The sequence below is a fragment of the Macrotis lagotis genome, chromosome 6 (genome assembly GCF_037893015.1).
Source record: "Macrotis lagotis isolate mMagLag1 chromosome 6, bilby.v1.9.chrom.fasta, whole genome shotgun sequence".
NCBI lineage: Eukaryota > Metazoa > Chordata > Mammalia > Peramelemorphia > Peramelidae > Macrotis > Macrotis lagotis.
The window spans coordinates 46,713,932-46,858,110 of record NC_133663.1 but is presented as its reverse complement, the minus strand read 5'-3'; the positions used below and the strand labels follow the sequence as shown (position 1 = coordinate 46,858,110).

General features: G+C 37.2%; 1 protein-coding gene and 1 long non-coding RNA gene across 17 annotated transcripts; one reads left to right on the top strand and one right to left on the bottom strand.

Moving 5' to 3' along the window:
- Positions 1 to 47,757: 47,757 nt before the first annotated feature.
- On the bottom strand, positions 47,758 to 99,352 carry LOC141490809 (uncharacterized). Of its 7 annotated transcripts, none has more exons than XR_012469362.1 (6): positions 85,098 to 85,197; positions 84,810 to 84,862; positions 80,705 to 80,847; positions 52,018 to 52,615; positions 51,364 to 51,580; positions 47,758 to 48,332 (listed from the first exon to the last, which is right to left on the bottom strand). It is a non-coding gene; the product is annotated as an uncharacterized LOC141490809 (long non-coding RNA). The 7 variants fall into 7 exon arrangements; XR_012469360.1 differs by having other exon boundaries at positions 51,364 to 52,049; positions 52,480 to 52,615; XR_012469358.1 differs by lacking the exon at positions 85,098 to 85,197 and adding an exon at positions 99,116 to 99,352 and having other exon boundaries at positions 51,364 to 52,615.
- LOC141490808 (transmembrane 4 L6 family member 4-like) lies at positions 98,655 to 139,787 on the top strand. 10 transcript variants are annotated; one of them, XM_074191096.1, is made up of 10 exons: positions 98,662 to 98,887; positions 99,191 to 99,329; positions 104,594 to 104,738; positions 106,293 to 106,358; positions 106,700 to 106,770; positions 107,015 to 107,189; positions 108,673 to 108,762; positions 126,423 to 126,559; positions 134,953 to 135,124; positions 139,633 to 139,787. In XM_074191096.1, exons 5-10 carry the CDS (start codon positions 106,739 to 106,741, stop codon positions 139,642 to 139,644), a joined length of 618 nt encoding a protein of 205 aa, XP_074047197.1. In that variant the 5' UTR covers positions 98,662 to 98,887; positions 99,191 to 99,329; positions 104,594 to 104,738; positions 106,293 to 106,358; positions 106,700 to 106,738; the 3' UTR covers positions 139,645 to 139,787. The 10 variants fall into 10 exon arrangements, with proteins under 10 accessions (XP_074047202.1, XP_074047197.1, XP_074047195.1 ...); XM_074191094.1 differs by lacking the exon at positions 104,594 to 104,738 and having other exon boundaries at positions 98,662 to 98,873; positions 99,191 to 99,358; XM_074191099.1 differs by lacking the exon at positions 104,594 to 104,738 and having other exon boundaries at positions 99,191 to 99,304.
- Positions 139,788 to 144,179: the final 4,392 nt, after the last annotated feature.

Below are 144,179 nucleotides of genomic sequence, written 5' to 3'. Positions count from 1 at the left end.
ACAGTTTTCAAGCCAAAGGCAGCTTAGAAGGATTTTAGGAAAGATGTCTCATTTGGGTAAAAGGGGAGTTCAACCAGCAGTGTTCAGGGAAGCCAGCAGGAGGCTCTTAGCCACAACATGGATCAACAATCAAGGCCCCATGGTCAGGACTCATCAGGTCAGTGAGAGTTCAGGCCAGCTGTGAGACCTCTAGACCCAGAACCCAGGAGACAACAGGTGCAACTAGGCTGGACCACCCTAGTGCAATAGGCAAGCCATCATCTTCAGAGGCCCCAGTGCAGAAGCTAGGGACCAGACCTCTGAACCCCAGTGCAAGAAGCTTGTATCCCAGGAGCAGAGCTTAATTTACAAAATAGGCAAAAAACAAAACAAAACAAAAGATCCTTGACCTTAGAAAGCTATTTCAATGACATGGAAGATCAAAACACAAACTCAAAAGAGGACAACAATGTCAAAATGCCTACAAGCACAGCCTCCAAAGAGAATATGAATTGGTCTCAAGAGCAAAATATCCTCTTGGAAGAGTTCAAAATAGATTTTTAAAAATCAAGTAAGAGAGGTAGAAGAAAAATTGGGAAAAGAAATGAGAGTAATGCAAGAGAATTATGGAAAAAGAGTCAACAGCTTGGAAAAATTGAAGAAAACAACTCTTTTAAAAATAGAATTGGCCAAATGGAAAAGGAGGTACAAAAGCTAACTGAAGAAAATAATGTCTTAAAAATTTGGATTGGTTAAGTGGAAGGTAATGATTGTATGAAATATCAATAAGCAGGCAAATAAAATCAAAATAATGAAAAAAATTGAAGTGTAAAATACCTCACAGGAAAAAAAAAAACTGACCTGGAAAATAAATCTCAGCTAATTTAAGAATTATCGAACTACCTGAAAGCCATAATAAAAAAGAAGAAGAAGAAGAAGAAGAAGAAGAAGAAGAAGAAGAAGAAGAAGAAGAAGAAGAACCTGGCACCTTATTTCAAGAAATATCAAGGAAAACTGCCCTGATATCCTAGAACCTGAGGGTAAAATAGTCATTGAAAGAATTCACAGTCACCCCCTGAAAGAAATCCCCAAATGAAAACTCTGAGGAATATTGTAGTCAATTCTAGAACTATCAGGTCAAGGAGAAAATACTGCAAACAGATGTCAAGGATCCACAATTAGAATTACAGGACTTAGTAGCTTCTACATTAAGGGATCAGAGGGCTTGAAATACGATATTCTGGAAGGTAAAGGAGCTTGGATTACAACCAAGAATCAATAACCCAGAAAAAAATTGAGCATAATTTTTTTCAGGGGAAAAGATGGATATTCAACAAAATAGGGAACTTTCAAACTTTCCTGATAAAAAGACCAGAGTAGAACAGAAAAATTGATCTTCAAATACAAGACTTAAGAAAAGCATAAAAAGTTAATCAGAAAAGAAAAAAAACAGCTAAGGTATTCAATAATGAACCATATCTCTATCAAGGCAGTTAGAAGGAGCATACTTAGACAAAGGGTGTGGATATAAGTTGACTTTGATGTGATGATTTTAAAAAATTAATTAAGGGGTGAAAATAAGTATCATACTGGAAGAAGTGGAGAGAGGGTGGAAGAATGGGGTAAATTATATCACATGAAGAGTCATGAAAGATTTATTACAGTAAAGAGAAAGAAGGGAGGGGATGAGCATTGTTTGAGCTCTAATCTCATTGAAATTGGTTCAAAGTCAGAATAACATACACCCTCAGCTAGGTAAAGAAATCTAGCTTACCCTATAAGGAAGTAGAAGGAGAAAAGGAAAAGAAAAGGGGGAAAGAATTGATAGAAGGGAGGGCAGAATGAGGGAGGTGATGTTCAAAATATTTTACACTTGAAAGTTCCAATAGACTTAAAATAAGTTTAGGAAGATACAGATTAGTCAATTATCACCATCATGTGCAAATGCATCTGTAGTTGTGACCATAAGAAAAATCCCAGTGGTAACTATACTTTTGAATATAATATTACTTCATTTATATCACCACATTAAAGGATCTCATCCTCACATTATCTCCATTCACAGATTTGGAAACGCGTACAGAAAATATAAATGTATAATTCAAGGACATACTACTGGTAGTATGCCTAGATGCACTAGAATTGAAAGAACTAACTATTCATATATCAATATGCGGTCAATCCTCAACCTTCTTGGGGAAAACATTTTTAGAAAATGACATAAAAAATGCAAATGTTGATACATTGAATCTATGGGAAATAAAGGGTTAGGTTCTCATAAATGGTAATCTTTTTGCTAGGATTGTTGAAAATGCACTTTATAGTAAAACATTAATTCTGATATTCCTTCTTGGTACATAGTAACCATGAAATAACCCATAAAATGTAGAACACAAAATAAAATTGGTAAGCTGAAAAATATTTTCTCACCAATAATTCTCTAGAGCTCTGTGATCTTTTGTGCCATTATCTCAATTTTTTAAAAAATTGATTTCATACAATATTCACTTTTTATAACACATGAAATCTACAGTATCATAAATACTGTACAATAAATAACATTCTTAAAACTAAAACATTTTTAACCTGAATATTATCTTCTCTTGTATCAGATGGCAATGTGAGGGCATTGTATTGTTTACTATACTGCTGTATTCCTCTCTATCTTGGCTGTCTTCTGAAAACCAAAGGAAGAGGGTGGTGGGACTTTAGTCATTGCTGTTAGAAGATGCCAAGATGTGCAAGGTCTCAATATCATCTCTGACACTCTCTCCTTCATGGTTGGTGAATGAAGAAGGCATTGGAGATGGTGAAAGGCACACTAGTTTGAAATACTGTCTTAGTGATGTTTGCTTTGTGCACCATTTGAGATCCTTAAGGCTCCCACAATAAGGCCATTCCACAAACTTGCATAAGACGTGCCTCTCATTTTTCTCTTTGTTGCATATAACCACAAATGTGCCCAGTAGCCAATGTGAAAATGTGAAATTACCAATAAAATCACTCAAAATTTAATGATGAAGATTGACTATATATGTGTGTGTGTGTGTGTGTGTGCATAAATTTCAAATGCAAATACTTTTTACCATATTACACTTTCTCTAATATTTCTCAGGATAAAAATCATTGGTCTAAGTGACTGCTTCCCTCCCCCCATGACATCAAAGGATCATAGCTATAGACCTGGAAGTGACCAGAGAGTCCATCTAGTCCAAATTCCTCCTGTTACAGAAGAGAAGACTAAGGCTCAGGAAAATTGAATGACTTGTCCAAGATTACATAGATAGTAAGCATAAGAAATAAGTTCTGAATTCAGGTTCCCTGACTCCAGAGCCCACTCACCTTTAGAAAGAACACCTAACCCAAGCACTAAGACATTATTCTCCCCATTTCAAAACTAATACACCTGAGGCCTAGAGAAGTTTAATGATTTGCCTTGTATCACCCAGCTGATTAATTCTAGAGGGAGGACTCTAACTCAAGTCTTCTGCTCTCATTGGGCTCACTCTGCTAAGGATGTGGTCTTTGCCGATCTTAGTGCCTCTGTTGGGACCCCGGTTTAGCTGACCTTAGCTGAATGGTTTTCTCTCTCTCTCTCTCTCTCTCTCTCTCTCTCTCTCTCTCTCTCTCTCTCTCTCTCTCTCTCTCTCTCTCTCTGTCTCTCTGATAGATACTAGACCTTCATAGTCTCTTATGGGTATTGCCTCCTGCTACTATTTTCTAGGCTTCTTCTAGGTCTTCAAAACCAGTCAAACCATCTTAGCTTCAGTTGGATGGAATGTAATGGCCTCAACTTTTCTGAGATAATGGTAGGCTACCAAAATGGTAGACCTTAGCCACCACACCCAACTAAAAGTCAGACTAAGGATAGGAATTTGGTAGGAATTTAGGTTTCTACCCTCTAGCCCTCTAATCAGAGGAGGGAGTTGGTAAGGTACTGAGTATCCAAGGCCAAGTTACACAGTAGCAAAGAAAACAGAGGATTGGTCAGGTAGGTAGGTGAAGCAGGAGAAGTCCTGTCAAAGGCTGCTATTTTTTCAGGGAAGGTTGAAACTTGGTCCTCAATGGAGAGAGTGAAGGTAAGGAGTTCCTTGAGAAGTTTGAGAATAGATATGAAAGTTCAGAAAGGTTGTTGTAGGGAGTAGCAATGTAAATCTATTGTATATGTAAGGATAGTCTGACTATCTGTTCTTTTTTAGTCCCAATCTACTCTCTTGGTGGAGATCAAAACCTTTTGCTACAGATAACTCTCTAATTTACGGTTAGATATTCTTGACTACTCTCAAGATTCTCTCTGGCTCAGGTGCCAATTAACATGAATCAGAGCCAAAGGAAGACTAAGGAGGCCTAGGCCTTTGTTCTTTACTCACCCAGTCTGCATTCCTGTCTTTATTATGCATCTCGGTTAGGGATGTACTAGCTACTAATCCTCCACCTTTGGAGGCCACCTTTCACCCAACTCTCACCACTAGTTATCATATACATAGCCACCACACCCTTGGGAAACCTTCTTAGCAGAGAGCAACCCACAGAGCCCAAACACAGCTATGAGGCAATGGGGAATCTACCCCAAGCAGGTGAAGATTTCCCCTGCTGAATGGGCAGATGAGAAGAATTTGTTTCATCAGCCATAAAGGTGGTTGAAGCAGCTGCTGTGGACTGCTTAGAATTTGGTCAGACATCAAACTGAATCCAAGCTTATTATCAGTCAGACTGGACTTCAATAACTCTGAAAGAGAGAATGAGCTTGGTGACTTTGTTCAAGTCTGCCTCATTTAAGTCTGGCTTGGCGGGGAGGGGTGATATCTGGGATATCATTAGTCATATCTGAAAACAAAGGACAAGAAGAAGACTTCTGTTAGCAGCATAGGTGTACATAGTGCTTGGGCCAGGTGTCATGGGGAAATATTTCCACTAATCCTTCCCCTGAGCCACATAATTTGTCTGGAGAAGGGATTGGGAAATACCATTAGAAATGCTAAATATGAGCCATACCTAAACTTGACTCTAGAGATTTTCCCTTGTCAAGTTCCAATCTAGTATTATTCTCATCATGGATTGCTTTTGTTGCTCTTCATGTGCTGTTTGTTGAATGGAACTGGAGAAAGTCCCCAAACTGGTGATTGGGTTCATTGCAAGTTCCTGATGTCTAATCTTAAGGTAACCCTCATTACATGAGGCAATCTTTTTACCCACCCAATAGATTTACTTTCCTAGTCCCTGCAGCAACCATTCTGAATTTTCTCATCCATTCTCAAACTTCTCAAGGAACTCCTTACCTTCACTCTCTCCATTGAGGACCAAACCTCAACCTTCCCTGAAAAACTGGCAGCCTTTGACAGGTCTCCTTCTGCTTCACCTACCTACCTGACCAATGCTCTGGTTTCTTTGCTACTGTGCAACTTGCCCTTGGATACTCAGTACCTTAACAACTCCCTCAGTCTTCTCTCTCCTCTGATTGAAGGGCTAGAGGGTCGAAACCTAAATTCCTACCAAAACTTTCTTTATGGAAGTCAGAGACCAGGACTTTCCAACTCATTCTCTGCCTTCATTTACAGCCTGCTGGGGTTTGAACCCAGTGAATCAAGATGAGGTTTTCTACTCCCTCTCCTTATTCATTCCTCCTCCCCCACCATCCTTTTCTCCCAAACCCTCTTTCCACCTTCCTTTTGTGTGTCTTCCTCCCATTAGATTGCATGTTTCTTGAGGTCAATGACTATCTTTTCTACTCTAATTTGTCTTCCCGGTGCTTGGTACATGGATGGTTCCTAATAAATGTGTCTTGAATTTGAATTTGGGTCCCAAGCACTAATAGAGGATGTCCCCCATGGCTCTGTCCTAGACTTTTTCTCTTCTCCCTCTGTACTCTTTCCCTTTATGATCTCTAGGGCTCCCAAGGATTCAATTATCATCTCTCTCTCTCCAGTTGAGTCCCAGTCAAATTACTTATTAAATGCCTGATTTTTGCCAGGAATTATTCTAAGCTCCAGAGAGAAAAGAAAGACAAAAAAACCCCAACAGTTCCAGCTATTAGGGGCTCACAGTCTAAGAGAGATAATATGTAAACAACTCTGGACAAATAAGATGCACACAGGATACATTGGTGATAATCACTGAAGGAAAATATTATCATTAAGGGATATTGGAAGATTCTTCTGCTAAAAAGATATGACAAGATTTTAGCCAGGACTTGAAAGAAGCCAAAAAAGCCAGGATGTGGAGATGAGGAAGAAAAGAATTCCAGGCCCAGGGGACAACCAGTGAAAATGCCCAGATTTGAGAGATGGAGGAAGTCAGTGTCATTGATCAAAGAGTACAGTGTGAGAAGACTGTAAATGGAGGAAGGGGCTGGGCTGTGAAAGCCTTTTAAAAAAGCAAACAGAATTTTTATTTGATCCTAGAAATAATAGGGAGTCAGTATACTTTATTGAAGGAAATGATATGATGAAACCTTCTCTTTCAGATCAGTTTGACAGCTGAATGGAGTGGGGAGGAATTTTCACATCATCTTCTTTCTCAAATCAGCCCTAATCTTTCTGCTGAACTCCAGTCTTAAATCATCAACTACCCCTTGGACATCTCAAATTGGTGATCCTGTGGATATCAAAAACTTAATGCTCCTAATAAAAAACGAATTATCTTTTCCCTAAACCCTTTCTTCTCATCTTCCCTGTTTTTGCCTACCATTCTCTCAGTCATTGGGGCTTGCAACCTCAGTGTCATCCTTAACTATACATATTCCCCACTCCTGTCCATCCTCCAAGCTGCCAAAGTAATCTTCTCAAAGCAAAAAGTTCAACTATGCTACCATCACTCCCTTCTCAAAATATTCTAATGACTCTCCATTACCTCTAGAATCAAATATAAAGTTCTTTTTTGACTTTTAGAGCCCTTAATAAACTAATCCTTTCCTACCTTTCAAGAACCATCTCTCCATGTGCTTTGCAATTCAGAACATTTATCTTCTTTTTTTAAACAAATTTTAAATTTATTTTATTTTCAGCTCATGGAAAAACCCTAATATGGTACAATTAAAAAAGGTAACTACACACAATACCACAAATCTGTCATGAATTGATGGATTCAGAAAGGTTAAGACATTGGTCTTCTTGAGGTTTGGGGCATGTAGCCATATATTTCCCTACCTTAGTCTTATCACCAGCTATGCCCCATTCCTGGCATACTCCTTCTCCTCACCTCAGTCTCCTGACCTCTCTAGCTTCCTTTGAGACTCAGGTCAAAAATGTAAATGAAAACATCCATGAGGTACCACCACACATGTATCAGATTGGCTAAGATGACCAAAAGGGAAAGCTATGTTAGAGAGTTTGTGGGAGGATTGGAACATTAATGCACTGTAAGTGCATTCTGGAGAGCAATATGGAACTATGTCCAAAAAACAATAAAATTGATCATATCCTTTGACCTAGCAACTCCATTACTGATGATATTTGTTCTTCATTCTTGAAAACATTAAGGGGAGCTGATGCCATGACAATTCACCACATGCCATGTGAATTGGATTTGAGTGAGGAGGGCTGTGCTAAGTTACCAGCCTCACTTTCTCCTCAAGAGTTATCTGGGTCCACTGGTCAGTTAATGAATCAGGATGACTGGAGAAGGCCCTGGATTCAAGGTAATCAAGGTTAAGTGACTTCTCCAATATCACAGAGTTAGTGTCTGAAGCCAGATTCAAACTCCTGTCCTCCTGACTTCAAGACCAATGCTGTATCACTGCATCACTTGGCTGCCCCTTCCAGAAAAAAAATTATTAAAAATGGGATGTCTCACTTGTTCCAAAATATTTGTAGCAGCACTTTTTGTAGTGACAAAGCACTGGAAATTGAGGGGATGTCCACTAGTTAGGGAATGACTGAATAAGTCATGGTACATGAATGTTATGGAACACTATCATTCTGTAAGAAACCATGAATGGTGGGACTCTAGAGAAGCATGGAACGTATTACAGGAACTGATGCTGAGTGAAGAGAGCAGAACCAAGAGAACACTGTACACATTAATAACAGCATTGTGAACCAACCGTGATGGCTGTAATTCCTCTCAGTAATTCAGAGAGCTAGGACAATCCTGGGAGACCTGTTATGGACAAAGCCATCCCTATCCAGACAAAACAAACAAACAAACAAAACATAGAATTTGAATGAACACTATATTCACTTTTAAAAATTTTCTCCTGTGTTTTTCCTTCCTATCTCATGGCTTTCTTTTCCCTTAATCCTAATTCCTCATACAAAAAATGACTAATATGTAAACTTATTAAACATGTAACAACATTCACTTGACTGTTCACCATTGACAGGAGGAGGAGGTTGGGAAGGGAGTATGGAAGAAAATTATGTAACTTATAAATATGCAAGTGGATGAATGTTGAAAAAATTTCCTAACATATAATTGGAAAAATAAAATAAAATATCAATTAAAAAAGACAGCTTATTGCCCACTTTCAGTCAAAGACTTTTCTCCACATCATATCCATAGCAACATTCTTCTGAAATTTCCTTCCCTTTATTCTGAATGCACATAGCTGTTTGTTTATCATCTCCTTCATTAGAAAGTGATATATTTGAGGCCAAAGAGCATATTTTTGCCTTTCTTTGTACCTCTAGCACTTAGCAAAAGGTATGCCACATGGTAAACACTTAAGTTCTTGTTGATAGACTGACTCCCCAGAATTCTTGGGCAGAGAACATAACAAACTAGAGAACTCAATTTCCTCTCTTTGGGTTCAGGATTCTTCAGGAGAGACCCATAGCTAGTGCCCCTTGTGGGAGAGAGTATCCCCATCTCTGGATGACATAAGAATGAAGCTAAGTTAAGAGAAAATTTTTAAAAAGTGAATGTAGTGGGGGCGGCTAGGTGGCGTAGTGGATAAAGCTCCAGCCTTGGAGTCAGGAGTACCTGGGTTCAGATCCGGTCTCAGACACTTAATAATTACCTAGCTGTGTGGCCTTGGGCAAGCCACTTAACCCCATTTGTCTTGCAAAAACCCCAAAAAAAGAAAAAAAGTGAATATAGTGTTCATTCAAATTCTGTGATTTGTTTGTTTTTATCTGGATATGAATAGCATTGTCCATAATAGGTCTTCCAGAGTTCTACTCTCTGAATTGCTGAGAGACTCCGCATCCATCAAGGTTGATCAACTCACAATGTTGTTATTAATGTATACAATGTTCTCTTGGTTCTGCTCCCATTGCTCAGCATCAGTTCCTATGACAGCTCTTGGGTAATAGTTTAAATCCAAGGTATGTACTGACTACCTAATCAGTGACACAGAATATATAAATGAATTTGTAAATGACTATGTTGTCTAAACCTTAAATTTCATTTTCAGAATGGATCAATTCTTGCTTTTGACAGCTTGATTTTAAAAGTGGTCACTGAATGGTCATGGTTTGCATCATCTACGAATATGATAAGATGTTTGTGAGTCATATATATCAGTAATGTATCATACATCCCAAAATGAGATGAATTTATAAAAAAAAGATTAAAGCTAAGATATTTTTACAAATAAATGTCTGACTGGTATGGTTCAAGGCTTCCTATCCTCTCCTACTTGCACTTTTTAAAAAATTTTCTCATTATTTTTGTTTTATCATTTATATATAGTTATTTAGCGGTAATGCCTTGAATTAAGGGATAGTAAGGAATATGGAAAAATATGTACATATGTGCACTGGCTATGAACAGGAAAGTTTCCACACATCTGTGGGGATTTTTTTTGGTTTGTTTTATTACTATTTGTTTTTGAGAGAAGGAAGGAGAAGAAAACATCAAAAATTCCCCACAATTCCTATCCCTTCAACCCTTTCAATAATTTGGCACTCCCTGGTTAAAAGATTATTTCATTCCCTCCTATTCTGTAGGATGTGATGGGGGAGGGTGGAGACAGAGACACTGATGAAAATCAAGTGGCTTTTATTACTTTTAAATGGGGATGACATATCTAATATCTACTTATAAGTGACTCCCACTTGTCTCTGAGACAAAGACCAAGCTTTTAAATACTAATATACTTTCTGGCAGTGTTCTAGGGTGAAGCATGGAATTCCATGGTCTGTAAAATTTCAAGTTATCCAAAGACCAATGAAGAGAAATAAGGTTGGGAGTGAGTGTGCTGTAACTTATTACTAATGAGTAACTGCATGGATGAAGCAGTGAAAAAGATCCTCTGCCAATATAATAGACATTATGCTATTGAAGTTAATTTACAGGATGATCTTTTTTAATTACTAAGAGGATACTTTATAATATTAAACAAAATAATAATAATCACTTCAAGGAACAAAATGTCTAGACTCAAGGAAATTTGATAGAGAGAGGGAAGTAGGAATATAGTAGGAATATCACTTTCTGAACTCACCTCACATTATCAATCAGAAATCATTAAAACTATTAGTTGGTTTTGCTGTCATTTTTCAGTTGTTTCTGACTCTTTGGGATCCCCAGAACCAGTTAAAGATAATGTGAACAAATAGTTCTCAAAAGAATTGTAATTGTTCATAACTTTCTGGTAAGAGAAATGTAAGTTAAAAAAAAAACTTTAAGGTCACATTTAGGCCTAGCAAATTTGCAAAGATCGCCCAGAAATTGAAATACTTCATGTTGGAAGATTGTGCTGAAAATTGGTTCCAGTCTTTTGCAAAACAATGTAAAATTATGCTTTTTAAAAAATAATGATCAAAATGTTTATGTCCTTTGATTTAGACATTTAGATTTAGATTCAGAAATCCTGCTGCTAGACATATGTGCCAAAAAGGTGAAAGACAGAAAATTTCTTCTATAAAGCAACATATTTATAGGAGTCCTTTGTGGTTGAAAAGAAATGGAAATAATGGCAGATGTCTATCTACTGGGAAATGATGAAAGTAATTATAGTTCATTGATGTAAAGGAGTATTGCTTCTTCATAAAAAGAATCCAGAGAAGAATGAGAAGATTTATGTGAATTAATATAGAATGAACCAAGTAGAACCAGGAAAATAATATCCATAATGACTTTAACAAGGAAAGGGGTGAGGGGGAGAAATTTAACACTGTAGAAGTGTAATAACCAAACCTAGTCCTGAAGAAGAGATGACGGGGTGGCTAGGTGGCAAAGTGGATAGAGCACTGGCCCTGGAGTCAGGAGGACCTGAGTTCAAATTTGATCTCAGACACTTAATAATTACCTAGCTGTGTGGCCTTGAGCAAGCCACTTGACCCCATTGCCTTGCAAAAAAAAAAAAAAGAGAGAGAGAGAGAGAGATGAGAAACCTCCCTCCTTTCTTTGCAGAGGTCTGGAATTACAGGCAGAGAATGCTGTAGATCATGTCAGACTCAGTCAACATGTTGGTTAGTTTGGCTGAACTATTTTTTTCCTTTATTATAAAGAAAGGTTCACTGAGGAAGGGAGACTAAGGTTCGGAAAGCAAGGATAACAACTAAAGACATCAATATTTTTTTTTTTTAGATTTTTGCAAGGCAAACGGGGTTAAGTGGCTTGCCCAAGGCCACACAGCTAGGTAATTATTAAGTGTCTGAGACTGGATTTGAACCCAGGTACTCCTGACTCCAGGGCCACCTAGCCGCCCCTGATATCAATATTTTTAATTAGAAGAAATTATAAGGGATGGCTAGATGGTGCAGTGGATAGAGCACTGGCCCTAGAGTCAGGAGTTCAAACCTGAGTTCAAATCCAGCCTCAGACACTTAATAATTACCTAGCTGTGTGGCCTTGGGCAAGCCACTTAACCCCGTTTGCCTTGCAAAAACCTAAAAAATATTAAAAAAAAGAAATTATAGAAAACTTACTGAAAATGTGAGTCAGTATTGTAACAAGTGTAAGGAATGACTTGTTGGATATCAGTCATATTACTCAGTTAGCTATGCAAGGCAAGATATCTAGAAGAACCTTAATCCCTTTTGCAGGCTTTTCAAGATTATCATTCAGAACAGTTTGTGATCTATACCTATATCAATGAGATATTAATTCAGTTCAGCCCATCAAACACTTATAAAGCACCTACTGCATACAGAGTTCTGAGACAGGATTGTATCCCTACCCAAGTACTGGGTGAATTAATTGCAGACCAACTCTCCCTCCCTCTACCTCTGGCACACTCCAAATTATCACATTGTCAAGGCTGGTATACTATATACATACATACATACATACATACATACATACATATATATATATACATATTTATATGCATTGAAAAGAATGAATTAGAAGATTAAAAGGGTAGAGAGAATTCAAGGTAATGGGCAGAATAGAATCTGATCAGTACAAAGGAAAGTTCAAAAGAAAGGTGTTTATCTCTCATCTGAGACTCTTGCTGAGGAATATCATATTCACTCAGGATCTTCTCACCCCTCCTCATTTCTCTTCTGTTCCAGTTTCACCCCTTCACTAGTCTTTTGGTTTTTTTGACTTTCAATTTTGTTAGTATAAGGGAGAGGAAAGACTTCCAGTTTAGAGACAGAAAGGCAGTTCATCACCCCTTGGTGGAGTAGGAAGGGATAAGGTTATCTTTGAAACCGGAAGGCCTGATTTCAACTTCTGTTCTTGCTCCATACTGCCTGGGAGACTCTGCTCAAATCATTGAACTTTCTAAGAATCTAGGTGGCAGAGAAGGTGGTAATCTGTCCTGGCAGAGGGAGTGTCCTCACCAAGGAGTACCCTAAACCAGTAAAATCATAGCTCTAGTCCCTACCCTGAAAGCATTCTATAAACTATTATTAAACATATTAACCGTTACTCTGGCTTTTGTCCAGAGAGGTGTGGGAATGAAATTTTCTCCCTCCCTTATCCTGGTGCCAGATGAGCTTCAGCCAAATAGGGCTGCCAGCAGTTAGGATTTAAAAGTTCTCCAAAGAAAAGGCGCAATAGCTATTTCCAAATCTCTCATTTTCAGAATCCCCTCCCTTTTCATCAACCTCAGAAACAAGTTCCCTCCCCTCCCCTCCCCTCCTCACCAGGTTCCTAAATGAAAGAGCTGGTTGAACTATATTCGTTTCTTTGTTCCTATGACTCAAGTGGCCTCAGAGACAAGTAGAGACTCATTCTGAAGGAAAGCAGAGGAAACCTGAGGACTTCTAGCTAATGGAAACCTCCAGATCATCATTTCAGATCTCCTGAGTGAAAACTGTGCTTTCTACTTGTAGTCCCTCTGCTCTGGGGCCAGTGGCTTCTAGAGACTTCTCTGGGGACTTCACTCCAGTCTGGGCAATTCCCCAGAGAGAGACAGAATGAGCTAAAAAGGGAGGCTAAGGGCTGCCCTGCTTTAAGTGCCTCAGCGGGGAAGGTGAGACAAAGGCAGAGACAGAGACACAGACATAAAGACAGACGGGAGAGGATAGGAGAAGAGGGAGTGAGAGGCAAGAAGGGAAGAGGGGAGAGAGACAAAAGAAAGAGAAGAGGAGAAGAGGAAGGGAGAAAGACAGAAGGGAAGGGGGAGAGACAAAGAAAGAATAGAAGAGGGAATAAGAGACAGAAAGAAGGTAAGAGAAGAGATAGACAAAGAAAGAGAGATAGAGAAGAGGGAGGGAGACAGAAAGATGGGAAGAGAGGGAAAGAAAGACCAGAAGAAAAGGGAGGAAAATAGATAAAAAGATAGAGATTAGGAGGAGAGGGAGACAGATAGAAAAAAAAGGAAGAGAGAGAACAGGAGAAGAGGGAATGAGAGACAGAAAGAAGGGAAGAGGGAAATAGAATAGGAGAAGAGGGAAGGAGGGAGAGAGACAGAGAGACAGAGAGAGAGAGACAGACAGACAGACAGACACAGACATAGAAACACAGAGAGAGACAGAGACAGAGACACAGAGAGAGACAGAGATAAAGATAGATAGACAGAGACAGAGAGACAGAGAGAGAGAAAGAACACCAGGAACAGGAAACACAATTTAGGAGTGGCAATGAAAGCCTACTGCTGGTGATTGTGAACAAAGTGACCTTGCTGTTTCCGGCCTCACTTGGTCACAGCCCCTGAAGGGCATTGATATGGCAAAACTAGTCATAATGAGTATTACCTTGAATGAATGTGAGTCCAATAAAAACACAATCCCTCAGATTTCCTCCCCAGAAAGGGAGTTGAGATGGTATCCAGCTGAATCATTGCCTGGCAACTCCCTTTATTGTGTTAGGTTTAAATCCAGTCTCCTACTATGGGAACCTAGACATGTTTTCTAGCCATTCACTTTAATTATGACCTCCTGAAGAACCAACAAAAAAAAAGCTTCTATAAAATTTTTGCTTTAAAAACCACACCTTCACTGAAACTTGAGATTGTGTTTTATGTTCCTGATAGTTAGAAAAAGGGAGCAGGAAAGGGATCAGAAATGTTCTATATTAAAATCTTATTTATTAGAATTATTATAATTGATTATTTTGGCATCTTTTCTCAAAATATCCCAAACTTCTCAAATTTTTTCTTACCCATAAACTGCTACACTTCAGGATTGACTTTTCCATAAGTGATTCTTAAAAAGGAGAGAACAAATTATGGGAAAAATGCTCCAAAATGAACACAAATTAAAACAGCTCTGAAGTGTCATTTTCTATCCATTAATATGGAGAAAAGAGAAGATGAAAGGACTGAGGGAAAATAGGCACCGAATTGACAATTGGTCCAACTATTTTGGAAAAGAATAGAGAATTCTGCAGAAAATCACTAAAATGCTAATTCCTTCCTTATTTTTGTAATATCAGAGAGAAAGAAAGATTTGATTTAAGTATACCCCAATATTCACAACAAAAGTTTTTGGGTTGGGGGAAAAAGAAAAAGAAAAAAGAAATAAAACAAGTACTAAGCAATTGAAGACTGGCTGAACAAATTGTATATGTGAATGCAATGTGATATTATTGCTTTATAGGAAGGGATGTAAGTTAGCAGAAACAGAAACAAACACAATTACTATCATAGTGTAAACTAAAAAGCAGCTAACTTAGATTATTTGAGGTAGCCAGGCTTGGTCCTTGGGGGAGAGGAATGATGGAATCTATTTTCTTGGTCACCTTTAGAGGGGTGGGGAACCATGTGAATGAAATATCATTTTTGCTGTCAGATGTCAATTTTTGTCTACCCTTTTTTTGGTCACAAAGAAGACTCTAATGAAAGAGGACATATGATGAACTATGCAAAATAAGAATGGTGATGAGCAAAATGAAAAGAAATGAGGAAAATATACAAAAGAAAGCAGAATGTATCCTATAAAATATCAATAAATAGTGAACATATTATCTCAACTCTGTCTTGGAACCTCAATCAGCAAAGAGGGTTTCAGCAGTTTTCACTCCATTGCAAATTTTTTCTTCTGGGAGCACCAAGAAGAGTGTTTTCACATCCTCTACTATAACAAGTTCCTTTGCCTCTTATTTTCCAACTCACTTCTCAATGGCCCCAAAGAGTTCTTTTGGGGTATCATTTTTTAATGTTACACTGATAAAGGAAGGTCCTGACTTAGAATGACATCTTGGTTTGGTTACCATTTGACCATGTCATTTAGAACTTGACAGCAGACAGAATTTAGTCTGAGCCCCTCATTTTACAGATAAGGAAACTGAGGTTTATTCAGAAAATTTCAATGACTTTTCATTCATAACATAGTTTCCAAAGCAATTTCCCCTAAAATACATGTCTGAATATGCCCCTTCCCTCCTCAGTAAATGCCCTTTTGCTTCTAGGATAAACAATGAATAAGACCTGGAGTCAAGAAACCCTGAGTTCAGGGCAGCCAGGTGGTACAGTAGACAGAGCATTGGCCCTGGAGTCAGGAGGACCTGAGTTCAAATATGACCTCAGACACATACTTACTGTGTGACTCTGGGCAAACCATCTGGGGCAGCGAGGGTGCAGTGAATAGAGCTCCAGGCTCAGGAGGACCTGAGTTCAAATCTGCTCTTAGCCATTTGACACTTACTAGCTGTGTAAGTCAACTCTGATTGCCTCGCATCCAGGGCCGCCTCCAGTTGTCCTGATTCATATCTGGCCATTGGACCCAGATGGTTCTGGAGGAGAAAGTGAGGCTGAAACTTAATACAGCACCCTTCACTCAAATCCAATTCATATCCTTTTCATGCATCACCTCCCTGATGTCAAGGATCTGTTTGAGAGCAAAGGACAAACATCATCATCAGGATAAAACAAATATTTCTCTATTTGGCAATTTAAACCCCCTTATGACTTGTTCCTTTTCAAGTCTTTTTCTATGACTCACCTTCCTGTATGCATTAGTGGAGCCAAACTGCCCTTTTTTCCTGAGCCTCCACACCATGCTCCATCTCCCACCAGATATTTGTACTGCCTGCCCCTCATTCTTGGAATGTTCTCATTCTTTTCATCTCTTAGAAATTCTTGCTTGCTTCAAGACTCAGTTTAAATGCCACTTTCCACATGTAGTTTTTCTTGTTCCTTAAAGGTTTATCAAACTCTCCTTCCCTGCATTTATTTGATTTATTTTCCTTATATAGTTATGGCTATTGTTTCCTTCTTTTTATCTCCATAGTATATAGGCTCCTTGAGAGCAGAGACTCTTTATTTTTGTTTTTGTAACCCCAGCATAGTCTTAGACTCTATTGTGCATAGAAGATACTTAATAAAAACCTATTCAGTTGAGTATTTGATGGATCAGTAACCAAGATCATCTTATGGTAGGGGCAAGTTTTGAATACCATTTCCTCTGATTCCAGATCCAATCAACTGGATTTGAAATTACTCTCTTGCCTCTCTGGAATTCCTAATTTCTTCTTCTTCTTCTTCTTTTTTTTTTTTGCAAGGCAATGGAGTTAAGTGACTTGACCAAGACCACACAGCTAGGTAATTATTAAGTGTCCAAGGCTGGATTTGAACTCAGGTCCTCCTGACTCCAGGGCCGGTGCTCTATCCACTGTACCACCTAGCTGCCCCTTATTTTTAATTTCTATAAAAATTTTGTAAGTGGGTAGTTTTTTTTGGTCCTAGAATCATGTATCTTGCCACCATTTCTCTTAAGAAATTATAGTTCTTTGATGCTGAGAGAAATGAGCAGAACACGAACACTGTGTACATTAACAGCAATGTGTTAAGTGTGTGTGATGATCAACTATGGACTTAACCTATCTTGGTGGAACAATAATTAAAGACAATTCTAAAGGATTTGGGATGGAAAAGCCCATCCTCATCCAGAGAAGGAACTATGGAATCTGAATGCAGACCCAAACTTACTATTTTCAAGTTTTAAATTTGTTTTATGGACTTATTTTCCCCTTTCATAGTTTTCCCCCTTTTGTTCTGATTCTTCTTTCACAACATGATTAATATGGAAATATGTTTAACATTGTTAGACATGTACAACTGATATTAGATTGCTCTCTGTTGGGGGAGGGGAGAAGGAGAGGGAGGGAGGGAGACAATGGGAAACTCAAAACCTTACCAAAAATGATTGTTGAAATCTGTCTTTGCATGTAGTTGGAAAAATAAATACATTATTTAAAAAAGAAACAAAAAATAAAATTTAATTTGATTTAATTTATAAGCTGGATTGTCTCTTTTTAGTTCTTGGATCCCAAATTTAGAATAAAAACATTCCCTACAAGAGAATGGAAATGTCTAGCGAGATAAATAGTAGAAGCAAACAGAAAGAATATATTCATTGCTTTGCACTACCTACCCCCATTCCCACATTCTAAATCAGACACGTCCTAAGGAGCAATTTCCATTGACTAGAAAATCAATGAGTCTGACAATTGGATCAAAGGTTGGCCAAGCTTTGCTGGAACCTTCTATAGTAAACAGTCCAGAACTGCTCACCTTCCCTTCACTGTCTACCCCATTCCTGGGCTGCTTAAGATACAGGTCAGGCATCTTTTGTGGGAGAGGGAACTGTCCTCCTCAGGTCCTTGTCCAGCTTCTCAACATTAGAAGAATTTTGTTCATCAGTTCCTTCTCAAAACATAGTCCACTGGCCCTAATATTAGTTTTTACTAGTCTACTAGAAAATACTTTATATCAAAGCAAAGACATTTAATAATATGGCAAAATGAGTAACAAGAAGGAGTGCCTCCATATACATAAGTTACAGTCTATTTCCGCCCCCCTTTGGAGACCATCAAGGTTAAGTGACTCATCCAGGATCACACAGGTAGGAAATGTCTGAGGTTGGATTTGAACTCAGGTCCTCTTCACTGCATGACACATTACTCTTTCCACTGCACCACCTAGTTGTCCAGGGAGACACTTTTTAAATAAATGAGTAAATAAAGACTATCTACTTCCTCACCCCAGTGGCCTCCCCACCCTGTCAATAAATTCCAGGGATCCCTGTAACTTTTTATTTTTAGTTTTTGCAAGGCAAAGGCAATGGGGTTAAAGTGGCTTGCCCAAGGCCACACAGCTAGGTAATTATTAAGTGTTTGAGACCAGATTTGAACCCAGGTACTCCTGACTCCAGGGCCGGTGCTCTATCCACTGTGCCACCTAGCCGCCCCCCCCCCGTAACTTTCTTATGCACCCTGGAAATTCCAAGGAATTCTTCCAATGAACTCTAAATATGTCTCCTCCAGGAAATCTCCATTTAAGAAACTCCTTAGCCCAGTCATGTTCATTCTTTAATTGGGTGTAGTTCCTGACTGCTCTATTTCTTTCTCCTTTCCAACCCTTTCATATCACTGGGTTGAAGCCCTAATTTTTTTTCCAACTCATCCAGAAGACACCACCTAGCAAAAGCACAGGATGGAATTGTAATGTAGGGATTCTTTCCTGTTCTCATAAAAATCCCTGGTCATATATGGTACATATCAATTCAGGATCAAAATTGGAAGATGCACTGGTGTAACTGGAGGAAGTGGCAAACAACATCATCATCATCATCCTTCATCATCACCCTAGTTCTCGCTAATAACCAAAGGCAACAATTATTCTTTATTAGAATGATTAGAGATATGTGGAGAATATTTGCTGAGTTGATTCAACTGTGTCCAACTCTCATGACCCCATTTGGGGTTTTCTTGGCAAAGTTAACTGGAGTAGGGGCAGCTAGGTGGCACAGTGGATAGAGCACCTGCCCTGGAGTCAGGAGGGCCTGAGTTCAAATCTGACCTTAGACACATACTAATTGCCTAGCTGTGTGACCTTGGGCAAGTCACTTAACCCTACTGCCTTGTAAAAAAAACCTTAAAAAAAACAAAAACAAAAGATAACTGGAGTGCTTTGCCATTTCCTTCTTCAACTCATTTTAAAAATGAGGAAACTGAGGCAAATAGGGTGAAGTGACTTGCCCAGGGTCATACAGGTAGCAAGTTTCTGATGTCTCATCCGAACTCAGATCTTCTTGATTCTGGGTCTGCCATTTTGTCCGCTGCACCCCAGAGTCACCTGCGAAAGTTCTACAATTCCATTATTATAGACGGTTCTCTCACATATCAACTGATGGTACTCCAAAGAATTATTTATAGATTGATTATTGTTGAGAAGTCAAGGCCTATTTCCTCATCTATACATCATTAATTTGCTAGTTATGTTTTCAGTCCATCCCACAGAAGACTATTAAATTCATAAAACACCCTCTTTGCAGTGTTGCAGGTACTACAGTACTAACTGTAAAAATTTTTCTAATGAACAATGCATTCATGGTTCTAGCCTTAGATCACAAGAATCACAATTACAGTTACAATGGTCCTTCCCTACCCGCCCCACCAGTTCCTTTCCCCACCCACCCACCCCACTACTGGCAGGCGGAGGGAGGCTTCCTTAGCTCTGGAGGATCAGTGGTGACTCCTAAGTCCTCGGACAGGAGCTACACCAAGGAAGGCAAGGTGCAGAGAAGGCTTTGGGAGAGGGGAGGAAATGAAACTGGGGACTCTAAGCCACTGGAGGGAAGGAGATGCAAGGGACTAGGCCATCCCACTAATAGAAAAATCTCAATCCTGGTTGACTTGCTGGTGACCCCCTTTATCTTCTTTCCTTCCTTCCTTCTTTCCGTGTGCCCCAAGATTTGACCCACCTATTTCCCTTTCTCCTAATAGCACCTACTGCTTCTTATCAGGTTTGAAGTTTTATTTTTCCCCTACCCTTCCTGTCCCTGGAGATAAGCAGACAACTTCTTTTGAGGTTTTCCAAGGTTTTTTTTTTTTTTTTTACTGATAACAACAAAAGGACTCTAGGGAAAGGGTAAGGGAGTTCTTTTCTATATTTCCTCATCATTTTTCATTCAATTATTCAAGAATTAGTCAAACCCCCACAAGTCCAGAGCTTATCCCATAGTAAGTATGAAGAATGCTATGGACTTGACCTCTAAGTGCTAATGCTGTCTTTGTTTACAGAGGCTCGATTTAAGATGATCCATCACTTCAGAGAAAAGTCAGATTCAGCTTCTTCTGGCTTTTTCTTACCCAACAAGAGACAAATAAGTTTAAATCCTTGAACTTGTACTGTCCTTCCACAAAGAATGGAGACAGGTTAGAAAGAAAGTGTCCATCAAAGAGGAAAGGTAAAAACTAGATGAGAATAGTAAAACTTGATTCTGACTTCAAATCTTAGGCACCCATGGTTGGGTAGAAGCTCCAGACTAGAGAGGATCATGGGATCATGGCCTGGAAAATGGCATGGGGTTGAAGACATTGCTTCAGAGATTAGCACAAGGTGGGGGGGGAGAGAGACAGACAGACAGACAGACAGACAGACAGACAGACAGAGACACATGAGGGGCAGAAAGGCAGAGACAGACAGAAAGAGACAGGGAGAGATGTTGGGGGTGGGGAACGAGAGAGATATTGAAACTAGACTAGATGGAATTAGAGATGAGAGATGATTCTAGGCAGCAGACTTCAAAGATGGTAAAGAAAACAATAGAGGGAAATCTTAAGCAATGATAAGAAGAAAAGAGAGTTTCTGGAGCCATCTTTCAGTAAGAGAGATAGGGAAAATTGTATTCACTACTGACAATGCTTTGTATTATATATAAAGAACAAGAGTAACCGTCTTTATGACTTGTTTCCCTGAGTTTTATTTAAGCAAATCAGTGCTTTGAAATTGATTTTTGCAGGGGACTGGTTGAGAACAGGAATTTTGGGTTGGTCAGCAGTCAACGCTGATATGGTTCCATGCCATCTCAAAACCATAGAACCCTTGTGTTCATACTGGCCTTCTTACTACACAGTTGTTCACTTCTATGGAATGCTGAGAATGATGCTCCTGATTCCCAAAGAATGTAAATTTAGCCCTCAGCTGATTTCTTTGAACCCATAGTGGAATGTCTAATGCTGTGAGACAAAGGGGACTTAGTGTGGATAAGACTCCCAATAACTTCTCAGGGAACCTTGAAGGAGGAACGTATTTGGTCAATGCTTTTCAAATAGATGAGGTAGAGAGGGTCTGTAGGTGTGCTGTCTAGGAAAATAAAAATTCTATATGAACAATGGGATAAACCTTTAAAGGGGTATTTCCTTAGGTTTCCTAATTATTTTAAAATTAAGCCATATTTCAGATCATTCCTATGTTAAACTGTTCACCCCCTCTCTAAGATATCTCTTTGAGAAGTCTAAGTTCTCCCTAGAGACCAAATTTGATTATGGAAAAGAGCAAATTTGTTTAAATGGTCCAAGTATGACAACCTGGAAAAAACATTACTATTGAGTCCCTGATGAGTAATAAGAATGATAGAAGCTGCTGCTGCTAGATTCTTCTAGAAGCAAGGAATTCTGGGAGGTTGGCTGATAAATATTTGCCTAAAATCTTAGCATAATAAATTTTGATTTTTATGTAAGTGCAAGGTCATCATCATAGGAACAGTCTGTTTTATGGTTATGAAGAGCTATTATGTATAGAAACAATCCTGAGTGTCCTTGCAAAAGGTTTAAGGGATTGAAAGAAGGGTTTCTAAATTCTCTAACTGTAAGATGAGTCACAAAAATTCTTTACTATATCGGATGGCTCTCTGAAAAGGGTGGGGAGAGGGTGGTACAAGACAAAACATAGGTAATATTCCTCAATTGATAAATGGTCAAATGATATGTCAAGAGACAGTTTTCAGATGAAGAAATTAAAGCTATTTATAGTCATATGAAAAAATGTTCCAAATCATTATTGATTAGAGAAATGTACATTAAAATAATTATGAGGTATCACCTCACAACTATCAGACTGGCTAAGATGAGGAAAAAAGGAAAATGATCAATGTTGGAGAGGATGTGGGAAAACTGGGATATTAATGCATTGTTGGTAGAGTTGTGAACTGATTCAGTCATTGTGGAGAGCAATCTGGAACATGCCAAAAAGCAATAAAATTGCTCACACTCTTTGGTCCAGCAATATCATGCTAGGTCTATATCTCAAAGAAATCATAAAAAACAAGAAAAGTCTCACATGTCCAAAAATATCTATAGAAGCTCCTTTTGAAGTGACAAAGAATTGTAAATTGAGAGGATGCTCATCAACTGGGGAATGGCTAAACAAGTTATGGTTTATGAATGTTATGGAAGGCTATTGTTCTATATGAAATCATGAGTGATCAGACATTAGAGAAGCATGGAAAAACTTGTATGAACTGCAGGGAGCAGAACCAAGAGAACATTGTACCCATTAACAACAACATTGTGAGATGATCACTTATGGTGGATGTAACTCCTCTCAAGTTCAGAGATCAAGAACAATCCTGAGAAACCTGCTAGGAGCAATGTGATCCATATCTTTTTTTTAGGTTTTTGCGAGACAATGAGTTTAAGTGACTTATTAAGTGTCTGATTCTGGATTTGAATTTAGGTCCTCCTGGATTTGAACTTAGGTCCTCCTAACTTAGCTACCTGCTATGATCCACATCTTAAGAAAAAAACACAGACTATGAATGTATACTATATTAACTTTTTAAAAACTTCTCGTTTTTCCTTTCTTTCCCACAGTATTTTCTTTCCCTTAGTTCTAAGTCCTCTTTCACAACATGACTAATATATAAATTTGAAACACGAATGTGCATATATAACTTTTCCTAGATTGTTTGCTGCCAGGGGGAGGGAGGAGGGAAGGGAGGGTGTAGAAAAATCCAGAACTCATAAATTTGCAACTGGATGAATGTTGAAAAACTGCCATTGTATGTAATTTGAAAACTAAAATAAAAATGTAATATAGAAACAAATAGTAGTAATAAAATTTATTTTAAAAACAAGTAAATCACCTATTTTAAAAGAGATAGATATGGATAAGTTTTTATAACAAAACAAAACAACTTCTATGTCTTCTGTCAAATTCATATGATAGACTGGTGTGCTTTGACAGAGTAGAGAATATACACGGAAGGGAGTAAGGAAATTGATATGTATCAAGAATTTGCTATGTGCCAGACAAATAGACCTCTACATATTTTATTGTCACAACAGTCCTTGAGGGGTTGTTATTATTTCCTTAAATTTGCATTTGAGGAAACAGAGGCAAACAAAGATTGACTTGCGGAGGGATACACAGCTAGTAAGAGTCTGAAGCTGAATTCTAACTTATGTCTTTCATCTTGAAATTCAGAACTTTATCCATTGCACCATTTGACTGCCTCTAAAACATGGGATCTGGGAGATTCCCCCAGGTCCTGTACTTTTGGGGATTCTAGGGGTAGGAGGGCCCAACCCAGACCTGAAATACTCTCTCTCCCCTCACCCAGCGCTGGAAACAGGAAAACTCGTCTTTGAGAGTTCAGACACTTACTAGCTGTGTGACTCTGGACTAGTCGCCTAACCCTGTTTTCCTCAGTTCCTAATCTATGTAAATGAGCTGGAGAAGGAAATGGCAAAGCACTACAATATCTAAGCCAAGAAAACCCCAAATGGGGCCAGGAAGAGTCAGACACAACTGAACTATAAATAATATATTTAATGTTACTTAAATATATTTGTATTAATATACAAGTACAAGACAACAAACTTAAAATGTTTAATTTTTGTTCAGTTGTGTCCTATGATCCCAATGTGGGGTTTTCTTGGTAAAGATACTTAGTGGTTTGCCATTTCCTTCTCCAGATCATTTTACAGATGAGGAAACAGGGAAATAGGGTGAAATGTCTTGCCCATTGTCATACAACTTGTGTCTGAGACTGGATTTGAGTTCAGTGGGATAAGTCTTCCTGACTCCAGGCCAGCACTCAGTACCATCTAGCTGCCTCTTAAATGTTAGGTATCTGTTACTGGGGTCCAGGATAATAGATTTAGAGTTGGAAGGAACCTTCCAGGTCATCTACGTCAGGAGTTTTACATGAGAGTGTAGTGGTCCCATTGGGCAATCTGGTGAAACTTGGGCAGCTCTTCACTTAATAATTATTTGTAATGCTTAAATAAAATACATGAGATTACAAAGGAAACTAATTATATTGGTATGCAGTTGTCAAAATATTTTTACAGACTCCCAAGTTAAAGACACCTATTGTAGACCAACCCTAGCACTTTATAGAACAGAACAGAAAATGGAGGCCAAAGAGATTACCAATCTCTAAATGGTAAAGGCAGAGTTTGAACTCAGATGTTCTGACTTTAAAATGTAGTTCTCCTGACCCTCATTACCGCAATGCTCTTTGGCGATTCCCGGAACTAATTTTCTCTCTCTCTCTCTCTCTCTCTCCACATATATATATATATATATATATATATATATATATATATACATATATGTATATATGTATACATATAGTTTGATAGCTATAGAATATATAGATATAGATATAGATATAGATATAGATATAGATATAGATATAGATATAGATATAGATATATAGATGAATTTTTTCTGTTCTTTATGTTATCGAAGCTGCTGGCAACTGTTTGAACATTATTTATGCTTCCAAATAAAGGGGAAATACTTTGCCACTTTTGGATGGAAGTGTTTTAAAAAGGTAAAAACACTGGTCAAAGTGAAAGGTAAATGAATTATTTTAGTCCATCTTTATCCTCACCCCTTTGTATCAACGCCCTAGCAATTAGACTCGTTTTTAATTAGATTCTTTAAAAAAAATTTTTATTTTATTTTCAATTCAGGGAACAAAACAAGTATTTCCGTAATATAGCACAATACAAAAGATGATAGCATATGAACATGCAAATCTACCATGTACAACTTGCTCTTCTCTCTAAATATACAGCAAAGTTATCATATGAAATTTTTTTTAAGATCCCTTTTCCCAGAAACAGATTCTGACCAAAGCTAATGGTTTACCGTCACATCTTTTGCTTCAGCTTTTGAAATAGCAACTCTAAATTGTCAATATTGGGGAAAAAACCTCTCAAGGCAAACAGTTCTGAAAATGGTTTCTTTAAACTCAAAAGTCATATATGACCTATGTCACTGAATGTCTCACACCCACTATCACCCAGGCTCTCCCTATGGCTGATTCACTTTGCCAGGTAAGAACCTGTAGCTAAAAAAAAAAAGCAATTACTCCCAAGGGAGTGGCTCTGGGTTAAGCATGAATGGGAGGGATGTAAGAGTAAGGTGGGCAGTGTGTTTGTCCATATCACCTGGAACAAGTGCAGTGGGGAATCTGTGACTGAATCCTTAAGTCTATAATAATAATAACATTAATGTTAATGTGGCTCATTAGCTTAACACATGGCATCTGATTTGTTCCACACAACAATCCTATAAGACGAGGCCTATTATTATCCCCATTTTACATATGAGAAAACAGAAACTGAGAGAGGTTAAGTGACTGGTCTGGGGTCAAAGAGGCAGCAAGTGTTGGAGGGAGAACTTCTACTCACCACTGGTGCTCTCATCCACCAGGTTATCCCGCCCAAAGGATGGAAAATGAATAAAAATAACTGCCAATTATATAGCATGTCAAAGGTAGCAAATAGCTTCATATACATTTTATTACTGGAGCCTCCCATTGATCCTATGAGGAAGAGAACTTATCTCCATTTTACAAATGACAAAATGGAAGAATCAGAGATATAAAGTGACTCACTTAGGGTCACAGAGCTAGCAGGTGTGAGAGGCAGGATTAGAGACCAGATCTTGACTTCAAGTCTGGTACTCTAACCATTACGCCTCTGAGTTCTCATCATTTCTAAATCAAAAGGGATTTGTGAGGAAATTGCTCTGTAAATTTTCAAGTCCACTAGACATGTAAAGTGGCTATTATTATTATGTAGGCAGGAAAGGATTATTCCAGTTCTCTTTTTTTAGTTTTTTTTTAACAAGGCAACGGGGTTAAGTGACTTGCCCAAGGTCACACAACTAGTCAATTATTATGTGTCTGAGACCAGATTTGAACTCAGGTCCTCCTGAATCCAGGGCTGGTGCTCTATCCACTGTGCCACCTCCCCCCCAATTCTCTTTTAATCTCCAAAGTTTCTGGCCTATGGGAGAGGCTTAATGAATGCTTATGGATTATCACTTATATAATAATCATAATATAATGGAACACTTTAAGATTTGCAAAGAGATTTATATACATAATTCTATTTGACCCTCACAACAACCCTATGAAGTGGGTATTACAAGTATTATTATCCCCATTTTATATAAAGGGAAACCTCATCTCAAAACAGATAAAAGATTTGTCCCCAGTCACACTCCTAATTAATACCAGAAGCAGCATTTGAAGTGAGGCCTTTGCCAATGCCAAATCCAACATTCTTGATCTTTTTTGTCTCTTGTTTTTATATCATCTTATTTCCAAATATATTTGGTTCCCCTTCCCCACCCAGAAAGTCATCCCTTGAGTCAACGATTTATGAAGAGGAAAAAAAAAAACTCAGTTTCATCCAACCTAACCAGATCATCAACTAAGTTCCAGTATTCACTTTATTTACTGCCCTGATAAAGGAGGGAAAGAAGGATTTTCCAGTTTCTGATTCAATCCAAGCTTTGTCTTTATGTCTTCAATTTTGCATTATTTTACGTTTTCATTTACATTTCTCCTTCTGTAGATGTTTTGTCTGGTTCTGCTTATTTTGTTCTATTCTTTTGTCATTCCATTCAGCATTCTTTCTATTGTTTCACAATCCCTTATATAGTTACCAAAGAAACCTATAATAGCCATTTTAATGAAGAAGAGTCATGGATCTCCAGAAGACATATAACTCATTCTTTGGAAGGTATCTTTAGTATTATGGGAATTGGTGGGATAGTAATCAGTCAGTCAATAAACATTTATTAATCATCCTAGAGATAAAAAGGAGGCAAAGGTCAGCTCCTGCCCTCAGGGAGCTTACAGTCTTTTTTTGTTTTTTGTTTAGTTTTAAACTTCTTTATTTTTTCTTTTTTTATTAAAGATTTTATATATTTTGAGTTTTACAATTTTTCCTCTAATCTTACTTCCCTCCCCGACTATAGAAAGCAATTTGCCAGTCTTTACATTGTTTCCATGTTGTACATTGATCCAAACTGAGTGTAATGAGAGAGAAATCATATACTTAAGGAAGAAACATAAAGTATAGCAAGATCAGACAATAAGACAGCATGTTTTTTTTTTTCCTAAGTTAAACGTAATAGTCCTTGGTCTTTGTTCAAACTCCACCGTTCTTTATCTGGATACAGATGGCACTCTCCATTGCAGACAGCCCCAAATTGTCCCTGATTGTTGCACTGAAGGAATGAGCAAGTCCATCAAGGTTGATTATCACCCCCCATGTTGCTGTTAGGCTGTATAATATTTTTCTGGTTCTGCTCATCTCACTCAGCATCAGTTCATGCAAATCCCTCCAGGCTTCCCTGAATTCCCCTCCCTCCTTGTTTCTTTTTCTTTTCTTTTCTTTTTTCTTTTAGGTTTTCGCAAGACAAATGGGGTTTAGTAGCTTGCCCAAGGCCACACAGCTAGGTAATTATTAAGTGTCTGAGACCGGAGTTGAACACAGGTATTCCTGACAGGCCATGCTTTATCCACTGCGCCACCTAGCCACCCCCCCCTCCTGGTTTCTAATAGAACAATAGTATTCCATGACATACATATACCACAGTTTGCTAAGCCATTCCACAATTGAAGGACATTACTTGATTTCCAAATCTTTGCCACCACAAACAGAGCTGCTATGAATATTTTTTGTACAAATGATGTTTTTACCCCTTTTCATCATCTCTTCAGGATATAGACCCAGTAGTGGAATTGCTGGATCAAAGGGTATGCACATTTTGGTTGCCCTTTGGGCATAATTCCAAATTGCTCTCCAGAAAGGTTGGATGCTCCACCAACAATGTATTAGTGTCCCAGATTTCCCACATCCCTTCCAACAATGATCATCCTTTCTGGTCATATTGGCCAGTCCGAGAGGTGTGAGGTGGTACCTCAGAAAAACTTTAATTTGCATTTCTCTAATAAGCAATGATTTAGAGCAATTTTTCATATGACTATGGATTACTTTGATCTCTTCATCTGTAAATTGCCTTTGCATATCCTTTGACCATTTGTCAACTGGGGAATGGCTTTTTTTAAAAATATGACTCAGTTCTCTGTATATTTTAGAAATGAGTCCTTTGTCAGAAACATTAGTTGTAAAGATTGTTTCTCAGTTTACTACATTTCTATGGATCTCTGTTACAGTGGTTTTATCTATGCAAAAGCTTTTTAATTTGATGTAATTGAAATCATCTAGTTTGTTTTTAGTGCTGTTCTCCATCTCTTCCTTAGTCGTAAACTGCTCCCCTTTCCATAGATCTGACAGGTAAACTAGTCCTTGATCTTCTAATTTGCTTATAGTGTTGTTTTTTATGTCTAAATCCTGTATCCATTTGGATCTTATCTTGGTAAAGGGTTTGAGGTGTTGGTCTAATCCAAATTTCTTCCATACTAACTTTCAATTTTCCCAGCAGTTTTTAATCAAAGAGAGAGTTTTATCCCAATAGCTGGACTCTTTGGGTTTATCAAACAGCAGATTACTATAATCGTTTCCTGCTATTGCACCTAGTCTTTTCCACTGATCCACCACTATTTCTTAGCCAATACCAGACAGTTTTGATGACTGATGCTTTATAATATAATTTTTAGATCAGGTAGGGCTAATCCCCCTTCTTTTGCACTTTTTTTCATTAAATCCCTGGAAATTCTTGACTTTTTATTTCTCCATATGAATTTACTTACAACTTTTTCTAACTCATTAAAGTAATTTTTTGGAATTTTGATTAGTAGGGGAGCTTACAGTCTTATAGCAGAGACAGCATACAAGCAAATATATACAAAGCAGTCTGTGTACAGGATGAATAGGAAATGATTAAGAGAGGGAAGACTAGAATTAAGAGGAATTGGGGAAGGCTTCTGGTAGATGATAGGATTTTAACTGAGGTTGAAAGGAAACCATGAGGTTAGTAGTCAGGACAAAGGAGTGAAGTTCAGACATAGAGAATAACCAAAGAAATGCCCAAAATGAGAGATGGAATAGCTTGTAGGTGGAACAGTTTGTGTCACTGGATGGAAGGGTTTGTGTAAAGGAGTAAGGCTTAAGAAGACTGGAAAGGTAGGAAGGAATTAGGTTCAGAAGAGTTTTGAATACTAAACATTCATTTTGTATTTGCTCCTATTGGCACTAGGAAGTCTTTGGAATTTATTGAGTGGAGATTTGGGGCACAGTTGGATGTTTATTTTAGGAATATTAGTTGAATGGTTGAATGGGCAATGGATTAGAGTGAGAAGAAACTTGAAGCAGGCAGACCCACATGAATGCTATAGCAATAATCCAGGTGTGAGATGAAGAGAATTTGCACTAGAGTGGTGACAGTTTCTGAGGAAAGAAGGGAACATATTGGAGAGATGTTGTAAATGCAAAATCAATAAGATCTAGCCACAAATTTGACACAGGACTTGAGATATGGATAGTGAGGAATCTAAGATGACTCCCAGATTGAGAGCTAAAGGTCTGGGTAAAATGGTATTGACCGCTATAGAAATAGGGAAGATAGGAATGGGAGGAGAGATTGAGGGCAGGGTGGGGGATAATTATCTCTGTTTTGAACATATTAAGTTTAAAATGTCTAATGAGCGGCAGCTAGGTGGCGGAGTGGATAAAGCACCAGCCCTGGAGTCAGGAGTACCTGGGTTCAAATCTGTTCTCAGACACTTAATAATGACCTAGCTGTGTGGCCTTGGGCAAGCCACTTAACCCCATTTGCCTTGCAAAAACAAAAACCTTAAGAAAAATAAAATAAAATAAAATGTCTAATGAGTATTTAGCCTGAAATGTCTGAAAGGTAGCTGGAGATGCAAGATTGGAGGTCAACAAAGAGGTTAGAGCAGAATAGGTAAATGTGAAACTCATCAGCATAGAGGTGATAATTAAATCCATGCCAGCTGATGAGATCGTCGTAATGTAGAGGGAGAAGAAGATGGTCCAGGTCATAATTCTGAGGGACACTTATAGTTAGAGGGTTTGGAAAAGGATCTAGTAAAGGAGGGAGAATAGAAGTCAGACAGGAGAAGAACTAGGAGAGGTTATTCCAAAAACCTAGAGTGAAAAGAGTATCAAGGAGGAGCATGATCAACAGTGTCAATGAGAAGTTAAAGAGAATGAAGACTGAGAAAAAGTCATCGAATTTGGCATTGGATCATTAGTAACTTTGGCTAGACCAGTTTGATGGAATGATAAGGTCAAAAGTCAGATTGTAAGGGGTTAATAGGAGAATGAGAGGAGAGAACCTCTGTAGACAACCTTTTTTTTTTTTTAAGGTTTTTGCAAGGCAATGGGGTTAAATGGCTTGCCCAAGGCCACACAGCTAGGTAATTATTGTGTCTGAGGCTGGTTTGAACTCAGGTACTCCTGACTCCAGGGATGGTGCTCTATCCACTGCCACCTAGCTGCCCTAGATGACCTTTTTGAGGAGTTTAGCTACAAAGGGATGATAATTAGTGGGGAATGAAGTATTAACTGAAGGTTCTTTCAGGATTTGGGGAAACACAGACATGTTATAGGCAGTTTGAAGAGTCAACAGACAGGAAGAGATTAAAAATATTTGTAAGAATTGGAATGACAAACAGAAGGGACAATCTCTTGGAAAGGGATGATATGGGATCCTTGAGTAGATAGAGGGGTTAACTTTGGTAAAAGGTAAGGTAAAAGAGTTGAGAAGAAGAGAGTGGCAGAAGGCATTTGAGTTATAGGAGATAAAGAAGATTGTAATGAATTGACCATCCAGTTTCCACTGCTGTCCAATTGGGAGATTCTCTTAGTTCTTACTTTAGGGTGGGAATGAGCTGAATGGAGACACACTGGAACAAGGTAAATCATAACTGTTTTTCCATTGTCAGCTTACTGGTTCCCATCTTCTGCAGTCAATTTGGAATTGAAAAGTTCCTGTTTTCTGTCTCCCACTAGTCTGAAAAATATCCTGTTTATGCAAACAAAGTAAAAATATGCAATAGGTCACAGTGCACCTAAAAATTGAAAATGCCATTGACCCTAAACAATTCCTTGGATAATAAAAAGTTGTCTGTATATGGGTAGGATCAGTCAAGTTGTTAAAGTAATGCATAATAGAACTTCTAGTGACTTACTTATCTGCAATAATATTAACCATACTGAAAGCATTAGAATGTTGGACAAAGCCCATGTTTGTTGCTTGAAAGTAAACATTTTTATAATGTCTCCATCAAACTGACCACAGAATTCTTAAGGAGCCATTGTTGATGCCAAGTGAGTTTGCTCCTTCAAAGAGCTACCATAGTTTGTTTTGTTTTAATTGCCTCAAACTTTCAATATATTTTTTTCATTTTTAAAGATATTTAAGTCACGCTAGCCCTGCGGGAATCCCAAAAATTATAATATAGCAAAACAAAATGAATACAACCTATAATCCAAGCACAGGTCACATGATCTTATCAGATAGTCATATAATGATGTATCTATTTGATGGTAATTTAAGCATATACCACTGGTCTTGATAGCAATCTAAATATATATACACATGTACTATTTGAAAATGACTTATTTAAATGTTTCTGTTTGTGTTTATCATGTTTAGAATGCTTAGTTCTGTTTCTATTTGCATCACTCACAAGGATACAGGGAGTGTTACTATCAATCAACACCCATTTCCTCTTCTAGAAACTGGAACCCAGAGAGGGTAGATGATTTCCCTGAAGTCACATAGCCAGTAATTGAAAGAACAGGGATGAGAACTAGGTTACTAGGCAACCAGTCTGCAGGGATAACCCAACTTTGTATCATGGTGGTCAACCTTACTTGGTTTCAAATTGGTGCCTGTTCTTCTGCTCTACTCCCAGGGTTAGATCATTAGGTATCTTTGAAGTTCAGAATGCTAGCTCTTCAGAGACCTTTACGGCGGGTGTATCATGATAGAATCACAGAACCTCAAAGCTTTGGGTTAGTCCAGTCTAACCACTGTCACTTCAACTGGTCACTGTCATTTCTAGAGACTTCCAAGTTACCTGTTTTGGTTTCAAGCCGACTTCCTAGGACTCATGTGTTGACTTTCACCTCTCAGGCTAAAGCCACTCTCACTGTCTTGCTAAACCCTGCTAACTTATTGTGTTTCAGATTCATCTCTGATTTTTTTCTGGGAGGCTCCTAGTTTGTCTGCTTTGGTGCTGACTTTACTCAAGTCTCCTTGTGAACTTCTAGTTAACTTATATGGTGTAATTCTTGAAGCTGAAAGAAATAATTATAATTTCTCATTGGATTTCTTTTTTTAAAAAAATTTTTTTTCAAAGGAATATTTACTTCAAAGATATAGCAAGAGCAAAAGAAACAGAACCAAGAGAACAATGTACACATTAACAACAACATTGTGAGTTGATCAGCTTTGATGGCTGCAGCTCCTCTCAGTAGTTCAGAGAGCTAGGACAGCCCTGAGAGATCTGTTTATGGACCATGTCATCCACATCCAGATGAAAAAACAACAGCCACAAACCCCCCCCCCCCCAATCTGAATGAACACTATCTTCACTTTTTAAAAAATTTCTCTTATTTTTTTCTTTCCTATCCCATGGTTCCTTCTTTTCTCTTATTCCTAATTCCTCATACAGAAGTGACTATTATATAAACATGTTAAACATAAATGTACATAAACAATGTTCACTAGACTGTTCCTGGCGGGGGGGCGAGGGGGAAGGGAGGGTGGAAGAAAATTGTGTAACATAAATATGCAAGTGGATGAGTGTTGAAAAACTTTTATAACATATAATTGGAAAAATAAAATAAAATATTAATCCAAAAATAAAAAGATATAGCAAGACACATAAGAGCAGCATAGTATAATGCTCAACTATGATAGAGTTGATTCTTCTCAGCAATACAGTGATCAGAAACAATTCTAAAAGACTTGTGATGGAAAATGCAATCCACAGCCAGAGAGAGAACTGTGAAGTCTAAATGCAGACCAAAGCATGCTATTTTCACTTTTTAAAAATTTGTTTTATTTTTTCTTCTCATTTTTTCCCTTTTAGTCTAATTCTTCTTTCCAAACATGATTAATATAGAAATATTTAACATGGTTAAGCATATGTAACATACATCAGATTACCACTGTCAAGGGGAGGGGAGAAGGAAGGGAGTAAGGAGAAAAATGTGGAACTCAAAATTTTACAAAAAAATGCATGTTAAAAGCTATCTTTACATGTAATTGGAAAAAATAAATAAGGAGCATAAATAAATATGTATTCAGATTCCTCTCCCCCCCCAAAACCAAAGATATAGCAAGAATAAACTTATGAACATTTCTCCCCAACTCCCCCCTCACGATTCCTGAAAAGGACAAGGTTGTAAGTCTGATGACTTACAATTTAGCTCAGTTCTTCCATAGCATGAGCCCCACCTAGATCCAAATCCAAAACATCCCCTAAGTTTACACACTGATTCTTTGGCTCCTCATGGTTCCCTTGCATTATCCAAACTGGAATCCTAACTCCACTCGAACTTTTGGGTCCAGGATTCCATGTCCTGAAATGGACACACAAAACAAGCCCCAAATTCCAAGTCCATTTCTTTAGTGTGAGATTTGTCCTAATTATTTTCAACCCTCTTAAAGTTGCATGATGGCTTAACCTGGTTACGTGATGGCTTAAATGAAGCTTTAATCATTTAACTTTCTTTTGACTCAGTTTCCCCATCTGTAAGTGAGTGGAGAGAGAGATAAGATCACCTCTAATATTCTTTCCACATCTAAAAGTCCAATGTCCTATGCCTGACACATTAATCAATCACTATGAAGTACCTACTCTATGACAGGAACCCTGCAATCTGCTGAGGATAGAAAGACAAAAATAAAAGAATCTCTCTCCTCAAGGAACTTACATTCTACTGGGGGAAATAACAAATGCAGTTGGTTCTCACTTATCAGTAAGTAAGCGGACCATTCCTCCACCTTCTAGTAAAGCAATTTTTATTTAATATGAGTATATATGAAGAAGGGAGAAAGAAACAGTCCATGGAGGGATGGGGCCAACACATGAATCAAGCACAAATTGGGCTGGGAAGTAAGAACAGAAAGGAGAACATGATAGGCTGGGGGACACCTACAGACACAAACAAAAGAGGCTAGTTGAGATGGAGGAACCAGAAAGCAGGGATGGATAGGAATCAGATGGAGGCGACCAAACTCTTGGGCAAGGTGGCAAAGTAGGGCAAAGGCCATTTAATTTCTGTCTGTCTCAGTTGGCTCAACTGTAAAATGGGAATAATAACAGCATCTGTCTTCAAGTGTTGCTCTGAAGATCAAATGAGACATTTGTAAAATACTTCCCAGGATCTGACACATCATAGACACTATATAAACACGAGCTATTTATTATTATAGAGCCCTCAGACTAAATGATCCCTAAAGTCTCTTTCAGGTTAAAATTTTATGAGCCTATATTTAGCCTTATAAAATGTTTGGGCTGACTTTCCACATCAGCATAAAAGATATGTATAGATTTGATTCAATTCTGTAAGCATTTATTAAAAATCTCCTGGAGTACTATTCTAGATTCTGGAGAGACATAAAAGATAAGTAAGACTCTGGTTTACCTGCTTGGAACTTACAAACTGGAGAAGATAACCATAACCTGAAATAGAGTATGATACATGCATGAAAGACATTTTTTTTTAAAATAAATGATCATTTCTCTTGAGACCAGGGAAGACTTTTAGGACAAAAGAGTATTTGAAGAATTGGGTTTGTATTTCAGCTAGGAGAGAGTTGAAGAGGAGGAGGACATTCTACTTGATAGGCATCAAATCCTTGGTACATTGTGAATTCATTTAGCCTTGAACTTTGTGCTTATTAGTTGAAAATAAAATTATATGGTTGTTTCATAAGTAATATAATTACTTGTAGATGAGAGAGCACAGAAAGGGGGTGGGAGGGATTTGTCTTCCCTTTGCAAAATCAAGCCCACTGTCATCATGCTTAATGAAAAATTTCCTCTTTCAAGTCACAGGGTGTGGCACTCCTTGCTTAGTTTCTTTGAGGGTTAAAAGATCTAGAACCAAGAAAGGATTTCCAAAAGTGTTGTAAATTCATGGAAAAACGATGAAAAATCCACTATTTGCTGGGTATTACACTAAAAGCTGGAAATTCAATTACAGAAATGAAATCAATCCCTGGACCTTAAGTAGTTTTCATTCTAAGAAGGAAACAACATGCATAGAGGAGAGGGAGGGATGTTTTAGTTTGGAAAGTTATAGGGATGTCCCTTAGGGCTATAGGGGAGTAGGGGCACACCCCAGTCAGAGTTGATCTGGTCATGTGTTCTGGAAAAACTGATAGGGGGCAGCAAATTGTGAAATAGAAAGCTTAGCCCTTTAGGATTAGGGAAAAGGAGTCAGTCACCCTCTGGGGACCTGGTCATCCAAGGTGGGTGGGATAACACCCACTCCCAGTTATCTCCAGTTAAATTACCCCCTCAAAATCCCCAAATAAAAGAACTCAATGTTTTTGGCATTGACTGGATCATTTAACTATTCTGTGAAACCATAAAAAGGGTTTTTCTAGGGCAATTCCCTTATTTTACAAGTTAGGAAACTATGACCCAGAGAAAGTAATTGATTTGTTCAAAATTAGTAAATACCAAGGTCAGAAATTAAACTATTGATTCCAAACAGAGTGCTCTCTGGACCCCGGCTGCCTGCCTCTTAGGTTGGTTTTCCTTGACAAATCATCACATGAACTAAAGGCTAGAGTACATGCATCCGCAGTTACACAAGACGAACATGAAACTTCCACAACTCATCAGGTATTTGTTGAGCATCTCCTAGGTAAAGGGAAGGAAGGAGAACAAAGAGAAAACATCAAAGAACTGACAAAAGAGGAGGGGAGGATCCTGAGAAGTAGCAGCTCTAACCACTCCCTTTCCACAAAAACAAACACAAGAAAAAGTCACTGTGAAGGTTCCCTTTCCTCCAAGAGTTTGAGCATAGAATATAAAATTAGAAGAGACTAGTAGTCATGCTACATTTTATTAATGGGGAAACTGAGGCTTGGGAAGAAAGGTGACTTTTTCCAAGATCACACAGGTAGTTTTGGATTCATTCTTACATCTTCTTCATTCTGCCTCCAGTGTCTTCCCATGATACCATACTGTCTCTCACCACAAGCCATATTCCACAAAGGCAAAGGAATCATTAACTCTCCTGAAACCAACTCATCTTTATATAATCAAAGTTGACATTTAGATAACACTTTAAAGTTTACAAAACTTTAGAAACATTATTTGTATTATTATACTATTTATATACATTATTTCATTAGACCCATTCACCAGCCTTATGAGTTAGGTGTTTCAAGAACTATTATCTCCATTTTACAGATGAGAACCTGAGGCAAACAGGGTTAAGTGACTTGCCTAAGGTCACACAGATAGTAAGTGTCTGAAACCATTTTTGAACTCACAAAAAATGATTCTTCCTGACTCCTGGCCTAGTGTTCTATTTCCTGCACCACCTAACTGCCCTGGAATGTAGAAGTCCAATCTTAGGAAAGACTATGAACAAAGTCTGGGAGATATTTGATGTATTCTAGGGACAGAGCATAATAGATGTGGTACTTGGAAGGAAGCAGTATGAGATAAGACCAAAAAGGAAGAATGACTCCAGATTTTAAAAGATATATAACTTAAACAAAGGAGCATGGACTTGAGCAATAGGGAGTCATGAACATTTTTGAATAGAGGAAAAGAGACATCAACAGTTAGCAGAAAGGTAACCTGCTAGCAATAAGGTTGGAATCAGAGATTGATAACTGAAAGACATCTTAGGAATGATCTAGTGTCATTTCCTTTTCCCCTCCCCCATCCCACCATACATTTTTTAAAATAATCCTGCTAACCCTAGATCTAAGCTAGTTTTACTGTGAGAGAAGAATCAAATCAAAATTGAGAAAAAAAAACAATAGAGAGAGAAAAAAATATAAAGACAACTCTTAAAAATTGAATATAGCAAGCTTTGGTTTGCATTTAAACTCCACAGATCCTTCTCTGGATATGAATGTTATGTTCCATCTCAAATTTTTTAGAATTATCTTTGATTATTGTACTGCTGAAATTTACATTATTGTTGATCATCATGCAATGCTACTGTTATTGTGTAGAATGTTCTTCTGCATCTGCTCACTTTACTCAGCATCAGTTCTTGCAAGTCTTTCCAGGCTATTTTGAAGTCTCATCCCTCATGATTTCTTATAGAATAATTGTGTTCCATCATATTGTTCAGCCATTCCCCAATGGATGGGCATCCCTCAATTTCCAATTCTTTGCCACAATGAAAATAACAGCTATAAGTATTTTTGTACATGTGGGCCTATTAACCCTTTTTTTGTTATCTTTTCCTACCATACAGACTTTACGAGAGCCACAGACCTTACCCAATATTGCATAGGTAGATATTGAAAGAGCTAGGGTTCAAAACCGGGTTCTGTACTCAAAATAACAGGATCATAGATTTAAGGAAAGGCTCTTAAGAGGCCATTGATTTCTACCATCTTGGGGTTTTTCATTTCTTTTTCATATTAATATATATCCACCATCTGAAGACCCAGAGATGTGAATTGACTTGCTTTTGAGACACACAGATAATATATTAGAAACCAGGTTTTCCTGACTCTTAAGTCTAGTGCCCAAGTCATTATTTCTGGTTTTCTCCCTACAGGTGAAAGGACAAAGAGTGAAGATAAGATGATCTCTAAGAGGTTATTACAATATTACAGAAGGATGCTGCATGAAGGAGGTGGCTAGACTCGAGATGTCCTACAAAGGTTCCATAAATACAACTTGGCAAGTATGAGAGGAGAGTTGGAGTGATGAGTTAAAAGTTAACTCCAAGATTTCTAGCAGTGACAATCTGGGTGATGAAAACTCTTATCCTTTCAGGAACCCAGATTTTAAAAAAAAAATCTCTTGACACCAAAGCTTCTTGTTTCTTTCTCTAAAATAAATGGAATATTCTCCTCCTTTTTATTCCTTCCCTTCAAGAATCTCAGTGAGTCCATCCTAAGTCAAGTTAAGGTTCTATAACCTCACTTGAGGACTAGCTGAGGGTATATGGTTTTTTCCCTTATCTTTACCTAGGATCCAATTACTTTTGCATCTTGGGGTGAAGACTAAGTCTCACTTGGGGTCCTCCCCACTGGGAGTAAATCCTGAGTGATTTTTCTTGAAAACTGTCATTACAAATCAGAAATAATGGGCATATCATGATATCAACAAGATCAACAAGATCTTATCCCCTTTCCCCATCCTCTCCCAACCCCTGCAATTGTACAGAGCTATTTTCTCATATGTATATGCTATAATATATGGAGGGGGGGGAAGGATTGAACTTTATTTCTTCATGCCAATAAGATAAATTTGCAACAGCATAACTTTTTAAAAATTTAAGACAGACTTATGATTTCAAAACAGTTGGGAACTCTCTCCATTAATGCAAGTTAATAGTTCTTTTTTTGATATGTTTTTGCAAGGCAATGGAGTTGAGTGACTTGCCTAGGGTCACACAGTTAAGTAAGTATTATGTGTGGGAGACCAGATTTGAAGCCAGCACTTCTTAAAGAGCTATGTAGTCACTGAAGTTTGTCTATTGCCCACATTCTCATTGCTGGTCTGAGGCAGCATTTGAATCTAAATCTAGGTCTACCTGACTTTCAGACAGTGCCTTCCACTGTGTAACAAATATTGCCTTTTTTGTGATATTTTAACTTCGAGGGTAAAATATATAGCATGCCTCTTATTTGGGAGGGTGTATTAGTATCCATTCCTTTGTTAATGGCATTCACAAATAAAATATCTAAGACTCTAAAGAGCTTGTCTCTCAGTGGACAAACAACTCTTTAAATCAGTAATGCATCATGTTATCTCATTGCCAAGCCACCAAGTTTACTTATGAATTATTTTCTAATTCCTTGGAGCTAGAGATTATAAATCATTTAAATAACAGTAAGTGTCATAGGGATGTCTAAAGATTCAACTAAAAGCACAGATTAGAAAAATATTTGCTGGGCATTTGTCTCCTCTATTTTCTTTAGAACTATAAATTTAAAATATATTAATTCATATTGACTTTTACAACGAGTCAAAATTATTGACAAAAAATGAAATAAAAAATTGGTCTCTCCCTGTCATATTTAGCTTTTTAAAAGGGAGTGGTATAAGCCACTTTTGTAATAGTAGCACTGTACAGGGAGATAGAGTGTTCTAGTGAGCAAAGACTTAGCCTGAAGCTCTGGAAGATATAGGTTAGAATTTTCCCTCTGTCACATTTTGTCTGGGTGATGATCTTGGTCAAATCAATTAACTTCCCTGTGCTCAACCAAATCTTTAAAACTATAAAAGACAGAACAGTTGCTGATCTGCATTGGTCAAGGGCTTTTCCTCACCAGAAGTTTCCTATGTCCGTGGATTCACAGATCCCATAAAAAAAAAAATCTCCGACAGGGATGCAGTATTTGGTTTTGAAGTTATATCCTGGCATCAGTATATCTCTTATAATGATGAAATTTTGCAGAATGTATAACTTTTATTTGGGAAAAGAGACTGGAAATGATAAAGGTATGATGAATGCTCTTGCAATGAATTAATCTGACTTAAGAGTTCTAGAAATAATAGATAAATGAACATTCCTGTCAATATGTCAGGTGAGCTGATACATGCTGAAAACTCGATTTTTTACTTTCCCTTAAGAACTGATGGGAAACAAAATTGAGGTAGTGATAATGCTTTAAGTAATGATTTTCTCTTCTTTTATTCAACAGAAAACACTTACTATATGTAAAATTGTGTTTTAAAGATTAGGGATACAAATACAGAAATGAATTAGTTCTTTCCCTCAAACCATTGAGCAAGAAGATATCACATTCAGGTTTTTGGAGGAATGGGGATTAGAAGGAAGCAAGTTGCAACATATATAATGGTATGGACAAATTAAAATGTCATTTGAAGAATGCAAACACCTAAGAGGATCAAGCAAATTCTTACATAGGAGGGGGGTGCTTGAGTTGTGGATACATGATACAGATAGGGACCATATTTCAGATAAGGGAGATTCAGAGTCAATAGACCTCAGTAACCCAAGTTTTAATAAAAATGGAAAGCATAAATTGCCTAGGACAAAACTCCTTTGATAAAACCTGCTGGGAAAAAATGGCAAGCAGTCTGGCAAAAATTAGGCTTAGGCCAACTTTTTATGCCCTATTCCATAATACATTCTACATGAATATGCAATCTTATATTAAAAATCATACCTTTAAAAATTAGAAGAGAAACAGATCACATATCTCTCACAGGTATATGTGGGAGATGTTTTCTTAACCAGATAAGAGAAGCAACCACAAAAATAAATAATTAAAATAGATAGCTTTGATTCCTTGAAACAGTCTGCACGGTCAACATTAATACACTTAACATAAGATAGAAAGTAGTATGTGGGGGGCAAATCTTTGTATCAGATTTATATCATTATATAAGGCTAGTCACCATTCCCCAGTGGATAAATAGTCAAAGGATACCATCAAACAGTTCTCAAAAGAACTGGAAAGTATTCATAACTACATGAAAAAATGCTCCAAATCACTAAAAAAAATAATAAATATAAGTCAAAATGATGCTAAATTTTATCCCACATCATGAAAAGTGACAGTAATGACCAAAAATGCCACTAATCACTGTTGGAAGAATTGTGGAAGGATAAGTACACAATTACATTGTTGGTGGAGCTGTGAGATGTTATAGTTATTTTGGAAAAGCAAATTAGAATTATGTAACTCAAGTGACTAAAACATCCATGCTCTTTGGAACAGAGAATGCATTACTGAACTTTTAACCCAAGGATTCCATTGTTAAAAAGTCAGTCTTCCTATAGGCCAAAATATTTATAATAACATTTCTTGTGACAGCTAAGATTTGGAAACAAAGTGGATGCCTATCAATTGGCAAATGGCTAAACAAATTGTGTTATATTACTGTTCTATAAGAAATCATGTACATGGTAAATTCAGAGAAGTATGGAAAGATCTCTATGAACTGATGAGCCAAGGAAACAATATGCCCAGTATCAATAATAATGTAAATGGAAAAAAACAGTAACATCAAAAAATCAAAAAGAAACAGAAAATATTAAAAGCAAACAGGATTCTATTGAAGAATTATGAGAGGGGACTCAATCCAACCCTTCATGGAGGTGGGAAGTCTACAGCTGTTGCACATTATACGGGCTTTTAGACTTTTTTCAAAGCATCAGTCAATTGTGCTGGAGGGAAAGAGGAAGGAAGGAAGGAAGGAAGGAAGGAAGGAAGGAAGGAAGGAAGGAAGGAAGGAAGGAAGGAAGGAAGGAAGGAAGGAAAGAAGGGAGGAAGGAAAGGATAAAGAAGGAAGGAACAAAGAGAGAGAGGAAAGGAGGGAGGGGGAGAGAAGGGATAAGAAAAGGAGGGAAGGAAGGAAGGGAAAGGAGAAAATGGGAGGGAGGGGGAAATGGAGGGAGGGAAGGAAGGAGAGAGGAAAGAAGGGAGGAAGGAGAAAGGAAGACATTACAACTCTTAAATACCAAAAAGCAGTATTTTGAAAATATTCTTTCAAAAATGCTTCATTTTTTTCATGGATACCAACAATTGAAATGAATTTTAAAGCCTGATTCATGAACAGTTATGATGTAGGAGTAAGTATAAAAATATTTAAAGTCATTCCTTTATGACTAGGTAATACTAAATCACTAGTTTCTGTCATACCACAAAGCAAAAGGCTAAATCCAAACATTAAACTGCTAACAATTTTTAGTCAACACTGTTATCTAAAACAAACACAGACCATCTAACACACACTGGTACTTGTAGAAAAATAGATTGTGAAACCATACTGTTTTGTGAGAGAGTTCTAGGGCTTTTGTAACTAGACCTCAATCATGCTTATACTAAGGCTACCCACAGCCACCAAAATCTCTATTGGCAGTTTCTTAATGTGGTATTCTTTATCTTCAATGTCACAGCCAATTTAATACCCAGAAATGTACATTATGGTCTAATATTTCTAATACAAGTCTTGTTAGGAAATCACACAGTATACCCAGATAGAAATGTCCTAATACAAGTATATAGATCAGAGATATCATGCATATGGCCCATGGGCTATATGCAGACCACAATATTCCCATATGTGACCAAATTATACTAAAATGTAACTGGGAATTATGTAACAAAATAAATAAAAATATAATAAAACATACATAATATTTATGTGTAGATTTCTAAATAAATAGCCAGTAGGCATCCTTATGTATAGTTAAGTAGCCCCCATTTTTCTTTGAGTTTGACACTACTGATATGGGAAATTCTGGTTCTTATCCAGCTAATTTCCAGGATTTTAACTAGTCAGTTGGTCAACAGTCATCAAGAATTTTTAAGTGCTCAACAAGAGAAGACAACAAATAAACTAGACCTGAAAAGTAGGAGCAGAGAAGAGGGGAGGAAGAGAAGCTATCCATGGTGGCGCATAGCCTGGAGGGTAGGAAGTATAAACTATAGAGGAATGGAGGATGGCTGGTCCACTGTGGTCTGTCCTCAAAATGGAGGTTCTAAGAGAAACTCATCAACTGAAAAAGGAAACAGAGATGGAGGATATTCTAGGATGAGAAAACATGTTGTGCTTTGGGACAATGGCATTTTGACTGGGATTTCTGGGATTATGGGTCATTACTAGGGGTTAAAAAATACTCTGTGAAGTCTGCAAGAAGAAGGAGATGAGGACCAGATTTCCCCCCTCCTCCCTACTCCTGTAGCAGCTCCTGCTTAGAATATGTCAGCTAAAACAAATAGTATGAGGAGTGATGCAGTGGAAAGAGCTCTGGCCCTGGAGTCAGAGGATCTAAGTTCAAATCTAGACTCAGACACTTAATTACCTAGCTGTGTGACCTTGGACTAGTCACTTAACCCAATTGCCTTCTAAAACAAACCAAAAAACCCCAAATAACATGAGGAAAGTTTGGGGCATAAAGTATAGTCTCAACTGTGGAGAGGACAGAACACAATCCTTGTGGTAGGGAGCCAGAGACCTTGAGACTTAGGGCCATTGCTGCTACTGGGGAGATCACCATGTGGGGAGGGAGAGGAGGAGGAGTAGAAGAAGCAAGGGACTTTACCTAGACCTCTGGAGTGTAGTTTCTATTATAGCTAATTATTCTTATTCTTATTATTCCTATATTAATTAATCTAGTTGCTAAATTCTATTATTTCTACACAACTAAAGTACTGAAATGACTGAGAATCCTCTAAATTTATCACCCTAGAGCCAGGCTGAAGTTGTTCTACCCAAACTATTGTTCATTTGCTTCAGAAGGATTCTCATACTCTTCATGACCCTATTTGGCAAAGACACTGAAGCAGTTTGCCACTTCCTTCTCCAGCTCATTTTACAGAAGAGGAAACCGAGGCAAACAGGGTTAAGTGACTTCCTCAACACAGTGTCTAAGACCAGATTTGAACTCACAAAGGTCCAGTGCTCTATCCACTACACTACCTTGCTGCTCCTCCCACCCAAAATATGCCCCTTCTACCAAAAGCCATGGTAACTTTCTATACTAGACTCAAGTGGCAATAATAAACATCAAAATAGACTCTTATTTTGACTTATAATAAAGGTAGAAGAGGGCAAGAACTGAGAAGAAATGATTTCCTTTCAACTCCTATCTTGCTTTGAGGTGGCAAAATGATAAGTACCACTGGAGTGTAAACAAACACAAAACATTTACATAGAGGTCACCTTTGGTCTGCAACATAATGCTCCATTGTGTAAGGCATCACACTGGCAGCAAGGTAAAGAAATGAAAGGTCATTAATAAAGGAAACAGATAACAATGTTTACAGAAATAAGTGAGAGTCAGAAAAAAATATTGTTATTCCATAAGCTTTCCTTAATTACAATCAGAATTTTTGTGAAAGAATAGTCTACAAATTAGACAAAATAAAATATAACTCAGATATTAGACAAACTTCTGACCAGAGCCATAACTAAGACTAGGTCACAGGGGCTTTTCCCAGGGCAAGAAAAATTCAAAAGGTATTGTCAGAGCCTGTACTTATTCAGAAACGTAGAAATAACTATCAGATTCTCTTTTATGCTTGCTATGAGTACCTGAATAGGTAGTTACAGATTTTTCTCTAACCATAACAAATGAATTAGGGGTTGTAGGTGATAGAGGAGAGGGCAGATTGTGCAAGAATGAAGTCAGATACAACGAACTTGGTTTTTTGCAAGGTGGTGGGATTGGGTGGCCTGCCCAGGACCACAAGACTGGGTGGTTGATTGGTGTCCATGGTGGGATTTGGGCTCAAGTCCTCCTGACCCTGGGGTCTGTACTCTGTTTGTTGTGTCACTTGGTTGCCCCACAGCACACTTTTTGAGGAGGAACAAAGTGAAAGGAGAGAGAAAATAGAATAAATGAGAATGGGGAAGAATGAATGTAGGGAATTACAAAATCTTAGACTTCTGCTTATGTTAAAACAAACATTCATTTGATACTTCCTCCATTCCCACCACTATGAAACTAGAAGGTGGGTCACCCCTACTGACAATGAGTTATGTCTAGTCTAATTTACTCTGGGATATATCAATAGAATATAGGCTGAAATAGTATAGGATTATAGAGTTAAAGCTGGGAGTAACAAGATTAATAGACCCATAGAGTAAGTGCTGAAAGGAAATCTAGAAGTCTAGTACAGTCTTCTCATTTTAATGATGAGGAAACTGAGGCACAGAAAGGTTTAAGTAATTTGCCCAAGAAGATTTGGCAAGTAAACAGGATCGTCTTTCTCTAAACTTACCATTCTTTCCACTAAACTAAGATATCTAGAAGCCATCTAGTCCAATCCTTCTATTTTATAGATAAGGAAATTTGGGACAAGAGCTACAGAAAGTGACTTCCCCAGGGTGACACAGGAAATAAGAACTGGAACCAAGATTTAAATCCAGATTTTAGATACTAAATCCAAATTCTTTCCAATGAACTGCTCTGGTAGTATACATTTTGAGAATGTAAAGAGATTATCTTCACAAGGGAAATGTTGAATGCACAAAGTTGTTTGTGTCCTTGTCTGTAACAATTTGTAAAGTACTCTTAACAGAAATCATTGAAAAAACACAAAAAAGGGAAAGCTTTATGACAAGCAGCAAATGAGTAGATGAGCAAATTAATAGTCAAAACTGAGATGTAATTAAACGCAGGGTCTGTGTATCACAACAGCCTATTAAATAAGGGCAATGAGGGTTGAACCCCATCCAAAATACATGGAGATTGCCTGCAGGGGTCATCATGTAGAGCCCATGCATGAATTGCTCAGGTAATTTCAGGTCATATTAAAGGACTTGGTACACTGGTACAATTCTCATTGGTCTCTGGATTCTTGCCTTGTCCTACAATAATGGCAGATGGCAGGTTGCTGCATAAGTCAAAAGATAAAGAGTCCATTTTCAGTTCTCTCCCTTCTTTCGAGTTCACAGATGACATTATATAAACACGGAACTTTCACGAGGGCTGGTAAATGGGTTGATATTCTCTGTCCCCAAAGAACAGTAACTGTTCCTACAAGACAGTTAGAACAGAGATATGGTTAGGTAAATTGAGTCTGAGCCTCAGGATCCCTTGCCTACTTTTTCTGCTTTTTCTTCCTTGAGCATAGACAGAAAAACAAAGATGAAAGCAATCTTATGAAAATGTTGACATTCTTGGATTCCTCAATTGGAGCTGATAGGAGAGATTCCCTATATCTACCTCAAAGGTTCTTGAGAGGAAGATGATCACCCATAGAAAGATGAACCCAAGTCTTGGTCTAGAACTTTGAGAGAGTTGATATAAAGTAAAGATAAAACATAAAATATCTTTTAAGCAGATGTGCAAACCTCATCATACCTTAATGTTTTAGATATCAACCACATGGGAGACTGTAACAGTAGGAACCATTGCTGCTTGTTAAGCATGTTTTTCAGTCAATTTTTACTAGATGGTTTATTAATCATTTATTTTGTGCAAAGGAAATAAATAGTAGTCCTATACCTGATTGACAAAACTCATTTTAAGACTGCACTTAGCACAGTGCTTAGTATATAGTTATGAGATTGTGGTCCTTCATTCTTTTTTTTTTATTTTTCCAAGACAATTGGGTTAAGTGAATTGCCCAAGGTCACACAGCTAGGTAATAATTAAGTGTCTGAGGTCAGATTTGAAATCAGTTCTTCCTGACTCCAGAGCCCATGCTCTATTCACTGCACCACCAACCTGCCCTGTCCTTCATTTTTTTGCAAGGCAATGGGGTTAAAGTGACTTGCCCAAGGCCACACAACTAGGTAATTATTAAGTGTCTGAAGCCAGATTTGAACTCAAGTACTCCTGACTCCAGGGCTGGTGCTCTATTCACCTAGCCTCTACCCCTGTCCTTCATTCTCAAAGAAGACCATGACATCAGATAGGTGACGTCATGACAAGCACATGAATTGGATTTGGGGAGGGGTGTGCTAAGACACCAGCCTCACTTTCTCCTCCAAAGCCTTCTGGGTCCACTGACCAGATATAGATCAGAAGAACTGCAGATGACCCTGGATTCAAGGTCAAGGTCTTGCCCAAGGTCACACAGGTGTCTGAGGTCAGCTTATAACAATTTATACAGTCTATCTGATCTCTGCCTTTCTTGTTTTGTTTTTGTTTTTGCAAGGCAAATGGAGTTAAGTGGCTTGCCCAAGGCCACACAGCTAGGTAAGATCTCTGCCTTTCTTGATGAAGTTCTAGAAAGCAGCTTTATAAAAGAGAAAAGAGAAAACCACCAGCTGACAGTTTGAGATGGACTTCAGGGATTTCACAAGAATAATAAGCTAGATATTAACTACCAACTTCTTATCTTTTTTTCTGTAGGTGGGGCTATCTGATACCAAAACAACTTCTGAATTTAGCAAAATAAATCAATCTAAGCAGTTTCATGGCCCACAATAGCAGTGTTCAAATATTAGTTAAGGGCTGTCATGGCAGTAAGTTGATTTGTTTTGTTTGACCCTGGAGAGCGAGTCCCAAAGTACAAAGAGGCCAATTGAGGATTGAGTGCACAAAATCTTTTTAGCCATTAGAGTTGACTGGAAGGGGAAGGGGACTGCCTCCAGAGATGGTGGTTACCCCTCCTTGGAGATCTTAACACAAAGGCTGGATGTCCAGTTGCTGAGTATGGGAGAGATTCCTTTTTGCATGTGACTCAGACTCGATGTCATTCTCAGCTCTCAGATTCTGTAAATAAATGGGTCTTTCTTTTTGCTTCATGTTGTTTGACATTAGATCAGCACAATCTTAATTACTTTCCTTTCTTTCTACTCTTAAGAGAAAAAAACTCATGAGTTACCATATTTACCCATGTATAAGATGCACCTTAATTTGGGGGCCCAAAATTTGAAAAGAAAAAGATATTCATAAAGTTATTGAACTCAAGTTTTATTCATCATCAAATTCATACAACTCCTCATCACTGCCAAAATTCCCATCTGTGTTTGAGGATGAACCACTGTCTCAGGGGAGTCTCTGACTGCTCTCCTGCCTATGTTCTGACCTGTGGTTGATGACAATGACTCCCTGGGAGAGTCTGGTTCATGAACCTGAAGCACCCATTGTGTCCTCCTTGGAAATCAGTCACTTCTTTTTCTTCAGGAATCCTACTGGCCTCCTGCTGAACCATCTTGGTGGGCACAGGCTTCCACTTGCCCTTTGCTCTTCCATTCATCTCTTTCATTCCCTGTCTAACTGAGGACATTTGACTGACTTGCCTCTCATGGCCTTCTTCTGCCAGGGCATCTTCAGCTGGCTTTCTTCTTCCCATAGCTAATCTCAGGTTATTTTCTCAGTTGGAGGAGGACCAGACTGATGTTCAGCAACATGATTTCTATTCACTTTGGCAAACTGTATTGCTTTCAACTTGAATCCAGCATCTTTTCTGAGTCACTTCTGGGTAGAATGTGGCAAAACGTCACCTAATGTACCAGTAACAAATGTAAAACAATGAGCACAAGGACAAGCATAAAAAAATGGGAAATACAAACCAAAAAATCTACAGCCTCTGTAGAAGATGCTCCCCAAAGTTTTCAACAAAGGATGTGTCTTATACATGAGGAAATATGGTAGTACTTCAAATGATGAATAATTTGATAAATGCAAATTAAAGCAATTTTTAAGGTTCATTCATTAGATTGACAAAGATGACTGCCCCGAAAGAAAAGAAAATGACAAGCATTGATCTTTCTACATCCCTTTGAAACTATCTATTTCTGGTCTCAAAGTCAGCTCTAGGGATGCTGTAACATAGATGAGCAATACAGTTTTAGACAGCTTGAATGGAAACTGGAGGTCACACAGTGGGCAACATTTTTTTTCTAATTTCCTGAACTAGGAAACTTACCAACTTCCCCATGTCTTCCTCTGATGTCCCATCATGGTGGAGAAATGATGGGTTTAAGAAAACTATCCTAAGGGGGCAATTAGGTGACACAGTGGATAGAGCACTGGTCCTGGAGTTAGGAGGATCTGGGTTTAAGTCTGACCTCAGACACTTAATAATGTCTTATCTGTGTGACCTTGGACAAGTCACTTAACTCCCCATTACCAAAAAAAAACTACCCTAGCTGAAGATTAATGATGAATGAATTAATTAAAAAGCATTTATTAGGAACTAACTATATGCAAAGCTGGCATCCTTGATTGTATCCATCTTTGTCCTCTTCAGTCTCACCTTGGAGTTGTCAGCCCCAATGAGTGTGTGTGTGTGTGTGTGTGTGTGTGTGTGTGTGTGTGTGTCTGTGTCTGTGTGTGTATATGTGTATGTAGAAAGGGGGTGGGAGGGAGAGGTAAGGAGGCAGTGTTAGGGGTATCTTCCTGTCGTAGTTTAGAGATACTGATTACTGTCACAATTTGAGAGAAGTGCATGATGGCCCAGTACCATTCCCTCCTTTACCTTGCCTTCCACTCCATGTTTCCATTGGTATATCTAGTTAAATTACAAATTTTCCTTAAACACGCCAAATAAAAATGTCTATTTTTTTACCATTAGCTGACTCATCGAGTTCTTCTGGCAAGTTTCTTCAAGTCCTGTCAATGGATCACAAAAGTGATCACCTAGTCCAACACCCTTATTTTACAGATAAGAAAGTTGGCACCCAGAAAAAGAAAATGACTTGTCTAATATTTAAGCACCAGAGACTGAGCTTGAATCCCTGTCTACTGATTTCAGAAAGACAGCTCACTTGGCCCCCATGCCATGCTGCCTCTTCGGGTATCTTTCTTATAAAATCTATCCCTGGAAACTAAGGCCAGTGTGAATCTTCAAATGTACAAGGAAAAACCTGAAGTTTCCTGGGTTTGACATGAACAATAACAAACATTTCTTGAGCATCTTCTAGATGCAAAGAATATCAAAGAACTGACAAAGGAGTGTGGTGGTAGAGCTTAAAATTGGTCTTTCCCTAAAACAAACAAATCAAAAGATTGTTTTTGAAATTTCTTCTTTCTTCTAGGAATTAGATACCACCCTAGAACACAGAACCAGAAAGGATTGTAGAGGTCACATTTCACTTGGGTGATGAGGAAACTGAGGCTCACAGGACTTTCCTAAGATCACGTGAACAGGTGGTAAATAGGAGGGCTGGAATTCATTCCCACCTCCTCCTAAGATCACATCCAGAAGTCTCCTTACATCACCCTATCTTTCACCACTGACCTTCTTTCCATGCTTTACTTTGGTAAACTCCCCAAAACAAATGAATCATTCGATTTCCTAAAACCATCTAGGCTAGAGTAACAATCCCTTCATCTCTAAAGAGAGGTTCAAAGTTGATGTTTATCTAGCACTTTAAAGTTTACAAAGCACTATTTCATTAGAATGTCAGATCAACCCTGTGTTAGGAATTTTTATACCTATTTTACATCAATTCACAAGCTTTTATTTTCTGCCAGTTCCTAATACTATGCACTGGAGATCCAAATTCACGAGTGAAGACAGTCCCTGCTCAAAAGAAGTTTCTACTCTAATAATAGAGACAATATATAGATAGAGGAGGGGTGACCAGGGAAGGGTGTTTTTAGCTTGTAAAATTGCAGGAAGGGTGAGTGGTGCAATAGGGAAGAGAAGGGAGTTTCTACTATCGATGACAATATTGATTTAATTCTGGTTACAGAGCTATAAAGGTAAGGATGAAAAAGAAGATATCACTTGTGATGACTAGGAAGATACAGAGAAGGAAACCAGGGAGAATAGTGAAACTTGGGTACAGCTAACCTGCAACCATGGAGGTGCTCACCAGTCAGAAAAGACCTATCATGCTCTGGAGACTTTGATAACAAGATCAACATTATATATAGTGTCCATCTTCTGAGGACCAATTTGGCAAGATTCAGAAAATTGAATCACCAGAAGGGTGCCTGTGGGATGACAATCTTTTCTTTGTGATTCCCAGAGGCCAATCCCTAGGCAGCACAGTGGGTAGAGAAATGGACTTGGGTTCAAATCCATTCTCAGACACTCACTAGCTTTGTGAACTTGGGAAAGTCACCTAACCTCTGTAGGCTTCAGTTACCTCATCTGTAAAATGGGGATAATCAAACTCCCATGGTTGTTCTCAGGATCAAATGTAATAATAATTTTTTTTTGCAAACCTTAAATCATGTAAATGCTAACTGTGATTATTATCATTATTGTTAAGATGTTTTTCAGCTGAGTGTGACTCCCCATGACCCCATTTGGGTTTTTCTTGATAGAGAGAAATAATGGAAGTCTTTGCCACTTCCTTTTCCAGTTCACTTTATAGAACAGGAACTGAGGAAAATAATGTTAGGACCAAGATCACAAGGTATCTGAGGTCAGATTAGAACTCACATAACTTTTCCTGCCTCTAGACTCAGCACTCTATCCACTGAGGCACTGAGCTACTTAATCATCATCATTACTAAGTTTTACCGTGGAGGGAGAACTCACTCCACAAAACAACAGATCCTTCTTTTAAGATTCTGTACCTTAAAAATTTACCACCTTAAAATGGACTCATTATTCTTCCTCTCCTTGTGAATCAATTGATGAATGAAACTCCTGCCTCATCTGACACCTCCAAGGGTGAGGTGATCATTTGGACTGTTGTGAAGACAGACACTTCCTTGGTGGTCTCTATAGATGCTTCCCAGGTGATGCTGAGTCATGAGATTTTTGGAAGCAATCCCATTACGACAGACACACCTGAAAAACAATCATAAACAAGTTATTTTTTCCTCCAAAGCAAAATAAATTTTTCCTTTGGTCAAATGTACACAGGAGACATATCTGCCATGAAGGAGTCTTGTTCATTGTTGAGGGTTTAAAAAATGTAACAGAACCTGAAGTATTTTGAACATTACTTTTGAAAACAGTTGACTACTAGCCCTAGAGTCAGGAGAACCTGAGTTCAAATCTACCCTCAGACACTTGATACTTACTAGTTGTGTGATCTTGGGCAAGTCCCTTAACTCCAATGCCTCACAAAAAAAAGAAAGAAAGAAAACAGATAGCTAATAAAATGAAGCTAAATGATGATATGCACTTAAAAACATTTTATTTAAAAAAATTTTTAAATTACTGATGTTTTTGCTTTTACACCATATCCATTTTTAAATAACTCTTTCTCTCTACTACTTTACCCAGGAAAAGTATCCTCTTTGTTATCAAAATTCTGAAAAAGAAAGAGATAAAAAGAAGTTCAAGAAAACTAGTCAAAATATTAACCATGGCTGAAAAAAAAATACACACACACACACACACACACACACACACACATATATATATATGGCTCCATATATCCATATTCCACCAAGGGAAGGGGGTATATTTATTTTCTCAATTTTTTTCTAGGGCCATGTGCTTGGTCACAAAATCACACAACATTCAGTTTCACTATTTTTTGTTTCCATTTCTATTTTTGAGATTACTGCATTTATTGTTAAAAAAACAGTGCTTGGTACATAGGAGTAGCTTGTTTAGATTGATTGATCAATTAGTAATAATGATGACTGAGTAGCAAAGGTGCCTCATTGGATAGAGTGCTGAGTCTAGAGTGAGGAAGAATCATCTTTGTGAGTTCAAATCTTACCTCAGATACTTACCAATTGTGTGATCCTGGCCTTAACATTATTCACCTCATTTCCTCTTCTATAAAGTCAGCTGGAAAAGGAAGTTGGCAAACTACTCCAAGAAAAACCCAAATGGGGTCATGGGGAGTCACACTCAGCTGAAAAACATCTTAACAATAATGACAATAATCATCGTTACCATTTACATAATGCTTTAATGATTGCAAAAACTTTATTATTACATTTGATCCTTGCAACAACTATGGGAGTTAGGCACTTTGCTGATCCCCATTTTACAGATAAGGCACCTGAAGCCTACAAAGCTTAGGTGACTTCCCCAAGTTTACAAATGCTTCCACTTACCTTCACCCAGCATCAGTTCATAAAAACTCTTCTCATATTTCTCTGAATTCTTCATACATAAAATTTCTTTCAACATAGTAATCTTTCACATTCCTGTACCACAATTTTTTGACCATTTTCTAATCTTTAATTTCTAAAGGGAACTTTACTTTGATTCTAGTTTTTGGCTACACAAAAAAGTGCTGTCTAGGTGAACTGATCACCTTTTTTATCTGCTCCTTTCCAGTTTTCCTTATTCATTCTCATCTTAGTTTCCAAGATAATCAAAGAATATGTTCCAAGTTTCTACATCAATTTATAAAGTTGTAATTAATTAATCATTTAGTTCTAAGCCCCACCTAACTGATTAAATACACTAATAACAAATTACTAACAGGTTAAGGGAAGGTAGTATTGTGTTCTTTTCTCAATTTTGGGAATAATTTGCATAGCATATCTTTTAAAACATCATAAAATTCTTTTGAGAATCCATGAGAAGCTGGGGTTTTTTGTTTATTTGTTTTTTCTTTAATTGTATTCATCTTTATAGCAAATTCTTTTTCTTTTTCTTAGAATGGGTTATTTGAGATCACTGGCCTTCATTTAGTTTGGCTATCTTATATAGGAAGACATTCAAATTCAGGTAGAGTCAATTCTGATCATTCCCTTTAATTTCCTATTTCATTTTGTTATGATTTCCTCTTATTTACTTGCTATTTTGTTAGCTCCATTTTCTGTCCTTTCATTTTTAGCCATATTGGCTAAAAGTTTATCAATGTTATTAGTTCTTTCAAAGAGTCAGTCTTTTATTTTTTCTTACCTTTCTAAGTTTAATTATATTTAATTTTATTATGTTTCTAAAGATAATTCTTAAAGATATAACAATAATAGTTATAATCTCTGTGGGAAGGCTATTGAAGCTGCTATTACACGTATAGGCAGCATTTCATTGTGAACAGAGAGTTGACATCTTAGATAGAAATTCCTGATTTCAAGTGTATTAATCTGCCAAATCTTAGCCATGTGACCCTGGCCAGATTACTTTAACTCTCAATGCCCATAGGCACCTCTCTAAAATAGATTTGTAGAGTCATTGTCCATCTGTCTTTGTAGATGGGTGTTCCCTAGGCCTGTAATCTCTGATCTAGATACAATAATGAGAAGGGAGAAGTCCTTCCTAGATGCTGTTTGCAACTTGTGACTTAGATGAAGTCACCAGAGTTATCTAAAGGTAAGTGACTTTAGTTAATGTAATGTAGAAGAAACTACAATGGATGTGGAGACAAAAAAACAAAACAGTTTCAAATCGCCTCTCTGGCACTTTCTACTGAGTAGACTTGGGCGTGTCATTTAAAATCTCCAGATCCGTTTCTTCAACTAAAAAAATGAATGGGTTTAACTATATTTAATTTTTTCAGGGATTTGTGCAGGGTCACAGAATTAGGAAGTTTCAGAGGCAGCATTTGAAAGATGTTTATGACTCCGAGCCCAATTTCCAGACACCCATGCAAAACTCTTTCTATATAATATGATACTTATATAAAAAGATGATGCTTCCTGATCTTTATTGACACCTAGGAGTGACCCTATGTTCTCAAAGGCAATGCCAGTGGGCCACAAGTTTAAGCAGGTTCTGCCACTTCTGGAAAAATTTCATATTCATTCCCAGACTGCTTTCTGAGGACCAGTTTAACTGATAGGAAGGGGCTTCTCATCAATCGTCTAGCCACCTGGTGATAAATTCTTTAGCTATGACAATCAATGAATCATAGAAAAATAAAAAATGACCTCCAGTCCTATGAATTATCCTTCTAATTTCTCAGTGATGGTGACAAAAAAAGTCAGGAGGGAAGTTCTAAGAGAGAGAAAAGAATCACAGTTTTTTGATTGGTGGTGTTCTAAATGTTAGATTCTGGTCCAAAGACTAGTGGATTTACAGATTCCTGGAGAAACTGAATCATAACAATCATAATATTTTTGCTATAAATAAAACCAAAAGAAGATGAGAACCAGCCACGGAAGACAGCGAGGGTTAGCTACCAGACAGCTTGGCCGTTCCATTGATATTCACCCACTTGTTGAGATCAAGAGAAAGAATATTGGGTGGATCTGGTATAGGTAGAATACAACTATCCAGGGATAAGCATTGCACAGGAACCCAAAAGTCTGGGTGGGTTTCAATCTACCTTGTTGGAGGAGGGGCCCAGAGATAAGAAGTATCGAAGTATCGGAGATTATAGATTCAAGGTCTTGTTGATGTACATGTCATATCTTTTCTTTTTGTAGCTGGATTTTTATTGTGAGAATGAACTGGCCTGGAAATGGGAATATTTGTGGATCAAGTTCATGAAATGATGCAAATAAAGTTAGCAAGCGTTTGTGAAATAATTTATGACCGATTTTTGCAGTGATTGACTACAAGATAGCTAAACTATACCATCAAATCAAATCAAAAAGATTTCATTAAGTGCCTACTAGTATCAGGTACTGATGTTTGTCCTTCATTTTCCAAGAAGACCATGACATCAGGGGAGGTGATGCCATGATAAGCATGTGCATTGGACGAAAGTGAGGAGAGGCTGTGCTAAGTCACCAGCGTCATTTTCTCCTCCAGAATCATCTGGGTCCAGTGGCCAGATAGGAATCAGGACAATTGGAGATAGCCTTGGAGGTGAGGCAATCAGGGTTAAACGATTTGCCCAAGGTCACACAACTAGTAAGTGGCAAGTGTCTGAGATTGGATTTGAACTCCTGACCTCCTGACTCCAAAACCAGCACCCCATCCACTGTGCCACCTAGAAAAGCCACACTAACCAACAAAGAAAGGGAAGAGAATAAGCATTTTAAAATTATTTAGGTTTTTTTTCCAAGGCAAATGGGGTTAAGTGGCTTGCCCAAGGCCACACAGCTAGGTAGTTACTAAGTGTCTGAGACCGGATTTAAACCCAGGTCCTCCTGACTCCAGGGTCTATCCACTGTGCCACCTAACTGCCCCAAGCATTTTACATTTGAAGAAACTGAGGCAAATTGCAGTGCCTGAACATGTCTTTATGATTCCAGTGGCTCTATCTACTACACTCACTTAACTGTCAAACAAACAAAGAAACAAACAAAGTAACAAATAAATATCCTACTCCCTACTCTGAAGCTCACAATCCCATGAGGGAGACAACATGCAATGTAACAATTCTGTGACTGTGAAACTATGCACAAACGTAACTGCCCTAGTAGCACCTTAGTGAATAGAGCATTGAGCATGGAGTCTGGAAGACGCAGCTTACTGGGTACGAGCCCCACCTCAGGCACTTATTCACTATTAGAACAAAATGAGACAGATATGGGTAGATAGATAAAAGAGCTAGATGAGAAGTATCTGTTAAGAAACAGATATTGACAGAGATCGATATGGATAGATAGCTACATGTATTACATAGGTAAATAAATAGATATGTGAGAAAGAGAGATGAATGGATGAATGGGTGGATGGATGGATGGATGGGTGGGTGGATGGACAGAAAGAAAGATAGATAGATAGATAGATAGATAGATAGATAGATAGATAGATAGATAGATAGATGATGGATGGATAGAAGGAAAGATTGATTGACTGATAGACAGACAGTAGTTACAAAGAGAAATGACTGGCATTTTTTAAGGTGGATTAGGAAGAGCTTCTTGCAGAACGTGTTATCTTATCTGGAACATGATAGAAGCCAAAAGATGGATATCAGGCATAGGAAATAACCAAGGCCATTTCAATCACTTGTTCAAAAGGCTCATTTCCAGGCAGATCCCTTCACACAAACCCTGACTCTTCACTCCAACATTTCTGACCAAGAACTCCAGAGAGGCCTATGCTCACCTTGGCAAGTTTCTGAAGCACTACAAACAGCTCAGGAAGAAGCTCAAGATCAAAGTGTTCTTCTTGCTTTTCTTAGTCACTTGAGTAAATCATGACTTCCCTTTGACTGACTGCCAATGTTCCCATAAATACATCAGAGCTAGGAATTGGAATTCACCTTGCTCACCTCCTCTTTTTATAGATGAGGAAGTTTTGTTACAGTAAGTGGAAAAACTTGCCTGAAGTCACATATCCAATAAGTGGCACAGTTGTCTTCTGAACCCCATTGGTTCTGCTCCAAAATTCAGGGCTTTTTTACTTTAATGGCTACAAAGTGACCAATAAATTAATGAGACTGGTTTTCAAGAGGTTTATGACACTATTCTTAATCCTTTCATTGTCCCATTATATAAACAGGCAATTCATCAGTAATTTCTTAGAATCAAGTGAACAATAATTGTGAATTCTAGCAGCCTAGATCATCAACTGTTGTGCTGGTAGAGAAACTGATATTGATCTAAGGAATTCTGGGTAGACTGGGTCTTGTCATCCTGAAAAACTAGGAAAAATGTTTTCCCACGGGAAACCTTGTTGCTTGAGAGTCAAACAAAGGAGTAGTTTACTCATTTGACTAAAATCAATTATATGTTAATATTTTACTCTTTTTCAGAATATTCCTGGAACATTCTGAAGGCCACTATGCCTTCCCTTCACTGTGCGTACCTTCGTTAATCTTCCAACTTTGTTTATACACTCTATTTTTTTTCCTAACTTCATACCACCCTCAACTGATTTTTTTCCTTCAATCTTCTCAAAAGATGGTGAAAACTTCAGGCTTGCTCTTGATTGGAAGGAGCTTATTTGGGGCACCAAGGCTCTATATCTTTGTCTGTCTCTTTCTGTACTTGTGACTATTGTTCAGTTATTTTTGAGTTGTGTCCATCTCTTAGTGACTCATTTGGGATTTTCTTGGCAAATATACTGGAATGCTTTGTCATTTCACTCTCTATTCATTTTACAGATGAGGAAATTGAGGCAAACAGGATTAAGTGACTTGTCTAAGGTCTTACAGCTGCTATGTGTCTAAGACCAGATTTGAACCCAGGAAGATGAATTTTCTTGACTCCAGAAAAACTCTAAGCAACATGGTGCCACCTGGCTGCCCCTTTTTTCCTTGAAACTTTAATAAAAAAGTACATTTTGGGTAAATTTTTTTAACATATCCTTTGACCCCAAATGTGATAGACACATTATATGAACTGGATTCTGTAATGTGGGGAAAGGAATATATTCAGAGATTTAGAATTGTGAGGGAACATAGTTAACATAGTTAAATCATTTTATGGATGAGGAAACTGGGGCCCCAGGATGCATAGTTCCTTGCCCAAGGTCATATGGATGGTAAAGTAAATAGAGAATTTCTATTTGCACCATTCTGGTCTTCTGACTAAAAATCCAGGCTTTTCTCTCTTCTACCATGTGGGGTGGAGATTTGGGAAGTGAGAAATGGGTTTAGTGTTTATCATTTCTTCTTCCTCTGAGTTTTTACCTCCACCCCAAGGGCTTATTTCAAGATACTTCCCTGAAGTTGACATGGGCATCCCTGTCCTCTAAATCTGCCTATCCTGGGTATCTTCCTGATACCTGTCAGACATTAGTAAACATTCACTACAAAAGGAGTGATGGAATACTTACTTTTTACCCATCTTCCAAACCCAAGGAAGGTAGTGCCTGGGTTAAAAATTACCCTAGATTTCATCCTTCCATTTGAAATCAAAGAGGGACTGAAGAATATTTTAATAACTGACAAAAATATTAACTTAGGGTAAAATGCTGTCAATCTATCTTCTCTAATCCCCCCATGGAAACATATCTCTCTAAGCTTCTAATGGGAAACATCACGGAGCAACAATTTATTTGACAAATGTTCATTTTACAACCAACTTTCTGGGACATATCTAAAGCATTAAATGAGGTACAATATATGCTGATCTTTTTGAAATATACCTTATATTAAGAACAGTAATCCTCTTTGTATTAATATTCTATACAGGGATGATAAAGGAACTATTTCATATTTTGTCTTGGTATCATGAATTATAAACATTCAGAAGAAAATGAAGGTTCCTTTTACTCTTTTTTTTATTTAAAAACAACAAAATGTCAAGAGGATGCATACAATAAAAATTCAGGATAACAGCATTATTGATCCTAGATCAAAGCAAAGAAATGGCTTGCAGTCATTTCTACCTTTGGCTTGAGCCAAAGTTTTGTCTCTTGGAATGAGACTAGAACCAGGAACCTGAGCTTTGTAGTATCCATGATGATTTAAAAGGGAGTTATATCCAATCACTTCCATCTCTTAGAATCTCAGCCAAAGTGTTGTCTTCTGCAAGAAACCTTTCCTGACTCTCCCAATTAGTAGTGACCATCTCACATCAATTTTTTTCTTATTTCTTTAGTCTCAAAAATTTAAGTACCTATTACTTGGTCCATAGGGATGGAGTACCGTGTTCATTTTCTGCTTTCTGCCTAGACAAATATATTGGATTGATTCTGTCTTAGAAGCCTGGACTCTAATGTGAGGAACTCAGGATCCTTGTTCTCAATCCTTCATATTATTAAATAGAAACACAGACTTAGTTCAGGTTATGGCTCGTATCTAAGTTTTTCCCCCAAAGCAGGGAATAAAACAATATGAGTCAGATATGGGGCAGGTATTCTTTGTTTTAGTTAGGTTCTGTTAGGTACTCATTCTTTTAGTTTCTGACATTTTGTATGGAGTAGTTTATTACTAAGCTGTCTGCTTTACTTACAATCTGAGAGTTATAGTTACTCTGAAACAGTTGGAGCTTTTCATTTCATTCTTTTAAATGTGAAAACTATATTATACTTTGGACATTAATTACAGGATAAATATAATTTATAATAGACAAAAGATGAGAATTTGCTCATCAATCAGATGATTCTCAGAAAGGATTTAAAGTCTAAACTCAGAAAAATGAGAGACAGAGACAGAGATAGAGACAGAGATGGAGACTGAGAAACAGGGACACAGAGAGAGAGACAGAGACAGAGATAGAAAGACAGAGACTGCGAAAGAGACTGAGACAAAAAGTGCCAGAGACAGAAAGACAGAGAAACAGAGATAGACAGATTAGAGCATGAGAATGTGTCCACATGTAATTCTATGATAAACATGAGGCATTTCAGGTGAGGTGGCCATTCCTACACTCAAAAGGAATGCTAAGATATTCACAAATTCAATTAAACTCTCCTGTCAAAAAAAAGTCTTCTATCTCTTAATTCATAAGTATTCTTACATTTTGCTAAAATACTAATACAGAAACTCCATCAGAGCATAAAATAATTTGCTAAAGTATTTACATTTCACCTTAACTCTGCACTATCCAAACAACTCTGGGGTCATTATCTGCTAGTAAAACAATCAAGACTTGATCCAAGGGGCAGCTAGATGGTACAGTGGTTAGAGCACCGACCCTGGAGTCGGGAGTACCTGAGTTCAAATCTGGCCTCAGACACTTAATTTTTACCTAGCTGTGTGGCCTTGGGCAAGCCACTTAACCCCATTGCCTTGCAAAACCCTAAAAAAAAACCCCAAAGATTTGATCTAATATTCTTGTTGGTACCATCCTCTCCAAAACCACTGACATAGTATCCAGGGGTTCCTTTCCTGCCACTATTTAGGTCTAACCTGATGGCACTCAGAATTTCCAGATATCCCAAACCACAATTTCATTCTCTTAAATGTGAAAAACCTTATTATACTGAAGGCATAGGGACGCCAATAACAGGACAAATTTAATTTATCTGTAAATAGACAAAAGATGAGAATTTGATCATCAATTATTGGCTGGGACCAGTTGATTCCCAGAAAGGATTTAAAGTCTAAACTCAGAAAAATGAGAGACAGAGAGACAGAGAAACTTTAAGACCAGAAGACATTTTCTGAATAAATACTCATTCAAGGAAAAACAGAAAAAAGAAAGTAGAAAAAGCAGTGAAGAGTTTAGGTACAAGATACCCTATTTTGAGTCCTATACCAGCTGCTGTAGGTACAAGGTCATCATGATGCTAAGGTGGAGAGGTCCAGCCCTTCCCTACCTACGACTGGAAATTTTGAAGTCATATGAAGTTTTTTGCAATACTGGGGTAAGACATCAATTTGGAACCTTCCTTCTTTTAAGTGACCTAACATTCTGACTCTCTGCATTGTTATGGAGGCAGAGAGGACCAAATACCCATTCGGTGTTTGCTATGACTTCCTAAATATAAATCGTGGGGCAGCTAGTAGATAGAGCACTGGCCCTGGAGTCAAGAGAACCTAAATTCAAATCCAAACTCAGATACTTTATACTTACTAGTTGTGTGTCCTTGGGTAAGTCACTTAACCCCATTGCCTCACCAAAAAAAAAAGCCATCTATCTTTTCCTCTTTTCCTTTAGAATATAACCTATAAGCTCCTCAAAGGTAGATACTGCTTAATTTTTGTCTTCATATCCAGCATCTAGCAAAGTTCCTGGTACATGATAGGTGCTGGAAAAATAATTGCTTACTAGGTAATTTGGCTTTAGGAAGTTGATTTGAGGACACTTTTTGTATTGTCTGCTTTTGGTTGACTTATAGGTTGATTCTGAGTCTTTTACCAGCATCCAGTCATGCAGTCAGGAGACCCACCCATCCTGGCTGGCACTGCCCTAAAAGGAAAGGAAAATGAGAGGCAATATTCCAACACCAAAAAAAAAAGCTTCAAGAATCCCAAAATTCTTCCAGGCTGGGCAGGGCAGCAGGAAAATCCTGCTTTAAAAAAAAAAGAAGCAGACAAAAAGAGAAAGGAGAAAGGTCTGTGACAAGGTTTGAGGAACTATATGTTGAGCTAATCATGGTTCATTCTTTGTAGCAGTTGGAAGGGGACCTGAAAATATCAAAGCCCACCATGCCCAGCTGATCCAGTTACCAACTTGCCTAAAATTTCCTCAGAGAGACATTTTTTCCCCTCCATTCCTGAACATTAGAACATCTTATTTTCTAGAATGGAACTCCATGTCCTACCCCACCCTAAAATGACAGGGTTTATGCTTCTGCACACTTTCTCCTTCCTACTAACTATGCCAAGTCCCCCAGAGCTGAAATCATAGAGAGCTAGTTTCCATTCAATGTCAGGAGTAAAAATAGAATTCAAGCCAACCAAGTTGTTGAACCCTAGACTAAGGGGTCGGAGGAGAAAATCTAGCAAGATAAAGACTCCCAATCCCACTAGAAAAGGAGTTAACACCACTTCCCTTGTGAATCCCACCTCCTGGACCATTAAGGGAAAAAAAAAAGCTTCAATTGACTTCCAGTTGCTTCTAGGATAAAATTCAGTTGGACCCTTGAGAATCTCACCAACCACCCTACTTTTATAGGTTCATCCCTCATTACTCCCCACTGCTACCCCACATTAATGCTATTGTCTTTCTGGTTGTTGTGTTTATTTGTTTGTCTGCAAGGCAATGACTTGCCCAAGGTCACACAGCCAAGCAATTCTTAAGTGTCTATGGTTGGATTTGAACTCAGGTCCTCCTGACTCCAGGGTTGGGGCCACCTAGCTGCCACTATTGCCTTTCTTCTTAGATTATTTCCTATTTATCCTACATATATGTTGACTGTACACAGCTGTTTCTATGTTGTCTTGTCCATTATTACATGAGATTATGAGAACAGGGACCATGTCTTTACCTTTCTTTGTATCTCTAGCATTTAGAATAGCCTGACATTCAGTAAGAACTTAATAAATGCTCACTGAATTATTGACTGAACATTCCATTCATATCAAATGTATTTTACTCGTGAGCCCAGACATACTAACCATTTTCACCTATTCTTTTCCTCAGGGTCTCCACTGGGGCTGAAATAGCACCTCTGGCCGATCCAAGTCACACCTATTCTTCAAAGACCAGTTTCCCCATCTCTTTCACTAAATTTTCCCAGCCATCAGAAATTCTTGCCTCATCTAATCCTACAGCTCATCGTGTCTTATCATTCATCTGGCAATTAAACACATTTGACTGCCCTGTGAAATCTCTTGTGAGCATAGCCTGGACTTAACATAACTTTTCAAATGTCTTTGATACATTTTTCTAACTGCACAGTAAGCAAGCTCCTTGAGGGGAGGAGCTGGTTCTCAGTTTTCTTTGCATTTTTCCCAGACCCTAAGGCAAGAGTCTTAGTATTTAATAGGTTCAACAAATATTTGTTGATGGATAGATTAAGTAAGACTCAGAACTTTTAAGCAAAGGGTAACTGCAGAAAAAAACCCCCCTAGGATTTGAATCTGAAATCCTTTCTATTTATTTAACCTAGTCCTAAACCAGGGAAAATTGGACAGTTAGGATAGAGCACCTGGCCTGGAGTCAGGAAGACTCATCTTTCAGAGTTCAATATGACCTTAGACATTTAATACTGCTGGATCAGGGCCACTCCCATGGAATTGAATGTATATATATATATATATATATATATACATATATATATATATATATATATATACATATATATATATATATATATACACTCTGATTCTTTCCTGAGCTTCATGGGAGGTGCCCCAATTCCTATAATCAGAAATTTCCCAATTTTCCCTCTTATACCAAGAAAATGCTTCCACCATATTTTTGTGTATTGCCCCGTTTCCCCCATTGTTGTTGGTAGGCTGCCAAGGTGATTCTAATTTTCTGTGTGGTCTAGACAGAAACTATGGCATTAGTATTGGCATAGTCCCTCTTAGGGAGATTTTAATGCATCAAATCTAAACAGAACACAATATTCTTACACCAAAGGGTGGGGTGCCTGAAGCAGGCTGAACACCAGTATATTTTCTTATGACTAAAGCAGGTTTTAAATGAATCTCAGTTAAGTGGCCACAGACATTTAGCTGGCAGAACAAGTTGGTTTGCTTGATTCTATTTGAAAAAGATAAAAGGCCTGGCTCTCACCAATCCAGTGCAAGTCCTCAAAAAATTTTATATAGATATATATCACGAGAAGATGCACCTGAATCCTTGGTTGTGAGTTCTTACTGAAGTTTTAGGAGGGATGATCAGATAACTGAGTGACAACTTTTTACAATTAATATTTTCTTGTTGAGAAATTTCTCAAACCACTCAATGACTCACCACGGGATCATAGAGTAAGAGCTAGAAGGGACCTTAGAAGATTATATGCTAATTAAAATTTTAGCTTCTCTTCTTAAAGCATTAAAAATCAGAGCTATAACTAAGAATTTTGGAACTTAAGTCAAATTCAGGGGAGTTGTGATCATAAGATCACAGATTTCTAGAGGGAAGGAACTGAGAGGTCATAGTGTCCATCCTCTTCATACTACAGATGGGGAACCTAAAGTCCATGAAGGTTAAATGAATTACCCCAGTTTACACAACTGGAATGAGATGAGGAGACAGAAATTCTTAGATACACTGAAAGCTGACATATAGCAAGAATCACTAAGCCAGTCTTCCCCAGCAGTCAAGTCCCTAATGAGGCAGAATGATTTTAACACTAAGATTTTGTAAACTTTGAAATAGATTTGCTCTGGATTTGTATTTGTGTAGTGTGCAATCACACCAGCATGGTGATAGGGAAAGGAAGACCACCCCAGCCCCAAGAGAGAGAGAAGAAATGATAATAGAGAATGGTGTTTCAAGAGTAGGAGAACAGGTGAAACCTGGGCAACACGGAACTGACAGAAGCCTAGAGGACCCCTGTAGAGAAGTGAGTTCTCCCAGATATTGGTACCCTGGGACAAAACCCTGGCTCCCACAATAGTTATAGATCTATTCAAGAGTCTATGAATTTATGCTGACATGGTTCATGAGATCTAGATTTGTGACAATTGCTTCTGTCTTCTAAGTTATCATTCCCAGATCTTGCTTCTGAAAAAGAAAAAAATTAACTCATCACCAAATGGGTGATAATATTAGCAAGAATCAATTTTCTTCTTTAATAATGAGCTAGTTGTCATTATTATAATTGTTTGCATGAATACTAATGTTTACTAAAGACTCTTGCTACTTTTTATGGCTAGGGAATGAACTTGAGTTCTCCAAAGTTATGTTAGAGTTGTGTAAACTTGGGCAAACTGTATGAAATTAGAAAGACTCCAAGTCTAAATCCATGGTCTGTTGTTCAAAGACAAGACTAGTTATCAGAAAGAAATAACATCAGATCACCCATCAGACAATAAATATTTTTATCTCAATTATTCATGAAATTACATACTAAGGCATGAAAAACTCTGATCTCTGTCAAAATCACAAAATTAGTATTATTTTGAAATAAATGAAGTACTATGCAACAGCAATAATATGATATCAAGAATTGATATTTGCCCCCTCAATGAGGTTTTCTACAATTAGTTAATCATCGTTAACTCTCCCAAATAGGTAGGATGGAGAATTAGTTTTGTGTTTTCAATATAGTGTTGTAATTCTCTGGATTCTCTGTCACAGAAGTAGACCAGATGTATGTCATATTCATGACTCTAGGAGTACCATGAAGGGGATGTGATGATCTCTAATGTTATCATCTCAAACCTCCATTCCAACATATTTTCCTTACTGTTAAATGTCAATGAGTGTGACTCTTTTACCTAATTAACATCAATTAGTTTTTATAGAGGGATATTTTCTTTAAAATAAATCACACCCTTCCCCATTACATCAGGAAATTTATTAACAATAGGTGACACGATGGATAGAGAACTAACCCTGGAGTCAGGAGTACCTGAGTTCAAATTTGACCTCAGACACTTAAAAATTACCTGTGTCTCCTTGGGCAAGTCACTTGACCCCATTGCCTTGCAAAAACTAAAAACAAAAAAAAAAACAAAAAATAGGTTCCTGGGAACTGTTGTACCTAGAGTTCTCTATTAACTCAACTGTCCTCATAGTTACAATATCTTGATAGCTGATGTTTTGTGATGATGATCCCAAGTCATAGGAAAGCAGTAAAGCACTTTCTTTAGCATCAGAAAATGCTTCTTATGAAGCAGAAAAGCATCATATGCTTCTTACAGTGTTAGCGTTAGTCATACTCTAACTCTTTGCAAATTAGTTATTGATATATGGCATTTAAAGGAGTTGTCTAATAGGTGTGGATAGAGCACTGGCCTTAGATTCAGGAGGAAAGGAGTTCAAGTCAGCCTCAGACACTTGCTACTTCCTAGCTGTGAGACCTTGGGCAGGTCACTTAACCCTGATTACCCCACATCCAGGTTGTCTCCAGTCATCCTAATTCATACCTGACTACTGGACCCAGATGGCTCTAGAGGAAAAAGTGAGGTTGGTGACTTAGCACAGCCCCCCTCACTCTAATCCAAATCTTGTGCTTGTCATGGCATCACCTCCCTAATGTCATGGTCTTCTTTGAAAATGAAGAACAAGGGATGGCTGTGTGGTGCAGTGGATAGAGCACAAGCCCTGGAGTCAGTAGTACCTTAGTTCAAATCCGGCCTCAGATACTTAATAATTACCTAGCTGTGTGGCCTTTGGCATGCCACTTAACCCCATTTGCCTTGCAAAAACCTAAAAAAAAAAAGAAAAGAAAAGAAAATGAAGAACAAACATTAATTCCTCATCAGTAAAATGAAGTAGTTGGGCAAGAATAACTTAAAAAGAGGAAATGGCGACTCTTATCTTCAAGAAAGATTATTTGTCATTTAATTTAGCAGACCTAAGACAGTCCTAAGAGATTCCACATTTCAACATGAAACTGATAGCCTTGTGAGACCCCATATCTTACTCCTTACTCACTGCTTTCCATGTCACATTTCATAATTCCTTGTACCACCTCATATTTTTATCCATCCTTGAATTTTGGTTAGCCCAATGTGACAAGAACTCAACATGAATGAGGTTCAGTGATAAATAATTTAGAATGTTATTTCATCTCAGCTAACTTGAACCCACCAACTAATTTCCTGAACTATTTTAAAGTTAATTAAATTGAACTCGTACCTTACTAACAGATGAGGCAGCCATGGATATTGAAACAGAATGAATTTAAGTGGTACAAGATTGCAAAGTAAAGTAATAAAAAGAAAATAATCATTTTTTCAGTCATGTCTGTCTTTTCATAACCCCATTCAGAGTTCCTTTGGCAAGGAAAATGGAGTGCTTTGTCATTTCCTTCTCCAGCTTATTTTACAGATGAGCATATGAAGTAAAAGATTTAAATGATTTGTCCAGGCGCACCCACACCTAATTAGGACCTGAGGCCAGATTTTAGCTTAGAAAGAGGAGTCTTCTTGACTTAAGTCAAACGCTCTGTCACTCCACCTCTTCCCCAAGTCCTATGAGGGTAGACTGGGAAAACAACTTGCCCAAGATTCATACCATCAAAACAGAAAAGCACTTCACAGTTTTGTTGGAAGAAGGATGAAGGCGTCCTTGGTGTCACAGCTTACCAATGGCTTAATGAGCGTAATGAGTCATTGACATGGCCCTCTGTTCTCGGAAGTCTCCAGTCTTAGCCAAGTAATAGAGATATTCGCTCTTCTCACCTCTTAGAAGGCAGCCTCCCAAAATTTTATGGGATTGAAACTAATCTCTCTATTTCATCCCCCTTCGGCATGAATTTACTCCAGCAAGAGGTATTACCACCTCCTAACCAACTGTTACTGGTGGACAAGTAACTTCAAGGAAATAGCAGTGCCCCCAAGACCATCAGCCCTACCAACAGCTTGGCTCCTGCAGTCATCATTCAAAGGAACAACTTTTAAAAGGTTACAGGATGGTAACTGTCAAACCCAGAAAAGAAAGTTGAAGGCAGTAATGTCCCTGCAAATAGCTTAATATCAGAAACAAATATAGTCTTATCAATGAAAACTATACATAAGAACATGTATTATCTTCCACTTTGCTAATGTATCTTAAACCATCACAAAGTCTTTCCATCAGCTCACCAGATGAATATTCTCTTTATATGTTGTCCTCTTTACCCTTCCCCACCCACCATTAGAATATGTTCTCTTTGGGAACAGGAAGTGTCTTTTTTTTCTATTGGTATATCCAGTATTTTGCTCATGGTAAATACTTAATAAATATTTTTTTGTTCATCCATTGATTCATTCATGTATCTGAACCCCCCAACAGATCTTCAGAGTCTCCACATTCCCAAAAGTCTCCCCATACCAATCACAGTCTGCGAGCTGACTTCATCTGACTGGAAAACCCCACCTTAGACTGCGTAATCCTATTAAACTCATACTTGAGGACCAAGGCTTTATGAGACATGGAGTTAGACAAGCCTCAATCACACCATGACAGGTTCATAAATGTTATTATTGTCAGAACTTCATTGTGCCCTTAGGTAGTCCTCAGAACATTTTGCTCAACCTCCTCACTTAACTTAAACCTTTACTTCTTCCAATCAATTGATCCTAAATAAGTTCCTATCATGTACCAAGCACTATACTGGATGTTCAGGATATATTAATAAAAATCAAACACAACCAGAAGGAAACACATCCCATCGGGGGAGACAGCAGTGTGTATGTACAGGAGAAATGTAGTGTAATAAGATAGGGATGCACTGGAAGCTGGAGAGATCAGGAAACACCACAGGTTTGCTTTCAAGTTTCACTTGAACTGAGTTTTAAAGGAAACTAGAGGACGAAGAAGGGAGAGGAGCAAGTGGCTACTCCAAGTTTTGCCTATGCAGAGAGAGATGAGAAATGGAATGCTATATTAGTGGAACCAAAAGAAGGTTCTTTTCTCTGCACCACAGAACATGTGAAGGGAAGCAATGTACAAATATCCTGGAAAGAGAAGTAGAAGCCAAACAATGAAAAACTAAATGTCTGATGAAAGCATCTGAATTCTAGAAGTCATAAGGAGGTATTGCACTTTATTGAGTAGTTTATTGAGCTATGATCAGACCTATGCTTTTGACTGCTGGTGAAGGAAGAGACTTGAGGCAGAGAGATCCACCTTTTTTCTATTGAAATTTGGGATCATGGAGCTTGGGCCTTTGGTAATCATGCAGCTATCCTCTGGAAGAATAGGTCCTGACCATGGTTTTCTTTGATGGGTTCTCCTCATTCTGGAATTGTACCTGCATAAATGCCTCACTCACATTGCCCAAATTAACTTGTCAATCCCTGGCATGCTCTGTTAATCAGAACATCAGATTAAGAAGTACGTTCTCAATCCCTTAGACAACAAAAAAAGCTGTCCAGATGGCAAGATTTTGCTCAGTTATTTTTGGATGTATGTAAGTTATAAGGAAATGGAATTGTAAAGAAAACCCTTAGGAACACTGTCCTTCCCCACCCTTCTAAAACACTTTCCAAATAACTTTTTATAGAATTTTAAACTCTACAGATGATCACCATCTTAATATAAAGCAATGATGACATCTCTTAGGTAAATAAAAATGAAGTCACAGGAAAACCTATACTTCTTTTTCCAAGAAAAGAGTGGGCAGAGATGGATAGAAACTTCATATAGGTATTATAATATCATCAGGCATCATGATGATTCAAGATATGGAAAAGTAGTTTCAAGCCAGAATATCCCAACAGGCTAATCCAGTTGAGTTTTTATGATACTGTAAACCAATCGCCAAGACCAAAATGAGGCTCTACTTCAACCAAGTCTTTTAAGGACAGTGAGATAAAATATAGATGAAAGGACTTTAAGATCAAGGGATGGGAAAATAAGAACACGGAATGTATGAAATATGGAAGGTAGAAGAAAGTTAGATTTTGGAGGACACAATATGAGGAATTTATACTTGATTCAGTAAAGTCAATGAAATGCAGTGAAGAGTCTTGGAAAATAAAGATGAAAAAAATTAGGAAGATTTTTCAGTTATGAAGAATAAACTGCAGAAGGATTAGAGAGAAGGGAGCATGATACTTAAGAAGTTTCTATAATAATTTAGACAAGGAAAGATGAATAACTTGAACCAGGATGGCTGCAGGAAGAGTGATAATCAAAGAGATATTATTTTTCATAAACCTTCCCATAGGTGATCTCTATTTTAAAAAAAAGGAAGTGACTAGAAAGATCTGCTCAAAAAGAAAGAATAGGGAATAACCAGTGGAAATCCCATGTGTCCAATTTCTGTGTACCTAATGTCTGAATGTCTAAAAAGAGATTTCCAACACCTAGCACAAACTACCTAGGCAGTATTTATTGGTACACATGGAGAACTAATAAAAAAAAAAACTTGGATGGGTTTTGGTTGGCTCTGTTGTGAGAATACGTACATTAAAGTGATCACAGATCCATCTTAGATCCAAACTTGGAGTGATGGTTCCAACAAAAGCCATTGTTGTTTCATCCTATCTATAAAATAGTTTCCTCATGAAAATAAATTATCAATAGCTTTATGTGTATGAAAGTGAGATAGAAAGAGTAGGTAGGATCAGTGACCAACCATTTTTGATTAGTCTATCATTTAATCTAACTGAAATTCCTGGTCACGATATCCCAAATCCTAATGATCATTTCCCCATGTTATTCATTGCATTTTTCTATGAGTAATATGCAGTGTTGGAAGGTCAGGACTGATTTTGAACTCTTCTGAATTCCAAGCAATATTGGGCATTTTCCCCCCAGAAACCTTAGCCATTTGCCTTCCCATTTCAGTTTTATGCATCCTGAAACTGAGTTATCCAGGAAGCAGAAAAGGTTGTCCTAGAAACTAAACTAATTTAATAGAGATTAGTACAAAGCCACATTCATTAGCCAATTAGCTAGAACATTTTTCCTTGATTAAAATTTGCTTTCCTCATTACCTCAGATCAGAAACCAACAGAAAACAAACTTTTCTTAGTGCATGTTCCTCAGCTAATAAAATAATGGGACTGAGGATGTATGATTTGGAATTCTCCCGAGTTTGTATTATTTTAAAATGTTTGTAGAAGTATAGGTCTTCTGATCTCAAGGATCTTGTTGCTCAGCAGGCTATCACAATTAACTCAAGAAGCCAAGTCTATTTCTGCCTTCGAATACATGATCTAGATTTGGAAGGGACCTTCAGGACTATCCAGTCAAATTCCCCTCATTTTACAAATGAGTAAACTGAGGCCCAGTGAAGAAAAATGACTTACTCAAGATCACTTGGGTGGCAAGAGGCAGATCCAGGTTTTTCAGACAGCAAAACCTTACCACTTTTTTTCACATTGTACCTTCACCAATTCCACTAATGAGTTATACATTATAAAGAGTTTCCTAAAACACATTGATTCTGATTTTCCACTTGGAGATAAATGTACTTCCAGTCAAAAGATATATAAAATTCTAAGAATGTATCTCCTCATTGGAAGTTAAGAAGAAAAACAAAGACATTTGGAAGTGAGGTCGTAGAAGTTTTCCATCATATGTTGTGGATAGAGCTGGGTAATCCTTGGCAAGACACTTTACCTTTATGAGTCTGACAACTCCCTATCACTCAGTTATCAAATCAGAGACAGGGTTTAACTCTTTTAGTGTAGGAAATTCCCTCACCATGAATTCCCTACCACACAAAATCATGCATACTTTTCATTTTTATGAAACATCCAAATGAACATTTGTTATTCTACCCTAAAATTTAAAAATAAGACTAAGGAAGAAAGTTGAAACTCTGGAGTCACCAAAGTATTGATGAGATCACTTGAATCAAAATAATTTTCTTCTCTCTTTCCTTGGCATTAATCCCTAATCTAATTTGTGTAATTAGATCCAGGGATGGCATTTTTAAGATTTTCATAATGAGCAATAAAAATTCATTTTTTTTATGTACAATAGGATAATGATGTGGAGAGTGGATGACTATTACAAGATGTTACACAAGGTCATTGACTATTACTGAGAGGCAGAACAGTCATTTGAAGTCAAAAGGTTTAGTTTTCAATTTCAAATCTGCTATTTAAAAACCTTAGGCAATCCAACTAGCCTGTGTCCTTGTTGCTTCACTTACAAAATGAGGAAGTTGGATCCCATGAACCTCTTTCCTTCCAGTTGTAAATCTTTGACACTGTTCAGCTAGTCTGAATTCAGTGCTTACTTGATAGCCTTGATTAATGACCTAAGAAGTTCATAAGTAGAATTTTAGAGTTGGAAATGATTTTTGAGGTCATCTTTTTCGTCTCCTTTTCTTTTCAATAACAATCTCTGTATAATGTTATGGTGATCTTATCTTTGCCTAAATATTTCCAGTGACAGGGAATTCAATATTTCTCCAAACACTCCAATACTAAGCAACCATGTATAACTATGCATGATACAACTCTACTAGAAAGTATTTCCTTACATCACTTGAAAATCTACCTCAAACATCTGTCCTTAGAATACAAATAAATAATAGATAACATTTATATAGAATTTTAAAATCTTCAAATTGCTTTCTCATTTGATGATTTCTCATTTGATTTTCACGTCTCTGGGAGGGAAGGGGATAGGATGATCCCCATTTTATAGAGGAAGAAACTGAGTCAGCCAAATGGTAAATGACTTGCCCAGGGTCACACATCTAACAAATGTTTGAGACCAGATTTGAACTCAAGTCTTCCTGACTTGCCTTCCCTATAAGAATTTCTCAAGTATTTAAAACTCCTCTCTTCCTTAAGTCTTTATGTCTGGCATGATTTGCAGATCTTTCATGTATTGGTTATCTTCCTCTGAACATTATATCATTCTCAATGTCCTTCTCAAAATATTTCCCTGTAGTTCTTAGTTTCTTTGCCTACAGAATGAAATAGTACTGTAATGTTTGTCTACCTATTTATATAATATATATATATATTATATAATTGTATTAAAATTAAACCTAATAATCTGTTATACTTAAATGCTTAGAGTTCCTTGGGTAAACATACAAGAAGTTTTTCTTTCTTTTTTTTTTTTTAGGTTTTTGCAAGGCAATGGGGTTAAGTGGCTTGCCCAAGGTCACACAGCTAGGTAATTATTAAATGTCTGAGGTCAGATTTGAACTCAGGTTCTCCTGACTCCAGGGCTGGTGCTCTATCCACTACACCACCTAGCCACCCCATCATCCAAGAAGTTTTAACTCAATAATTATAATCCTCATAAAAATATTATCTACCATAGTCAAAATTATAGGAATATAAAAAGGTCCCTGGGCTGCTAAAACAACAACAGTAACAACTCCAAGAGCTAAAAAGATTTCTAGAATGGTGGAGTTGAGTGTGTGTCACCTAGACCGAGCCTTTCATTTTGGAAATGAGGAAACTGGTTTTCAGAGAAACCAAACCTGTTGAAAATAATACAAACATAAATAATCAAATCTACCATCAGATTGCCAAAGGGCAATTGTTAAGAACTTTCTCTGTGGAAGGCACTGGTGTTAAAAAGACAAAACCAACAACTGCTGGTCTCAAGGAACTTTTATTTTGCCAGGGAGATATAGCATGCTAATAATACAAATCTTCATATATCAAATCTGATGTTCTTTCTATCTCGTCATGTTGCTTCTCACTCTTTTGTGAAGGTTGAAGTATAGCTATAAAAGCAGTATTTTCTTATCTTTAAGATCTCTTCCAGAATTTGACCATGAAAATCTTGCCTTCGGTTTAGTGCCTATCATAAAAAGTTAGGACTAGAAGTTACCGAATAGATACAAAAGCTTATCTCCAACAAACTTAGCTTCTTTGTCATTTAAGGTATGCCACAATCTGTCTCCTCACCTACCTTTAGAACCCTATCTTCCACACACATTACATTCCAGTCCAACTGGACTTCAACATAGTCATTCCTTGAAGCTGACATTCCATCTCCTTCCTCCTGGTATTTGCCCAGTCAGACCCCATCCTTGGAATTCAGTCCTTCCTCATCTTTCCTTCTCATAATTCAGATCTTGTTTCCAGGTCAGTAGGGCGTAAACTGCCTGAGAGAAAGTCCTGCTTTGTTTTTGTGTTCCCAACATCTAGTAGATGTTTGTTTTCGTTGAGTCATTTCAGTTGTGTCTGACTCCTTGTGACCTCATTTGGGGTTTTCTTCACAGATACTGGAGTGGTTTGCCATTTCTTTCTCCAGATTATTTTACAGATAAGAAACTGAGGCAAAGAGGGTTATGTTAGTTGTTCATAGTCATACAGTTAATAAGTGTCTGAGATCAGATTTGAACTTAGATCCTCCTGATTCCAGAGTCAGTGCACTATCCACTATGCTACCTATCTTCCACCTAACATATAGATTATGTTTAATAAATGCTTGATTAGTTTAACAGTACTCCAATATGTTGCTTTATTAGATAGCATAATAACTTTAAGTATCATAGCTCCATTTTACAGATAATTAAACTAAGGCTCAGAGTGGTTAAATGATTTAATCAAAAAATATAGGGTCATAGAGTTGAATGTAGAAGAGTCCTAAGAAGATGTCTAGTACAACTCCAGTCCCTGTTTTACTGATGAGGAAACAGACCCAGGGGAGGTTAATGAATGAAGTCAATATAATAAAAATAACAATGCTACCCAAATTAGTCTATTTATTCAGTGCTATATTAGTCAAACTATCAAAAACATTATTTTATAAAGCTAGAAAAAGCAAAAAGAACAAAGCACAAAAGCTCAATGATATCAAGGGAATCAATGAAAAAGTATGAAAGAAGGTGGTCTAGCCATATCAGATTCCAGACCCAGGGAGGTTAGTGATTTGTCCAAGGTCACACCAGTAACATGATTTAGATCCAAATATTCCAATTCACATGTCAGTACTTTTATCATTTTATACCATGTTCAATTTTTCATTTCAATTTATAGAAAGTAAATTTTGTTTCAGTTCATTTCATTTTAATTCATCACTTAATCTGAACTGATTTAAAATCAATAATTCTAAATCCTAGAGAATCAACTAAAAACTACTTAAAATTATTAATCTTGACAAAGATGCAGTATACAAAATGAGCCCACATTAGTCATCAATATTTCCATGTTACCAACAAACTCCAGCAGCAAGAGAAAGAAAGAGAAATTCCATTTAAAATAACTATAGAAGGCAGGGCAGCTAGGTGGTGCAGTGGACAGAGCACTGGCCCTGGAGTCAGGAGTACCTGAGTTCAAATCCAGGCTCAGACGCTTAATAATCACCTAGCAGTGTGGCTTTGGGCAAGTCACTTAACCCCATTGCCTTGCAAAAATAAAAAATAACTATAGAAGGGGCAACTAGGTGGCACAATGAATAGAGCACTGACCCTGCAGTTAGGAGAAACTGAGTTTAAATCCAACCTCAGACATTTAATACTTATTTAGCTGTGTGACCTTGGGCAAGTCTCCTAACAACATTGCCTTGAAAAAAAACCAAAAAATAAATAAATTATATTAACTGTAGAAACAATACTTGGAAGTCTATATGCCAAGTAAAATACAGGAGCCAAATGAACACACCTATAAAGTACTTTTCAAACAAATAAAGTCAGATCTAAACAATTGGAAAACTATTAATTGCTCATGACTAAGTCAATATAATAAAGATTACAATTCTACTTAAATCAATCTATTTATTCAGTGCCATACCAAACTACCAAAAATTATTTTAAAGGAGATAGGAAAAATAATAACAAAATTCATTTGAAAGAACCAAAGGATGCAAGAGAATTGATGAAAAAAATATGAAACAAAGTGGTCTAGCCATACCAGATCTCAAACTGTATTATCAAAAAAAAATTATCAAAACAGTATGGTAGGGGCAACTAGGTGGTGCAGTGGTTAGAGCACCGGTGCTGGAGTCAGGAGTAACTGAGTTCAAATCCAGTCTCAGACACTTGATAATTACCTAGCTGTGTGTCCTTGGGCAAGCCACTTAACCCCATTTGTCTTGCAAAAACCTAAAAAAAAAAACCCAGTATGGTACTGGCCAATAAACAGTTGGTAGCTCAATGGAACAGATTAGGTATAAATTATAGACAATGACTATAGTAATCTAGCATATGATAAATACAAAAATCTAAGCTTTTGGTATAAAACCTCAGTATTTGACAAAAACTGCTGGAAAACTGGAAAACAATATGTCAGAAACTAGATCTAGACCAACACCTTACAATGGATGCCAAGATAAGGTCAAAGGGGTATGATTAGACATAAAGCGTGATTTAAGAAAATTAAGAGCAAATAATCTGTCAGATAATGGATGAAAGAAGAATTCAGAACCCAAGAAGATAGAACAAAATATAAAACAAATCCTTCTGATTATGCAAAATTTTTAAAAATTTTGCATAAACAAAACTAAATGCAACCAAAATTATAAGGAAAGCAGAAATTTGGGATGGGGAGAAATTTTGCAATGAGTATCTCTGATAAAGGCTTCAATTCTCAAATCTAGAGAGAACTGAGTCAGATTTAGAAAAATACAAGTCATTCATTCCCCAATTGATAAATGGTCAAAGGATATGTAAAGGTAGTTTTCAGACAAAAAAATCAAAATTCTCTATAGTCATAGAAATAAAATGCTTTAAATCACTTTTGTTGAGAAAAATACAAATTAAAACAATTCTGAGGTGCCACCTCATACCTATCAGATTTACTAATATGACAAAAAAGGGGGAAAATTTAGGTGTTGGAGGTGATGTTGCACTATCAGTGGAGTTATGAAGTGATCCATCCATCCTGGAGAGCAATTTGGAATTAATCCTAAAATACCATAGAACTGTACAAACCCTTTGATTTAAGAATAACACTGTTAAGTCTATATCCCAAAGATATCCCTTAAAAAGGGGGGAAAGGACTGATTTTTGTAGTGGCTAAGAATTAGAAACAAAAGGGATGTCCATCAATTGGGGAATGATTAAACAATCTGTTGCATATAATTTAATGGAATATTATTGTGCTATAAGAAATGACAAGCTGGATGATTTCAGAAAAACCTGGAAAGACATAAACTGATACATAATGAAGTGAACAGAACCAGGACAATTCCATAGGTCTAATGAAGAAGTATACTATCTGTCTCCAGGGAAAGAACTGACATTGTTTGAATACAGACTGAAACATGATATTTTTTACTTTCTTTCATTTTTTTCTTTTACTCTAGTCTTTTTGTACAAAATAACTAATATGGAAATGTTTTACATAATTGCACATTTATAACATATCTGTTTATTGTCTAAGGGAAGGGGCAAGGAGAGAGAGAGAGAGAGAGGAAGAATAGAATTTGAGACACAAAATTTTAAATATAAATATTTTTTAAAATATATTTTGAAAATAAATTCAGTTCTTCTTATGTAAGATCCCAGATTCTTTCCATTATAGCAAAATATCTTTCAAAAACCAAATTTAATTCCCATTCCCTCATTATACAGAAGAGGAAATTACATGGAAAAAAGTGACCTGTCCAAGGTCAGATAATGAATAAGTGGGAGAGTCTAGATTGAGCCCAGCTGTCTGTACAGTCAATATTTTCTCTGTTTGCTTGTGGGAGACAGGAAGAAATAAGCCTGTGCATTCCAGGCTTAAGTGATAGCCTTTAAACAGGAAAACCCTTCTCCCCCAGGTCCAGAGCCAGTCTCCCAAGCTGCACAGTATTAGTGAAGATGAATAATTAAGAAAGGGGCCACATTATTTTCCTTTTCAACTATCAGGTATCTGTTGTAAAAGTCTACACAGGATTGACTGATGCCAAATATTTAGTATTGGCAATGCTTAAACTGTTTTTCAGAATATTTTAAATCATAAGCAGAAGTGTCATTTTCAAGGAGAGAAGAATGCATTCTTCATCCCAATTATGAACACTCCAGTCAGGATTAATGTTATTTTCAAGCCCTCCATCTAGTCAGTTAGAAGCTCTGAAGGCAGTCCTCCTGGATATGATTCAGCATCTTATTTTCTAGGAGACTGGGAATTAGGGTAGGAGTCATGGCAATAGATACAATAAAATGTAAGAGAAGGGAATAGGTGCAAAAAAACTGGAGCAATTATGACACGACATTTATGTTATTCTTGTGCTCCAGAATTGTCAATACCTCCCTATTAATTGCTAAGCAAAGCTCATACTCCAGTTCTTCATATTGAAAGTTTTCCAAAATCTGGTGCCAACCTAAATTTCTGGCTTCATCTCATATTATGACACTCTTGTGAACCCACAGCAGGACTATTCTCTATCTTCTGAATGTTCCCTACATTTTCCTGCCCTTTTGGCTTTATTCATGCCTATGCCTAAAATGTCTTCTTGGAAGTAGCCATGTGGCCAAGGTCTCCCATTGCATCCAGGGCCATTTCCATATCTGATCACTGGATTCAGATGGTTCCGGGGGGGGAAATGAGGCTGACCACTTTGCACAGATCTCCCTTACTTAAATCCACTTTCCTTGACATCATCTCACTGACATCATGGTCCTCTTGGAGAATAAAGGGTGATATGGCATAGTGCATAGTGATTACAGTGTTGCTCTTGGAGTCATCAGAAACTGAGTTCAAATCCAGATTCAAACACTTGCTAGCATGTGACAATTTATGTGACTTTAATTTTTGTTTGCCTCAATTTCCTTGGCTATAAAATGGCAATAGCAACCAATTTGCATGGTTATAGTAAGGATCAGATTGAAAAAAATGTTTATTCCCTTTCTCTTACCCAAGTGACCTTCTCATTGTGGCTCTTACTTTTGTACCTAATGTATTAATGTATAGATGGATGCAAGAGCAAACAAGTGGAGAACTCTCAGGGGAAGAAAGGTTGGATAAAATGCAGAGACTACCTTTCCTAAAGTTTCTTCTTTGTTACTGCTACAGGAACTTTCATCAGTGGGTATTGGGAGGGGTTTTTTAATGACCTTATTTTAATGTGTGGAGGGGGATAAATTCTCTACCAATATGGATTCTCCCACCAACTGGTCTTCAAAAATGGATCTTATTTCAGTTCTTCAAATAATGTAAAAGCTGTGCTTTGTTTTCAAATATTTATGAAGACATTGCTTATAAGGAGAATAGCTAGAAACAAGTTAAATTCAAATGTATCCAGAGAGAATTCTGGGTTGGGAATAACATGATCCATGTCAGTATTATCAGAGAGAAATTCTTCAACACTGAGCTGTTTGATCTACTAAAAAGAAAAAAGGGTAGGATCTCCCTGAGGGCTAGGAACTCCACTATTGACACATGGATTACACATTTATCAGTGTATATACAATATTATCATCATCTATACCTGCGTCTTTTCTCCTAACTAGACTATAAGGAAGAAGGGAAGGGCATGAGCATTTAGGGAATACCTATTATTTGTCAAGCAAATATATGTACAAGGGCAAAGACTGCATCCTAACAAATGTTATATCTCCCACAGTTTTTTGCATGCAGTAGGCAAGGATTTCACATCATAGATTTAAGGATGAAGGAGACCTTCGAAGTCAACAAATCCAATTCCTTCATTTGATAAGGTGAGGAAGCTTAGCCTCAGAGAAGTTAAGTGAATAGTACAAGATTATCTGAATAGTAAGTTGCAGAGCAAGAGTTTGAGCCCATATCCCCTGACTTCAAATATGTCTCTCTTTCCACTGTGCCACAAAATTTTCAAATTAAATTGAGTTAATTGTCAAATTAAGTTGACTTGAATGGTTTCTATTCATTCAGTGTGAGACAGTAGGAGACACTATAATATTCAGAAACATCTGGTCACTAAAAATGTGCTTTCCAAAGTCAATAAATAAATTACAGAATCAGGGAGGTGGAAGGACACACTAAACCACGCAGGGACATATATTAATCCCAAGTTATGATAAAAGAAAACACAGGACCAGACTCCTTAGACAGGCTCCTTCTCTGTTCAAAACCAAGTCAAAACTTGTATGCTAGACACTGTAGGGAATGTTGGGAATACTTATAGGGAAAAAAGATGAGGAAGACATTGCTTTAAAGAGTTTCTATTTTATTGGGGGAAGACCACCTAGAAAAGGAAACTGCAAAGGAAGGGAAGGAAGGAGAGAGAGAAGGGACCCATTGAGAGCATGGTAGAAGAGTTCTGGAGATTCAGGAGTAGAGCATGAAGAGAAGGACAAGCCTATCCTGGGCACTTTATAATGGAAGTACTGGAGGATTCAGACCACCCAATCAAAGAAAGGAGTCCTAGAGGTGGATGGAACATCTATAGTGAGAAGGCTAATGTTTGAGTTTGGAGAGTTCAGAAATGGAGCCAAGAAAGGAATGAAGATTCTCATTAATTAGAACCAGAGTCTCAATCTCTTCCCAAGGGAAAATGAAATGAATAGGAATTTGCTAAGAGTAAGGTCTAGATTTGCTTACTTCAGGCTTATTAGACAGGGAGTTGATTTTTCAAAGTCAAGGAGATCTGCCCATCATTAAACCAAATTAGGACTTCTACTAAATCCCAACTCAGGGATTCCAATGATTCTAAATTCCCCATCTTTGAAACAGAGTTAATCTCATCATTTTTACTACTTTTTTTTGTTAGGTTTTTGCAAGGCAATGGGGTTAGGTGACTTGCCCAAGGCCACACAGCTAGGTAATTAGTAAGTGTCCGAGGCCGGATTTGAACTCAGGTACTCCTGACTCCCTGGCTGGTGCTCTATCCACTGTGCCGCCTAGCTGCCCCATTTTTACTATTTTTTTAAACAACAGGGCAGTGAAAATATTTACCAATTGTCTTGGGGTGACAAAGTATGCTCCTGGTAGGTTTAAGAATAATATTCATTATTAACATTTTTGATTACTTTCTTAAGTCTAGAAAATTGACAAGATAATAAATTCATACTGATTTGCAGTATATGCTAATTTCCAAAGTGTAAATGCTCATCCTGAAGATTAATAGTTGGCTGTTTAAAAATCTGTACAAGTTGGCTGTAATCCTCCCCACCCTTACAGTAGGATATAATTTAGAGAGAATAGGACCTGGTATCAAAAGAATCATGGGGTTCAAATACAATCTCAGTACTAACTCTCTGTGACTGTGACATTTTAATTCTCTGAGATTCAGTCCCTACATTTGCAATATTGAATTAATTATACCCATCTCATCCTGTTGTATGAAAAATCACCAAGTTAATACATATACAGTCCTTTGACAAACCTTAATACACTGTGTAAAAGTTAACCATCATCCTTATTATAGAACTGCATTTTACCTTTAGTAGTTGCTTTCCAGAACAAATACATCAAAAGAACTGTCGATTTAGAACTGGTAACACCTAGGTTTGAACTTTGGCTTTCCTTTTTTTCTGGATGACGTCAAACAAATCTCTTTCCCTCTGTTTCTCAGTTTCCTTCTCTGTAAGATGTAAAGGTTGGACTAGATGAGCTTGAGTCACTACTACCACCCAGCTCTAAATCTCACAATCTCTGCTTAAATGAACTCCCTTATGATCCATTTTTGAATCATAGCTCCATAAACATAGTCTTGGGCAATGATTTCTTAAATTCAAACAGCAAAGTTCTTTTGAACTCCAGTAGGTGAGATTGGTGCTTTCCTCTTTCCAAAATCAGAATTAAAAGTTCATAATATAATGATTAACATGGATTTATGTTTCACATAGTTTTACCTGTATAATCTATATTAGATTGCTTTCTATCAAGAGAAAGGGGAGAAGGAAGGGAGGGAGAAAAACATGAAACTCAAAACTTTTCAAAAAATGATTATTAAAAACTATCATTTCATATAGTTGAAAAAATAAATAAATAAATATCTTTTTTAAAAGTTCATAGTATAGAGATGCTCCCTCTCCTTGACTCCAGGAAGTTTTTGCTGACTGTCCCCAACCTGAAAGGCTCTCCCTCCTCATCTCTGCCTCCAGGCTTCCCTGGCTTCCCTCAAGTCCCAGCTAAAATCCCTTGTTTTTCTCCCTCACAAATCCTTAACTCCCTCAGGGGAGAAATCAAGCATATTTCTTAGATACTATGATCTCCTTCCAATAAGTCAACAATGAGAAGAATCATTTGCAAATATATGAAGAGAAGATTAAGAAACCTGGACCAAAGGATTGCATAAAGATGAGGTCATACACTGTCTCCCAGAAGTCTCGAATCTAGCCCTGGAGGGAAGGAAGCTAGAGAAAAGGGGAAACAAAACATTTCAGTTCCCCTCTTGGTTTTCCCACCATACTTGGATATGGTCTTAGAGCAGTCGGTCTAATTGTCACAACAAGACTTAAATGTGGAGGGACTAGGTTTACATCATCCAAACTTACTCTTTCAACAGGTGGAGAAAGCATTGCCTTAAGACAGCATCCCCCATAAAGCAAACAGAAATGCAGCCAGACCAGCCAGGGAACTATCATGAAATTGCTAATACTCATCCCATAGTCCCTTATTTTCAGAAAATCACTCTGTCTGTATCCATAGAGCAGTGATTTACAGCAAATGCTTCATTCATTCACGCAGGCATTCATTCTCTATGATACATTAAGTAGCTATATTGTTACTCAGTATGAACCTGGAAGCCCTGGTGAAAAAATGGAAGGGAGCCAGAATAAAGTGAGGGCATCAGAGCATCGCCCTTGGGCCACCAACATTCATGCACATTTCTTTCAGAAATGAGTATGTGCAGCTAGGTGGTACAGTGGATGGAGCACCAGCCCTGTAGTCAGGAGGATCTTGAGTTCAAATCCGACCTCAGACACTTAATGATTATCTAGCTGTGTGAATTAACCCCACTGCCTTGCAAAAATTAAAAAAAATGCAAACAGAAATGAGTATGTGTGTCTTCTTCATCTTGGTCTGAGGACCACTGTTACTCTACTTTCAGGAAGTCACCACTGAGGAATTACATGGTCCTTTACCAAACCAAAACCTCAGTTACATTGCTGTAGAACCTTTCTCCCAAGACCTTCTTCCCCTCTTGCATCCATCTGCAATAAAGAAGTTTCCTAGCCCCTAATCTCACCTCTTTTCTGACATAAGTGTTCCATTCTCTCCCCTTCAGCTGCTATTGCCTTACTTCCACTTCACACACACACACACACACACACACACACACACACACACACACAGTCAGTTCATTCACTCTTAAATGATAATACCAACTAAAAAGGGTCATAAATTTGTCAGCACTCTGAGGTTGGAAAAAATTGAAGACAAAAAGAAAAGCAGAGATAGGTTAGATAGTGTCATGGAAGCAACAAACCTGATCTGAGAAAGATTTGGGGAGATGGTAGGGGATAGAAGGATCTGGTATGAAATGGTCCATGGAGTCACAAAGTGAATGATTGAAAAGCAACAAAATAAAAGGGGGGGGGGTAAGTTAGGTGATCTAGCAGATACAGCATCAACCCTGGAGTCAGGAGAACTTGAGACACTTAATAATTGCCTAGCTGTATGACCTTGAACAAGTCACTTAATCCCATTGCCTTAAATAAACAAAATTAAAAAAAAAAAGAAAAGAAAAGCAACAAAATTTGTTAGGACAAACTAAAAAAATTACCTACATAATTCAGTCTCACTTCAAACTATCTCCTCCCCATTCCCCCACATACTTTAATTCTCTCTCTAATCTGTGCCTAACTGGGCGATAGGGGAGCACTAAACTATTCATAAGCACACTTCATTCACTTAATTTCAGTGGTATAGACTTATGTTACATAGAACTTTTTTTCCTTCTAAGCAATAATGAACCCCCAAAACTGATTTCTACAAACCAGAATATTTCAAACTGGTCTCTAAAGATCATTGATCACTGGCAAAAACTGGACTGCCTGATTTAGAAATGATCCCTGAAACCCCTTTTTCCAAAGTGGGTGTCCTGGCTTCTAATAATGAAGCACCCTAGAGTGACAGAAGAATTATTTATTATTTATTATACATTTCTTTCAATAAATGGATACTCCCCATCCAAAAGGTACACCCTGAACAGTAACAAGGTCCAGTCTTATGTGTGGTTTGGAGAGCCTTTCTCCACCTTTCAGAATCAGATTGGTCCTGGCCATTAGAGGTACAATTTAATCAGTATACCCAACTCATACCACCCCTTAATATTTTCCCCCTCCCTTGTCATATGCACATGTTATGTTAATGAACTTAGATTGCATAAGTTAATATGCATGAAGCATATTAAACATGTGTGCTTATGATAGCTCAGACATATCCCCCTCTTGGACATCCCCTCCCCACTTCCCCCCCCACCCCTGGCTGCCCTGCCCTTTCAGTTTGAGCTGGTTTGGGCCTAGACAGCTTCAAGACAGGCTTAAAGAATTATTACTACTTCCTCTTATCTGACTTCCACATTCCTGTACATCTGTTTGTGCCTCTTGGCCCCCAATTCACCCAGAGACCCCCTGCCTTTGTGATATACTGTTCTGACAGTTATCTGTGAAATCCTAATCAACAGCATCCCCTCACCAAATGAAACATCCTGTGGAAACCTAACACTCGGGGTTTTTCACACCTGAAATACTCTGATGAAACTATTGGGAAAACTCCCCAGAGTAAGGAGATTTGGGCCATAAGAAGAGGAAAAAACGAATTAAGTTAAAAGTACATTTATTGATAATTTGCTAAATTGTGACTTCCAGTTAGCCTGCAATGGAGACTCTGGGTCCCAAGGGCCAAACTTCTCACTTACTGAGTATTGGACCTAAATACCCCTTTGAAGTCACCTTGGGCTAGTCTAACCCTCCAAGTAAGATGAGATGGAGGTGAGGGGAGGAAGAGGTGGAGAGAACTCAAGAAGAGGTAGGGGGAGAGAGAGAGAGGGGGGCATTCCAGTGAAAGGAAGAATCTAAAGACCCCAAAATCCCCAAAAGTGTACCTCCAGGATCTATTGTTGGCATTACAAACAGAGTCTGTGTTTTGTTTTACTCTTAAGGGAAGGTGTCTCTAAGCACCCTTTTTTTTTTTAGGTGTTTTTTTTTTTTTGCAAGGCAAATGGGGTTAAGTGGCTTGCCCAAGGCCACACAGCTAGGTAATTATTAAGTGTCTGAGATCAGATTTGAACCCAGGTACTCCTGACTCCAGAGCCGGTGCTTTATCCACTACACCACCTAGCCACCCCATAAGCACCCTTTTCAAATTGTTAATTAGCTAATCGTGATTGGACCTCAGTCCTCAGTTGGCTAATTTGATCAATAGGAGGCTTGTGAAATAGAGGAATTTCCAATTACTTATTACAGAAAAATAAAGTTTGATAAGCTCCAGTTCCCAGGATGTCCCCTAATGCTCCCCCAAAGCCAGTTCCCTGGGATGTCCCCCAATGCTCCCCCAAAGCCAGGACTACAAATAAAACTACAAAAAATGACTTACCTGAGAAGCAGGTCTCTAGGAGTCGGGGTCAATGCCTGCTCATCCAGGATTCCCTGTATTACAAAGATAAAATTTCAGTTCAGATTTGACTCTTATTAAATGTTCAGTGTGCCAATCCCAATATATATAGTACTAGGTAAAAGGTAGATTTCAAGTTCAGAAACAAATGATCCCTGAGCTTAGGGAGTATATATTCTTCTAAAGGTGTCCCTTTGTACATCACCACCTTTGTTTGCTGCAAATATATTTTTTTTTCCTTTCATGGGATACTTATCTGTCCTGACTCACAATATGGTTTTGTTTTCATACTCTGGAGAAATCATGAATTCTATCTGTGGCTCCCAAAGCAGATGCACCATTCACTGAATGGAAGATACTACTAAGACTTCAGTGGGGAGAGGAGAATTCCAAAACTCCCAGTCTCCTCTTTTAGCCAAAGTTGGAGGTGGAGGGGTGGGAAGGATACCCAAGGCTGAAATCAAAGCTTCTCTTTCTCCACAAGGAAGTGGTTCTCCAAGGCCTCTCCTTTCCTCCGGGCAGTTCCTTCTCAGGTGTTTTGGTTGGAATGCTAGACTTGTATCAGTTTCTGAAATTACTTTGGTTCTAACTACCTTGATAGTTATAGGTGATCATAGATGTATGGGCAGATTTCCTCTGTCAGTGCAGTTCTCATGCAATATGACCCCAGTGTGAATTATTTTTTATCTTAGTCTAAACTTCTTTGCATTCATGTGAATGAAAAAAAAATCACAGCTCTACTAATGTTCAGATTCTTAAGGCAGAGTTGTCATTTAGCTGGATGTGGATTCAGAAAAACCTAAGCTCCCATGTCACTCCTGACTCTCTGATCTTGGGCAAATCATTTAATCTCTGTGACTGAGGCAGCAATCCCCTCTCCCCAATCCCACACTTAAATTTTTGGTTTTTTTTATAATGTTTTATTTTTTCCAATTACATGGAAAGGCAATTAAACATTCATTTCTTTAAAAATTTTGATTTCCAACTTTTCTCTCCCTTTCTTTCTTACCTCCCTCCTCCTTACCTCCCCTGAGACAATAAGCAATTTGACATGTTATATAAGTCTATCACTCACTTATTAAATCATAGACAGGATTGTCGTCTTCTTCCCCACCCTCCCCCTCCAAAAAAAGATTTTATTGTATGTATGTTATATGAGCATTTCCAGGAGGAGTATATGGTTGACAGAAAAACCTGTAAAGTAGAATGAGGGTTGCTTAAAAAGTTCATTGTATTTGACAGTTGAAATATTATTGGTAATTTTGTAAAGAGTAGTTTCATTTTACGTGTAGATAAGAAGCCATACTGCAATGGAAAGAGTCGAGATGGAAGGTTTGGAAGTGGAGACTGCCAAAGCTAACCCCTCTCCTTGTGCTTTTGATCCTCTCTTCCCAGACTATCTCCCTTACTCTTTCATCTTTTGTCTCTCCTTATCTGTTTTCTCTATTCTATTTTCCTCCTTCCTACAAATATGCTCAGGTTTCTCTCATTCTTAAAAAAAAAACATCCTTTATATACCTTTCAGTTGACATATATTTGTTTTCAATCTCTATCTCCGCTCTCTTTCATAAACTCCTATGACATCATCTATAATCACTGCCTCTACTTCTCTATCTCACCTTCACTTTAAGAACAAGCTTGGGGCAGCCAGGTGGTAGTGTGGATAGAACACCAGCCCTGGAGTCAGTGGGACCTGAGTTCAAATTTGGCCTCAGACACTTAATAATGGCCTAGCTGTGTGACCTTGGGCAAGTCACTTAACCCTATTGCCTTGGAAAAAAAAACAAACAAGGACAAGCTGGCCTCACCATTATCACATCGCTGAAACCGCCCTCTCTTCAGTTACCAATGTTCATTTAAGCACTAAGTCTGCTCACTGACATCTCTCTTTTGCTTTTGATTCTGTTGGGCAGCACTCTTTCCTCTTTATCTGTTCTCCCTCAGCTTTTTTGGCATTATTCTCTCCTGATTCAACTTCCATTTTTCTGACAACTCCTCAAGCACCTTTGTTGAATTTTTATCCAATATGAATTCTAGACTTCTAAACATGAATGTTTTACAATATTCTGTCCTGAGTCTTCTCCTCTTTTCACTTTACACTCTTGCTCCTGAACCTATAGACGCATCCCTCATATTATTCCTGATACTATCAGGAATAACAATATAACCACATTACCAACTGCTTGCTGACATGCTCAAAAGTATTTTAAATTCTGCATATCCAAGATGGTATATGCATAGTCTTGCCATCTCAAACTGCCTCCTCTGAAGACACCATCATTCCTCCATTCACTCCATTCATGTCTCTTCATGCTCTCTTATTCCTTATATTGAATGAATTGTCAAATTTACTGAACTTTAATTCCCCAGTATCCTTCACTTGCATTTCTTGTTGGGAAAGTAAGGTTGTAACAAGCTTTAAATACCAAACAGAGCGGGGCAGCTAGGTGGCACAGTAGATAGAGCACCGGCCCTGGAGTCAGTATTACCTGAGTTCAAATCCGATCTCAGACACTTAATAATGACCTAGCTGTGTGGCCTTGGGCAAACCACTTAACCCATTGCCTTGCAAAAACTAAAAAAAAAAAAAAAAATACCAAACAGAGGAGTTCAAATATAATACAAGAGTTAATAAGGGACCATTGGAGACTGCTGAGTAAGTGGAGAGGCGATATGGTCAGATCTGCAATCTAAGAAAAGTTTCTCTGAACACCAAATTCTTGTTGAATGCATAGATAAATGAAGGAAAAAACATGCAAAAATATTTGTATCAATGTTATCTGTAATAAAAGGCTAGGAAGAATGTAGGTGCTCAATCACTGGGAGATGCCTTAGCAAACTATGGCACATGAAGAAGCATGAGAAGACTTGCATGAAGTGATGCCAAGTGAAGAGAGATTAACAAAACAACTATATATGAAGCAATTGCAACAGGCTGACTTTTCATTTCCAGCTCTAATCTTTGAGCTTAGGCCCTCAATAAAGATAATATAAAACTCTGGTCAAATATCAGAGTGAACATTATTATCATGCTATCAATATTAAAGTACACATCCTTCCTTTGTGTTAAAAAATGATAAACTGGGGTGGCTAGGTGGATAAAGCAATGGATAAAGCACCGGCCCTGGAGTCAGGAGTACCTGGGTTCAAATCTGGTCTCAAACACTTAATAATTACCTAGCTGTGTGGCCTTGGGCAAGCCACTTAACCCCATTTGCCTTGCAAAAAACCCCCCAAAACCTAAAAAAAAATCATTAAAAAAAATGATAAACTACAAAAGAAGAAAGTCACATGTGCTATCTGGTGGTCATACCTAACTGATTCTGTGAATATACCTTACTGAGGCAAGAAGCATTTTGGTGTTGGTTGGAAACTATCTCTTGTATCAAAAGAAAATAGAGTGATTAAAATTATATTTTAAAATCCTTTGGAAAAGATCATTGAGCTACTCTTTTGAAGACTGAAAGAATATTGCATAATTGAACACAAACTTAGCATAGCCTGTTGGAGAGTTTGAATGAACTACTTTTTAAATGTTTTTGTTTATTAAATAACTAAGGATAAAAGAAGGTGAAACATATTTGAAAATAAAAGTGATATAAAACCAAAATATATAAATAATATTTTTTTTAAAGATCATATGCTCAGTTTCAAAATTCAAGCAACTTTACACATTGGAAAAATAATAATCATAACAGCAGATTGAAAGGGAAATAAGTGGAAAATATTAGGCAATCTGGAACAATTCCTAACTGTGTTCTATTCCTAACTTATTAACTCTTAAATTTATCATGTCAATCAAACTTGAGAGAGACCCTGAGAAGGTTCTGCTTGAGAAATACAAACCCTAGCAGTACTATTCAGGAAAGACTTCAAACATCACCTAACAGAAGCCTCTATGGGGGGAAAGCTTGACCATCAGGTGCTGCGGGGCTTCTCCCCAAAGGTAATGGGGTTAAGTGACTTGCTCAAGGTCACCAGATATGGAATTTTTTTCAACCATAGCAATTCACCAGAATTCTCAACTAAGGAATGAGGCAGTTGAGTTCTCCATGCTGGAATATCTATATGAATGTCATCCTGAATCCTTATAGTTATGAAGTAAGCATATTTTTAAATGACTGACATTCATACAAGAAGCTTTTAAGGGGACAGCTAGGTGGCGCAATGGATAAAGCACTGGCCTTGGAGTCAGGAGTACCTGGGTTCAAATCCGGTCTCAGACACTTAATAATTACCTAGCTGTGTGGCCTTGGGCAAGCCACTTAACCTTATTGCCTTGCAAAAACTAAAAAAAAAAAAAAAGCTTTAAAAATGTCTAATGATAATAATGATGATCCAATCCAAACCAGAAGAAGTAAAACTCAGGTTTTCTCATCCTAATTCAACTTAGTTCAGGTTCAACAAACATTTATTAAATACTATGTACAAGAACTTGGGCAAGGAACATGGATATACAAAGACAAAAATGAAACCAAGGCTACCTTCAAGGAACTTATGGTTTACTTCAAAGATCATTGCTCTAGCTGGGAAACTATTACTCCTTGGGGACAAATTATTTTCTTTTTTGCAAGGCAATGGGGTTAAGTGACTTGCCCAGGTCACACACCTAATAAGTATCTAGTTTCTGGGGTCATATTTGAACAAAGGTCTTCCTGACTCCAGGGATCAATGCTCTATCCACTGTGTCACCTAGCTGCTCCTGGGGTAAATTATTATTAATGACTCGACATATATTTTTAGACATAATCAACACAGGATTTTATTTTTGCTTGGCTCTGTATAATTGTTGTGAGACTCTTTTTCCTTTTCTTATCAAATGGGAGAAAGGTGAGAGGGGAAAATAAATTTTTATTCATTGAAAGTATTAAAAATTTTGAAACAGCAAAAATCACATACTAATTCAGAGTGTCTCATAAATTTTAGTGGAATTTTAGTTTTAAATCCCACTAAAACTTTGTAACAAACCTCAGTACAAAGCTCTGAGCAAAGTATGTTCCCCAATACAACCTTGCAACAGAAGGACTTACAATTCAAATATTATTATAGCTATGTTACAACAAAGTGAAGTTACAAAGTGAAGCAACCTGAATTTGAATCCTGTCCCTTTCATTTACTGCCATTTACTGCAAGTCACTCTCCTTCTGTCATCTATAAAATAGGAAAACACATGCACTAACAGGATCCTTCATTGAAACCAATGAGATGATGTATATAAAGCACATTGCATAAAATGCAACCATATAGGAAAACCTTTACTCCTTTTTTCGTGTATATATAGATATATATATATATATATATATATATATATATATATATATATATATATATATATTTAGACCCTTTGTATTCTCCTCTGACAAATTTTAATTTGAAAGAAAAATAAGTGTTCTCTGGAAAGGAAAATTACAATGTCACTAGAAGGTGTGACACAAAATGTGGAAAGTGTTGACCCCCTGCTCTCTAAGGGTCAGAGGACCAACATGTGCTGATAATCAGGGACAATATTAACAATGCCCGGGAGGGAAACTTGGAGGGAAAAAAAGGAGGTACAAGTCATGTTATAGGAAAGTAAGTAGAATCATATTTTGGGTCAAAGCAGAGTTCACTGAGCAATAAAATTCATGGACTAAGCAGGAGTTAGAAAACATTCCAGCAATGTTTGAAGTTGGAAAGGTCAAGTAAACATCTTCAATATGATAGTGCATATCATGGAACATCTTTACCCAAGAGCATTCTATTATGGAGACAAGGCTGGTTTTGTTCCAGATTGTCAGCATAGGGCAGCTGGGTAGTGCAGTGGATAGAGCATGGGCCCTGGAGTCAGTAGAACCTGAGTTCAAATGTGACCTCAGAAACTTAATAATTACCTAGCTATGTGACCTTGGGCAAGTCACGTAACCCCATTGCCTTACCAAAAAAAGAACCATTCTTAGCATCAATGTGAATTTGGCTATTATCTATGCTGTGTCTCACCAAGACAACATTGTAGGAAGACCTCTGTCAACATGCTCAGTGTATGCCAGGAACTAGATCCTCTCCTTAGGGCCATAACTCTGCCATCTTATTAATTAGTGAAGGTGTCACCATCACTTCAATAAATCTAACATTTCCACCACTATTTTTGCTTCTCATATGTCCATGATTAGCAGGAATGAGCAAAGATTCAGGAATGTCATTTGGAGGCAATGTGAGACTGTCATAAGAAGAACCAATAGAACAAGAGGTAGGAAAAAGGGAATCCTAGATGGTAGGCCACGGAACTCAAACTTGAATGATGGGAAAGGGGCTATTACTCCATTTTCAGAGAAGATTTATTAATAGGTTTCTGAAGAAAAGGGTTCCCTGGTATCTTATTTGTTCACTTCTTTGACCATTCTTGCACATTATAATTCAGTCTAAGAAGTTTCTACCCCAAGCCCATGTCATCAAACTACAAGAAATGTTGCATTAAAAGTTGCCTTAGTCCATCAGAAGAATACTTACACATTGTCAGAGTGGATTGATGAGATAGGGTTGACTAAACAGATAGACTATCCCATCAGATGGACAATGACAAGGCCACCTTAGCCCAAGTTGTAAGGAACCCCTTAGGAGTGGCAGTCCATAAACCATTTTACATTGAGGTAGATAACAGAAAGAAAAAAAAAAGAATGGAGTTAATAATATTTATTTAACTTTTAATAAATATTAGAGATATAAAAAAAGCAAAAACAGTCTTTGTTCAGTCCTGCTAATAATCATGGAGATATGAGAGGAACAAAGAGAGATATAAATCCCGGACTCACTGAGAAAATGGTGCCTTCTTCACTAGCTAATAGTGTAGCAGAGTTATGGCCCTATGGAGAGGATCTAGTTACAGTGCATATTGAGTAAGTTGACAGAGGTCTTCCTACAGTTCTGTTGAAACATGATCTTGAAATCTGGGGAATATGTCCAGGGGAACAGATAATAGCTGAGCTAATAGTGATGCTGAGAAGAAAGATAGCATTGCCTCCATAATAGTGTGTTTACTCTTAGATGTTCTCTTGAGAAGAGATGTTCCATGACACACACTATCATTATGGAGATGTTTATCCCTCCCTGACATCAATGTGCTTTGAACATTGCTAGGAATGTTTTCTAACCCTTGCTTAACCCAAGGATTTTATTATTCAATGAACTCTGGTTTGCCTCAAAACATGATTCTATTTAACTTTCACATTCTAATCAAGGAGACGACATGGCAAATAATTACATATAGAAACCATATACAGCATAAATGGAAGGTAATCTCACAGGCAAAGCATGAACTCAAGGGGATGGAGGAAGAAGGAACTAGATGAACCTTCCTGCAAACAATGGGATTTGAACTGAGTTTTTAAGAAAGTCAGAAGGCAGAGATAGCTGAATGGGGAAATTCATTCTGAGCATGAAGGACAATCATTCCAATGGAGAGAAAAAACAAACTAATCAAGAGAAGGAGAAAACAAATCAATGAATGTTTATCAACAGGTACATGGAGGAGATGGGTTATCTAGGGGGCAGTAGGTGAGAGGCCTCTAAGAGAGGCCTAGGACTCCCCTTGTCCTTGGAGATCAAACCTTTCTATGTTTCCTCTTAGACCATAGTCTCTAGAAACTGGATGTTAAAAATGACCTAGTCTAACTTTTGATCTCAGTTATACTTTCAAAAAATAAACAAAGGATATTTTCCCAACTGAATTCAGATGCCATTTGGTCCAATGCCATCACTGGGGGGGGGGGTGGGCAGAGCGAGTTGTGAAGCCCCCTTTATGTTCCAAGTTATGGTTCAGACTCTTCCAGAAACTGAGTTTTCAGGGGGAAGCTCCAAGATGAAAAGTGTTTGGTATCCTGGCTCTAATGTAGAAATGGTCATTCTCTCTCCCCTGTATGGCTTCCAGAGTTGCTCCAAACCCTGATGTCATAATTAAAGGGACATAAGGAAATCCAAAGACTGTGTCAACTATGTCAAACTTATGAGAAATAAGTTTAGATTAGTTAGAAGGAGTTTTTAACAGAGTAAAATGACATTCTTGGCAATAAGCACCAATTGCATCCATTTTCTATAAGGGAGAGGATAAAAATAAGACTAACTGTATCTCCATGCCTGTTCCCTTTCCCCCCAGACAACCAGCCACCTGATAAAGTGCCCACAATCAATTTTAAAATGGCAATAATGATAACCTAACATTTATATAGTATTTACAATGTGTCAGATACCAGCCTAAGCATACTACAAATATTATCTCATTTGTACCTCTGAGGTAGGTACTGTTTTTATTATCTCTGTTTTACAGATAAGAAAACTGAGACAAACAGAAGTTAAGTGACTCTCCCAGAATCAGCTGGTAAGTATCTGAGGGTGAATTAGAACTCAGACCTTCCTGATTTCAGACCCTGGTGCTCTTTCCACCATACCACCTAGCTGCCTCTAAAAGAAAGAAATGTTCTACAAAAACAAAATTATTCATAGCAACAGTAATACCAAAAACCTATAAACAGAGTGGGTGGAGGATAGCAGGACAAACTGTTGTATCTGGCTATAATATAATGGAATGTTTTAGTAGTATAAAAGATTATGAATATGAGGAATTCAGAGAAACATAAAACCTATGAACTGGCATATATCAAGCAAGTCAGAGCCAAGAGAACAATCCACATCTTTACCTACAATGAAGTAAATGAGATCAGTGATAAAAGATAGCAAAAATCAGATTAGATGCAATGACCAATATTGATTCTAGAAAATCAATGATGAAATAACACTCCTCTCAGTATGAAAGATGATTGCAATGGGAATAGAATCTTCCACACATTACTAGATACAATAATATTCTGTTACTTTGTTCTTGCTTTGGGGGAAGTTCCTAAACAATTGTTCTTTCTTTTAACACAGATTTCTACACAGAAAGCAAGTTCTGGGTAGAGTATAAAACCAAAAAGCATCAATAAAATATTTTAAATGCTTTCCTCAATGATAGAAATTCATCTTGGACATGCTGAATCAACATTTTGGCTATTTGATTTGAATGGGATCAAATTGAGTAGAATTCTGGTCTTATTTGAAGTAATGTAGAATGAATGGTGGCAGGGGGATTAGGTGGTACAGCGGATAGAGTGACAGCCCTGGAGTCAGGAGGACCTGAGTTCAAATTTGACCAGTTACTAGTAAGCCTGTTTGCCTCAGCTTCCTCTTCTGTAAAATGAGTTAGAAAAGGAAAGGGCAAGTCACTCCAGTGTCTTTCCTAAGAAACCCCCAATGGGGTCACAAAAAGTCTGACAGGACTCATCAACAACAACAAAAAAAGAGTAAATGTGATGTAAGGACTCTACTACTAAGTTTGAAGGGAGGGAAGGAGGAATGATCATTACCTAGTCTTTTATCCCAACTGGACTGCTTTTGCTCAGCAAAGGGGCATCTAGGCATCTTGGTCAGGACTGAACCACATATTTTAAATATTTAAAGAGCAGATCCTGGACATGAATCTTGAAGAAAAAGATCAAAATCCTTTGAAGTTGTCTCTGTATTCAAATGATATTGCTTTTTTGTCCTTTCAAAAAGGACCAGTGACATTTAGAGGTAATGTTCTGATATGCTTGTGATTCCAATGTACTCAATAGTAACATAAAATCTCATTTGACCATTTGACAGATCCCACTGGCCCTTTTCTGTTGGGTCTAAAGATTCATAGATAAAATGATTAGTGTGGTTTGTGGGGGGGTTTTCAAGGCCAAGAGGGAAGAAATAAAAGAAAAAAGATGCCATTAGCCTTTATTAGACAATGTAGAAGTGATTACATCGGGTGGCTTCCAGCCACTGGGGGTTTCTCTTACACTGTTCACTTCACTTCAGCTGTTGTTCCCTCCTTCAACTCCACCCACATAAGTAAATGATGCTAGAAGACAGATAGAAATCAGTCTGAAGGGCTCTTGTGCTAGGAAGTGATAACAGTGGCTCACATCTTCAAGGCCCTTCAAAGGACACAAAGCAGTTAGTTACTTCACAACAGCCCCAGAGGTTGAGGTAGTAAGAGGGAAATGGGATAAGACCAGAGCCTTGATTTACACTGTAACCTTAAGATATTCCTGAGGAAAGACTTCCTCTAATGACATACATATTCTACTTTTGGTCTTGGAGAATTGTCTAGAGAAATTAAAGGTTGAGAGACTTGTCCAGAGTGACACAACCAATATGGGTCCGAGGTGAGACTTGAACACAGGTATTTATAGCTCCAAGTCCAGTTCTCTATCCAATATACCATGCTTCCTCAAGTAAGTACCAATGATGCTACTCACAAAATACAAAGAAATGCAAATCACTTTTTTTCCTCCATTGCCCCCAGATGAATGTGAGAGGATGATGATGTTTGTCCTGCATTCTGAAAGACCAGGACATCCAAGTGAATTGAATGATGATGTGTTTTTGTTCAGTTATTTCAGCTGTGTCTGACTCTTCATGACCCCTTTTGGGGTTTTCTTAACAAAGATATTGGAGTGGCTCATCATTTCCTTCTCCAACATATTTTTCAGATGAGGAAAATGAGGTAAATGGTTAAGTGATTTGCTTAGGGTCACCTAATGGTTCTGGTTCAATTTGAACCCAAGAAAATGAGTCTTCCAGATTCTAGGCTTAGCTCTTTCTCCACTGCATTATTAGCTGCTCATTAGACATTCATAAAACAGACTTCCCTTGGGATGGGGCGGGGTCAGAGTCTAAATATGGGACTAAATCTTAAGCTCATCATCTTTGTAAATGAAGTAAACATTAGCTAGAAGTCTTATGCTGAAGCTAGATTAGAACTAATTATCTTATTGGAAGATAGTAAGTGAAATATTCCCAGTAAAACCCTCACGGGGTTAATATTCCTGGTGAAGTCCTCTCAGGGTTAAGAAATATGAAGAAAAACAAACTACTATTATTGGACTATTCCTAGAAAGACTTCATTCCAAGGGAGAAGCTCATGAGTCACCTGCTTTATGATAAGACTATTTTTGCAAACTGGAAGGATAGTTAAACCATAGTCATTACTTCATTAAGATAATGATGAAGGTGGGAAAAATATTTATGAAAACATTTCATTCTTTTCTCTGTGCCTGTTGCTGGTGTAGCTTTTCCTCGAATAAGACTGTACCTTCAATGCTCAAAGAGAACTATCTGTTCTTGCTCATTGGAACAATGAACAGGTTGGGGAAATGTAATCAATGTATCCATTAGATTTGTGACCCCAGCCTATGGATGGCATGAAGGGGCAGGAACAAAGTGCATAAAATTGCTTGTATGTTGGGATTTCCCTGCCCCTCTCTCCCACCATGAGAGAGGTGTGCCATTTTGTTAAGATATCTTAATAAAAACAATTTTAATAAAAAAAAAGATTGTACCTCCAGAGATCTAGCCAATGGGTTAAAGGAGAAGGTGGTTAGGGAGAGAGCACCTACCTTAGGACCTATATAATCTTGCTTGACTGTCCTTTGGGTGCAGCTCTTTGATCTTGAGTCTGCCCTTCTCTCGAAAAAAAGCAAATAACTTTCTTTTGCTCAGACTAGTCTCTGAAAATTTTCTTTAGTGTATTTTTTATCACACTCAATAGTGACTAAAGGCTGTAACAATATGAGAAAGGACCTCCTCAGAGATCACTGAGCCCAATATTTTCATTTTACATATGAGAAAAATGAAAACTCAGAGAGATTAGCAACCCTTGCCCCAATATATTCTTTAGGAGAAAGGGAAGATAACAGTCAAAATGCAACTCTAAAGATGTGTTCATTTCTGCAATGCAAATAATATATATATATATTTTTCAGGACAACTGAAAGATATTGGAAAAGAGCATGGTGATAAATAGCATCCAACATATTACCAATTAAAAACTGCATAGGAGAAGTAGCATAAAGAACATTATTACATTGTATATTACTATTGTATTATATTTTATTACATTATATTTATTATATATGACATATAAGTGTGTATATATATATATATATATATATATAAATTTCTGTGTGTGTATGTGTGTGTAAAACACCATTACATAGAACTAGAAAAGAAGGTAAATTGGTCACTGAATAAGAATGAAGGTAAATCCATGAACAACTTTTCAGTGATAGTCATAATTCACTGTTGGCATATTCTCAAAGACAGGAGGTTTGCTAGGCAGGTTTCACTATATAAGCTAGTACTAGAAAGTTAACTAAAATATGTGATGACAAGTACACAGCATGAGGAATTGTGGGTGGGATGTAATCTCCACTGGTGGAAGATAGAGCCATCCAAGAATGTGAGTGTATGTAAATATGTGTGGGTGTGTGTGTGTGAGAGAGAGGCAGAGGGAGAGAGAGAGAGAGAGAGAGAGAGAGAGAGAGAGAGAGAGAGACAGAGAGACAGAGAGAGAGACAGAGACAGAGAGACAGAGACAGAGACAGACAGAGACAGAGACAGACAGAGATGAGAGAGAGAAAGACAGAGACAGAGACAGAGAGAGAGAGAGAGAGAGAGAGAGAGAGAGAGAGAGAGAGGAGAGAGAGAGAGAGAGAGAGAGACGGGGGAGGGAGGGGGGAGAGAGACAGAGAGACAGAGACAGAGACAGATAGACAGAGAGAGAGAGAGAGAGAGAGAGAGAGAGAGAGGGAGGGAGTATGTGCATGTGTGTATACTGACCAAAGATCCTCTGAAACGAAATCACATTCAGGAAGCCTACAGACACTGAACACACCCAAAATAATACTCATATCCTCAGAATCAAACTGAGAAAATAAATTACTTGCCTATAAAATATATGTGTGTGTGTGTGTGTGTGTGTGTGTGTGTGTGTAGGACTGAAAAAAGCACTAGTTTATCCATATCAGTGTTCTCATTATACCTGAGAAATAATTATCACCAGGACTCTATTATAATAAAAAAAAAACTACTAAATGTCCTCATACTCTATCCTCCCCCAAGAAAAGGAAAGCTGTAGATGACTTTAACAAATTTTATTTTATGACATTTCTTCTCATCTCATTGTTGTATAGTTAGATATTTACTGCCCCCGGAAACACTGGGGTTATTAATTTTTTTTACTTTATAGCAGGAACTGATAGGAAAAGCTGTGATTCCTATAATTCTGACTCATTTTCAAAATGAGTTTCATTTTTCCTTAAGAAATTGAGACTTAAAAAAAACAACAAAAAAAGAAATTGAGACTTAGGGGTGGCTAGGTGGCTCAGTGAATAGAGCACTGGCCCTGGAATCAGGAATACCTGAGTTCAAATCCAGCCTCAGACACTTAATAATTACCTAGCTGTGTGTCCTTGGGCAAGCCACTTAACCCTATTGCCTAGGAAAAACCTAAAAGAGAGAGAGAGAGAGAGAGAGAGAGAGAGAGAGAGAGAGAGAGAGAGAGAGAGAGAGAGAGAGAGCCCAACCACAGCTAGTTACTATGGGAATAGAGAAGACCTGGGTTTATCTTCAGAGGAAGATATTGAAACCCCAAAACCGTCTCCCACCCCAATGAGTAATATCAAATGGTTACCTGCTCAAAAAGAATTACTAGAAGTCATAAAAGACTTTAAAAACCAAATAAGAAAGATTGAGGAAATCCTAAAAAAGAAAAAAGAACAATCTAAGAAAAACAAGAAAATGATGGCAACATTTATTGACTGAGCATCTGAAGCAGTTGCTCAGGAGGTTACCAGAAGTTCTCAGAGAAGAAGAAAAGTGCTTTTCTATTAAGAATGTTCATTTAACGATAAGGTCAGAATGCCAATAGATTATAAACACGTATAGGGGGACGTATTGATACAAAAGATGGCTAAAGTGGGGAGGGGGCTCGTCAATCCTTTCCTTTCTCCTGGTCTTCCCCTTGACTTGGATCTCCTCCTCTGCCTCTCCCAGCACCTCCTGCCCCAGTCATTCCACCAATGCCCCATGCCCCCTCCCCCACTTCGAGCCCCGCAGTTGGTTATTTGTTCTTGGGTGCCCCGTCGCCCCGAGGACCCGGTGTAACGACCTCCCTGATCCATCACGGTCACCCTGGGTCGGCCATCTGGATCCTCGAGGAAACCGGTAACTCCAGATAAGTAAGATAAGAAATGTGGATGGAGGAGACACACAGTTATTTGGGGAGGTTGGGGACATAATGGGGAGGCCCTAGTTAGAGGGACTGGAGGCAGGAGGCAACGCTGAAGGCCGAGGCCTCGGACCCAGACCTGAGCCTGCCTCCCCGGGTAAGGGAGGGCCGGCCTGGAGGGTCAGGGGGGCTGGCTGAACGCGTCAAACGGCAGAGAAAACTGGACCTCTTAACTGACCAGCGTGCCACCCCGGGGTCTGGAGTCATTCACAAACCGACTCTTGCTCCCGTGGCTTTTTCTTATCTCTCCAAGGCTTTGAGCCTTCCTCACCAGCAACCATCACCGGACCCTGCTCGCCGGCGCCCCAGCAACGCTGGAGGAGAGTGGAGCCTTTTCTCTGCCAGGGTCCCCGGAGCTGACGCAGAGGTCACTGGGAAGTTCCGAGAATCAGGTTTTCCCGATTTTCCTCTATCACAACAGGTTAAGCATCTGCTGAGGTTTAAGGGACAGAGAAAAGAGGGTTAGAGCTAGCTGCGAAAGGGAAAGGAGAAGCTCATGGGAATCAGCTACAAAGATGATAATTGAATCCATGGGAAGGGATAAGGTTGTAGGTGCGGGATCCGGCCTTGGGGAAGGCTGCAGGTGCGGGATCCAGCCTTGGGGAAGGCTGCAGGTGCGGGATCCAGCCTTGGGGAAGGCTGCAGGTGCGGGATCCGGCCTTGGGGAAGGCTGCAGGTGCGGGATCCGGCCTTGGGGAAGGCTGCAGGCGCGGGATCCGGCCTTGGGGAAGGCTGCAGGTGCGGGATCTGCCCTTGGGGAAGGCTGCAGGCTGCCGGGAGAAGGCTAAAGGTGTGGGTATCTGGCCACTTGAGGGCATGGAACCTGCCTCCAGAAATGCAGGCCGGCCTGTTCTCTAGTACCTTGGAGCTTTAGGCCATTGTCTGGGCCTGCTGAAATATTATGGGACTACCTGGTTGGGGCGGGGGGGGGGGGGGGGGGGGGGGGGGGGGGGCTAGATTATTTATTCAGTAGACATTTCCATTGAATGATGAAATCAGATGGCAATTTGAAGAGAAAAGTGGAAAGAAAAAGAGCAATGAAAGTGGAACCACTAATAGAGATGGTACAAGTGAAAGGTTTTAAAAAAAAGTTTGGGAATGTGGGTGTGTTTGTAGGCAATTGTGAAGGAACCAATGGTTAGAGTTTATCAAAGATAAAATGGGGCTGATAGTGAGAGCATTCTACTTGAGAAGATGAGGGGCTGGAACAAGAATGGATGTTGGGGTTGGCCTTAGAAAAGGGGTCACCTCCACCTCTTCATGTGACTCAGGAGTAAAGAAGGAAATAGAGAGTAAGATGTATGAATGCTGTGGGATGAAGAGGATGAGAGAAAAAGAAGCCCTTGTCAAAAAGCTTCGTTTTTTCTGGTAAAGGGTGAGGTAAGGTCCTTACTAAGAGAAGTAGAATGGTAGCTGGACAAGAACTGATAAGATTTGGAATAGCCGCTGTGTTGAAAGGTAGAGTCAGTTTCTCTCTCTCTGCATCATTTGACTTTGCTGATCACTTTTCTTTGCTACCTCCTGGTTCTATTTTCTACCATACTTCACCTTTTCTCTTCAGTTTCTTTTGCTGTATTTTCATCTGTTATTCCTGGGATTTCTCTTTTCTCTCAATACTATTTCACTTTATCCCTTCCCATGGATTCAATTTTCATCTTTGTAGATGATTCCCATGAGCTCCAGTCCCACATCACTAATCATCTTTTAGAGATTGTCATATAGACAACTCAAACGCAACATATCCAAAAAAAAAGAACTCACTATTTTTTCCCCGAACACTCTTTTCATCTTCCCACCTTCCCTATTACTGTTAAGGGCACCACCATTCTTCAAGTAATTCAAACCTGTAAACTCAATATAATCTTTGCCTCCAATGTTCTCTCAGTTACCATATCAAATCTACCTCCACAGAACTGTTGTTTACATTCCTTTCTCTCCATTCACATAGCTGCCATTGTTATCAGACCCACTTAGACTGTTGCAGTCTATCTTTATGATTGGTCTCCCCAAGTCATGTCTCTCCCTTCTTCACTCCATTATCAGAGCCTCAGATTCCTTAGCTGTAAAATGAGAATCTTTGGTACCCATTCTATGGAACTCTTGTAAGGAAGGTGCTTTTCAAAATTGAAAGTCTCTCCAACTTTTAAGATGGGCATGGCCAAGTTTGCATATTACTTTGATCCCTTAAGCCAGGCCAATTGTGAAAACTTTTCAAGGCATGAACCATGAACCATCCAGTATCCCCCTTCCCCTTCTTTCAGCTTCTTTTTGGTTATTGTCTTCCTCTATTAGTAAGTTCCTTGTAAGAATGTCTTTTTTCTTAATTTGTATCCCCAGTCCTTAGCATAGCACAATGCCTTTCACATAGTCAACACTTAACAAATGATTAAGTTGTAAATATTGCTTGCCTAGAGCCATAATTTTCCTTGGATCAAAAGCAATAAAGTTATCCTGAGAACTTCCTTAGATGTTCTTAAGAAATGGCAATCCCAGCTTAAAACTGCAGGTTTGGCTTCTTCCCAACACATGCTCAATACTCAAAAGATCATCACAAAAAGTGATGTTATTATCCAAGCAGATTGCAAACAGAAATCAGATAGATTTTTAGTTTAGAATATACTAGAATATATGTGAGTGAATGATTTCTTTATAGAGTGTTTGAACTGAGATCTTAACCAAGAAAATGACCTTGATCTCACCCAAGGAAATGTCCCCCAAGATTTCTAAATTGGCAATCAGGGAAATGTTGAGGTGCTATCTTTGGTCATATGGTTACCTTCCATTGTCTCTTCATGTCCCCTAGAGAGACCTGAACTATATGTGTCTCTCTCAAAGCAGGAATGAAAAATGTCATCTCCAAAGCTTTCTCAACAACTCTAATCCTCACATAGGCACCAAGTCTCCACTCAACCATTATTTCCAGAGTACTATGGAAAATGTTATAGGATTGAAATTAGAGAGATCACAGTTATAGTTCTGGTTTGAAAGTTTTCTATTCTTTTTTGCTCAAAATTGCATTTGCCTTGTGTTGGACTTTCTGTGAATATACAGTTGATTAGAAACATTCCACATTCTCCTTTTTCACAGGTACTTTCTTGACTATTTTTTAATTATTCAAACTTCTTACTAATAATCACATTTGTTGAAATGAAGTGTTTCAGGGTGGCTAAGTGGTGCAATGGATAGAGCACCAGCCCTGGAGTCAGGAGGACCTGAGTTCAAATCCAGTCTCAGACACATGTTATCTATTTGTGTGACCTTGACCTTAACCCCACTGCCTTGCAAAAAAACCCCACCCCATAAATAAATAAATAAATCTTGGAAGAGTTCCTAAATATTTATGAAATTTCAAATTAATTTTACTATTTATTTATTAGTGAATTTAATAGATTTCATTTAATGTTTAATTTATGAAATCTTCCAATGCCTTTCTGCCAATTTTTAATAATTCTCTCATTACTGCTACCAAGATGGTGATTTGACTCCTGAGTGTTCCTTGACAGCGCTCCCCTCCCCCAATGTTATTACCATGATAGTAAAAGCAGATATAACAATAATTATTATTATCATTATTATTATTATCATCATCATCATCATCATCATCATCATTATCCAGAATCAGTTTGTGCCTTCTCTCTTCTGCCAACTCTTCAGATATTTGCAGATGGCTATTTTGTATCTCTGGAAGCAAATGTACACAGGGCTCAACTTGGTCTAGACTGGAGACAAATATCTGAATGATTGTGGAAAGCAAATCAAGCTATTGACATTGGTGACATTTATAATGAGGGAAGAAGTCATCTTCCTTCTTACACTCTTCTTACACTCCTTCCAGTTTTTTTTCCTTTCTATTCCAAGTAGGGTATAGTGGGAAGTCAACCTTGGAGATATTATGGTCCGATACTATATGTAGGACTCTATGTGGATTACCACGTGTATTAATTAACCTCTAAGTGCTCTGGGAGCTTTCCAGGATTATGGTTTGTAGAGAAAGTGCCACCTTGCATTGGCAGAAGGAATTTCCTGAGAGTTCTCTATATCAGTGAAATCACAGATTTAATCACAGATTTAATAAGAGGTAACCCTTATTTCCTCCCACCCTTTGACTCAATTTGGTATTTTCTTTTGTTACCCTATTTGAAGAGGATACTAAGGTCATTTTTTAATTAAAATTTTATCTATAGCTTTTGTTTTTACATTGTCTTCATTTCTACCACTGCCTCTTCCTTTACATCTCAGAGAACCAGCCAATATGGATGAATATTGATTTAAACAAAAAAAAAATCAAGAAATCAGTGAAAAAAACAATCATTGCATTAAGAAGCATGAAAGTTTATGTGTGCGTGTGTGTGTAAATGTATATATGTATATTATATATAGTGGACTTTCCACCTTTGCAAAGAGATTAGGGAGGTGTCTTCCCCATCTCTTCTTCAGCTCATGCTCTTTTAATATAGCCAAGTTCAATTTCAATTGTGTTATGGTGGTTCTTTCCATTTAGACAGACTGTTGTGGTCATTGTAAATCTTGTTTTCTCAACTCTGCTTACTGAATTCACTTTTCCATCAATTCACAAAAGGCTTCTCTGTGCAGTCATCATGTCATTGATTTTTTTTAGTACATTAACATTCCATTACACTCCTGTAACAATATTTGGTTAGTCGTTGCCCAATCAATGAGCATCTACTTTTTTCTAGTTCTCTGTTTCCACAAATTGTTATAAATATTTTTGTTCATGATATTTTATATGTGAGGACTCTTCTTACTGATGAACTCCTTAAGGTATATGGGTACCAGTGGAAGTTTTCAAACAATATGAACATTTTAGTTGCTTTACTTGCATAATTCCACATTACTTTCCAAAACAGTTATACTGATTCACAGCTCCACCAATGCACTGATGTGACTATTTTCCCATAATCCCTCTAACATTAACTACTCCAATCTTGTGTCATTTTTGCCAGTATGCTAGGCATAATATAGGTTATTTTGGTGTGCACTTATCTTATTATTAGTGAATTGGTTCTTTTTTTTTTGCAAGGCAAATGGGGTTAAGTGGCTTGCCCAAGGCCACACAGCTAGGTAATTATTAAGTGTCTGAGGTTGGATTTGAACTCAGGTACTCCTGACTCTAGGACCAGTGCTCTATCCACTGCACACCTAGTGGCCCCTAGTACATTTTTTCATATGGTCGCTAATAGTTTGCAATTTGTTTTCTGAGAACTCTTTTTGTCCATACCTTTGACCCTTTAACGACTTTTCTATTGGGTAATGACTTTTAATTGTGTATATATACACACATACACATACATACACACACATAAATATATATCTATGTGGGCGCACACACACACAAAAAGAAATAGATACATGGGGGAATATTTGTATCAATCTTTATTTTACATGTATGGGTATTTACATGCATGTGTGTACATATATTTATAAACAACATGTATTTTGTTTTTACCATGTTTATACATGAATTACATATGTGCATGTGTGTATACACATATGTAAAGTACACATGATATTTATTAGTTACCAATATTGTAGAAATCAGACTCTTATCTGAAACATCTAATACAGAGATCCCCCCCCCCCCAGGTACTTGCTTCTCTTTCTTAACATATATTCAATTTCTTGAAATCTAACTCAGTTCATAGTACCTGTCTTGGAGTGAATAACAACTTCAGTCTCTCAGGACACTGTTGGAAAGAGAGCAAGGCTATCTGATTGTTTTAAAGATGCGTCTTCTTCTGGATACAAAGACAATCAAAAGAGTCTTTTTTCAAAACTGAGAGGTAGGAGAAAGCAAAATGTCTTCACTCAAAAGTTGGTCCCTGGCCTCTCCTACCTTAATGTCTCCATTATAGGCAATATGTGAACATAGGTATACATATATGTGGTTGTTCATATATACATATATATGATGAAGAAAGTAGAATTTATGGATAAATACACATACACGATATACAAATATGTGTGAGTACATATATATTTTATTTATAAAAGACATGCACACATACATATATCCTTATGCTTTTATCTTGTTCATTTACTATTTTTATTGATTTGATGTCCTACCTTCCTCTTTTTTTAATCAGGTTAGTTAAAAAGTATGTCAAACCAGCTTCTTGGTTTTCTTTAAAAAAAAATTTCTCTAAACTTTTTGTTTTAATGTATCCATTATCCTCTCATATCTTCTTTCCTATGCTTACATTTGGTTTTATTCATTAATTGGCTTTCCAATTTTTAAAAATGAATATTGAACTCATCAATCATCTTCTTTTCTATTTGTTAATTTGTCTTTTTTAGTATTTTTCCCCGGAGATCTACCTTAGTGGCCTCCAAGAAATTTTGATGTTCCATCGTTATCATCATTTTCTTTTCTATAATTTTCATTGTTTCAATTGTCCATTTGTTCATAGACCCACACATTATTTAGGATTCCATTGTTAAGTCTCCATTTGTCTGCATCTTTTCATTTGTGATAGTCAACAGATTTTCTCCTTAAATTCAGAAAGGAACTGATAAGAAGGGGTCCACTAGTCTCCTTTTATTGATGCCATTGTCCCCATGAAAAGGCATAGTTTAGGGGGTGGCTAGGTGGCTCAGTGGATAAAGCACCCTCCCTGGAGTCAGGAGTACCTGGGTTCAAGTCTGGTCTCAGACACTTAGTAATTACCTAGCTGTGTGGCCTTGGGCAAGCCACTTAACCTCATTTGCCTTGCAAAAACCTAAACAAAACACAACCAAAAAAAAAAGGAATAGTTTGAGCAGGATGTCACCGAGGAACAAGTCTTGGAAGATATGTAGACACACACACACACACACACACACACACACACACACACACACACTTCCATGGAAACTAACCTGCTGTTCCCCCATCCCTGAGTATTCATCTCCCTTACCTTTTATCAACATTTTTAATTTCTTACTTTTCTTCAGAGAAAAATTCAAGAGCCTCCTAGCCCCTGACTCCTTTCCTGATGCCTCAGATCTCTTTATATTGACTTTTTTCTTTTTTGGTTTTTGCAAGGCAAATGGGGTTAAGTGACTTGCCCAAGGTCACACAGCTGGGTGATCATTAAGTGTCAGAGGCTGGATTTGAACTCAGGTCCTTCTGATTCCAGAGCCAGTGCTCTGTCCACTGAACCACCTAGCTGCCCCTATATTGACTTCTTAAGTCCACTTGGAATCTTCACAGAAGAGATACTCCTTGTGTATATGAATGGTTCCATTTATGAATATAAATATTACAAATATTAAGTAAATAAATTGTCTTTATATGTTTTATGAATGTCTACTGTATTGCCAAACTGATGGTGTTTATTTTTTAAAAATTTCTGTAGTTGGGAGAATGACTAAAGAATGACCAGGTAGTCAAAATGTTTTCGTGTTGACTCTGGGAAATACAGGTAACTCTCATTTAAAAGAACTGTTCGTGCTTGTCAGAGAGTAGGACATCCTCTAAATCACTGTGTGACTTTACCATAGGGCTGCTGAGTCAGAGAACCTGGCTTCAGAGCTTGTCTCCACTCCTGCACCCAAGAGTTTGCTTTGAATAAAAAGAAAAAGAAAAAGTTTGCTTTGAATTCTAAGATCATAACGCAACTGAATCTGTGATAAGTTAGCCAAATTGTTAAGTAATTCATAAGGTGGTCTTTTTTTAATCTTTTAGCTGTCAAAATGTAGAGGACCCTTAAGGGTGCATGCAAAGTAGACCTAAAAAGATGTTCTCTTTAACTCCATCTTCCAGTCCCAAGAATCAAGTGTCTTATCCATGCTGAAGAAGTGAATGGTATCCATGGAAAAGTGCTCATTCCTCAGGTAATCAAATGGATGAGGGTTCAAGGGAAAAGTACTGCCAGGATGTTGAGAACCTTAGAAATGTCTGTATTTAAGGGGGATGCACCATTGCTTTGAGATGTGGTCAGTGGATAACTGGATTCTAATCCCATTCCCATGAGGAAAGAGAATAAACTGAAGTTCTGAGCTAGCATCTCAGAATACTTTCTCCTCCCCCAAGTACTTTCTCCTCCATCTAGTTTCTGGGGTTCTCTTTCTCTATCAGGAGGATATGCCATGAAAAATGTTCAGAGTGTTTGAGAGAAAGCCTTATCCCTCTGAGTGGGATTGGTGTCCTGCTAAACATCGGGCTCCTTCTCCCTTCAATGACAGTAGTGAAATTTCAGAATCTTAGTGATGAAGTCAAATACCTTCCAGGAATAATCGGATGTGGAATATTAGTGAGTAAAAGAGATATTACCAAACCTTCTTAGGGTCAACTTCTCCTCTGGGGGGGCGGGTGGAAGTGAGGGTTAGAATTGGACAGAATTTGGCTCCTTTAGTTTCATCAGTATTTTGCCATTTAGGCTGTGCATTATGGAGTATGGTCAGTTGCTAACAAATTCTTCCCTGTCTTGCTAAGAAGCCAAAGACTCAGTGTCTTATATTAAAGTTCCATCTTCACTCATTTAAATAAAATACTGACCTTGGTCTTGAATATTTTGGCCAAATGAATCATCAAACCATTTCTGTCTCCCATCATCCTAATGATAAGGCTATCTTATTCTTTTATTATGGGAGTGGCTTGGAAAAAAGCAATATTCTTTTGAGAAATTGATTTATTTAAAAGCCCTCTAAAAAAGCTTCATTCCACTGAATGAATTGTTTCTGAGTACCGATACATTGTTAGCAACAATTTCTATATCCAAAGTTGTTACTAGGGAAGGGGACTAGGGCATTACATCAGGTCACTGAATTTAGCTTTTTGAATATTCTTCAAGTTCTAAATTAACACATTAGCTAGGAAAATGCAATGGAAGAATTTATATGCCCCAGATTTCCTTCACTTCTGAGAAGACCTCTCTAATAAGATTTTGATCAAAATCGGATGTGAGAACACAATAATATGTGTCGACCGGGTACAAGTATTCCTAGTGCCAGCCTTGCCCATAACCTTTGGTTTCTATGAATTATAAAAAGAAAAGGAAACAGGATCTACAGATCAGTTTTCCTCCATGATAAATGATGAGTTTGTTTTTTAAATTTAACCCTCCTTATGTCCATAGAAAAAGGGACTCCAGGGGCGACTAGGTGGATGGAACACTGGCCTTGGAGTCAGGAGTACCTGAGTTCAAATCCAGCCTCAGACACTTAATAATTACCTAGCTGTGTGGCCTTGGGCAAGCCACTTAACCCCATTGCCTGGCAAAAACTAAAAAAAATAAAAATAACAAAAGGGATTCCAGCTTCAGATTTTGTCCTATGATCAGCTCAAACACAGTCAAATGAAAGGAGAATTATCCCCTATATATGATATTTCTTTTTGCAAATAAGACTTTTTTCCAATGAGATATTTGTAAAGTGCTTAGCCCTTAGTAGAAATGCTTATTCCCTTCCCCTTCTCTTCCCTCCCCCCAGTCTCCAACAAGTCCAGATGGAAAGCTATTGTCTCCCATTGTCCTTGTCAAAGTTCACATTCTTTTCGCTTTAACTTATAAAAATATTTTTTCCTAACTGAAAATGAATTTACAGGCATGAAAGAAATCCTTTGCTCCTTTAGTATGCATTCATTAAGAATACTCAATGATTCATATAAGAAAGTCCCATATTTTTTGGTTTCCCATCTGGAATCCTTTAGTGCATTATATTTTCCTTTAGCTGGGGAGACCCCTGAGTGTCTTTGCTTCCACCCAAACTCATTGTTATGTTCCCCATTATTGGCAGATCGTCTTTCCTGTTTTCTCATATCTGCATACGAAGCGAAATGCTATAGAGAAATGTGTACGGGTTGATTTGTGTGGGCCAAAGTATAAGGTAAGTGATTCCACGATGAATAGCCAACTCCATGAAAAATCAGATGGATTGGCATGTACCCAAAGTTTGGGGTGGGGGGAAGGGGGCTCTGACCTCAACTAAAAGTAACTTAAAAAGGATGGAACAAAGAGGGAAAGATGGGAATATTTCCTGACCACTGGTAATTAAAAAACAACCCTAGACCTTTTACGTATAATAACTGATATCTAAATGCCATTTTAATTTAAAGATTCTTAAATAAATTTAAATATGTCCAAGCACTTTATAGGAATTATCTTATCTCTCTCTCTTGACTTTAATAAAAACCTTAGGAGGTAAGCACTATGGGACCGTTAACTCCATTTTATAGATGCGGAAACTGAAACATGGGGAGATTGAGTGACTTGCCTTGATCACATACCTAGTAAGCCTCAAAGGTAAAATTTGAATTCGGATCTTTCTGATGCCAGGTCTAGTAATACTAATAATGATAATGATGTAACACCTTGAGGTTCACAAAGTATGGTATAACTATTGTCTTATTTAATCCTAAAAACAAAGCTGAGAGGTTTTTATTTTTATCTCAACCTCATTTTACAGATAAGGAACCTGAGGCATAGAAAGATTAAGTGATTTGCCCAGTGTCATATAGCTAGTGTACATCTAAGGTTGGATTTGAACTCAAGTCTTCCCTGACACTATGATTGACCCACCAAATTGTCCCTTTAAAATTCTATCTACTACCTCACAGTACTTCTCCATTTCTATATCTAATATAAAAAAAGCATTTGAACTAGACTCACTGGGGAGGGATCCCAGTTGTGGATCCTATTAGGACTATTATTGGGCTGGTTTAGTCTTAAGAAAACTTGACTTCCAATTAAGGGAATTAGGCAACCTAATCTCACTTTTCTTCTATAGAGCTGAGAGTTGATTCTAGAGTCAGTGCAAAGCCACTGGCCTTTATTCAGTAGAGAGTAACTCTGTCAGGTAAATACTTGAGAAAAAAATCACTTGGCAAATATTTGGAATATAAATTGGAGTGGACAGGAGTTCAGGGCAGGGAGATCAATTAGGAAATGATTACAATATTCTAAGATAGATGTGAAGAGAATCAAACTAAGATGGTGTTTGTGTGAAGAAGGCAGGAAGGGATGGTTGTAATAGGGTAGGTAGATATGCTATTGTCAGACTTTATAAGATTTGGAGGTAATTGGAGAAGGAGAAGCCATGGATAATGACAAGATTATGAACCTTGGTGACTGGAAAGATAGGTAGTACCCTCAACTTAAACCAGAAACTTTAGAGAAGAGTGAGTTTGTGGGGAAAAGATAAGTTTTATTTTTGATAGGTTGCCTTTGAAAGATCTCTATGGCAAATCCAGTTTGGAATGTTTATCTGATAGTTCTGGAATTTGGCCACAATATTCCTTGGTGTTTTCATTTTGGGATCCCTTTCTGGAGGGGGTCAATGTATTCTTTCAATAACTATTTTGTCTTCTGGTTCCATGATATCAGAGCAATTTTCCTTCAATAGCCTTCCAGGATTTTTTTTTATCCTCAATGTGTTAAAGAAGCTTAATGATTCTTAAGTTGTCTCTTCTAGGTCCATTCTCTAGGTCAGTAGTTGTGTCATTGAGGTATTTTATATTTTCTTCTATTTTTTCAATTTTTTGGTTTTAGCAGATTCTTGTTGTCTCATGAAGTCATTACTTTACACAGATTCTATTCTTTTTTTAAGGGAAGAATTTTCTTCATTTAACTTTTGCAAATCCTTTTTCAATTGGTCATTTCTGTTTTTGAAGGAGCTTTCCATTTGCTCAGTTGTGGTTTTGAGAGGATTATTTTTTTTTGCACTTGTCCAGTTGTATTTTCCAAGGGTTATTTTTCTTGTTGCAAAGTGTTAATTTTCTCTTGCAAGGCATTAATTTTCTCTTGAGTTTCTTTTCCCACTTTTTCTAATTGATTTTTAAATTCTTTCCTGATCTCTTCTAAGAAGTCTTTCTGGGCTGGAGACCAATTCATATTCTCCTTAGAAGTTCTCTCTCTGAGTTAGGGTGTTTGTCTTTGATGTAGCTTTCAATGGACCCCCTTTCTGCTGGCCTTTCTTCATTTTCCTAGAATTTTGTGTTGAGGGAGGGGCTGGTTCACAGAGGTTTGGTTTTGAAACCCCCAGAGGGGTTATTTTTTAGGTTTTTTCAAGGCAAATTGGGTTAAGTGGCTTGCCCAAGGTCACACAGCTAGGTAATTATTAAATGTCTGAGACTGGATTTGAACCCAGGTACTCCTGACTCCAAGGCCTGTGCTTTATCCACTATGCTACCTAGCCACCCCAACCCCTAGAGGTTTTGCTGACTGGGCTTAATAATTCCCAAGTGGCCAGCAGTGTGTGTGTGGGGGTGTGCTAGAGGCTTTCTCTGGAGTATCTGTGACTTTGATTTGTGGCCCACTCCTTAGGCCTGGAGGGGTGGGGGGAGCAGCAGGGTCTGAATTATCCTTGAACAAAGGGCTAGTTCCTTGAACTATATAGTTAATCTCCTTATTATTCAAGATATCTGCTGCCCAAACCTGAGCCTGGGGGTTGCAGGAAGAGGTTGTTACTGTGTTTGCTCTGGAAAGAGTCCCTTTCTCTCATGGGGATGGGGGTTGGACTCAACTGGAAACATGGGAACTCTGTTGAAAATATGGGGCTCGCTGCCCTGGTCTTCCAGGCCAGCAGAGCTGACCAGATTGATGTCTAGTCACCATGCTGGAGCTCTCCAGCCTTCTGCCCTAGAACTCTCCCTCCAACCTTGCTGGAGCTCTCCTGCTCACTTACAAAGCCACAAGCTTCCCTGGCTGTCCAAAGGTTAGTCCTAGATCACCCTGGCACCCCTGCACTGGCTCTCTACTTCACCCCACTACCCCTGCACTGGATCTCTGCTCTCTGTCCCCAGCTCACCCACATTCCCCTGAGACAAACCTTGTTGGGAGATGTTCTTCTCTTTTTTGTTGTTCTCTGGATTTTGTGGATTTGAATTCTATTAAGAGGCTTGATTCATATTCGTTCTGAGGGAAAGCCAAGAGACCTTTGGACAGTGCCAAGCTCCTTTGATCCCTTAATGTTGATGGAGCCAAGTCTTGTATAATCCTGACTGTGGCTCCTTGGTATCTAAATTGTTTCTTTCTGGCTGCTTGCAGGATTTTCTCTTTTTTTTTATGATAGTTCTGGAATTTGGCCACAATATTCCTTGATGTTTTCATTTGGGGAACCCTTTCTGGAAGGAATCAAAGTATTCTTTCAATAACTATTTTGCCCTCTTGTTCCATGATATCAGAACAATTTTCCAGTTTGAAATGTTTGATGAACAATTGGTAATGAATTCTGAAACTCATGAGAAAGGTTGGGGCAGGATTATAATAGTGCAAAAAGTCATTTGCATAGGGATAACATCTAAACTCATGGGAGTCACCAAGTGCAGAATACAGAAAGAAAAGAGATTCTTCAAGAAACTTGGGGTATCCACAGTTACTGGGTGTGAGATAGATGATGATCTAGTAAAATACATTGAGAAATAATCAGAAAGATTGGAAGAAAAAGCAAAAAATTGAAAGAAAAAAATTGGATCACAAAAATCTGGAAAGTATCTAGGAAGACAGAGTGTTCAACAGTGTTACATGCTGCCAAGGGAGAACTAGAAGAAGAATGGTTGAGGAAAAAGTAGCCACATTTGATCATTAAGAGAAAAAAACTGTTTCAATTGCATTTTGAGTTTAGAAGTCAGATACCAAGATTTGTGTCAGAGAAGAAGCGGCAACTAAAGAGATAACTTTTTCTAGGAGTTTGGCTAAGAAATGGATGATACATATAGGATGAGAACTTGAAAAGATATTTGGGTCTAGTGAAAGTTTTTTAGGTAAAAATAAAATAAAAAATAAAGCTTGGGCAGGATTCCAATAACAGGGAAGAAACCAGTAAATAAGATGGGGACAGAGTGGTGATTTTAGACAAAGGCTGCTAGACAAAATGGAAAGGAATATGGTGAAGGCCAGATCTATAGGAACTGGTCTTGATGAGCAAAAGAGCTACTTCTTCATCAGAGACTAGGGTAATAGAAGCATAAAAAGAGAGATGAAATGAAGAGGATGCGATCAAGAATTAAGATCATTTTGAGATTTTGATTGGATAACTAAAGTGTGTGAGAGCAAAAAACAGATGACACCAAGGTTACAAACTTGGATGATAGGAAAGATAGAGGTGGTCTCTGACCATGGTCACACCCTTAGCACCAGAGATGAAAATTTACTCCAAGTCATTCTGTCTCCAGATCTAGAAATCTGCTATGTTATAAAGACCACCCAGAACTGTAAGATATTTTTAAAATTTTTAAAATTTTTTTCCAATTGCATTTAAAGGTAGTTTTCAGCATTCATTTGTTAAAAGATTTTGAGTTCCACATTTTTCTACCTCCCTCCTTCCCTCCCCTGCTCCATGACAGCAAGTAATCTGATATAGGTTATACATCAATCATATTTAACATAATTTCATTTTAGTCATGCTGTGAAAGAAGAATCAGAACAAAAGAGGGGAAATATGAGAAAGAAAAAAAAATGTTTAGAAAGAGACCTTGCACAAGGTCTTCATTGACATTAATAGTTCTTTCTCTGGATGTGGACAGCATTTTCCATCACAAATCTTTTAGAACTATCTTTGAACTTTAAACTGTTGAGAAGAGTTAAGTCTATCACAGTCAATCATCACACAATGTTGCTGTTAATGTGTACAATGTTGTCCTGGTTCTGCTCATTTCACTCAGCATCAGTTTATAAATGCCTTTTCAGTTTTTTCTGAAGTCCTCCTCCTTATGATTTCTTACAGAATAATAGTATTCCATCCATTTATATAGCACAGTTTGTTCAGCCTTTCCCAATTGATGAGTTTCCCCCTCAATTTCCAATTATTTGTCTCTACAAAACGATGTACATGTATGTCCTTTTCCCTTTTTCTTATGATCTCTGGGATACAGACTTAATATAGTAATATTGCTGGATCAAACAGTATGCACCGATTTAGGGTCGTTTGGGCATAGTTCCAAATAGAGCTGCAAAATTTTTAAAGGTAAATAACTGGTATGCCTCATAACATTATCCTTCAGTGCAACTTACAGCATCTTCTGAATGGGAACATTTAAGAATATTCATATTTAAGTTCCATTAGAAAAACTGTACATGTTCTAAGACATAAATTAGAAATATATTTAAAGAAGCATAAGTACTAATTATATCCTTTATAGATCCACAGGTATAGGGAATGAACCTGTGACTTCACTGATAGAGTGTTCCTAAATTGGGAAACTATCAATGAAGATTAGCATTCTTTCTGCAACTTATAGTCTTAGAGAGTTACCTGGAGTATTAAGAGGTTACAAAGTCAGTGTGTCTGAAGTCACTTCTTTATCTAGTATGCTATCTTGTCTCTTACAGAACCAGAGCATAAAAAAATAATCATTAATATGGGGAATATAAGGAAAAGCCTGACAACTCAACATGGGCAACCTGAATAATAAGTGGATCAAAGAATGAATCCGAAACAATTACTATCCGAAAGAGAATGATAATTATTTGAAATAACCCCAAATTTCTGAATTATTGGTAAAAGTTCTCAGAAGAAAAATAGTATCTTTGAGAATACATATGAACATGCTAGTCAAAAGAAAACAAACAACCCACTAATGACCTTAATATGCAATTTGAATGATTAGAAAATAAATAACTAAATTCTCAATTAGTAAACTTCCTTTCATTTTAAACCCTTCAAATTTTCTTGCCCCTTTCATCTTGTGGCCTCACTAAGTCATGCTTCCTTCTTGATCACCCTGCTTTCTTTGTCACCCTATTTACAATAATAACTATTTTTTGACATTACACTAGATTGACCCCATAAAGGATGTAGAGAATTCCTTGTTCTCCATTGCTATTTGCAGACTCCCTCCACTCCCTCCATTTAGAAATCTTTTCTCCTCGTTCAATCCAAATTTATCCCCGGATCCAAATCTTGGTTAGCTATTATCTTTCAGGCTCCAGGACATTCTCTTCTTTCTCAATGAGTTTAGTGCCTGGTCGAGAGCCTTTCTTTCCTCCTCATCGTCTATCCTTTTACTAGGGAACTTGTATATAATAGAATAATAGAATAATAGAATAATTTTCCCTCAAATACCTCAAATTTCAATTACTGAATCCCATTGTTCATTTCTCCATGATACCTCAGCTATACACAGAGATAGTTATAATCTTTATACTGCCATTACCCACAGATGTTCCACTTCTGTTTTGAAATTAAAACAGTAATAACAATAATAATAATAATAGCTGGCATTTATGTAGTGCCAATACCATACTAAGTTCTTTACAATTATCTCATTCTATCTTCACAAAACTCTGGGAAGTAGGTGTTATTATTATCACACCCATTTTTACAAAAGAGGAAACTGAACCAAACAGTGGTCAGCCCATGCATAGGCTCACACTAATATTAAGTATTGAGGTTTGACTTGAATTCAAGTTTTCCTGGTGTCCTGAGAGAATTCTATCCACTATGCAACTTAGCTTCAAATTCTAATTCTAATCATAATCATAATTATTACAAATATCTAATCATAATTTTTAAAATGTTTTTCTTTTTCTAAGTCCATCCATTTTTTTTCATAAGTATTTATTTTCTCCTTTCTTCTTTCTTCCCTTATTGGACAGTGAAAGAAGAAAACTCTTATAGCAAATACATGGTCAATCAGAGGAAAAAATTCCATATTGTTCATATCTAAAAATGTATGACTCATTGTTCAACTTGAGTCCCTCATGTTTTACTGAGAGGCCGGTAATATCATCAGTCCTCTAACATTGTCTTTGTACTGATCAGAATAATAACATCTTTTAATTTTTTGATAATTTTCCAGTATAAATTTTCTCAAATTCTTTATATTTTGACAATATCAATTGCTATATTTATTGCAATGCTTTCTAGTGGTTCTTTCCCTCCTTTCAACAGGAATGGTTATTAAATATTGTCAAAGCCTTCTTAACATCAATATAATCATGATGTTCTTATTTATTTTATTAACATATATTTATCATCTTCCTTATTTTGAAAAAAACAATTCTTAATTCCATGTATAAATCCAACCTGGTGATAGTATATAATCTTTCTAATATATGTTGTGATCTGTATATGAAATCATTCTAGTATTTTGTATAATTTTTTCATTAATATTAAAATATTGATTATAGCTTTCTTTTTATATGTTCATTTATGTGTCAAGACTATATGTATATTATATAAGGAATTTGAAAGAGTCTCTCCTGGATTTTTAGTTTATGCAATATTAGAATTAAATGTTTTTTGAATCTTCTTTAGAATTCATTTATAAATTTAACTGTTCTAGAGTTCATGGGGAACATGGGGAGTTTACTACTGTTCAGTTAGTTTTTTCTGATATTGGATTACTTAAATAATCTTATTTCTTTCTACTTTAATCTGAGTAGTTTTATTCTTAAAAGTATTCATCTATTTCCTCAGTGGTAATGAGTTATATCAACATACAGTTCAGTAAAATATTTTTGAAAATTTTTTATTTCTGTTTCAATTGCTTTGAATTCATTTCTTTCATGTATGATATAAATATCTTTGCCTTTTTCTTGCTCTAAAAAAGATAAGCCTTTTGTTTTCCTATTTGTTTTATTTAGCTGGTTTTTTAATCAGTTCCTAGTTTTATCAATCAAATCAACTTTGAGGCCTTTTTCTTTCAATTTTATCAAACATTTTTACTTTTGGAAATTCTACTTTGTTGTTTATTTGTGGGATTTGGATTTCTCATTTTAATTTTTTTCTAATCACAAACTCAGTTCATTAATTCTTCACTTTTTTATGAAAATGTTGAAATATAAATTTCCTCTTAAAGATTACTTTAACTGTATTCCAGAAATATTGTTATTTTAAGTGAAATTTTTTGTTTCTATATTTTGTTCTTTGACCCATTAGTCCTTTAGAATTAAGTTATTTTGTCTTAATTTTTGATTCTTCAAGGACTCTTTATTTAATATATTTTATTTCATTATGATCAGTAAATGATGTGCTTATCATTCCAGTTTTTCTGTATTTTTGGTGAGGTTTTATGCCTTTATATTTGGTGATTGTTGGTTTTTATATATATTGAGGGTTCTCCATTATTATGTTTTTCTCTTTTCAGGTCAGTTTTTCTTTAAATATTTAGATTCTATGCTATTTGGTAAGTGTTGATTTGTTATCTATGGAGCTTTTAAAATCATATTTAAGTTTCCTACTTATCTCTTTTTAGTTCCATTTTCTGTAGATTTAGCTAAAATCCTGATGGTTATTCTTCATTTTTAAAGTTCAACTGGAGAATAATAGATTCTCATTTTGAATCATGGTTTCGAATCAGGTTTTGAACCTTATGTGAAATTGATATTAATCTTAGTCATTCAAGTGTATTTCTTTAAACAGCTTATTGTTGGGTTCTGTTTTATAATCCATTTTGTGAGTGAGTTTGTCCCATTGTTTGAATTGTGTTTTTTAATTGCACATTTAGCTCCATTCTATCATTTTATACTTTTTTTTCCTCTCTCCTCATTTTCAATCTACTTAGTTAAGAATAGGTCTGGTCAAATATCAATTCAAAATTTTTAAATAAACTTTTAGAAAAAAATTAAAAATCATTAAATTGTAAGATAAGTTAAATTTAATACAGGACTATTTCTACATCATATTAAAACAGGAATATTTCAAACCATGATTATTATATCAATGAGTGCAAAAAAACCCTTTAAAAAAGAACATTTTTCCTTTAGTTTGGATTTGATTCTCCTTTCACAACATGGATAATATATATATATATATATATGATTAGCATAATTGCACATATAGAGTCTATATTAGATGGTTTTCTGTTGGAGAACAGATAGGGAAGGGATGGAGAGAGAGAGAGAAAACTGTAAAACTCAAAACTGCAAAAAAAATTTGATTGGTGAATACTGTTGCATATTGTTAGAAAATCAAATAAAGAAAAAAGAAATAAAGAATGACTTGAGAAATTGGAAGATGTTCAATTCTCACAACTGGTAAGGACAGGCAGTGTCAGAAACAAACCATTTTTTAAAAAGAGACAGTGAAATGAAAGAGAGGAGAGGGGGTGCAGAGAAAAGATGGAAGGAAATATATTTCATTGATAAAGTATTCATTTCTCAAATATATAGAGAACTGAGTTAAATGTATAAGTCATTCAGTTGATAAATGGTCAAGGTATATGAACAGATAGATTTCAGTATGCAAAGCTATAATCATGAAAAAATGGTTTAATCACTCTTGATTAGAGAAATGCAAATTAAAACAACTCTTGAGATACTACCTCACACCTATCAAATTGGCAATATGACAGAAAAGGAAAATCACAAATGTTAGAGGGAATGTGAAAAAATTTAAACACTAATGTACTGTTGGTGAAGTTGTGAATTGATCCAACTATTTTGAAGAGCAATTTGGAACTAATATCCAAAAGGCTATATAGCATTGTGCAGACTCTTTAATACAGCAAACATCCCTAGATCTATATCCCAAAAAGATTTTTTAAAAAAGGAAATGGACTTATATATACAAAAAAAATACAGCAGCTCTTTTTGAGGTGACAAGGAATTGGAAATGGAGGAGTTGCCCATCAATTGCAGAATGACTAAACAAGTTATGTTATATGATTGTAATGGAATATTATTGTGTTATAAAAAATGATGAACAGGATGCACTCAGAGAAACCTGGGAAGACTTAATGAACTTATGCAAAGTGAAGCAAGCAAAACCAGAAGAATAGTGTAAATGGTAACAGCAATATTGTCCAATAATGAGCTGTGAGTGAGTGACTTACAATAATACAATGATCCAAGATAATTCCAAAGGACTTAAAATCATAAGTGCTATCCATAACAAGAGAAAGAACTGATCAAGTCTAAATGCAAATTGAAGCATACTTTTTTACTTTGTTTTTTGGAGCTTTTTTGTCTTTGTTTTCTTATACAATGTGACTAATATGAACATGTGTTTTACATGATTGCACATGTATAACCTTTATCAAATTGCTTGCCTATTCAATGAGGATGAAGGGAGAAAGAAAGAATTTGGAACTCAAAATTTTTTAAGATGTGTCAAAATTGTTTTCATGTGTAATTAGAAAAAATAAATTGTTTAAAGTGATTGTGAGGTTTTTATTTCTATTTCTCTCTGATTATAGAAATTTGCTATGAAAGGAAATAAAAGGAGGGACATAGTTCACAAATCACAACAATAGTAAAACCTCCCCCTTAGCTCTGTTTAATTCTAGGCAAGATTCATGTCTGACACCCAATTACATGCAGCAAAATCCCATATTTATTCCTAGAGGCCAGGCTCAGGATTGACCAGTAGAAAACATTCCTGTTCAAAAATGAAATTACACAATGGGAATACTGAGTCAAGAGAATCTGCCTTCAGCTATTCCAAGATCATCCTCTCAAATTTCCCTGAAACAAAAAATCCACCTGAAGCAGTTCTCAAATCACATTCCCTTTGATCAACATATGGGATTTACCCCTGAATAGTAGATTACTGAAATGATAATTCAAATGCTTATACCTGAATTCAAAACTCAGAACAATATCAAATTATCAAGTAATTTTACCTCAACTAGCAAGTTCCACTAATCATAGTTTAGAGTTAGAAACAGCAATCATTTGGATCATGTTGTTGCAAAAAAAAAACAAGTAACAAGGAGGCAGAGCCAAGATGACAGCATTAGAACAACCTTTCCTAGGAGCTCTCTCCAAATTATTGCAAAAACCTTAAAATTATGACTCAACTAAAGTTTTGAGAGACAGAACCCACTGAAAGACCCAGTGAGGCAATTCTCAGACCATGGGCTCTGCTCCTTGAGGTTGGAGGGGGCAACAAAGCAGTTAGGATCACCATGCAGGAGTGAAGGCGTTCCAGCCCTCCAGAAACAGTCTGCGAATGGGTCCCTGGGAGCACCAGCTCCTGATAGCAGAAGCTGTTTCCTGACCTGCCAACCCCAGGGAACACCAAGCACAACTTGGAAGATCAGCGGGAAAAACCTCTGCCAGAGCTAGTGCAAAAGCCCAAGCCAGCATGGGCCATCAGCGCAGCCCAGACCCCAGGAAACAGAAGCAGGCCCCAGAGCTGCCAACAAGAAGCTGCCAGACAGCTGCATCCAGAGCTCTCAGCCCACAGAAGGTAAGGGAATGGGGAAGACTGTCGAGGTCTCTCCTCTGTCCTTGGGACAGGACTCTGGTGCTTTGTCCATATTCAAACCCTGGTCGCAGTCTGGGGTCCACCATTGTCATAGAGCAGGGACCCCTCCTTCCAACTCCAAGAGAGAGGGGTGTGCTTGTGGTTATTCACAGACTAAAGCACAGGCAGGAGAGCAGTCAGAGTCTCTCATAAGACCTTGAAGGAACTGAAGTCCTTGCAGAAGGTGTTCCAATAATACTCAAAAGCTCGGGAAGTACCCCAAAACCAGGCCAAAGGCTGAGGAAATGAGTAAACAGAGAAAAGGAACTGAGCATAGGCAATTACTTTGGTCCCATGGTAGATCAAAACACAGAAGATGAGAAAAGTCCAAACTTCTGCATCTAAAGCCTCCAAGAAAAATAAGAATTGGGCTCAAACAATGGCAGAACTCAAAAAACATTTTGAAAAGTAATAGAGAAAGGAAAAATTGGGAAGAGAAATGAGACGCCAGAAAAACATGAAAACTAAATCAGCAGCTTAGTGAAGGAGATCTAAAAAAATGCTGAAGAAAACAACATGCTAAAAACCAGTTTGGGTCAAATGGAAAGAGCAGTTCAAAAAGTTAATAGGAAGAATTACCTTAAAAAGCAGAATTGGCCAGATGGAAAAGGAGATAAGAAAGTTCTCTGAGGAAAACAACTCCGTCAAATGTAGAATGGAACTAAAGGAAGCTGATGACTTTGTGAAAAATCAAGACACAATAAAACAATATCAAAATAATGAAAACTACAAGAAAACGTGAAATATCTCATTGAAAAAACTGACCTTGAAAACAGATCCAAAAGAAATAATTTTAAAATTATTGGGCTACCTGAAAGTCATGATCAGGAAATGAGCTGCCTAGCTGCCCTGGGATTTTTATTTTTTGTGGGAGGAGGAGGTATTATATTTACTCAACAAGACTATTTTAGTAATGTGTAAATAAATAAAAATGTAAAAAAATGAGGAAGAAAACATAACTATTTTTTAAATGACTGGTATGTATAGATAGATAGATAGATAGATAGATAGATAGATAGATAGATATGTATATGTATACCAGCTCTAAATATATCCTTATTGTGTCTAGCCTTTTTTGGGGGGGGAGAAAAAAAAATTTACTTTATAACTTTATTATATATTTAAAAGGCAAAGCAAGTTGAATTTATTAGGTTTCCAGTTTCATGTGAATCATCTTTTTAATATATTATAAAAATGCTTTTTATTCATAAATTTAAAAAAATTAAAAATAAATATTATGACTTCTGGGAAAAAAAAAACCAATTAACATTCAGTTCTTTTTTCTTCTTCAGTTTAAATTCATCCTAGTATAAAAATCCATCATTAGAAAATAAAAAATAGGGGTGGCTTGGTGGTGCAGTGGATAGAGCACCAGCCCTGGAGTAAGAAGGACCTGAGTTCAAATCTGACCTCAAACACTTAATAATTACCTAGCTGTGTGGCCTTGGGCAAGTCACTTAACCCCATTGCCTTGGCAAAAAATAAAATAAAAATAATTACAATCTGGAATTCTACATAGTGACTATTATGATAATTCACTCAAAAAACCAGGAAATATTAGCTAACTACTGAAAATCTCCAGACTTATAGATGTCCATCTCTTAGTCATTGAATATTAACCCCTTATGCCAAAAATAAATCTTTAAGAATGGAGGTCTGTTAAGAGTAAATTGGTTCAAACTGACTTCAATACATACAATTTCATATATAATTTTCAGTATCATAAATCATCACAAAAATCATTTCTACACTATAAGCAAACTCCATCCCCCACTTTTGACAATATGTGTTTATGATGGAACAGGTTTTTCAGCAAACCAATTTATTATTCATAACATTTAACAGGTATTTTTCACAAAGCTGATAAGATTTTATGACCTTACCCTAGTAGTTGGTCCCAAGAACCCTAGTGAATTTTCAAATAAGGAGATTTTACAAGATCACCCACTACTTTCAGAGTGTCTTCTGACAAAGATTTACACAAATAGTCTAGCATTGTCATCTCCCTCTTTAGGGGTCCATGAGGATTTAATATTCCTTACCTAATAACTAAAATAATCCCTTTATTGGTTCTTCAAAAGACAGAATTTTAGTATCCTATATTCAAATAATTCCCCATTGTGTGTATATTACTACACCTTCCATATCACAAAGAATGACAACATATAAAGTTTCTTATATCCTTATCCTAATAAAATCAAAACCTCACTCAAATCTCTTTCCAAAACTTCAAACCCTTTGCTTACAAATTTCCATTCAGTTATTAAACTTAGGCAACAATTTAAACTTTTTATCCAGTTCCATTTATATCTTCTTGCTTTTTCTTATCCTTTCAAAACTATATCTCTCATTTCTTCCATATTCTGATGCAATACTTTCCTATTTACTCAGTTCCTTTCATCTTTAGTTCTCAGTCATATCCCAGACTATCTATTAAACTAATCTTCAATTCACTGAATTTCTTCATTTCAATTTGGCAATAATTTTTACACACCCTATTTAATTGCAATATTGTCATCTTTGTGATTAAGAATGTACCAATTCTAAGTCTTATACACTCTCTTTTGATGACCTTGTTTCTGGTTTACCTAAACATTTAGTTCTATTCTAGCATTCAAGAAGAAAATATAGTGATAACTCTAAAACATTTTTGTGAATTAAATTTTATTTATTCTTAAGTGACTTCCTGATTTAAACAAACTTTTTCAGTTTTTGTAGTGTGGGAAATAGTTGATAACTGACAATTCCAAAGTACTAGATAAATTTCAATTGAAAACTACAATCCTTTTTATTCCCCTTTCTCTAATCAGTGAATTCCCTTTCTGCCTTGGCACAAAACCAATAATTCTGTCACTCTCCAGGGAAAGAGTGATAAAAGGTCTAAATATTGTTTCCAGGTAACTTCCAGTTTTTTGTCTTGTTTTCTCTGTTTTAAAAATCTTCATAATGTTGCCCAAACTCACTTGAACATTTCAGCATTTATAAAAACATTTAAGCCACAATTTAAAATTTCAGTCACAAATTTAGTCTTGAATTAGCAGAAAATGCAAAATGTCATAAATCTCCACTGGTGATGAACAAACATTCCCTTTCTTCTTCTCCACCTTTATCTCTATACTCTCTAATCTGGCCAAGTTTTAGAAATTCAGAGAAGAAAGATTACCTTTTAAAGGTTTAGAAAAATCCCTCACATCATTTCTTCCAGGAAAAAAGTTCATTAATGTACACAGATAACATGAGAAGACAGATAGGAAAGCATTTGCTAACATAATTCCTTTAAAAACATCACTATGCACAAGTAAAAGTCCCTTTTATTGTCATATTTGGGTATTTTCTTATATATATTTTAGACTATTTATTAGTAACAAATTTATTTATTACTAACACTTTATTTCTCAGTCTTATCCCAGACTATCTATTGAACTAATCTAGTCACACTAGATAGAAACAATACTGCAACACAAAATCATATTGGAACTTCTCCAATAGTGTTGCAATTTTACTTTGGTTCAAAGGGGTTGAGACCAAGGAAAGAATCCAATCTCCAGTGTGTTGCTATGGAGAAGTCCTTCAGTGAAATTTTTCACTGGAGGGTCTTCTAAAGAATCTCCTAGGGAATGGCCTCCTTTCCTCAATCCCTTCATAACTGCCAACAGGTTGTAACAAAAAAACTGAATCAACAGAGTTCCCTTCAATTTATTAGTAAAGTTATCAGTTATCAGTTATCAATAAGGGGGTCTTTAACTGCTCAACAAACCAAGAATTCTTAGGTGGGATTACAAGATTTCTTGTGGTTTAGGAAAGTGGATAAAAATAGAATAGTGCAAAGACAAGTTGCAGGACTGAGTCCTAGGGAAAGCTGATTGTCCACCTGCAACCTATTCTTATTACAATAATTTAAGACAATTACAAATGATTTGTGATGAAAAAATATCAGCCGCCTCAAGAGAAAAAGAACAATGTACTCTAAGGGCAAATGAATGCATAATTTTTTTTGCTATTTTTTTTGCTTTGCTTGTGATATGGCTAATATGGAAATATGTTTTAGATTATTTCACATGTATAATTGATACTGTATATCTTCTAGGGGTGGGGAATGAGTAGTTAGAAGGGAGATAATCTAGAAATCAAAAAATTAAAAGGAAAAAGAATATTTTAAAAATAAATAAATGAAAAACAAATTTTAAAAATAATATCAAGATTTAAAAAGTTGTCTACCGGAGGGGAAATCAAATATCTCTAATAAAAGTTTGGCATCTAAGAAGAAAAAACAAAAAAACCCAGTTAAGTGATCAAGATATTTGGATAAATAGTCCTCAAAAGACAATTAAAAGGGGCAGCTAGGTGGCCCAGTGAATAGAGCACCAACCTTTGAATCAGGAGAACCGAGTTCAAATTTGACCTCAGACATATAGTATTTACCTAGCTGTGTGACCTTGGGCAAGTCACTTAACCCCACTGCCTTGCAAAAACAAACAAAAGGAAAATTAAAAACAATAGTAAGTCAATAATCTATGTTAAGCAGCTAATGTACGATAGGCACTGTCCTAGACATGAGATAGCCCTAGACTAAAAATGAAATAGTTCTCATCTATTGAGAAAAACATCATGGACAGAAATAAGTATATCCTAGGCAAAGGGGACAATTAGTGCATAGGCACAGAGTTTGATAAAGAACAGCAAGGAGGCCAGTTTGGCTGGCCTGTAGAATGTGTAAAAGAGAGTGATAGATCTGAAAGGAAAGTTGGAGCCAGTTTATGAAGTTCAACAGAGAAATTTTTATTTGATCTGAGAGGCAGTAAGAAGTCATTGGGATTTAATGAGTAGGGGACTGACATGTCAGACATACATTTAAGGAAAAATTATTTCAGCAACTATATAAAATGCTAATTCATTCAATAATCATTTCATCTCATATCCAGAAAATTGACAAAGATAAATAAATGTTGGAGTAATAATTGCTGAAGTCTATGGAAAGACAGGAGCACTAATCACATTAATAAAATTTCTGTGAAGTCATGAATTGACCTAAGTTTCAGTAAATTAGAATTATGCTATGAAAGTTACTAATATGTCCTTATCCTTTGAACTCAAAGATCTCACTGCCAGGAATATACTCTGAAAAAGATAGGAAAACACTAAACACTAAAATATTCATAGCTACACTTTTTGTAGCAGCAAAGAACTGGAAATAAAATAGCTATCTATCCAGTGGGAAATAGTAATGGGCTACTTACTGTACCATAAGAAATTATAAAATTGTATACTCTATATCTGATTACTCACTCAGGGAGAAGGGAGGGGAGGAAAGGAGGATGGAAATTTAAAATTCAAAACTTTTTTAAAAATGTTAAAAATTGTTTTAAATATAATTTTAAATGTAATTGTGTAAAAAAACTAATACACACACACATATTTAAAATGATTAAATTTGAGGAAGATAGAGAAACCCACTTATTTGATCTGATGCAAAATGAAGTATCAAAACTAAGAAATAATATGAACAATGATTGCAATAGCGCAGATAGAAAGAATGATAACAAATAAGCTCAAAACTGAACGCTAATTATAATGATCTGGCTTGGCTCCAAAGGAAAGTATATCTACTTCCTTTTCTTTTTCTTTTCCATTTCAAAAGAAGAAAATATGTAACAATATGTGAACAGGCACCAAACACACAAGCTAGAGAAGTGAAATTGCAATATGACATATCATATGTCTATAAGCAAGTGAGGGAAAAAATTGGGGAGTGAGGAAGGTTGGCAAACTACCTTTGAAAAGTTGGTGTCTGCATAGTAAGTAAGCATCAACTGTTTACTTCAGGATGTTTATGTACCAATGACTGAGTAATCAATTAAATAGTTTCAATATAGCTTCTCTGTCTCAGTTCCCTCATCTAGAAAATAGGAAAAATGAAATATGTACTCCACATGTACATTATTTCTAGGTATATACACATACATACCTAGAAATAATGTACATGTGGGAGTATATACATATATATATATACACATATACATACCTAGAAATAATGTACATGTGGGAGTACATATATATATATATATATATATATATATATGATATCTAATAGACATTTAACTTTAAAAGTAGACAGTCATCTTAAATGATAAGCCACTGCTACCACTGACTGTGACTGTAGGACAATTGGACAAATGACAGATGTTGTCTTGAGATAATGTTGAGAACCATTGCCTTTAAGAGTAGAGGCAATGTCAATTTATTTTAGTAGAGGCAGTTTTCTTCATCTGAGAGTTAGTTCTCCTAATTAAAATCCCAGGTCAAGTCCCTATCAATATTATGGATTGAAAATTATTTAACTTTTTCTCTTTGTTTTTCAGATGGTTCATTCCATAATACTTGCCGTAATTGGAATTCTAGGAGCTTTATATGGACTATCAATAGCAATGATTGCTATCAAAAGGGGTCCCAAATGTGATATAGGAAATTACAGATGGATGTATCCCTTCCATGACTGGTAAGAACAAATACTGCAAGCATATGTCCTCTACCCATAAGGATCCCTAGTGGTTACCTTCTCTACAGCAAAATCAACATATGTTAACATATGTTTTACACAACTTTTTTTAATATTAGGTGATAGAAAGGCCAAATGGCAAATGGGGAAAAACAATGGCCTTTAGAAATTTCATATGCCAATCTCATGTTATGGAGAGGCCAAGATACCCCAAATAACTCTGAGTCAAAAACAATAGCTGTCAAAGGATATGGTAGTTAGAAGGAACCTTAGAAATCTAGATTAATCACACTCATTTTTAATAGAATTTCATTTTTTTTTCCAATTACATGTAATATGAATTTTTAGCATTCATTCTTTACAAAAATTCCAAATTTTCTCCTCCCCCTGCTTCATCTTCCCTAAAACAGCAAGCAACTTGATATAGGTTACATATATTCAATCATGTAAAACATATGTCCAAATTAATCATGTTCTACATTAATCATGCGAAAATACCATGGTTCAATCTGCATTCAGAGTCCTTTCTCTGCATGAGGACAAAATTTTCCATCATGAGTCTTTTGGGATTGTCTTAGATTCTAGCATTGCTGAGAATAGCTAATTCAATCATGTTTGATCATTGCAAAATGTTGCTATTACTGTATATATAATATTTTGGTATTACTCTACTTTGCATCAGTTCATGTGTGTCTTTCTAGGTTTTTCTTGAAATCTGCCTGTACTTAGAGAACAGTCATATTCCATTACATTTCTTATTTAGCCATTCCCCAATTGATGGGCATCCCTGGAATTTCTAATTCTTTGCCACCACAAAAAAGGGTGCTATAAATATTTATCGTGTGTGTGTGTGTGTGTGTGTGTGTGTGTGTGTGTGTGTGTATCCTTTTCCTTTTTTATGATATCTTTGGATTAAAGACCTAGCAGTGGTATTGCTGAATCAAAAGGCAAGCACAGTTTGATTGCCCTTTGGGCATAATTTCAAAAGCTTTCCAGAGTAGTTGAATCAGTTCATCCAGATAGAACATTCAGGGGTGGCTAGGTGGCACAGTGGATAGAGCACCAGCCCTGAAGTCAGGAGGACCTAAGTTCAAATCTGATCTCAGACAATTAAAAATTGCCTAGCTGTGTGACTTTGGGTTAGTCACTTAACCCCATTGCTTTGCAGACACCTTTAAAAAAAAAGGAATAACAAGATTCAGAGCAGCTAGGTGGCGCAGTAGAGAGAGCACCGGCCCTGGAGTCAGGAAGAGCAGAGTTGAAATCCAGCTTCAGACACTTAATAATTAGCTAGCTGTATGGCCTTGAGCAAGCCACTCAACTCCATTGCCTTGCAAAAGAAATCTAAAACAAACAAACAAAAAAAGATAGCACATTCATTTTAAAGTGAAGGAAGGGATACTAATGTGAAACTTGAACGTTCTAAGTCCAGTATATTATTCCTTCTGAAAGGGGGAGCAGTATGTGTATGTGCCAGGGTAGGGGGGGGCTTTAATAGCTTTTGGGGAGGCACAAAGGAAAGACAAAGGATAATATGTGCAAATATCTTTACATGCATGTGCTACCTGTTTAACATTCATTAGAAAAGCACGACTAGGGGCGGCTAGGTGGTGCAGTGGATAAAGCACCAGCCCTGGAGTCAGGAGTACCTGGCTTCAAGTCTGGTCTCAGACATTTAATAATTACCTAGCTGTGTGGCCTTGGGCAAGCCACTTAACCCCCTTGCAAAAAAAATAAAAATAAAAACCTAAAAATAAAAAAAAAGAAAAGCACGACTAATGTCAAATCTTTAAAAAAAATACAAGACTAGTTTTCTTCTTAAGTAAACTTCAACTCATCTCTCATTGATTAAAAATATCCCATTATTGGGACATTTTTTTAATAGTGTAAAATTAGTGAAACTGATATTAGTTGCTTACCAGATTAAATGCTAGTCACATGAATCTACCTAAGGTAAAAATCAGATCACTTAATATAGTTTGGTACAAGAGGATTGCTCCATGGTAACCATACCCGCTGAAGAATTGCTTACACACCCGCATGACATTTTATTAATTTAGAAATACAGGCAAACCAATGGAAAATAGTCCTCCTATTCCCCTGCCGCCCCCCCCCCCCCCCCCCCGCCGCGAGTAATCACGACCTCTATCCAAGGTCCTGAAAAGGACATGTCTCAAAATCCAATAAATTCTTGCTGAACGTGAAATATAAACATTATGGACTTGGATAATGCTTCAGGAGTTCTCCATTCCAATAAATATTCAGACTCAATAGATGACCTGCTTAATTGTGCTATGGGCAGAATGAACAATGGTTTTGGAGTAAAATCCAAGTTCTGCTACTTACAAGCTGCATGTCCTTGGGCAAACACTTAACTTTTCGGATCTTCTCTTTTCTCGTCAGTAAAGTCAAAAACTAAACAGGATAGTCTCTAAGAAAGTGCCAAACCTTCAGTTCTCACTCTATGAATTGGTGACCCTCTCCTTTAGTGGGGCAGAAATACTTGTCCAGGTTGTGCTGTATTGTCTTCTAGTTTCTCAGTCATTAGAATCCAAAATCCTGAGTTTGATTATTGGCTATGTATGCTATTTGCTAGATTGTTTGAACTCTATTCCTCTCTATAAGCTCTCCTCATCCATGGATAATAATGCTTGATTTAAATTCTGCTGAATTCTATAAGCAAATATTTTTAAACCTTAAAGTTTTAAATGGAGTTAGAAGGGGAGTTCAAATCCTGACTCTGTTGCCTTCATTTACTTAATCATAAAATAAGAAGGTTGGAATTAAGTACCCCTTAAAGTCCCTAGCAGTTCTAAATCCTATTGATGATTCTGATTACCTGATTATAATAAAAGCTGATATTTAAATGTATTTATTTCCAGAGTGCATTATTTGATCTACATGAGAACCCTGTGAGGTAAATGCTACTTCATTTATAATAATACCTATGTATACTTTTTTTTAGCTTTTTTTTGCAAGTCAACTGGGCTTAAGTGGCTTGCCCAAGGCCACACAGCTAGGTAATTATTAAGTGTCTGAGACTGGATTTGAACCCAGGTACTCCTGACTTCAGGGCCAGTGCTTTATCCACTGCACTACCTAGCCACCCCTCTGTGTATACTTTTTGAGACTGGGTCTCCCTGTCTCCTCAGGACTGGAAGTATATGGACTACTTATAGGTCTAATCTCACTAAACTGGGCTATATTGATTCATATCTAGCTATTCACTTATCTAGCTATCCAGTTAAAAATATTTGATGAGTGGATGAATAGAACTCAGGAAACAGAATTCAATTTTTTTAGAAGTTTACCACATCAGTGGATCGAGACATTTGTTTGATTTTAGTTCACTAAAGCTCAAAACTCTTGAATTCAAATGATGCACTAGGGCCAGCCTCCTTGAAAGCAGGGATTAGAGGCATAGTTACAGATCATACCCAACTATCCCCATTTTACACCTGAGGAAAAGAAAGCTCAAGAGGTTAAGGTCTTTCCAATCATCGTTCCACAACTTGTGCATGTGAAAGGCAAGAACTGAGACCAGTTCTCTCCTGAGTTCTGAGTTCTTTCCAACAACATTTCAAAGCCTTGTATACTTCACATAGAAATGGAGCTACTACCCAAGTGGAAGAGGCCTGTCACTTTCACTACTTTAAAAAACAGGCAGCATACTCCAACAATATTCAGGAGCTGTAATTTCTAGCCCAAAACCATCTATCCTTCCATTCATCCATCCATCCATCCATCTATCCATCCACCCATCTATCCAAACATCCATCCATCCATCCATTCATCCCAGAATAACTTCATCAAGAGTTATTGGTGATAGACTTCTTGCTAAAGAATTATTTAACACTGACAGCTTTGTATACTTCTTGGCTGCTAAAGGATATCATCCTCATAAGGACAGGGAAAATTGAGAGGGACTTGAGCCAGTATTAGGTCATGTCACTTTTTCTGAACCTCTTTGTCTGGCTTTATCTCTGCAATATTTTACATTGCTCATCACCTCCTGGATTCTCTCTCCTTTAGAATTTTTGTGATATTAATCTTTATTGGCTCTCCACCATCCTATCAGACTTCTTATCAGCTTTTCACATCATGTCCTCCCACTGGGAATATTCTGCAAAGTCCCATTCTGAGTTATCATCTCTCTTATTTTCTTTTTATATGTTCTTACATGCTAATGTTGTTCCTATGAGTTTAGTTATTCAACCCTAGTCTCTTTTCTGATCTCTAGTCACACATGTCCAACTGGACATCCCAAAGTTGCCTTACAATCAACGTACTTCAAAAGTAAATTTAACATTTTCCCTTAAAGCCCTATCCATCTTTACAAATTATATCTGTTGAAGTCATCATTATCCTTCCAGCTACCCAGATATGCACCTTTACATAATCCTTAAATATCCACTGCTGCACAACCCACATATTCAATTCTTATTGTTTCTACCTTCACCTTTGACAAAGTCTCCAATACTGTCAGTTGTGAGAGTTTATGGAAAATTACATCAAAATTTGTTTGCTCATCAGTATTGTATATCAATTTCACAATGGTGCACTTGCCCAGTTCTGGTTAGTGGATGATGCTCTTGAAATTTCCTGGTCACTAATGGAGTAAAACAAGACTGTGTCTTTGCTTCCCTGCTTTTTAGCATGATATTTTCAACCATGTTATCAAACACCTTCACTGAGGATGAATACAGCATCAAGGTCAGTTACCAAAATGATGGTAAATTCTTCAACTTGAAAAGGCTGCAAGCCATGATCAGAATGGAGGAATGCATGATCTGTTTGTAAATGATTGTGCTCTCAATGCAACCTCTGCAGCTGAGATGCAACAAAACATGGATCAATTCTCTGCTGCTTGTGATAATTAACATCAAGAAAACACAGTGCTCCATCAGTTGGCATCATACCATCCAAATGTGGAACCATCAGTTGCAACAAATGGAAAAGTTCACTGTGGAGTACTGTGGACAACTTCATTATCTTGGCAGTGTCTTTTCCAGGGAGGTATATGTTGACAATAAGGCTGCCACACACATTGCCAGAGCCAACTCTGTATTTGGGAGATTCCAAAAGAAAGTGTGATAGAGAAGAGGTATTAGACTAACTATAGAAATGAAAGTATACAAAGCTGTTGTGCCAACCTCATTTCTGTATACCCGTGAAGTCTGGACAGTTTACCAGAGCCATGTCAGGAAACTGGATCGCTTCCATTTAAATTGTCTTGGGAAGATTCTGAAGATCACCTGGCAGGAGAAGATACCAGATTCTGAGGTCTTTTCTTGAGTTAAACTGTCAAGCATTCAAACAATCCTACAGAAAGCACAACTATGATGGGCTGGTCATATTGTTAGAATATCAGAAGTACGCTTGCCAAAAAGACTATTTTATGGAGAACTCAAACAGGGTAAGTACAAGGGAGTCAGAAGAAATAATACTAGGATACCCTGAAATCCTCTCTTAAGAATTCTAGAATTAGACTGCCTTTGGAGGGGGTAGGGGGAAGGAAGCAAGATTAGGGGCAGAAACTGTAAAATTCAAAAGAAAAGAGAAAGAAAGAAAAAGAAAGAAAGAAAGAAAGAAAGAAAGAAAGAAAGAAAGAAAGAAAGAGAAAGAATCAACAAAGAAAGAAAAAGAAAAAGAAAGAAAAAGAAAAAAGAAAGAAAGAGAGAGAGACAAAGAAAGAAAGAGAAAGAAAGGAAGGAAGGAAGGAAGGAAGGAAGGAAGGAAAGAAAGGAAGGAACAAAAGTAAAGGAAGGAAAGGAAGGAGGGAAGGAAGGAATAAAACTCTAGCATTGATTATCCAAGACATTTAGGTGGCTCAGTGGATAGAGCATGGGTCTTGGAATCAGGAGGACTGGAGTTCAAATCCACCCATAGTCAATTAATACCCTATTACCTTGAAAATACAAAAAACAAAGAATTAATTGTACAACATGGGAGACACTGACACAAGACTGCTCTCATCAGAGAAGGTGCTGTGCTGTATGAGGAATGAAGAATTGAAGCAGTTCAAGAAAACAAAAAAACATAAGTTTAGAGTAACCATCCCAGGTGCTCACATGGGCAATTTGTACTCTTCCAACTGTGGAAGAGTATTCAGAGCTCATATTGATCTGATCAGCCCTAGCCAGACACACAGTAACTCATCTCTAACATACTGTTGTCATTTTGGTCATCTTCGATAACAAAGGACAAGAACAACCAACCACCTTCACACCATTCCTTAAGCCTATCCCATTCTCTCTACTAAACTAGTCACCACCTTAGTTCAGTTTCTCATAGCCCTCTCTTGGATTCTTATAATAACTTCCTAATTAATAGTAGTCTTGTTTAAAATTTCTCTCCCTTTCCAAATGCATTAACTTCACAGCTGCTTTCTACACTTTCTACACATATTCATAAAGTGAAGATTTAACTATGTCACTCCCTTACTCAGTTAACTGCAATGACTCTTTGTGGCATCTAAGATTAATTAATATAATAAATAAAATATACTAATATACTGGCAGAGAGAGAGAGAGAGAGAGAGAGAGAGAGAGAGAGAGAGAGAGAGAGGAGTGTTAAGTTTGAAGGCAGGAATCTGAATTTCCTTCCCATATCTGACATTAATTAGCAGTGAGGACATGGGCACTTTATGTCATTCCCCTCTGAGTTTCAGATAAGTCTATAAAGTAGTATCTGGAGGTTTTATTTGGAAGGCAGGAGGAATGTTTTTGATTTTTGACATAATTCAACAAACATTTATTAAATGCCTTCTAAGTATACAAGGCACTCTGTAAGTCCTGGCGATACATAGATGAAAACTAAACAGGGACTTTTCATTCTAACTAGATGTATAGTGGTGCTATTGATTTCTCTTTAAAGGAAAAATAACTTTATATGTAGTTAACCATTTCTCCTAATCCAAACTTTATATATTATAGAGAATGAATATAAGGCATTACCCCTTTTTTAAGGTTTTTCTAATTCTTAATTTTAATGCATTATCTTTTTTTAAAGTTTTTTAAATTGTAAATGAATTTGGAAATCTCTGAATGTTAAAAATACATAGTGCCTAGTAATAGTAAGTTCTATTATAAATGTTTATTGTTTTCTCTCCTCCACCCCATATTTACCAAGAAAGATTCACTATATAGCCAAGCCAACTCCACCCCCTCTCTACTGACTGAAACCAGACAGTAGCAGATCTCCCAATCGGTATCTTTCAGGATGTCCACTTCTCAGCAGCTCTGTGAGGACCACAGGCTGAAAAACACCTTCAAAAATTTTTTTTAAGTTGAAAGAAAAGTTATTTGACTTATCTGATGCTAAGGAACTCCTCCTTGGATTTGTCAAAGTAACTATATGATCCCCTAACAAGTTAATTTGTCAAATATATCTGAGACTAAGAGAAGCTATGGGACCATAGAGTGTCAAAGACTGAATTTTAGCCTGAATCCAGTTACAGAACACCTTCAGCGTCATCAAGCTGATAACATTTTCATGGTAAAAATAAATGATGAGATACATATATGTTGGACATAAGCCTATGTAGTATGCATATTATTAGATGACTATTCATTCATATGCATACATAATGTATATGTGAATATAAATGCATTTGTTCATACAAATATACTATACACCCATATATACAAATATGTAGATATATATATGGATAAACTTCAGATTATTGAAATCTATCAGTGATGACCAATATTGATTAGTGGATAGAGGACTGGGATTGGAATCTAGAAGGCATGGGTTCAAGTCTTGCCTTTGATGCATACTAATTAGGTCTGTGACTACTGGCAAGTCACCTAATCAGTGGCTTAGACAAAAATAAGAGGAATAAAGTTGTTCTAGGAAAGATAAACTAAGACAACCACAGAGAATTTGTTGATCTAAATGAATCAGCAAATGGAATTTTAGCAAGAAATTCTCAATGAAATCCTGGTTCTAACAACCATACCAAGTTGACCAGACTTCTTTGAGATTTGTACAAGATGATATTATAGCATTCTTTGGTGTAGAGTTCATGTCATTTACGGAAAGATTTGCCTTAATTTTTAGCAGAATTGCCATAGCAAGATTTCATTTGCATCTTTCAAATGTCAACTGATGGGGGCGGCTAGGTGGCACAATGGATAGAACACCAACCCTGGAGTCAGGAGTACCTGAGTTCAAATTTGATCTCAAACATTTAATAATTACCTAATTGTGTGGCCTTGGGCAACCCACTTAACCCCATTGCCTTGCCAAAAAAAAAACTAATAAAAAATGTCAAATGACTAGAAGTTTCTTATAGGCAGGGAAGGTGTCTCTTTTCAACATTATTCACAGCTGACATTCAATAAAGTATTTGTTGAATGAATATCATAACCATCTGCTTCTTCATATAGGAATTACCTAACTATAAAAATGAAATGGGATATATGCATAAAGCCCCCTGCCATTGTAGCCTGGAACTTCTCTCTCTTCTTGATCCAGATGGGAGCAAACTTTTTTCAGTTGATAGCCTGTGGTATTCTACTGATAAACAGCATCAGGAGAACACCAAGTGGGACTTTTAATGTAAGTTCATTTAATGTTTTCCATTTCTCATCTCACACAATGATGAAAGGAATTAATTCAAGAGAGAAAGGGTTCTTGGAGAATCCGAATTGTTTGGACAATAGAGTCTCATAGATTTTGTCTCATTATACATTCCAAAGAGAGCTAGAACAGAAGCAAAGGATCCGGTCAGTCTGACTGGTCATAGCTCATCATGGTCATAACTCTTTGGTTGAATCCTAGAAGAAACAGTTTGAATCTTGGTACAGGATTAAGACTTTCGGTCCTTACCTCTCTAATTCTGAGTTCATACTAACAAAGCATGGATGAACGTCTGTGTACACAGAGCAAGTTTCCAAGGATACAGAACATCATTGTTTAACCACAAATATAATTTTATCTATTTCCCAAGTAGATCTACAGTTTATAAGGTAAGATGAAGAGTCTTAATTGACTTACCTTATTTAGGGATTTTCTATGACTCTTTCCTCACTAGCAGAGAATGTCACTTCAGAAGTAAACATTTTATGGATGTCTTTCTTAGCATAAGAGAACCAGACTCCATAGTGAAAGACATTAATACCATAATACTGAGTCTTCAAGTGTCATTAGACAATGCTGACTTTAAAAAAACAACTATTGACTGTAGAAATGGTGTAATGATCAAAATCATTTCTAACTAGAAAATATAATTTAAAAATCTGTTAAGAAATTCACAGACCACTGTCCAACAAGTCAAATATGAAATAGTCAAAAACTATAGCAGGTTTATTGTGAAATATGGTGAAAGACAAAAACCTTTGAGCCCAGAGCTTTGGACCAATAGGGTGATTTTTATAATATTAGATACAATAATAATATATTATTGAAATGATTACTTTAAAAATCAAGCAAATAAGAATGTCTGTAGGGTTGAATTTTTACCTTCACCAGATAATGACTATATTAGGCAATAAGTAAAGCAGACATTTAGGACATTTCTTAAAGTTCTGACTCAAGTTACTTAAGCAATGATACCAGGCAGATAATAAGGATTGTTGATTTGATTTTCTTTCTTTGGATAGAAACTAGGCTATATTTGTCTCAGGTAAGTTTTCCCCAACAGTACCACAATTGACCACAATTGCCACTGTGATTTAAATAAAAGTATTTAAAAAATGAATGTGTTTCAAAAAGTGTTCAGAAATATGAGAGTCCTGGTTTGAGGAATCATTTATATGTTGTCAAAAAGTCTCACTTCCAATTAGTTCTCCTCTATGAGGGCCATCATGATAGTTAAACAATCTTACCATTCTGAAATCTTAAAGATGCATGAAAATTATTGATATAATGGATTAAGAGACATCCTTAGAGTTAAAGAGACTTTATTTGAGGCCATACTTATTGTATGACTAGGGGGAAATCTTGTAAACTGTCAGCACTTAAGGCAATTTAAAAAAAAACTTTATCATTAATCTACATTGGCAGAAAGAATTACCATGCAGGAAATTCTCCACACTAAAAACAGGTCCAATAACAAAAGATAACAAACTAAAAGCAATCTCCAAATTTTTCGATGCCCAAATATTTGATGATCAAGAAAGATAAATGAAATAGACTAACACTGAGTTATTCATGGAGGTCCAATGAATGAATCAAAATGGAAGGCAGAAGTCTCAAGTCTAAGATAAAAATTTGTTCACATCTCACAGGTCATCTCCCTTTCAATAACCACTTTCTCTTCTTTTCTCCATCCTGACTCCTTGTGTACCAAATCAATTCTACACTGTCCTCTTGTCTCCCTAAACTCCTTATAATTTTGCCAATTGAGTTTGGCTAAACTTTAGCTTAGATCACTCCCACCATTCATCCACTGCCGTTTTTTCCTATGCATGTGGTGCTGAATGAAGGCAGAGAAAATCATCCAGTCATTACATATTATTGGTACACAGCACTGACTGGGTCACTCATTGCTGTTGGGCAAGCCTACTATACCTCCTTTAACAACTCACTATCCTATTCTTCACAGCAACAACCCTCCTGTAGTTCCCCCTCTGCACACCCATTAGCTGAGATCCTTATCTCATATTTTACAGAAAAAAAATTAAAAGGATTTGCCTTTCACTCAAGTGCCTTCTGACAGTTTCTTCTCTTTCTATCCTGTCTCACATAATAGGTTGATTTTACTCCTTCCCAAGGCTAAATCTTTTAGCTGTACCAGGGATCCCATCCCATCCCATCCGTTCAAAGAATGTTTCCCCTACTATGGCCATTCTATCACTGATTTTCAGTCTCTCCCCAGCTACTGGCTCATTTCCTCCTGCCTACTAACATGCTCACATTGATTCTTCCATTCCCATTATCATCCTATATCTCTTCTGCTAAACTCTTCCAAAATATCTTTTATACCACAATTTTTATATCATTTTTTTCTCTTCTCATTCTCCTCTTATTCCTTGTAATTTGGTGTCCAATCTAATCATTCCACTGAAACCTGGAACTGTCTTTTGCCTACCCATGATGCCTCAGTTGCTAAATCCAATGGTCTTTTCTTAATCCTCATTTCCCTTGACCTTTCTGCACACTTTGACACTGCCATTCACTCTCTCCTCCTTGACACTCTTCCCCTCTCTAATTTTTTGAGACCCTGCTCTGATCACTTCTCCTAGGTCTCCTTTGCTAGATCATCATCTAGCTCATGCCCTCTAACTATAGGTGTCCCTCAATATTCTGTCCCGGGCTCTTTTCTCCCTCTATACTATTTTCACTTAAATGATCTCTTATTTCTATTCTTATATTTCTGAAATCTACTGAAATCCCCAAAATCTCTGCTAACCTCCAATCTCACATCTCCAACTGTCCAATTGATATCTTAAATTCAACATGGTCAAAATGAACCCTATTATCTCTCTCCCAATCTTCCCTTCTTCCTACCTTCTCTCACTGTGGAGGACAGCAATATTCTCCCACTTTCTCAGGTTCACAGATTGGGAGTCATCCTGGATTTCTAGCTCTTAGCCCTCCCATCCAGTCTATTTTTTTCACCTTTTGTGATATCTCTACAATAGGCCCCCTTCTCTCCTCTGATAATACTGTGACTTGATTCTATTGCAGGCTTTCCTGCAACAGTGCTATTAGTACAACCTAGATTAGTACAATAGACAACGTGGGTCTACCAGCCTCCATCTCTGACCCACTCCAAACCATTCTCCAGTAACTAAAGTAATTTTCCTACAGCATCCCACCTCCAGCCCCCACCCCATTCAATTCACTCATATCTCTTTATGGCATTCAAAGTCCTTCATAACCTAGCCCCCTCTATCTAGTCTTCTAACATCTTATTCCTTGCCACATACTCTTCTATACAATGACCCAGGCCTCCTGGCTGTTCCAATATTTCACTTCAGGCTAGAACCTTCTCCCTCCTCAGCTCTGTTTACTGGCTTCCCATCTTTCTTTGAGTCCCATCTTCAATCACATCTTGCACAGTAAACATTTTGCAATCCCTCCTAATCCTAGCTCCTTCACTCTCCAGTTTTAATTTCCTTTTTATCTCTTCCAGTAGAAACAGAGGAAAAAAGACAGCTTACAATCCCCACTAATTATCACAATGACTGGCATATGGTAGATACCTGGTAAATGTTAGAAACATTCTTGACACAGTTAAGGATCAGCAGTTTATTGTAGCAAGAACTTAAAGAAATTCTACCATTCTGGCGGGAAGCAGGCTCCACTCCTCAAAGGTATGGAAGTGAGAAGGCTTTTATGGGATTAGCATGGTACAATTTCTTCAGTCCCTCCCTTCTAAGTTAGATTGGTCTAACTCTTTCAGGTCAGAATCTTCCTCATACACCTTTCCTTAATATATTCCTTTCTCCTCTTCATGCACCCCATATTATGTAAATTAATTTAATGAGGGGTGTGCAAGATAATATGTATAAACCTTATTACACAGGTGCAGTTCTTTCTTAGGTCATTGCTAAGTTAGGACTAGCTCTCCCTTTATTTATCGCCCCTCCCCTTTTTGCTGTCCATGTTCAATCTTTCCTAACTGCAGACTTCTTTATTGGGCCTTGTCTGGTCCTGATTAAATGTTTCTCCAAGCAGTTATGAAAAGTTAACTCTTACATACCTTGACTTTGTCTGGTTCATGAATAGATGTTTCTCACCAAACAGTTGTGGGAACTCAACCTGTTCACTGCTTACACCATCCTGACCGTAACTGTGTCATGATTAGATGTGCAGGTGTGGAAGTTTAACTTTTTATTACTTACAATAAATGTTCATTGGTGATGTGTTGGGAGTGGAAGTAGGAGAACCAAAAATTGTAAATTCTAATTAAGAACGGTATAGCAGGGGCGGCTAGGTGGCATAGTGGATAAAGCACCGGCCTTGGAGTCAGGAGTACCTGGGTTCAAATCTGGTCTCAGACACTTAATAATTACCTAGCTGTGTGGCCTTGGGCAAGCCACTTAACCCCATTTGCCTTGCAAAAACCTAAAAAAAGAATGGTATAGCATCCTAATATTTGATCTTTTTCTCCTATTTAGTCATCTGCATAAAACTGCCTTTTGTCATCCCTGATTACACTGAATGAAGAGCCATCAGCTTTGAAAAGTTCCAAAAGATCTCCTGCCCATTTTCTAAAGAGTTGGTACAAAGCACTTTTGCTGATCTCTTGTCCATTAAACAACTCATGACATCCTGTGTTAGAAAATTCTTTTGAATAAAATATAAAATCAGGAAAATCAGTTAATTTTTGAAAAGGGATGGAAAAACATGAATGGTTTTCAAAAGGATTACAATAAAATACCATATGAAAATATATTTCAGATTATTGATAAGAAGAAGAATGCAAATTAAAACAATGCCGTGGTTTCATTTTTACTGGAAAATTGGCAAACATGACCAAAATAGTCATAGCCAATATTTGGAATGTCTGACTATGAGAAAACACATAGACTAATTGGTATAGAGTAAGTGGAACTGAGAAATGGTCCAACTCTTGTGGAGTCTGCACCAATAATTTAGAGTTATGTGACAAAAAGGACTGGACTATTTATACACTTGGTTCCATTATCCTAGAACATTTATCCTAAGGAAATCAAAGAGAAAAAGTGAGGTTTACTATTTACCAAAATATTCATCGAATCACTTTGGGTGATAACAGAGAACTGAAAACAAAGTTCATTGTTTGGTGAAAGGGTGAAAGGGTGAAAGCATATGAATGTATTAGAATATATTATGACAATAAATCCATCAACAATCATTTATATGACAAGCTCTTTGCTAGGCAATAGTTAAAAAATACAATGAATGAAACAATTCCTACCCTAAAGGAACTTATATTTTAAAACAGAAGGGAACAAGTGTATTTGAAGGTATAAGTGAAATAAATGTAAAGATAGTAAGTACAATACAAAGTATTACAAGGTATATATAAAGAGAAAGCAATATTAGTGAAGAGAATTGGCAGAAGGCAATAGTAGTGTAGTACAATGACATATGAAGAATTCAGAGAAATGGGAGCTTTGTAGGTACTGGTAAAAATGAAATAAAGCAACAATCTACTGCATGCCAAGACTAAAAAATGTAGATGAAAACATTAATTTGACTAATTTGTTAATAAATTCAAGGAAACCTGAATGGGTTGACAGGAGAGTGCACAATTTCTTGGCTATCAATATAGCATTATAATGTGAACTGTGTCTACCATCTAATATGGCCTTCCCTGGAATAGCTAGAAGTCAATTATCAGCAAATTCAATGACACTTCTAGTTCCCTAGGATCAGGGAATCATAGATTTAGAGCTATCTATTCGGACCTCCCCACCCCCATTTTATGGATGAGGAAATGAAGACTTATAACTTAACTGGGGCAACACTAAGAGAGAGTAAAATCCAGATCCATTGATTGTTTATGAAATAAGATCAAAACCAGCAATGGTCCCTGGAGGATCTCACTATTTTATTAAGCAAAGGAAAACTCATGGTTTTTCTTTACATTAACACACTGTATAGATGATAAAACATCCCCCCCTCCAAAATTCATAGTAGCTCCACTTTACATAGCATTTATTTTATGAACATATATAAAACACACTCAAATGGGAGTGTATACTTTATATATATGTAAGTCATGATTTCTCTAAACTCTTACTTCACTTTGTATTTAGGCTTCATTTCTCCCTCAGCAAGTTCTAACCTTGTTCTTTCTAACAGAGATGCAAGAGGCAGAATCCCTGAGTATCCTGAACCAGATTAAAATGTATTTGAGAAAAGTTTGACAAAAAATTGTTTCTACATCAACAAGCAGGATCTAGTTCTATTTGAGTTTAACACCACTGACGTTGCATGTGCTAAGTAATCCCAACCAGCTTCTAAGTCCTTTGAGGACAGGAACTATGTCTCACATGTTTTACTTTGTCAGATCATCTAGCCCAGTGGCCTACATAGTCAATGGAAGTCTGCTGTTGATGGTGATAAATCATGTCTTCCTCTTGTTTGTTCAAGCATTTGATGATACCCAGCATAAAGTTTTTAGATCTTTGCTGGGATGGGGAAAAATATCAGTAAGCCACCACTCATGGACCACATACTTGACTCCTGTCTTCCTTGGGAAGTTCTGTTGGTTGTCCTTTGATTCACCTGAGTTATCTCAGTTGCTTCATTTCTCTTGGATTCTTTCCTGACCTAAATATGTTTATAGGCTTCAAGCTCTATTCTCTTGGATCAAAGTGAAGAAAATTACATTTATATGTAATTAAGGTTTAAGGTTTATAATGTGCTTTACAAATGTTGAATCCTAATCTGTTTCAACAAATTCTGAATTCTACTCAAATGCTTAAATACCTGAACATTGTTATCACAGGGAGTAATGGTATGTGGAAAGTAGGAAAGACATTTAGCATTAAGGATTTTCTTGACCAAATTTCTGAAAGAGGTTACCATTTCCTCCTTCAGCTCATTTTACAGATGAGAAAACTGAGGCAACCAGAATTAATTGGCTTGCCCAGGAAAACACACACAGCAAATAAGTTTCTGAGGCCAGATTTGAAGTCAGAAAGATGAGTCTTCCTGATTCCAGGCCTGGTCCTTCGTCCAATATGCCACCTAACTCCTTGAATTTAAGGGAACTAGGACCAAATACTGATGCAGCAACTGGCTATGTGACCCTTGGGAAATAACCACTCAGAGCTTAGAGCTGCTTCTTTAAAATGAATTGGACTAAATGATTATTGTCTGTTTCAATTTTAAATTCTAGACAATGAGGCTATATAAATCTGATTCTAGATGAATCAGATAAAAAAAGACTGGGAATACTCCTTGCCCTCTAGGAACTTACAATCTAAATGAAGAAAGCAAAAAGCTGGGAAGGATCTGAGGGAAGTACTTGACAGAGTAGGGGAGAGAGTTATGAAGATCAGAAACTGGAGTGATGTGATAAAACATGAAAGCAGACAGATGAGAATTAAGAAAGCAGTGGTGCCCTTCTCAAATGGAAGATTTGGAAGCGGGTCCTAGATGTCCATTATCACAGTCTCCAAAGGGAGCCTTGAATCTAATTTAGTCTAAATATCTCCTTGGGTTACTTAGTTCACTGAGCTTTTTTCATTTATACAAAATTCTATAATGAAGGTGAGCACTTGATCACTTCCTAAAATATGATTCCAGACTGAGAATTGGAGTGGTGGACTGACCAGAATAGAATGTGACCTTGGATTCAATGACCTTAATGATCTGTTCCATCTTTAAAATCCCATTTTGTCTCCATATGCTTTCTGCATCAAAATTAGCATATTTTCTTTCATTATCCAGATGTTTTGAATCTTTGGGAGTTTATAAGTCCTTTTGCCCATCTCCCTTGCCCTCAACTTCATTTCACACATCAGAAAACTAAAGGACAGGTTCTTCAAAGAGGTAGCCTATTTGGCAGAAATAATAAAATGGAGAAGCCAGAACTCCTCACAATAGAACTAGGGGCAGCAAGTTTTTGAAGACTTCAATTGATTAGGAGAACCTCCAAAACAAGGACCTTTGCAGGAGGAAAAAATTTTTTGACAGAATCATGGGAACTGGGAGCATTGGAAATTATCTCAGAAGCAGTTTAGTCTCAATCCTACCTTGAAGAAATCACTATAATATACTCCAAAATGATCATCTAGCCTTTACTTGACCTCCAATGAAGGGAAAACCTGCACCCCTCAAAGCAACCTATTACCATTTTTGGATAGTTATAATGATCTGGACAATTCTGTTCATCTTTTTTTTTTCTCTTTTTGGTTTCTCCTGGTCCTGCCCTTTGGGAACAAACAGAACAAGTATGACAAACACATTATGAAGCTGCTGCTAGGAGACTAATGCCAACAGCCAAACCTGAAACTCAAGATTTTAAATAAAGTACTCTTAGAGAAAAGTAGTTGACTATTTTCAGTTTCCCATTGGCTAAGTGCTAAACTCAGTTTTTTCCTACCCAGTGAATGAAGTGTATGAGATGTTAACACTAGTAAATGTTGACACCCTGGGGCATATCATTTACTCAGCCCTAATTATGGACTTGGGATAGGCTATGACACCTTGAGTTTAAAATTCTGCTCAACCATTTATTAGCTTCTTGACCATATTAGTCAAATTTAATAATTACTCTGGGTTTACTGTCCTTGTTTGTAAGATACCCCAAGAAGATGCTAAGATCTCTTCATGTTATGATTCAGGGAGCAGAGATGTCACTGCCTCAAAGTCTAAAGCTTAGATGTCCCCCTGTGGATCCTATATCAATTCGTTTCCCTTTGGTCTTCCCACCCATAATGCCTAATCCATTCCTCTAAGACAAAGGGTTAAAAAATGTGCTTCTCCAAATGATTGATGACAAAATGACTTCTTTCCTATGAGAGCTCAGGAAGCAACCCTGGAAAAAAGGTGAGGGAGATATTATCAATTTTTCCTTCCTCTTTTTCTTGGTTGAATGCAAAATTCCAGAGAAGAAAAAGGCAAGATGAGGTTTCTTAAAAGAGCAATGCAAAAAAAAAAAATAGAAGGAAACAATAGAATGAGAAAGAAAAGAGATCTTTTTAAGAGATACTAAGGCAACATTTCA

Coding starts and splice junctions, on each gene's coding strand:
- LOC141490808 (XM_074191094.1), top strand. CDS start 106,739: ATGGTATCCATGGAAAAGTGCTCATTCCTCAG. Junction 108,763..126,422: donor TGTGTGGGCCAAAGTATAAG/GTAAGTGATTCC, acceptor TTTGTTTTTCAG/ATGGTTCATTCCATAATACT. Junction 126,560..134,952: donor ATGTATCCCTTCCATGACTG/GTAAGAACAAAT, acceptor TTCTTCATATAG/GAATTACCTAACTATAAAAA.